Source organism: Hemitrygon akajei, chromosome 14 (assembly GCF_048418815.1).
Source record: "Hemitrygon akajei chromosome 14, sHemAka1.3, whole genome shotgun sequence".
In the NCBI taxonomy this organism is placed as follows: Eukaryota; Metazoa; Chordata; class Chondrichthyes; order Myliobatiformes; family Dasyatidae; genus Hemitrygon; species Hemitrygon akajei.
Genome location: NC_133137.1, coordinates 55,939,858 through 56,084,036, shown reverse-complemented (window position 1 = coordinate 56,084,036; position 144,179 = coordinate 55,939,858). Strand labels below are relative to the sequence as shown.

Genomic DNA, 144,179 nt, shown 5'->3' with positions numbered 1-144,179 from the left:
TTAGGTTGTATTGAGTGCCCAGGGAGGTGTAGCAACTTTGATGAAGGGACTAGTCATGTTCATTCTGGGGCAGCTTACTCACCTTTACTTCCCATCGGACACTTAGCTCTCACCTGTAGCTCCAAGTAGTTGTTTGCGACTGACAGCGGCCACAACCTGGTACACCGCTTCGGCAGGCAGACTAAACCAGGTGAGGGTAGCCAGTGTTCTTATAACCTGGCGACACAGGGACTTGCCTCTCCTAGCATGCAAAGTCAGCTCCTGCTGACTGAGCAGATGAGATCTCCAGTGAGATCCAACAACTAGGAATGTGGTACTGCAACACTCTGTGGAGAACGAAGGGCACGATGAGGCATAGAGTTTGTCATCCTCTGCAGCTGCGTAAGTCCCCAGTTTGTGATGCTTGTTCATACCACTGGACCTATACGTCTGAGGTTGAGGCTGTGGAACTGCTCCAGTTCAATGGCTTTTCCATTTTAAAAACTTGCCTGCGCATCACCCAACACGATGGACTACCACCACAATGAGCTGATTTGGATTTCAGCTGATGTTTCTGAATTGGCTGCAGGTGATCAACTGTCCACATTGTGGGCTCAGTGTTAGCGCTGTAACTATACTGGAAAAGCTTGGCTCATTCTGCACTGCAGCTGATATTTAGCTGAGTAACACAGCTTTTGCTGTAAATAGTGCTCCAAGCCATTTGTATCCCTTTTGAGGTTTTGTTCCTAAATGTAAACTTTTCTCTATAACCAAGGCATTGCACCTTGCCTCAAATTCCCATATCATGCAAATAACTGTCCATTCACTTTATTTTTACTGGGTACCTTAAGCATGTGACATGGGATTTTCTTGTCAGTTGAATGTACCATTTTTACCTGTGTCTGAGTTTCACCAACATGCAGTTGCATTAATTTATAATATATAAACGTAACCGAGTAACCCTCATCTCTCATTCTTCAAAGAGGGCTATTTTTCATTAAGGCATGAATAGTATAAGAGAGCCTCAAATTTGTACTAATTAACACTCCAGATCACTATACAACCTGTTTAATTTTAAATGTCTGCATTGTTTTGAGAAAATGATGGTTCCAATAAGAATTATCAGGTTAAATAAACAAGTTATCTGAAGTTACATGAACATATTTTACATTTAATATAAGGTAGACAAGTTGACACTGTTTAAAGAAATCTCTCACCATTCTGAGCAATTTTCATCTCTCTGGTCAAACCCAGCAATAAAACTCAACAGCATGTCTCTTGTGGAGTATCATTTCAATTGTGTAATTTGCAGCATCACACCTGGACAAAGAAGCAGTTAAGCTAGACCTGGACTATTGTATGCAGTTCGGGTTGCCACAGTCTGGGAATGGGGTCAGTAATGTGCTGGAGAGAGTACAGAGGAGATTCACCTGGGAAAAATCTTTTTTTTCCAAATATAGTTATCAAAAATAATAAAGCATGGTTTTAAGATAAGAAGTTGGAGATGTAAAAGGGATCTTGGAGGTGTTATTACACTAAGAAGTGGTTGAAATCTGGAACACTTTGCTCGAGGAGATGGTAGGATCACTATTTTTAAGAGACGTGTAGACAAGCACTTGAATGAGCAAGGCAATGAAGTGAATGGATAAATGAGACTTTGATGGTTTGACTATCTCAGAAACTGCTGATCTCCTGGAATTTTCTGGAGCTTGCAGAGAATGGTGCAAAGAACAAAAAACATCCAGCAACTCGCAGTTCTGTGGGCAAAAATGTGTTGCTAATGAGAAAGATCAGAGGAGAATGGCCAGGCTGTTTCAGGTGACAGTAACATTACAACAGTAGCATGCAGAAGAGGATCTCTGAATGCACAACATGCTGAACCTCCAAGTAGATGGGCTACAGCAGCAGAAGACCACGGACATACTAGCCTCATTGTTAGGTACAGGAGGTACATAATAATGCCTTACTGAGTGTATGTGTTGACACTTAATGTTTTCATGTTAATTGAGGATGGTAAATGATAGTGGTTTTGATGGTGTTGCTGACATTGAAGGAATAAATATTCCTTACTGCATTTCATGTTTGGTTATTTCTCTTTTCCTTCGACTGTCAGATCTTTAGATATTTTAGTAGTCTCTCTAACATCAGGTTAGACCTGAATTTTTGTTTACACTTCATTGTCTACCTGAAATCATGCTTTGATTTTGCTCTCTTACGTTTCTTTCAGTCTGACTTGTGTTGGTATTGCTTAGTTATTTCAGCATCACCAGTTGTTCTATTAAATCGATCACAGCCATTCTGTTTATTTGTGTATGTGTACTTGTCTTCTGTTATCCTGTTCTGTTCTCTCACCGATTGTTCTGTTCTAACCACAGTAAGATGCTGTTAATTATTCCCTCGTATATACTTTAGGTTTGTCAAAGGAAAACAGGAAGAGTCTGTGAAACAAAAGATAAAGACTAGCACTTCCATAGAGTCATGAGTGAAGCAGAGGAACAGGCTATTTCACCCACAACGTCCACACTAACTTATCAATAATCATGAACACTCATCAATACTCACCCAACTTTCCAGCTCTTACCTCACAGTTTTCTTTCTCTTAGAGAGCGAGTTTGAATGATTGAGGGGCTGAGCAATAGAAGAACTTCTGTGGAAGAGAAGATCTGAAGGGAGAATAAGGGAATGAGGAAGCTGAAGGGGAGGATGTGAGGGAGCAGAGAAAGAGTTTAAGAGAGGTATCCAATAAAGTGGCCACTGAGTGTACGTAATGATGGAGGGAGCCTACAGTTGATATTCCCAACGCACTTGCTACTTTAGTCCTTGGTGACACAGGTTTCAAACTTGGTGCTAGCTTTAGTTGGTAACACTCAAGAAAATGCCATTTTATACATCTGAACCAAGGAATCTCATCTAAAGCTCAATGTTCAAAGTAATATTTATTGTCAGGGTACATAAATGTCATCGCATACAACCCTGAGATTCTTTTTTCTGTGGACATACTTAGCAAATCTATAGAACAGTAGCTCTAAGCAGAATCAATAAATAACAAACTGTGCAAATACAAATATAAATAAATAGCCATAAATAACGAGTATGGAAATAGGACATAAAGAACATGGGACCTCCTGCTGTCCCCTCCACCAGTTCCCCAAAACGCACACCCTCCTGCCCACAAAGCCTTCACCCTCCACCCTTCCCTACCCTCTGGTGAGTGCTTGTGCTCCAAACCCAACTTTGGAGTACCCTGCCTCCATGGGGATGACCACCCTCCCTCATCTGACTGTAACTGCAGGTCAGGTTAAGAGACAATGGGAGAGATTACATCAAGGCAAGGCTGCTGGACCGGACGGTATCAGCCCCAGGGCACTGAAGGCCTGTGCGAGCCAGCTGTCTGGTATTTTGCAACACCTTTACAATCTGAGTCTGATTCAGGAAAAGATACCAGGGCTTTGGAAGACTTCCTGCTAGATTCCTACATCTGAATTTAATGACTACAGAGCAATTGCCTTCACATCTCGTGTGATGAAGCTGCTAGAGAGGCTGGTCCTGACTTACTTTGGACCGCAGGTGAGATCTTCATTGGACCCTCTACAGTTTGCCTACCAATCTCACAGGAGAGTGGATGATGTCATCATCTCCCTGATGCTGATAGCTCACTCCCACTGGTGGCATTGTAAGAAACATAATTTTTGATTTCTATAGTGCCTTCAATACAATCCAGCCACTTGTTCTGAGCGAGAGGCTGCAAAGGATAGGCTTAGACAAATCTACTATCTCCTAGACTTACTGACTACCTGACAGACAGACCCCAGTTTGTACAGCTCATTAGCCTGACTGAGATGGTGGTGAGTGGCACTGGAGCACCACGTGGGACTGTCCTGTCTCTGTTTCTGTTCACACTGTACACCTCAGATTTTCAGTACAAGTCTGAGTCTTGTCACTTACAGAAGTTCTCTGATGACTCTGCAGTGGTTGGGGGCATCAGAGTTAGGCAGGAGTTGGAGTAAAGAGTTTGGTGGACAAGATTGTGGAGTGGTGCAGGAGGAATCACCTGCTCCTGAATGTGGCCAAAACCAGGCAGATGGTGATTGAAATAGGGCAGACTCTATTTTCTAAAGAAGCCGAGATCCTTCAATGCGTGAAGCAGGACGTTGGAGATTTTTACCAGTCTGTTGTAGCGAGTGCCGTCTTCTTTGTGGCTTCATATTGGGGGAGCAGCATCGGTGCTAAATAAACTCATCAAAGGGACTGGATCCATCTTTGGCTACAACATGGGCTCTTTTGAGTTAGTGGTGGACAGGAAGTCACTAAACAAGCTGTTATCCATTATGGACAATCAGGCATATCCTCTCCGTTACCAACTGAATAAGCAGTAAAGCACCCTTTCAAACAGGCTTGTTCAGCTCCATCGTCACGTGAATCGTTATAGAGAATCTTCCCTACCAAATGCAGTAAGCATATACAACAGTTCATCTCTGTGCAACAGGAGAACATACATCATAGTACAATAGTCTCTGTTTATTATTTTGTACATTATTATTGCACAGTATTACACATTGGTAAATTATTATTGTGTATATTATTATCCTGTACTTTATTATTAGTTATTATTATCAATATTAAATTTATTATTATTGCCAAGTGTTTTTTTAAATGCTGCTGCTGTAATGAAATATTAAAGCACTTCTTCTTCTTCTTCTTCTTCTTCTTCTTCTTCTTCTTCTTCTTATTATTATTATTATTATTATTTATTATTTTGAAATAACATGAAATCAAAGAGCATGAAATAACAAAATAAAGAGTCCTTAGAGTGAGACCATCAGTTGTGGGAACACCAGAAGTAGAATGGGTGTAGTTATCCCCTTTTGTTCAAGAACCTGATGGTTGGGGGTAGTAACTGTTCTTCAACCTGCTGGTGCGAGTCCTGAGGCACCTGGTGAGGATCTTTGAGAATGAATGTTACTTTTCTATGGCAATGTTTCACATAGATGTGCTCAATAGTTGGGAGGGTTTTACTGTGATGTACTAGGAGTGAGGATGCCATCATCTACCTGCTGAACCGTGTCTACATCCATCTGGACAAGCCGGTGAGCACTGTGAGGGTCATGTTTTTTGACTTCTCCAGTGCGTTCAACACCATCCACCCTGCTCTGCTGGGTGAGAAGCTGACAGTGATGCAGGTGAATGCTTCCCTGGTGTCATGGATTATTGATTACCTGACTGGCAGACCACAGTACGTGCGCTTGCAACACTGTGTGTCAGACAGAGTGGTCAGCAGCACTGGGGCTCCACAGGGGACTGTCTGTCTCCCTTTCTCTTCACCATCTACACCTCAGACTTCAACTACTGCACAGAGTCTTGCCATCTTCAGAAGTTTTCTGATGACTCTGCCATAGTTGGATGCATCAGCAAGAGAGATGAGGCAGAGTACAGGGCTACGGTGGGAAACTTTGTCACATGGTGTGAGCAGAATCATCTGCAGCTTAATGTGAAAAAGACTACGGAGCTGGTGGTGGACCTTGTTTCCATCCAAGGGGTCAGTGTGGACATGGTGGAGGATTACAAATACCTGGGGATACGAATGGACAATAAACTGGACTGGTCAAAGAACACTGAGGCTATCTACAAGAAGGGTCAGAGCCGTCTCTATTTCCTGAGGAGACTGAGGTCTTTTATCATCTGCCAGACGATGCTGAGGATGTTCTACGAGTCTGTGGTGGCCAGTGCTATCATGTTTGCTGTTGTGTGCTGGGGCAGCAGGCTGAGGGTAGCAGACACCAACAGAATCAACAAACTCATTCGTAAGGCCAGTGATGCTGTGGGGGTGGAACTGGACTCTCTGATGGTGGTGTCTGAAAAGAGGATGCTGTCCAAGTTGCATGCCATCTTGGACAACGACTCCCATCCACTCCATAATGTTCTGGTTAGGCACAGGAGTACATTCAGCCAGAGACTCATTCCTCCGAGATGCAACACTGAGCGTCATAGGAAGTCATTCCTACCTGTGGCCATCAAACTTTACAACTCCTCCCTCGGAGTGTCAGACACCCTGAGCCAATAGGCTGGTCCTGGACTTATTTTTCCACTTGGCATGATTAACTTATTATTATTTAATTATTTATGGTTTTATATTGCTATATTTCTTCACTATTCTTGGTGGTGCGGCTGAAACGAAACCCAATTTCCCTCAGGATCAATAAATTATGTCTGTCTGTCTGTCTGTACTGGGCCGAATCCACTATCTTTTGTAAGATTTTCCATTCAAAGGCATTGGTGTTCCCATACTGGACTGTAATACAGCCAGTCAGCACAATTTCCAGCATACATCTATAGAAGTTTGCTAAAATTTTGATGACATGCCGAATCTCTGCAGACTCCTGAGGAAGTAAAGGCACTGCACCTGTTCTATTTCGACCTCACCCTGATCAAAGTCCTTTTCACTTGTGAATACTGAAGCAAAGTATTCATTTTGGACTTCCCCAACCTCCTCCAACTCCAGGCACACGTTGCCTTCTTTATCCTTTAGCCTTCATTCTTGTCATCCTTCTGTTCTTCACCTTCATGAGATGGAGCTTGAGCTGGACCCAGACAGGTAGACAGGCATTCCGGTCCCCACTCTTGGAGTACCTTCAGAGACCAATCGATCCATGGGTTATAGACAATAGACAATTGGTGCAGAAGTAGACCATTCGGCCCTTTGAGCCTGCACCGCCATTTTGAGATCATGGCTGATCAACTACTATCAATACCCGGTTCCTGCCTTGTCCCCATATCCCTTGATTCCCCTATCCATAAGATACCTATCTAGCTCCTTCTTGAAAGCATCCAGAGAATTGGCCTCCACTACCTTCCAAGGCAGTGCATTCCAGACCCCCACAACTCTCTAGGAGAAGAAGTTTTTCCTTATCTCTGTCCTAAATGACCTACCCCTTATTCTCAAACCATGCCCTCTGGTACTGGACTCTCCCAGCATCTGGAACATATTTCCTGCCTCTATCCTTGTCCAATCCCTTAATAATCTTATATGTTTCAATCAGATCCACTCTCAATCTCCTTAATTCCAGCATGTACAAGCCCAGTCTCTCTAACCTCTCTGCGTAAGACAGTCCAGACATCCCAGGAATTAAACTCGTGAATTTACTCTGCACTTCCTCTACAGCCAGGATGTCCTTCCTTAACCCTGGAGACCAAAACTGTACACAATACTCCAGGTGTGGTCTCACCAGGGCTCTGTACAAATGCAAGAGGATTTCCTTGCTCTTGTACTCAATTCCCTTTGTAATAAAGGCCAACATTCCACTAGCCTTCTTCACTGCCTGCTGCACTTGCTCATTCACCTTCAGTGACTGATGAACAAGGACTCCTAGATCTCTTTGTATTTCTCCCTTACCTAACTCTACACCATTCAGATAACAATCTGCCTTCCTGTTCTTACTCCCAAAGTGGATAACCTCACACTTATTCACATTAAACGTCATCTGCCAAGTATCTGCCCACTCACCCAGCCTATCCAAGTCACCCTGAATTCTCCTAACATCCTCATCACATGTCACACTGCCACCCAGCTTAGTATCATCAGCAAATTTGCTGATGTTATTTTTAATGCCTTCATCCAAATCGTTAACGTAAATGGTAAACAGCTGTGGTCCCAATACCGAGCCCTGTGGCACCCCACTAGTCACCACCTGCCATTCCAAGAAACACCCATTCACCGCTACCCTTTGCTTTCTATCTGCCAACCAGTTTTCTATCCATGTCAATGTCTTCCCCCCGATGCCCTGAGCTTTGATTTTACCCACCAATCTCCTATGTGGGACCTTATCAAATGCCTTCTGAAAATCGAGGTACACTACATCCACTGGATCGCCCCCATCTAACTTCCTGGTTACATCCTGGTTATGTCGGGATAACCAGGGGAGACCAAGTACCAGTGGCAGTTCAGGTGAATTAACCAGGTAGAAAGGTATTTCTTCATGATGGTTGCTTTTGAGCACCAGTTGGAGGGGTTGGGTCGAAAGGTGGATCCGGCCGGACCCCAGAGGTCGACCATCCAGCACCTTGAACATTGATCTTTTCTCTTAATTCCTGAGTTGGAACTCCCCACCTTTGAGTGAGAGAGATGTCCATGATGTTCCCCGTTGACCAGAGTCGATAAACGCCTTGGATCTGAGTGCATGGGTCTGAGACCTTCACGACAAGGAAGCTGTGAGCGTTACAGAATTAGGGGAAGCTGACTGAAGAGGGAACTGACCCGTCAGGATTCCCCTCCCTGCTGACAGGTATTCTCTTTTACTGGACGTTTGGAGCATGCTGCCCAGAAGTGCCCTGGATCATGACAGAAGAAGCAGGAACCTGTTTTCCGGCGCTGCTCTCGTTCCTCCTGAGAGAGGCGCAGGTGCCCCACTTGCATGGGCTCCTCCATGGGCTGTGTGCTGGGGGGTGAGGGATGGGGAGAATTCGAGGAAAGTTGGTGATCAGGTAGGAAAATTGAAACATTCTTTCCCTGTGCCACTCAGTCACCCTGTCGTCAACTCGAATAGCCAGATTACTCAGGTCATCCAGCCTATCCTGCTCATCCTGGACAGCGATCTCATGCTGGACCCCTGCGTTCAGTCTACGCTGGAAGGCAGTGATGAGAGATCTCTCATTCCAACCCGTCTCTACTGCAAGGTTACGGAATTTAACTGCATAGGCTCTCACCGTTCCTCTGCCTTGGTGCAGGTCCAAGAGTCAGTGGGCAGCCTCTTGACCCCATACTGGAAGATCAAAAACCCCCCTTAACTCCGCCACAAAATGTTGGAACAACTGAGCTGCGGGGTATCCTTGCTCCCGTAAAGTGTTGAACAGGCTGTGTGGAGGTCTGTCAAGAAGATTGACCATGTACACCAGTTTTCACACATCATCACCAAAACGACCAGGTTGGGCTTGGAATGTCAGCTCGCATTGGGTAATAAAATTCCTGCAGCCATCGGGATCACCGGAATATCTGCCTGGAGGAAGAATACTCGGTTCTTGTATGGACGTGGGTGACTGAATGCGGGAGTCAGCTCTGGTCCGGGAGAGAGAGCATTATTAGCAGAGATTGTCGGGGCAGCAGAAAAGGAGGACCTGCAAGATGCCGGGAGTGGGTCTGAGGCTGCTGAATTGCATTGGCGAGAACATTAATGGCTGTCAGCTGATGCTGGCTATTCACGGTAAGTTTGTGGATGGTGGCCGTGAGTGCGGAAATCGCAGACACCCGAGTCTGATTGTCTGCGGTGAGCTGTTGAACAATTGCGGCTAGGAACGATACCTGTTCCTCCAAGTGAGACTGGGCTTGTCGGCATGAGATTATCTGCCTCATTGCCTCCGTAACTTCACTGAGAACAGATACCATTGCTTGTAGCTTGTCTCCAACCTGACCGATGAACCTCACAGCAAAGGTCAGCTGCTCTCTCTCTCTGCTGGGTCCATCTTAGTGTGTGGTTGAGACTTGCTGTCACCACGGTTTGGATCCGGCCCAAGTGCGGAGTGAGAGACACTGAAGTGGGTCGATAGTTCACAAAACTTTAATGCGAACTGTGTTCAAAAGAAAACAAAACAATAAATGCTAGTCCAAAACAGGGCTGTTAACTAAAACTCTCAAATGGCAAGTGAAGCCTACACTGCAGCTGAAAGAACATCTAATTATTAAATGAATACCGAGTCTTCAGAGTCAGTTGACTCAACAGTCCAATTTCCAAGGCAAGGCCGATGCAAAACAAAAGCCAAATGTTGCTGGGCTCTGTCCAAGTCTCAACAAGCCCTACAATGACAAGTATGGAGTTAAATACTATCGCAATTAAATAATAATTAGCTGACGTGCAAATTCACAAGCGCAATTGCCACATCTACTGCACTGCCAAATCCGTGGTTGTGACAAGGCAGCATCTAGGAAAAGAGTACAGTCAACATTATAAGTCAGCTTTCCCCTTTATCTTTCACCCTTGGGCTTAATAGACTAAATGTGAATAGACAAAGTAGTTATGAAGTGGGGCAAGTATAGGTAACCAGGTGACAGTTAAATATTATTTGTTATTGTTAAAATGCATTTAGGTATTCACCCTGGTAATGCTAAAATGTCTGCCTGCGCCTTTAAGGGAAAATACTGAGGTCGTTATGCACACGTAGAGTGGAAAGAAGAATATTCTAGAACGAACATAAGAACATTAGAGCATAAGAAATAGGAGCAGGGGTAGGCCATCCGGCCCATCGAGCCTGCCCCGCCATTTAATAAGATCATAGCTAATCTATCTGTAAACTCAGCTCCATCTACCTGTCTTTTCCTAATAACCCTTAATTCCCTTATTATGTAAAAACCTATCTACCTATTTCTTAAATATATTTAGTGAGGAAGCCTCAGCTGCTTCCCTGTTCAGAGAATTCCATAGATTCACCACTCTCTGGGAAAACCAGTTTCTCCTCATCTCCGACCTAAATCATCTCCCCTGAATCTTGAGGCAATGTCCCCTAGTTCTAGTCTCACCTACCAATGGAAACAACTTTGCTACTTCTATCTTATCTATCCCTTTCAAAATTTTGTATGTTTCTATAAGATCCCCTCTCATTCTTCTGAACTCCAGAGAGTACAGTCCCAGGTGACTCAATCTCTCCTCTTAGGTTAACCCCTTCATCCCCGGAATCAACCTGCTAAACCTCCTCTGCATTGCCTCCAAAGCCAGTATGTCCTTCCTCAAGTATGGAGACCAGAACTGCACACAGTACTCCAGGTGCGGCCTCACCAGTACCCTGTATAGTTGCAGCATGACCTCCCTGCTCTTGAATTCAATCCCTCTAGTAACGAAGGCCAACATTCCGTTTGCCTTCTTAATAACCTGTTGTACTGAACATCCTCTACATAGCACCATCCAGAGACAGAGAAGCAGTTTCAGCGACAGGTTACTATCGATGCAATGCTCCTCAGACAGGATGAAGAGGTCAATACTCCCCAATGCCATTAGGCTTTACAATTCAACCGCCAGGACTTAAGAACTTTTTAAAAGCTATTATTAATGCTTTTTGAGATAGTGATTTAGATGCATATCATATTTTTTTACTGAGTTAAGTATTGTATGTAATTAGTTTTGCTACAACAAGTGTATGGGACATTGGAAAAAAAGTTGAATTTCCCCATGGGGATGAATAAAGTATCTATCTATCTATCTATCTATCTATCTATCTATCTATCTACTTGCAAGCCAACTTCTTGCAATTCGTGAACAAGCACTCCCAAGTCCCTCTGTACCACAGCATGCTGCAATCTTTCACCATTTAAATAATAATCTGCTCTTCTATTATTCCTTCCAAAGTGGATAATCTCGCATTTACTAACATTGTATTCCATCTCCCAGACCTTGGCCCACTCACTTAACCTATCTATGTCTCTCTGCAGACTCTCCACATCCTCTGTATAATTTGCTTTTCCACTCAGTTTAGTGTCATCAGCAAATTTTGCTACACTACACTCAGTCCCCTCTTCCAAATCATCAATGTAAATAGTAAACAGCTGCGGGCCCAGCACCGATTCCTGCGTCACCCCACTCACCACTGACTGCCAACTGGAGAAACACCCGTTTATACCAACTCTCTGCCTTCTATTGGTTAACCAATCCATTATCTATGCCGATACACTTCCTCTGACTCCATGCATCCATATCGTATTTATAAGTCTTTTGTGTGGCACCTTATCAAACGCCGTCTAGAAATCCAAGTATATGACATCCACCTGTTCCCCTCTATCCACTGCACTCATTATGTCCTCAAAGAACTCCAGTAAGTTTGTCAAACAGGACCTGCCCTTTCTGAATCCATGCTGTCTAATGGATCCACTCCTTTTGAAATGTTTCACTATTTCTTCCTTATTGACAGATTCAGGTATTTCCTTGACTACAGACGTTAAGCTAACTGGTCTATAGTTGCCCGTCTTTTGTCTACATCCTTTTTTAAAAAGTGGCGTGACATTTGCTGTCTTCCAATCGGCAGGGACCTGCCCAGAGTCTAGAGACTTCTGATAAATGATTACCAACGTGTCTACTATAACCTCTGCCAATTCCTTCAGCACCCTGGGATACATCCCATCAGGACCGGGGACTCATCTACCTTCAGACCCTTTAGTTTGCTCATCACTATCTCTTTAGTGATGGTGATTTTATCGAGGTCCTCACCTCCCATTTTGTCCATAACATCCTTCTTTGGCATATTAGACATGTCCTCCACCGTGAAGACTAACACAAAATATTTGTTCAATGCCTCAGCCATTTCCTTATCACCCAATATCAATTTCCCCTTCTCATCTTCCAAGGGACCTACGTTGACTTTAGCCACCCTTTTGCACTTTATATGTTAATAAAAACTTTTGCTATCTGTTTTTATATTTTGTACTAATTTACTTTCACACTCTATCTTCCCTTTCTTTATTTCTTGGTTAGTTGTTCTCTGTTGCTTTTTAAAGTTTTCCCAATCCTCCAGTCTCCCACTACACTTTGCGACTTTATACACATGAGCTTTTGATTTGACACTATCTTTTATTTCTTTAGTTATCTAAGGCTGGCTCTCCTTGCAATTACTGTCCTTACTTTTGACTGGAATATACTTTTGTTGAGCACTGTGAAAAATCTCTTTGAAAGTATTCCACAGTTCCTCAATTGTCCTACCAAATAGCCTGTGCTCCCAATCCACATTAGCCACCTCCTCCCTCATCCCATTGTAGTCTCCCTTGTTGAAGCACAATACACTGGTTTTAGATCTATTTCATCCTCCATCTAAATGCAAAATTCAATCATACTATGAGCACTCTTTCCAAGAGGATCCCTGACTACAAGATCGTTAATCTTACCTGTCTCATTGCACAGGACTAGATCCAAGATAGTATTTTCCCTTGTAGGTTCACTACTATGCTGCTAAAGAAAGCCATCATGGATGCATTCTATGAAGTCCTCATCAAGACTTCCTTGACCAACCTGATTCACCCAATCTACGTGGAAGTTAAAATCCCCTGTGACAACTGCCGTTCCTTTCTTACAAGACTCAGTAATTTCTTGGTTAATCACCTCTGCCACTGCAATATTTTTATTAGGTGGCTCAAAGACAACAACCACCAGTGTTTTTCCTTTACTATTCTTATTCTCTACCCAGATGGACTCAACATTCTGCTTCGTAGATCTTATATCGTCTCTCACAATACCCTGATCTCATTTCTAATCAAGAGCGCCACCCCCACCTCCTCTGCCTTCCTGCCTATCTTTCCGTATTACCTGATACCCTTGGATATTTGATTCCCAGTCATCTCCACCTTGCAACCATGTTTCTGTAATGGCCACTATACATATGCCTTGGTACTGATCTGTGCCACAAGTTCATTAACCTTGTTTCTAATACTATGGGCATTTAGATAAAGTGCCCTTATATTCATTGTCCTTTTAGAATCTAGTGACCTATGCAAGTTTTGCTTTTTACTTTTATGCACTCTACTCTTACTTTTTTCTTCACTAACTCTAGCTTTGGTCTCTGCATCACTTCCCTCTTTTCACTGTGGGTTCCCATTCCCTTGTCATATTAGTTTAAAGCCTCTCCAACAGCACTAGCAAGCAATCTCCCTAGGACATTGATCCCAGCCCTGCCCAGATGTAGATGAATGTCGTGTGCTGGACATATGATGAGGAAAGGTCAATAATATTTGATATTATCCATGTAAGTTCATTTATACTTGTTTGTAAATCTAGAATATTGGTAATTTGATGTTTTTTTTACCTGTGGTTGCTTTAGATTTTCACAAGTAAGGTATTGACACTGGATGGCGTGGTTGTGCGAAGGTCCATATTGGGCTAGTAGGTTAGTCTCTCTAATAACTTAACTACAAAGCAATATTGTAAAAGTGTTTGTACAAGTTTATTTTTGTCTTACTTTATTGTTTCTTGACTGAATGTGAATGTAACAGAGTATTATGAATGGGTGAATCTGTTCATGTAGTGTGAGTGAGGAGAATTTGTTTCAAGGGCTGGCCTACACGTGTTTGAAAGTTAAGCACATGTGTGCCAAAAGTTAAGATGAGATGTATTTACTTTTATTTTTGATGTTGTATATAAGTCCAGGGTTGGTGGGATTCCAATGTGTTTGTATTGTTTTTTTCAGAATTACCACTACAATATTGATTTTCTATGTTTTGTTTTATTTTTCATTGTGCATACGTAACTAGTTGATACACAAGTGTGTGGACCAAAGTTAAGCAAAATTGTAACAGCAGGGACTGTGACTTTTAAAAAAATCCAATTTTATTTTATTTTGATACCCTCTTTTTGCATTAAAACATCAATAACAGATAAAGGAATTAAAGACCTGGAAAAGTATTTCTTGTCCGAAGTGTGTGTTTTCCCCAGTCTACATATATCAAAGCTGAATGCCAAGGATTTGAGGCTGTGGGTGGAAGGGAATGCAAAGATGTGATCTGTCAGGCAGCCTCCGTGGAGGGAAAGGATGGATGATGTTTTGGGTTGAGATGTTGAAAATCCTGATCTGCGTTAGGACTTTCAACATCTCTACCCACAATCTGATGACCTTCAGTTGATCTTTGAGGCACTTGCCTTCGACTGGTCAATGGTCACTCAAAACGATGATGTCAAAATGTGTGACTGTGATATGCTTTGGGGAGTTTACATGGAGAAAGAGATTAACAGTGGCTTTGAAGCAACAGAGAGCATTGTATAAATGACAAGAAAGTTGAATTAACCAAAAAGGAAAAATGGCTTGACAAAGAGGCTGCCTGAGGAAAATTGTGAAAACATTTCAATGAGAGTTATTTTTATATATTACTTGAACCATCAATAAAAATTCTTGGCTCCAATTGAAAATATTTACTTGTAATCACAGATCTGTGACATATTGTGTATTTGCTACATACTTTTGCATTTACATCCTTTGCTAGAATGGAGTTTTAAATCAAAGTCCATATCTATTCAACTATACCTTGAATCCATACTTCTAACATTATTTTTATGATTCTTTATTTTTTATAATCGTTGAACGTTGTTTTTCATTGCATGTCCTGACTGTCCTGTTGTATATACTATTTATTACAAATTACTATAAATTGCACGTTGCACATTTAGACGGAGACGTAACGTAAAGACTTTTACTCCTCATGTATATGAAGGATGGCAGAGATAAAGTCAGTTCATTTAATTCATTCATTTAGCACCACCACACTGCAGCATATCCCTGATGTGTTTAAATGTATATGGTTAATAAAGTTGATCCTTGTTTAGATTTTGTGTAGACTTGACTTTAGAAACAAAGCAACGGGGCATTCAGAACCGTAATCTTATCTCAACAGTTTCTCCAGATTACTGTTGATGAAGGTGGGGGGGGGGGGTGGAATATGGTAGTATAGTAGTTTGCACAATGTTATTAAAACACCAGCGACCAAGTTTCAAGACACACTGCAGTCCGTAAGGAGTTTGTACATTCTCTCCGTGACTCAAAAGGCCAGGCAATATCTGTGGAGAGGATTAAACAGTCATTAACATTGAATTCTATGACTTCCAGTAATATATCGAACCCCCTCTCTCCTTCTAAATTTTCCATTCTGGCTCCTCTCTTGCCCTTCTCTTCACTTGCCTGTTAACTTCTCTGGTGTCCTCCTACATTCTCTTCTATTGGGGTCCACTCTCCTCTGCTATCAGATCCCTTCCTGTTCAGTCATTTATTTTTTCAAACTATCATGTTCTAGCTTCTCATTTCACCCCTTCTCCCTCCCTCACCTGGCTTCACCTATCACCTGCCAGTTTGTTCTCCTCCCCCTCACCCCACCTTCTTATTCTGGCTTCTTCCCCCTTCCTTTCCAGTCCTGATGATGGGTCTCAGCCTGAGCCATCAACTGTTTATTCATCTCCACGGATGCTGCCTGACCTGCTGAGTTCCTCTAGCATTTTCTGATAGCTGATTGAACTATTTGTATCCAGAATCTGATAGTAAATGCAGATAGGTGATGAATAGCACATCACTATTATGGTTCAGGGCATCAGAGTTCAATTCCAGCACCAGGGTCACATACATTCACTCTGTGACCGCATGGGTTTCCACCCACAGTCCAAAGACATATTGATTGTAAACATGTGAGCTGCTATGTGGCATGATTTGTTGGGCTGGATGGAGTCATTGCATGCTCTGTCTCTAAATAAAATAAAGCAGCTATGTATGTATATTTTTACAACAGAGAATAAAACAGGCTTACGGAATTCACACAATGGGCGCATTTATCACCAAGAGAAAATTCCAATAAAATCTTCCAAGACCATTCTGCCCATTTTGCTGTTGTTGCTTCTGACTGGGGAATCTCATTAACAATATGTCCTTTTCAAGGCCTGCATATCAACTTTCATGATCAAAGCCTAACCAAACAGCAGTAGATAGTTGATGATGTCCTTCAGTAATTTTACAAACAGACCTGATAGTATAATCGCTTTACCACAATCAGCTGAATACTGATTAGCCTCGTATCAGGCTTGGAGACTGTCATCCATTCCTGTTCAGGACCCTGACGTCCAATGGTCTGTCCAGCCCAAGAAATGGAACTCATTCATTCTACACAGTCCCAGCACAAACACCTTCCCCAATCCAATGTGCGCTGAATAAACCCGGTTCCATAGTAACATTGTCAGCACAGTTAATAGACTTCAGACATAGACCAGAGAGCCATTATTCTCTCGCTTTTGACAAGCAGTGTGAAATAATAAAAACCACTGCAGAGTAGTTAACCTAATGCCCCTGTCTAGGAGTGTCAGAGTCAGATTTGTTGCCCAATTTACATGCTCTTATGTATGCTGGAATTGGTTATATTTTTTAGGTTTTGATGAGATATTTGTTGAATTACTGATTTTTCATCAAATGCATTTTACTAACATTTCTAACTCATATTTTTCACAATATGTTGTGTTTGTCTCCATATACTGGTAGCTATAGTAGTTACATATTAGTTTATCACCTCTTCATTTTTCATTGGCTAAGTTAGCACACGATCCACATGCTGTGTTGGTGTTTGGTTTTAATTGGCCTTCACTTATCTCAAGAATGTGGCCTTAACTCTGTATAAAAGTGTCAGTCTCTGCAAAAATTGTCATCTTGCCTTTCTCTTTGGTTGAAAATATTATGCATCTATTCTTTTGTTTAAACTTTAAATATCAGAGTGTAAAGCAACAAGTTTTCACTCATTCTTGGAATCCTAAAAGAACCCACAGATTGGAAAATCACCAACTTCCACAATTTTGACATCACGAACAAGATGGTTATAAAAACAGAGTTAAAAAATTCTTCGGGCAATGAAGGAATTTCTAGTTCACGCCCGATACCAGATAAAAGCATCCTCTGTTCCTGAATTGTTGGAGAAATCATCTGATACTGCTTCAGTATTCCATCTAAAGGAAGTTTAAGAGTGAGAAGAAAACTATCTTTTACTTGGTTATTTATGGTGGATCCTTGCTAAATAAGTTGGGCACAGTTTTGCCAAAAAACAGGCTGTAGGCTCTATTTGGGTTAAAACTCAACAATTAAATTTTCTAATAACTGTGATTTATGTCTAAAGTGAAGAGTGCTCATTAAGATCAAACTTAAAACAATTTCCAAAGTTGAGAAGATATGGACTAAGATTCAGAAAATTCTGCTGAGAAATTAAAAACCTGGCTGGACACTAGCAGTGTTATCAAAACTAAGCAAAAGTAACCATGTCGATCTACAAGGTCAAAGAAATAAATCGAAACATGAACATAGTCAGTTGTTAGAACCAAGCACAAAGTTGGTAAACAATTTAACTTATTGATTGGGGGATAAAGAAGAAATATGTAATGTGCTGAAGAAAAAGTTTGATAGAGGTAGTAAAAAGTCTACTGAGTAAATCTCTCTGTTAACTGAGCGAGTGAAAAACAGCATGACTTCCTTGATGAATGTACCTGTATCATTTCATTTCATTTTTCAATCTTTTTATTGGTTTCCAGTAAAAAAATATACAAATCAGAGAAGAAGTTCATCAAACAGATAATACAAAAGACATATAAAACAGCAATAAAGACCTATTGTCAAAATCAAATAGGTATAATGTTACGCTGTTATATATACAGTATAATAAAAAAAACACAACTCCTCTTAACAAATCGTAAAAAAAAGATTGGAAAATTTAGTTTATAAAAACCCCAATAAACTAAATAAGAACAAAAAAAAGAGAAAAGAAAATGAAAAGAAAAGAAAGATTGTGCAGTCCATTTGAGGATAAAATTTAAAAAAAGAAAAAAAGAAAAAACATCCTTCCAGTCACCTCCGAACTTTCATGGATAAGGATTTTCCCCAAAGAGAATAAAGAAAAAAAATAAAAAATAAATAAATTAAATCATGTGAAAATATTGAATAAAGGGTCACCAGACTTGCTCAAAATTAAAAGATGTATCAAAGGTCCAGCTTCTAATTTTCTCCAAGCTTAGACATGACATAATGGAGGAGATCCAATAGAAAACAGTAGGCAGATTAGATTCTTTCCAGTTTAACAAGATAGCTCTCCTAGCCAGTAAATGTGAAAAGGCTATCACATGTTGAGTGGAAGCAGACACTCTGCGTGCTTCCTCTGGAATGATCCCAAAAATTGCCGTAAGTGAATTGGGTTGAAAATCCCCATCGATAACTTTAGATAGTGTTCTAAATACATCTCTCCAAAAATTATTTAAACTTACACAGGACCAAAACATATGAGTTAGAGTAGCCTCCTCTACGTCACATCTGTCACAAATAGGGCTTATATTAGGAAATATATGCGCCAATTTATCTTCAGACATATGGGCCCTGTGTACTATCTTAAACTGAATTAAGGAATGGCGTGCACAGATAGATGAATTATTAACTAGGTAATAAATTTTACTCCATTGATTATCTGAAAATGAATGTTGAAGTTCTACTTCCCAAGTGCGTTGAACCCTATCATTAGGCGACATGCGAGCATTCATTAACTGTTTATAAATGATAGCTATTAATCGTTTTTGAAATGGTTTAAGCTGAAAGATAGCATAAGCCAAATTTGAAGAATAGGCCAAGGGATAATTCCGTAAAAAATCACGTAAAAAATTCCTAACCTGTAAGTATCTAAAAAAATGTGTGTTAGAGATATCATATTTATCCATTAACTGAGAAAAAGACATTAAACAATCCTGTAAGAACAAATCTTAAGAAGTTTTTATTCCCTTAATTTTCCGTGTTAAAAAAGCCTTATCCAAAGTTGATGGTTTAAAAAAAATTAGAATAAATATTACTAGAAAGTAAAAAATTATTTAATTCAAAAAATCTATGAAACTGAAACCAGATTTTTAAAGTATGTTTAATGATAGGGTTGAGAGCTTGTCTACCTATTCTGGAGAATGAAAAAGGAAGGGGAGCTCCTAACAAAGAAGCTAAAGAAAACCCCGTTACTGAATTTTCCTCCAAATGTAACCATGGAGGGTGATTCTGGTTATCTATATCATAAATTCAAAAAGTAATATTGTAGCGATGTGCTACACACAGTGCTGAAATAATGACATGCAGTTGGTAAGTCGTTTCGAGACTAGTTTATTCGAACTTCGTGGTGCTGGCATTTCAATCCCTAGCGCCCGCCCTCTCCGGGCGGAAATGACGTCAGAGGTGCATTACCGAAGTCTCTCCCCGCACGCTGGCTATTTGTGAGCCGGTTCACCTGCGCAGAAAGTGGGTCGCCACATAACGCTCCCCCCCAGAACCGGCGATACACCCCCCAATGTCCTCAGTCTGGGTCGGACTCTGTTTGGGAGGTCTGCCTCTGCACCACGGTGCCTGAACCTTGACCGGCTGCGCCAAGTCCACATGGGCTGGTTTGAGTCGGTCCACCGTGAAAACCTCGTCTGTCCCCCCAATGTCCAGAACGTACGTGGACCCGTTGTTGTTGATCACCCTGAACGGTCACTCGTACAGCCACTGTAGCGGTGCCCGGTGTCCGCCCCTTCATACAAACACACACTTACAGTTTTGCATTTCTTTGGATACATGGGTTGGGGTCAGTCCGTGCTGTGAAGTTGGTACGGGGGCCAGGTTGCCGAGCCTTTCACATAGCCTGTCCAGGACTGCTGCAGGTTCTTCCTCTTGCCCCCTTGGGGCTGGTATGAACTCTCCCGGGACGGCCAGGAGCGCGCTGTACACCAACTCGGCTGACGAGGCGTGCAGATCCTCTTTGGGCACTGTGTGAATTCCAAGCAGGACCCAGGGAAGCTCGTCCACCCAGTTAGGTCTTCTCAGGTGGGCCATGAGAGCCGACTTCAAGTGACGGTGGAAGCATTCTGTTACGGATTCAGGCAACAATAAATATATGAGTTAGGCAGGAGTTTATATAACAAATAACACATTTATTAAACATTGAAAACAAACCCCCAAAAGTAAACAAATCACTGACGTAACCGGAAGTCAGCTGCTGTGCGGCAGCCTGAACAGTTCTTAAAGCATTGAAGCTTAAACAGTTCTTAAAGTGATGTTGCAAAAACAGTTCTTCAAAGTAATATTGCCAAAAGTTCAAAATGCTCACAGTCCATTTAAGGGAGAGACTTGTTAAGACGATTTAAATTCTCTTTTCCATCGTGTTGTTTCAGTTCCCAAGATCGAACTTTTTCCCACGAAGAATTTACGAAACGAAATGGCTTAAAGGCACCGACCTTTCCTTTACAGAACTATTCCCAATCCTTTCTGCTATTTCGCAGGGATTAACATGAGAACAGTCAACGAATTCCTTCCGAGTAAGGATCAAACAAGGTCGAACCTGTTTCACCGTCAAAATCGATTCTCCTCGATCTTTAACTCCTGAACTCTGATCTTCACTCTCCACTGATTTTCAACTAGCAGTATTGTAGAGAAACTGCTGGCAATGACCTTTTAAACTTTAGGCATTAGATAAAACTTAATCTTTCAACTAAACTGCATCATAACATTAAATCACGCAGTGGCATGAAGTCAACATGGCAAATCCAGCCACGAACTGCCCCTCCTCACAGGGAGGGGTCCTCCTTTTATACCCTGTGAAAAAAACCTGTCACATGACCTCTACTGGCAGGAAAATGACGTCACTCCACCATCACAAGACCATTACCTCAAGTCCAGTATAGCTTGAATTCCAGTCACGTGACAAGGGTACCACTGTCACGTGTCACGGGTACATAACACCTCCTTCCAAAAAAAACATTTTTGGTCTGACAAGAGCAAAAATTTCAAAAATTATTTACAAGAAAAACAAATGTATAAATTTTATAACATACACAATATACAATACCATCATATAACATCTTACAACTTACAATACAGTAGGAGTGTTACAATTGAAAAAAAACCACTCTATAAAAAAATTACATTGTACATTCAACATTGAGATAAACAATCAGCAACCACATTATCTTTACCTTTAATGTGAGTTATCACAATATTGTACTCTTGTAACATCAAACTCCAATTTAATAATCTCCTGTTTTTGTTTTTCATCTTACTCAGAAAAACTAACGGATTATGATCAGTGTAAACAGTAAGTGGTTTTTGAGTTGTACCAACATATACTTCAAAATATTCTAAAGCTAAAACAAGAGATAACAATTCTTTCTCTATTGTCGAATAGTTTCTTTGATGCTTATTAAATTTCTTAGAAAAGTAAGCTATTGGATGATCAACCTCATCACCCTCATTCCTTTGCATTAATACTGCTCCTGCAGCCTCATCACTAGCATCTACAGCTAATGAAAAAGGTTTTTCAAAGTCAGGTGCCTTAAGCACAGGTTGTTGACATATCATTGTTTTCAATTTTTCAAATGCTTCTTGACAAGGCACCGTCCACACAAACTTCACATTCTTCTGCAAAAGGTTAGTTAATGGAAGGGCAACATTAGCAAAATTCTTACAAAATTTTCGATAATATCCTACCATTCCCAAGAATCTTCTGACAGTTTTTATCCCCGTTGGAGTGGGAATCTCTAAAATTGCCCGAACTTTTGCCTGAACAGGAGCTACCTTACCTTGACCCACAACATAACCAAGGTAAGTCACAGTGGCATGTCCAAATTCACTCTTAGCTAAATTGATAGTTAAGTTAGCTTTTGAAAGCCTTTCAAACAATTTCTCCACCGCAATAATGTGTGCTTACCAAGTATCATTTCCTGTCACTAAATCATCAATATAAGCATCAGTATCTTTCAATCCCTGAATCACAGAGTTAATCATCCTCTGGAAAGTACCTGGGGCATTCTTCATCCCAAATGGAAGAACATTATATTCATATAACCCAGATGGAGTTACAAATGCAGAAATCTCTCTACCTCTGTCCGTTAATGGAACACACCAATACCCTTTCAATAAATCAATCTTTGTAAGGAACTTTGCTTTTCCAACTTTATCTACACAATCATCTACTCTAGGAATTGGATATGCATCTGATTTCATTACAACATTCACCTTCCTATAGTCCGTACAAAACCTAATACTACCATCTAATAAGACCTACAAGTATCTGGGAGTACAGTTAGACGAGAAGCTTGACTGGACTGCCAACACAGATGCCTTGTGCAGGAAGGCACCGAGTCGACTGTACTTCCTAAGAAGGTTGGCGTCATTCAATGTCTGTAGTGAGATGCTGAAGATGTTCTATAGGTCAGTTGTGGTGACCTTTGGTTCTTTGTGGTGGCGTGTTGGGGAGGAAGCATTAAGAAGAGGGACGCCTCACGTCTTAATAAGCTGGTAAGGAAGGCGGGCTCTGTCGTGGGCAAAGTACTGGAGAGTTTAACATCAGTAGCTGAGCGAAGGGCGCTGAGTAGGCTACGGTCAATTATGGATAACTCTGAACATCCTCTACATAGCACCATCCAGAGACAGAGAAGCAGTTTCAGTGACAGGTTACTATCGATGCAATGCTCCTCAGACAGGATGAAGAGGTCAATACTCCCCAATGCCATTAGGCTTTACAATTCTACCGCCAGGACTTAAGAACTTTTTAAAAGCTATTATTAATGCTTTTTGAGATGGTGATTTAGATGCATATCATATTTTTTTACTGAGTTAAGTATTGTATGTAATTAGTTTTGCTACAACAAGTGTATGGGACATTGGAAAAAAAGTTGAATTTCCCCATGGGGATGAATAAAGTATCTATCTATCTATCTATCTATCTATCTATCTATCTATCTATCTGGTTTTGGCACCATAACACATGGTGAACTCCAATTCAAGTTAGAATACCTAATAATATTATTCTCTAACATATATTTAATTTCTTTCTCAGCAAGTTTACATTTTTCTATGTTCATCCTATATGGGTGTTGTTTGATAGGTCTGGCATCTCCAACATCTACACCACGTGAAGCTATAGTAGTCCTTCTCGGAACATCTGGAAACAAATCCTTATATTTAAAAATTAATTCCTTCATCTGTTGTTTCTGCTCTAGCTGTAAATGTGCTAGTTTCTCATCAATATTTTCCAGAATGGCTGAATTTGGTAACCTAACAGAAACAATGTTGGATTTAGAATGAAATTCAGATGAATCATCTATCATATTCCTAGTTACATCAAACTCATTCTCACTAACCACAACAGTCACAGTATCAGATTGTTTCTCATAATATGGTTTTATCATATTTATATGGCAAAGTTGTGTTGACCTTCTACGATCTGGAGTTTTTATCACGTAATCCACATCATTGATTTTAGACACAATTTCATAAGGACCATGAAATCTAGCTTGTAAAGGATTCATTTGCACTGGGAAAAGAACCAACACCTTATTTCCAGGCTTAAACATCCTCATCCTAGCTTCTTTATCATACCAAGTTTTCATTTTCTCCTGAGCCAATTTTAAATTTTCCTTGGCTAAGCTACAAGCTTTATGTAACCTGTCCTTAAATTTCAAAACATAGTCCAACAAATTAGTGTGTATTTCCTTACTAATCCACTGTTCTTTTAATAAAGCTAAAGGTCCTTCTAACTCTATGCCCAAACACAAGTTCAAATGGACTAAAACCTAAAGATTCCTGTACCGATTCCCTTACTGCAAATAAAAGTAAGTTTATACCCTCATCCCAATCATTCTCATTTTCCACACAATATGTCCTAATCATATTCTTGAGAGTAGAATGAAACCTCTCCAAGGCATCTTGCGATTCCGGATGGTATGCAGATGAAGTGATTTGCTTAGCTCCCAATTTATAAACTATCTGTTGAAACAATCCAGACATAAAATTACTGCCTTGATCAGTTTGTATTTCCCTAGGTAATCCAAAATAAGTAAAGAATTTTATAAGGGCCTTTGTCACAGTTTTAGCTGTTATATTCTTAAGTGGTACTGCCTCTGGAAACCTAGACAAAGTACACATGATAGTCAACAAGTACTGATAACCAGTTTTTGCCTTGGTAATGGACCAACACAATCTACAATAACTGTAGAAAATGGTTCACCAAATGCTGGAATAGGTTGTAATGGAGCTACTGGTGTAACTTGATTTGGTTTACCCACAATTTGACAAGTATGGCATGTTTTACAAAACATCGCCACATCTTTTCTTAGACCAGGCCAGTAAAAATGTTTTGAAATCTTGTCCACAGTTTTCCTTACCCCTTGATGTCCACCTAAAGGCACACTATGAGCTAAAGTCAAAATCTCATTTCGATAAACTTTAGGGACAACTACCTGGTAAACAATATTACATTCCTCACTTGCAGGAATTGTAGGTGACCTCCACTTCCTCATCAGCACTCCTTTTTCCAAGTAATATCCTACTGGCACCTTCTCAATTTCACTATCTAGTAAAGCTTGTTCTCTTAATTTTATAATCTCAGGGTCTCTATTCTGCTCTACTATCATCTCCTTCCGAGACAGAGATAAATCTTCATAGTCAGACTTACTCCAAGAATCTTGTTCAAACAATGAAGGTAAGAAAGTCTCTGACATATCCTCAAAACTCGAATCCTGAGTTGAACAGTCATGAGTAACAACCTCATTCTGCGCATCAATCTTTTTAGCCATAGCTCTAGTCACAACATGGGAAGAATCTGTGTTAGAATTCATCTCTGGTTCCTTAGACTCCATTGTCAAATGCACTTCAGGAAAAACTTGTCCACCTGCCAAGTCATTACCTAACAATAAAGAAATACCCTTTACAGCTAAACTATGCTGTAATCCTACTTTAACAAATCCTGTAACTAACCTTGACTTTAAATTTACTTAATGTAAATGTACAGGCATAAAATCACTCCCAACACCTCTTATGTAATTTACCTCACCAGTATCAGACTCTTCATTAAACTTTAATACACTGTCTAACATCAGTGATTGAGAAGCTCCAGTATCCCTAAGGATTTTTATTGGCACCAGAGTAGATCCTTCTTTCAAGGATACAAACCCTTCAGTTATAAAATGATCATATCCCTTTTTAACTTGGTCAGCCTCTAACAAAACCTCATTTGTGTTTATCAAACCCTGTAATTTTACAGGTGCTTCAGTATGTTGCACACAAGCATCTGGAACTGCTTCCTTCTCTTTCTTTTTCAATCTGAAACAGTTAGCTATTACATGGCCAGGTTTCTTACAATAGTTACAAATAAGACCAAACTGTCTTTCCTTCACAGGTTTTCCTTCGTCCTTACCTTTCTCATTAACTTCTGATTTAATTTTTGATTTACCTTGAGTCTCCATGTTATTTTTCCTCTTAAAAATTCTGCCCTGAGGAAATTCATTCTTATGGATTAAAACATACTCATCAGCTAATCTAGCACAGTCTTGCAATTTATCAGTATCCCTCTCATTTAAGTAGGTCCTTACTTCAACAGGAAAGCTTATTTTAAATTCCTCCATTAAAATCAGCTCTTTCAATGTATCATAGTCCTCATTTACATTATTAGAAGAAACCCATCTCTCAAAACACACAGCTTTATCATAGGCAAATTCCACATAAGTCTTTTCCACAGACTTCTTCAAACTTCTGAATCTTTCTCTATACGCTTCTGGGACTAATTCATATGCTTTTAGACTATGCATTTTCACAATATCATAATCAAGTGCTTGCGCAGCAGTTAAAGTTGTATAAACTTGTTGTGCTTTGCCTTTGATTACACTCTGTAACAACACTGACCATTTATCTTTCGGCCACTCTGACATCCAAGCAATAGTTTCAAAATGTTGGAAATATCTTTCCACTTCTGTTTCACTAAATGGAGGGACCAATTTAATTTCTTGACTAGCAACAAACGGCTTTTTAGAACCAGAAGACTGATTCCCAGACCTTAATTCCGTCATTGCATTTTCAAATTCCCTTTTTTTCTGATCAGCTTCTAACCTACAATGCTCCAACTTCATTTGCTTGATTTGCAACTGCATCTCCAGATTACTTATTGGAAACGACTCTAAAGTCGATTCATCAAAAACACCCGAATCCACATAATGTGACGTGATTTTTCTCTGTATTACAGCCTTTGATGTAGTCTTCAAAATACCTTTAAGTTGCAATCTACTAGCTATCACAGACACCTCAGACTTCTTCGCCTTCGCTAACAACTCCGCTCCTGGCGAAACCAGAAACTCATCAATATTCATTGTTGCCGAATACCACTCACAAGCCAATCAAACAAAAGAATCGAGCATTCCTCGTTTCCAAAACACCGACTCAAAATTTAACAAGCATTTAAACTCAAATGATCCAATCCGGACGCAGCCCCCATATTTATGTTACAGATTCAGGCAACAATAAATATATGAGTTAGGCAGGGGTTTATATAACAAATAACACATTTATTAAACATTGAAAACAAACCCCCCAAAAGTAAAGAAATCACTGACGTAACCGGAAGTCAGCTGCTGTGCGGCAGCCTGAACAGTTCTTAAAGCATTGAAGCTTAAACAGTTCTTAAAGCGATGTTGCAAAAACAGTTCTTCAAAGTAATATTGCCAAAAGTTCAAAATGCTCACAGTCCATTTAAGGGAGAGACTTTTTAAGACGATTTAAATTCTCTTTTCCATCATGTTGCTTCGGTTCCCTAGATCGAACTTTTTCCCACGAAGAATTTATGAAACGGAACGGCTTAAAGGCACTGACCTTTCCTTTACAGAACTATTCCCAATCCTTTCTGCTATTTCGCAGGGATTAACATGAGAACAGTCAACGAATTCCTTCCAAGTAAGGATCAAACAAGGTCGAACCTGTTTCACCGTCAAAATCGATTCTCCTCGATCTTTAACTCCCGAACTCCGATCTTCACTGTCCACTGATTCTCAACTAGCAGTATTGTAGAGAAACTGCTGACAATGACCTTTTAAACTTTAGGCATTAGATAAAACTTCATCTTTCAACTAAACTGTGTCATAACATTAAATCACGCAGTGGCATGAAGTCAACATGGCAAATCCAGCCACGAACTGCCCCTCCTCACAGGGAGGGGTCCTCCTTTTATACCCTGTAAAAAAAACCTGTCACATGACCTCTACTGGCGGGAAAATGACGTCACTCCACCATCACAAGACCATTACCTCAAGTTCAGTATAGCTTCAATCCCAGTCACGTGACAAGGGTACCACTGTCACGTGTCACGAGTACGTAACAATTCCACCAGTCCGTTTGACTGTGGGTGGTAGGCAGTTGTGTGGTGTAGCTGCATTCCCAACAGGCTGGCCACAGCTGACCAGAGGCTGGAGGTGAACTGGACGCCTCTGTCGGAGGTAATGTGGGTCGGTACCCCGAAGCATGCTACCCAGGTTGCAATCAGTGCTCGGGCGCAGGAATCAGCAGACGTGTCGGTGAGTGGGACCGCCTCTGGCCACCTCGTGAACCGGTCTACCACCATTAGGAGGTATCGCGCTCCTTGGGACACTGGTAGGGGGCCCACAATATCCACGTGAATGTGGTCGAACCTCCAGTGGGTGGGTTCAAACTGCTGCGGCAGGGCTTTAGTGTGCCACTGTACCTTGGCTGTTTGGCACTGCGTGCACGTTCTGGCCCATTCACTGACCTGCTTGCGAAGTCCGTGCCACGCGAACTTGCTGGAGACCAGCCGGACGGTTGTCCTGATAGATGGGTGCGCCAAACTGTGTATGGAGTTGAAAACTCGCCGCCTCCAGGCTGCCAGGACGATGGGGTGAGGTTGGCCGGTAGCCACGTCGCACAGGAGGGTCCTCTCACCTGGGCCTACGAGAAAGTCTTACAGCTGCAAACCCGAGACTGCAGCCCTGTAGCTGGGCATCTCGTCATCTGCCTGCTGCGCCTCCGCCAGTGCTGCATAGTCCACCCCCAGGGACAGGGCCTGGACAGCTGGTCCGGAGAGTGCGTCCGCCACGACGTTGTCCTTTCCCGAGACATGCTGGATGTCCGTCGTGTACTCCGAGATGTAGGACAGATGTCGCTGCTGGCGAGCCGACCAGGGATCGGACACCTTCGTGAAGGCGAAGGTCAATGGTTTGTGGTCCGTGAACGCGTGGTACTAAGAAGTACCTGAAATGTCGGATTGCCAGGTATAGCGCCAACCGTCGAAAGCACTGTATTTGAGCTCGGGTGGTCGCAGGTGTTTGCTGAAGAACGCCAGGGGTTGCCAGCAACCCTCGATGAGTTGTTCCAGCACTCCACCGACTGCCGTATTAGATGCGTCCACTGTGAGGGCGGTAGGGACGTCCATTCTGGGGTGCACTAGCATCGCGGCGTTTGCCAAGGCTTCTTTCGTTTTAATGAAAGCGGCGGCGGACTCCTCATCCCAGGTAATGTCCTTGCCCTTACCCGACATCAGGGCGAACAGGGGGCGCATGATTCGGGCAGCTGAAGGGAGGAAACGGTGGTAGAAATTTACCATACCTACGAATTCCTGAAGGCCTTTGTGTTGGGTCGGGGGAAATGGCGGTCTGCGTCTACCTTAGCGGGCAGAGGGGTTGCCCCGTCTTTAGTAATCCTGTGGCCCAGGAAGTCGATGGTGTCGAGCCCAAACTGACATTTGGCCGGGTTGATTGTTAGACCGTATTCACTCAGTCGGGCGTAGAGTTGACGGAGGTGGGACAGATGCTCCTGACGACTGCTGCTGGCTATGAGGATGTCGTCCAAATAGATGAATGCGAAGTCCAGGTCACGTCCCACTGCGTCCATGAACCGCTGGAACATCTGTGCGGCATTCTTTAGGCCGAACGGCATGTGGAGGAACTCGAAAAGGCCGAAAGGGGTGATTGAGTGCCGTTTTGGGGATGTCGTCTGGATGCATCGGGATTTGATGGTATCCCCGGACGAGGTCTACCTTGGAGAAGATCCGTGTGCCGTGCAGGTTTGCTGCAAAATCCTGAATGTGCAGCACAGGGTAGCGGTCCGGTGTCGTAGCCTCGTTCAGCCTGCGGTAGTCACCGCATGGTCTCCAGCCCCCTGTTGCTTTGGGCACCATGTGCAGGGGGGAGGCCCATGGGCTGTCGGACTGCCGTATGATCCCCAATTCCTCCATCCGCTTGAATTCCTCCTTCGCCAGGTGGAGCTTTTCCGGGGGGGAGCCTTCATGCACGGGCGTGAAGGGGTGGTCCCTGGGTCGGAATGTGGTGCTGAACCCCGTGTCTGGGCATGGCTGCCGTGAACTGCGGTGTCAGAATCGATGGGAAGCCCGCCAGGAGTCTGGTGAATTTGTTGTCCGACAGCGTGATGGAGTCCAGGTGTGGGACCGGCAACTTGGCTTCACCCAGGGAGAACGTCTGGAAAGTCTCGGCATGTACTAGTCTTTTCCCTTGCAAGTTGATCAGCAGGCTGTGAGCTCACAAGAAGTCCGCCCCCAGGAGTGGTTGGGCCACCGCGGCCAGTGTGAAGTCCCACGTGAACCGGCTGGCGCCGGTGTGAACTGTGTGTGTGCCGTAGGTCCATATCGTGCTGCTGTTTGCGGCCCTCAGGGTGGGTCCTGGCTTCCTGTTGCGGGTTTCGTTCCCCGTCGGGGGCAAGACGCTGATCTCCGCTCCGGTGTTGACCAAGAAGCGGCGTCCCGACTGTTTGTCCCAGACGTACAAGAGGCTGTCCTGGTGGCCAGCCGCCATAGTCATTAGCGGCAGCTGGCCCTGGCCCTTGCAGGGCGGGCAACAACGGGGGGCTTTTGTGCCCCACCACTGGTGGTAGAAACACCACTGTTCATTGGCCTCCTCACTCCTGCCTCTGTGTTGTGTGTGCCCCCCTGCCGGGCCCCATCTGGTCCGCTGTGGGACGCGTGGCCTGGTAATCTGACCGACGGACGCCACGCTCTCCCTCTTGGCTTTCCACAGCACGTCTGCCCGGGCCGCCACCTTCTGGGGGTCGCTGAAATCTGCGTCGGCCAGCAGCAGATGTATGTCCTCGGGCAGTTGCTCCAGGAACGCTTGCTCGAAAATGAGGCAGGGCTTGTGTCTGTCAGCCAGGGACAGCATCTCGTTCATCAATGCTGATGGCATTCTGTCTCCCAAACTGTCCAGGTGAAGCAGGTGGGCACCCCGCTCACGTGAGAGGCCAAAGGTCCCAGTGAGCAGCGCTTTGAATGCTTCATATTTGCCTTCTTCCCGGGGCAACTGTATGAAATCCGCAACCTGGGCGGCCGTCTCCTGGTCAAGGGCGCTCACCACGTGGTAGTAACGCGTGGAATCAGAGGATATCTGCCAAATCTGGAACTGGGCTTCTGCTTGGCTAAACCATACACACGCTGATCTCCACTCAGAAAGTGTCCAGAAAGTCGGCAGTTTTAGTGAAACTGCATGAACAGATGAAGAGTCGGTCATCTTTGGTCCAAATCCCGTTTGGACTGTCCGGGTCACCAATGTAGCGACGTGCTACATACACCGCTGAAGTAACAACACGCAGTCGGTAAGTCGTTTTGAGACTAGTTTATTCAAACTTCGTGGTGCTGGCATTTCAATCCCTAGCGCCCACCCTCTCTGGGCAGAAATGACATCAGAGGTGCATTACCGAAGTCTCTCCCCCCGCACTGGCTATTTGTGAGCCGGTTCACCTGCGCAGAAAGTGGGTCGCCACAACATAATGAATATTAATTGCCCAATAATAAAATCTAAAGTTTGGTAGGGCCAGTCCTCCATCTTTTTTTGATTTTTGCAATAAAAGTTTATTCACTCTAGAGCTTTTGTTATTCCAAACGTATGACAAAATCATAGAATCTATTTTATCAAAAAATGTTTTTGGAACAAAAGAGGGAATTTAGAAGATTGAGGGGGGATCTTATTGAAACGTATAAAATTCTAAAGGGATTGGACAGGCTAGATGCAGGAAGATTGTTTCCGATGTTGGTGAAGTCCAGAATGAGGGGTCACAGTTTAAGGATAAAGGGGAAGCCTTTTAGGACCGAGATGAGGAAAAACTTCTTCACACAGAGAGTGGTAAATCTGTGGAATTCTCTGCCACAGGAAACAGTTGAGGCCGGTTCACTGGCTATATTTAAGAGGAAGTTAGATATGGACCTTGTGGCTAAAGGGATCAGGGGGTATGGAGAGAAAGCAGGTACAGGGTTCTCAGTTGGATGATCAGCCATGATCATACTGAATGGTGGTGCAGGCTCGATGGGCCGAATGGCCTACTCCTGCACCTATTTTCTATGTTTCTTTGTTTCTAAAAGTGAGTAGGAAGTTGGATGATTGTGAACCTTTTAAAATCCAGAAAAGGCAACTAAAAAAGCTATAAGAAGGGAAAAGATGAAATATGAGGGCAAACTAACCAATAATATAAAGCAGGATACTAAAAGTTTGTTCAGTTATATAAAGAGTTAAAGGGAGCCAAGTGTCTGGCTGCCCCAAAATGGTCACGAGATGCCCTTTCACCAAACGCCCATCCCTCCCTGAACACTCAGTGTAGAATTATCATAAGAGTATAATGGAGTATAGATGTTGGACCATATTTCACTTCAAACATCTGGAATATTGATTCTTATTTCAATCTAGTCTAGAATATTGTATTAATTATCATATACTGTCTCATATCAGCTTCATTACTAAAAGTGTAGGCATGCAGATAATGGAAAATTGTAACAACCAGACTTCTTCAATCACTGCAGGAACTGACACTTCAGGTGAGTCTACAAAAAGCCCACAAAGAATGATCTACTGAAAGTGGTGGAGACAGCTGAGATCATCACAGGCGAATCCTTCCCACCATTGAGCACATCTACAAGGAGCACTGCCACAAGAAAGGAGTATCCATCGTCAAGTATACCACCATCCAGGCCAGGCTCTCCTCTCGCTAATGCCATCAGGAAGGAGTTACAGGCACCTTAGGTGCCACGTCACCAGATTCAGGAACTGTGATTATCCTTCAGCCCTCAGGTTCCTGAACTGGCACGAATGACTTCTCTCACCTCAAGACACTGAACACAATTTATGAACTCACTCTCAAGGACGTCACGCCTCAAGTTCTCAGCATTCTTTATCTGCTTGTTTATTTATTTATTTATTTATTTATTGCTTCTGTATAATTTGTCTTCTTTTCCACATTGGTTGCTTGCCAGCCTTCATGCGTTGTTTTCATTGGTTCTGTTATATTTCTTTTTTTTTTACTGTGAATGCCTGAAAGGAGGTGTTTCTCAGGGTAGTGTATGATCACATATATGTACTAGATAATAAAATTACTTTGAACTTTGAAGTGGATTGTGAAATGCATTGACACCTGCTTTATGGGGTATCAAAACATATTTGAGAAATTACCACAGAAAACACAAAAACTGAGATAGTCCATGGATATGGAAGATTACTTAAGACAATTTATAGGAATTTGAGGAATAGTAATGGAGTAAATAAATTTAATTAGAGAATTGTCTCTGCAAAAGTTAGGTTCACCCATGGCCCAGCACTGCCACTGCTGCTGACTTGGAATCAGAAATCCAAAGCGAATGGTTAAAATTTAGGCAAAGACTAAATTAGAAAAGTGAGTGGAGTCAGCATAGAAGTTGCTGGAGAAATATAAATGTATTTCTTATTTAAATTTTAAATTATTTCATTTATGCACTGACCCCAGTACATCCTTGGTATGATGGTTGTCAATGCAAATGGAGTATTTTACTGTATGTTCCAATATCCATGAGATAAATAAATCTGAACATAAAATTAGGCAAAACATTGCAATTTATTGCAGTTAAATATAATTATGTAACAATGGGAGGGAACATGGATAACAAGTGAAATTGGTAATCATATTTAGGTTGCAATGGATTAAGTCGACATGTTGCAAAGTATCTTGGATTTTAGTCCATTCACTCGATATAGAACAGCACTCTATTGTAAGTCTTCAATAACTAATACCTGACATTTGGAAATCCAGGTGGTTTGGAATCTGGCTAACCAGATAACGTTCGTTGAGCCTTCTTCCATCGTATAGAGGTTCCAGTTTCTGTGCTCCCTTACACTCACTTCCCACCTTCCCATTCAACTCACAGGGTCCTGCTTTCCCAAGCTTCCTTCAAACTCATCAACCTCACTGGAAAATTTATTACAATACAATGTGATATCTAAAAACATGAATTAAGAATGTGCTAGTGCATTAATACAAAAGTCCAGAACATCTGCTTGACTGATACCACCAAAATGCTTCATTATCATACATCTGTATATCTGTAGTATTTGCATGGCAATTACAAGAGTCCATAGGAATATTAGTTGGTGGGACTTACAGATGGAACAGAACAGACAGACAGACATAATTTATTGATCCCGAGGGAAATTGGGTTCTGTTACAGCCGCACCAACCAAGAATAGTGTAGAAATATAGCAATATAAAACCATAAATAATTAAATAATAATAAGTTAATCATGCCAAGTGGAAATAAGTCCAGGACCAGCCTATTGGCTCAGGGTGTCTAAAACTCTGAGGGAGGAGTTGTAAAGTTTGATGGCCACAGGTAGGAATGACTTCCTATGATGCTCAGTGTTACATCTCGGTGGAATGAGTCTCTGGCTGAATGTACTCCTGTGCCTAACCAGTACATTATGGAGTGGATGGGAGACCTTGTCCAAGATGGCATGCAACTTGGACAGCATCCTCTTTTCAGACACCACCGTCAGAGAGTCCAGTTCCACCCCAACAACATCACTGGCCTTACGAATGAGTTTGTTGATTCTGTTGGTGTCTGCTACCCTCAGCCTGCTGCCCCAGCACACAACAGCAAACACGATAGCACTGGCCACCACAGACTCGTAGAACATCCTCAGCATCGTCCGGCAGATGTTAAAAGACCTCAGTCTCCTCAGGAACTAGAGACGGTTCTGACCCTTCTTGTAGACAGCCTCAGTGTACTTTGACCAGTCCAGTTTATTGTCAATTTGTATCCCCAGGTATTTGTAATCCTCCACCATGTCCACACTGACCCCTTGGTTGGAAACATGGTCACCGGTGCCTTAGCCCTCCTCAGGTCCACCACCAGCTCCTTAGTCTTTTTCACATTAAGCTGCAGATGATTCTGCTCACACCATGTGACAAAGTTTCCCACCGTAGCCCTGTACTCTGCCTCATCTCCCTTGCTGATGCATCCAACTATGGCAGAGTCATCAGAGAACTTCTGAATATGGCAAGACTCTGTGCAGTAGTTGAAGTCCGAGGTGTAGATGGTGAAGAGAAAGGGAGAATAGAATGAATGTAAGTGAATCCATGGAAGGAGTGATAAGCCAAGGGAGAAAATGTAGATAAGTATTGTAATTTTCATTCCCTTAGTTTCTATTTATTTTATAAATCTGTTGGAATTATAAAGTAACCACTGCCAACTTTGTGACTGAAAAAGTAGCATATTTGAAATTATGGGGAAAGGCCTTCCACCACTGAGCATGTCTACTCAGAGTGCTGTCACAGGAAAGCAGCATCCATCATCCCACCACCCAGGCCATACTCTCTTCTTGCTGTTGCCATCAGGGAAAAGGCACAGGAGCCTCAGGACTTACACCACCAGGGTCAGGAACTGTTATTACCCCTCAACCATCAGGCTCTTAAACCAGTGATATCTTCATTCACCTCATTACTGAACTGTTCCCACAACCTAAGGACTCACTTTCGAAGACTCTTCATCTCATGTTTTCAATATCTAATGTTAATTAATTTATTATTTTTATTATTATTTATTTTCTTCCTTTGTACTTGCACAGTTTTTTACACATTGGTTGTTTGTCCTGTTGGGTGCGGTCTTTCATTGATTCTGTCGTGCTTCTTCGATTTACTGAGTATGCCCACAAGAAAATGAATCTCAGGGTTGTATATGGTGACTATATGTGCTTTGATAATAAATTTACTTTGAATTTTGAACTTTGAAAGAAGAATTTCCCTGCAGATAAATCACTAATGCTATCACATTCAACAAAGCAGTGAATAAACAGGAGTATTTGCAACATAACCTTATGTTGAGGTTGTTTTAAAAGCTTTTGTATTCTTCAGGCATTTTCAATTAGTACCATTGACATTTCCCCTCCATATATTTATAAAAAGGTCAAATGATACCGTGCTGCAAGGCAGTATCATTCTTTACACCAAGATATTTTAATTGAAAAAAGATAGTCAATACTGTAGTGCCACTTTTCTCTTTTTCCATTCCCCATTCTGGCTCCATGCTTATCCATTCTCTTCTCCTCACCTGCTATTACATTCCTCTTGAGCCCCTCCTCCTTCCCCTTCTCCCATGGTCCACTCTCCTCTCCAAACAGACTCCTTCTTCTTCAGCCCTTTGACTTTTGCACCTATTAGCTTCCAGCTTGTACACCTTCCCCTCTCCTAGAACCTTATTGCTGCTCTTACCCCCTTCCTTTCCAGTTCTGAAGAAGGGTCTCAGCCTGAAGCATTTACTGTTCATTTTCCTTCATAGATGCTGCCTGACCTGCTGAGTTTCTCCAGCACTCTGTGTGTGTGCCTTTCGATTTCCAGCATCTGCTGAACCTCGTATTTATGATTTGTGATTATGTTTGTCATTTTATAGTTTTTAATTACCATCTCTGGAAACAAGGCAGGGAGGGAGGGAATGAAGAGAAAGCTATTTAAGATCCAAATAAAAAGTGGAAAAATTATTTACAAAAATGAGTGAATCAGACTGCCAGTGGGGTAGAATACAGAAAGACAAGGTAGAATAGATAGTGACACCTGCAACTGGGAAATGTACAACAATGGGATTTTTTAGAAATCAACTTGCAGAAAATATGAATAATATGTTAAAGAAAGGGGCCTATTTTAAGTCAGAACACCATGGATAAATAAAGCCTTGAAGGTTGGTGAAGAATACAGAGGGACCAGAAAAGATTCAACTAAGAATACTTTCTTTCTTTGTTTCTAGAAGTGATGAAATGGATAAAAAAAGAATTTCATACATAAAGTACACCATCGTTAACAAAAATATAGATGAGAATCTCAATCCACATAACCTTAAGTAGAAGAATGGCTTATATTTGGCTTGTCAACAAATACACTCAAAAACTTCTATAGATGTACCGTGGAGAGCATTCTGACGGGCTGTATCACTGTCTGGTATGGAGGGGCTACTGCGCAGGACCGAAAGAAGCTTCAGAAGGTTGTAACTCTAGTCAGCCCAATCTTGGATACTAGCCTACAGAGTACCTAGGACTTCTTTAGGGAGCGGTGTCTCAGAAAGGCAGCGTCCATTATTAAGGACCTCCAGCATGCCGATTCCTAAATGGACATTTAACCCATGAATACTATCTCACTACTTTTTAAAAAAAAATTTCTTCTTTGCGCCTCTTATTTTAACAACTATTTTATATATACACTGGTACAATCAGGTAGGAGGTACAGAAGCCTGAAGGCACATACTCAGCGATTCAGGAACAGCTTCTTCTTCTCTGCCATCCAATTCCTAAATGGACATTGAATCTTCGGAAACTACCTCACTTTTTAAAAAAATATACAGTATTTCTGTTTTTGCACATTTTAGTTAATCTGTTCAATATATGTAATTAATTTACTAGTTTATTTATTATTTGTATTTTTTTTCTCTGCTAGATTATGTATTTCATTGAACTGCTGCTGCTAAGTTAACAAATTTCACGTCACATGCCATTGATAATAAACCTGATTCTGATCCTGACTATTGTTAAAAACATGCAAACACAAATTAGCTTAATGCATTATTGTCAGACAAACAAGTTGAAGTTAATGAAGACTGGTAGACCATCACTTACCATTACCTTTTTACATATAGCTTCTCTTTAATCTTCGAGAAGTTAATTCATGCCTTCCCTCTGCCATTCGTTAGAAGTATATTTATTGATTAACCTACTGGAAAGCTATGTTTAGCAATATTCTGTATACTGTGCACAATATTCAGAAAGTTACTATATGGCATAAAGTGCAAACGATGTGATTGATTATGTTTGTCAGTGAAAGTAAACCACAAACATACTGTCAGATACTTGGTGCGTCACTAGCAATATCTGTTAGAGATCTTAAAGGTCAGCCCTAATTGCAGTAGCCTTACGGAGGTACATTTCAGTCAAAACACGGTTGATACTACAGTTTTTGTAAAGTAACGCTGACTACCATGCCAAGTTACGCAAGTAGAGAGTGGATGCACGTCTGAGATGTAAGGTTAAACTGGCATCATTGTGAGCTTATCGATGCTTTATGCTCATTTACAGGGATCAAAATGTCAAATGAACAGAACTATTTCCTCACTTGTAGAATCAAAAGGTTAGATAATGCCTAATACCTGGGTCAATTTTTTTTCAAGAGAACACTTATTTTAAAAAAGTTAAATTATTAAATATGCATTCTATTCAACATTACCACTACATTTCTTCCTTACAAAATCAAAAATAATAAAATAGTGCAATAGAGCAAGTAGAGTGATAATAAATGATGTATTTGCAGGTTAAATCAGTGGTGAGGAAGGTGTATGTAATGTTAGCATTCATTTCAAAGGGACTAGAATATAAAAGCAAGGAGACTGGTGAGTCCTCACTCAGAGTATCATGAACAGTTTTGGGCCCCTTATTTAAGAAAGGATATGCTAATACTGGAGAGGGGTTAGAGGAGGTCCGCAAGAATAATTCTGGGAGTGAAAGGGTTAACATATGAGCAGTGATCTGGGACTGTACTTGCTGGAATTTAGAAGAATGAGTGGGAGATCTCATTGATACCTATCAATGTTGAAAGGCCTAGATAGAGTGGATGTGGCAAAGATGCTTCCTTTGGTGGGGTGGGGGAGTCTAGACCAGAGGGCACGGCCTTAAAATAGAGGGAGATTCATTTAGAACAGAGATGAGAAGGAATTTCTTTAGCCAGAGGGTGGTAAGACTGTGCAATTAGTTGCCACAGGGGGCTGTGGAGGCCAGGTCACTGGATGCATTTAAGACAGAGGTTGATAGGTTCTCCATTGGTCAGGGTATAAAAGATTATGGGGAGAAGGAGGAAGAATGGGGTTGAAAGGGGACTGGATCAACCATGAGGAAATACAGAGCAGACTTGATGGGCAAAATGGCCTAATTCTGCTCCTTTGTCTGATGGTCATATAAAATAAGTAAAGAGTACAGAGTTGAAAGAGTTTCTTAGGGAAGAAATTCCAGACCAACACTACCTTAGACTATATATATTTTGCACTAATGTTGTAATGTTTATTTTGTATTTTAGTTGTATAAGTTACATATAATTTATGTTACCTTATGCCTGTCATGTTTGTAATGTACTATGTTGCTGCTGAAAAAAGCTAATTTTCATAGTATTTGTGCCTTGTGCATGTATGCTTATTGACAATCACCAGGAACTTGGACTTAAACTTGAATTGAGTGCAGAGGCACACAAAAGTCCCAGTAACCTGTTGAAACATGAAGAACTCAGCAGTTGTGCAGCATTGCATGGCTGGGGGAAGTTACGGAGATGGGGAGGGCAAGGTATTGGAGGGATGTGAGAGTGAAATACTGCTGTAAAGGGGTGGTAGTGTTGTGCGGTAAGATCTTGCTTTCTGCACTGAGATAATTGAACATACAGAGAATGGTGGAATATGGATCATATGCAGTCAAAGGGATTAGTTCAATATGGCATTATGTTTGGTACAGGCATGTTGCTATGACCTAATAATATGTTTCGATGGAGTAACTGTTCAGCAGGAAACTGGGAAAACTCTGTCATCATTTTTTCTAATGAGGTAGGTATTCTTGTGTTCATTCGTGGTATGTGGGCAGCACAAAGTGTGCCATCGTTTATTGTCCATTGTTGACTGTCCTTTGCCAAGTTACTTGCTAGGCCATTTCAGAAGCTGGTCAAAAATCAATAACACCAGTGGCTCTGGAGTCAAATACATGGTAAAACTGGTAGGAATGGCCGAGTCCCTTTCTCAAGGAACATCAGTGGGAGGCTGTTCCTGTTGATGAAGTGGTTGAGGATGAGAAAGCTCACATCCAGTAATAGGAGTGCTGTAGGTCTCTGCTGCTGAGTTTCTCACATTTCCAGCCCACACAGATGGAGGCTATTTGACCCATTGACTCTATGCCAGCTCTTAGAACAATCCCATAAATATCATTCCCCACTTAATTCCCTGTAAATGTTTTCTCCTACATGCCCATTAACATGCCCCTGTTTTCTTACCACCCACCTACAGTAAAAGTAACTTAAAACAAGCAGTTGATCTATGAACCAGCATGTCTTTGGGATGTGGGAGGAAACAGGGGCACTCTGGGAAACCCATGAGACCACAGGGAAAGTGAATAAACTCCATATGGACAGCACCAGGGTCAGAACTGAACCGAAGATCACTGGAGCTGAGGGAGAACTGAACAAACTCCTGTACACTGAACCAACCAGCTTTTTCCCATCAGCACTCCACTTCCTTCCTGCTCTATTGTGATCCAGTGCACGTCTTTTGCCAAAACAAATCTATTAGATTAATTGACTTATTCCTCTGTTATTCTCAAACATTCTAGTCATAAATTCTCAGTTTACAATTTCATTAGACACTGATGTTTACCTTGGAACATATATGGCTGTGGCAGTTACAGACATTTACATACATTTTCACTTCGGTTTTAATAAGCGTGAATAACTATGTATAAACAAAACACATGCAGCAAAAAACAACAACATTCAATAGTTGTAAAGAATAAATAATTATATAAAAATAAAACCAGAGATTAAAGTAAGGATATGGAATAAAATGTACATAAATACTTACATAACATCATATATTTATAATGTAATCAGCATCATAAGTCCTCCAGGGGACCACAACCTTGTCTTGAGGCTTGCAGCCTTGCGTGCTTCAATGCCTCTATGTTGGCTGGAGTCAAGGCCTTGTGCTTTGACTCCTGGTAGGGTCACCCATGCCAAACAGGTCAAAGGGTAGAGTCCGGACGAAGAGTGGTCCACTGGTCCTCCATGTTCACAGGTTTCAGCTCAGGGCTAATGACCCTGACTGGACAAAATAAAATTGTTATGGAAACAGCAATGAAAAATCCCTCCTTGTTTGCATCTGATGGTAGCGACAGACAGAGATGGAGGATCATCATCGTTGCCCCAAATGCCAGTGGCGTAATGCGCAGTAAGTAAGTAAGCATTATAAAAAGTGATTTAAAGTGTTTACAGTGTGGTATGGTAATGGGGGGAGTTTATTTATTTAGTAATACAGCATGGAACAGGCTCTTCTGACCCACCGAGCTTTGGTGCCTAGCAACCCACCGATTTACCCCTAGCCTAACCACAGGACAGCTTACAATGGCCTATTAATCTACTAACTGATACATCATTGGACTGTGGGAGGAAACCAGAGCACCCAGAGGAAACCAACACGCAAATGGAAAGAACGTACAAACTTCCTTACAGAGGATGCCAGAATTGAACACCAAACTCCAACGCCCAAGCTGTACTGGCATCGTGTCAACCACTGCACTACTGTGGCACCCTAAGTAAGTTAGTAAATTGTGGGAATACTATGGTGGTGCTGGAAGCATGGCGACACTTGTGGGCTGCCCCCAGCTCACCCTCAGACTGTGCTCGTCATTGATGCAAACATGTGACAAATAAAGCTAATGTTTAATCCCTTTAAGATCTTTCATTTCCCTACCGCACTGGGACAAGCTGCTTTCAGCTCCTTAACTCAGCAGCTCAATTCAATTCAAGTTTAATTGTCATTCAACCATACATGAATACTCATGGATACAGCCAAACAAGACAGCATTACTCTAGGACTAAAGTGCAAAACACTGTACCAACAGTCACACACAGCACAAAGCATACACAAGCTAGCAAGCACAATCACGCAATAAAAGAGTCCCAGAATTCAGGCTATCAGTCCCCAGTGGACCACAATAGAGCCCGTCTCCTGTGGAGTAAACACTGGGGGGCAGCACTGACCCAGCACGCCACACCACTCCCAGTGAAGCGCACTGGCCCCAACAACCACCCCCCCCCCCCCCCCACTGACATTGTGGCTCGAGGCCCAGTCCTTGCACATACAAGACATCGAGCACACATAAAATATCAACAAAATGCAATGACACAGAATACACATGTCCAGACCCCCAGCCCATCGAAATCATCAGTCGACCACAATAGAGCTTGTCTTCCGCTTACTGAACACTGGTGATGGAACAACACCAACTCCAGCCTGGACGCTGTGCCGTGCCTACCCTGGTGGAGCACACCTGTCCCGAAGCCTGCCAGGCGACACCCAGACCCATTACCACACTCACTACCAGACCTGCTGAGCTATACACTCCCCAAGTTGTGCAAAACCTCCATTCAAATAAAAACAAACATTGCACCTTTGTTCCTACCCAGACAATCAGCACATCCTAGAATGAAGCACTCTAAGCTATTGAACAGGAGAATTAGAAGGCATGCCACTGGGCTGGGGCTTAGAAATTGTAGTAGATAGAGGGGCTGAGCGGGTCTAACTAGAATATTTGATCAGATTAACTGTCTACAGATGAAACTTTTAAGATGATAAGTTTTTTTTTGTTTTAATGGCCCTACAGTGCATTCCAGAAGGGAGATCTTGGAAAAAACAGTTTGCAGGGTAGATGATATCTGGAATGACTTAAAGCTTAAGTTTTCAATACACTTCAAGGATGACCATGTTTCATCATTCTCTGGACCCTGGAGAAGTTCCTACAGATGGCCAATGTAACACGCCTATTTGAAAAAGAAGAGACAGAAAACAGGAAAGGAGATTACAGATCAGTGAACCAAATGAGAGTGGAGGGATCAGTATTGGAATCAATTATAAAACAGAAACTTGGTAAACTTCGGCAAAAATTGCTTGAGATAATGAAAGGAGGAATATACTTAGCCTATCTATTGGAGATTTTTGAGGATGTAACAAGTTGAATAGTTAAATGAGAACCTGCATATGTGGTCTGTTTGGAAGGCATTTTAGTAAGTCCCATATGCAAAATGGGATTAGGGATAATGCATTTGCATAGATTGAGCATTTACATAGATTGAAGATTGGTTATCAGGCAGAAAATATAATGGTGAATCAACTGGTACCTTTGGGGTGGTGGTTAGTGATTATTAGGGGGAGTTAGGTATAGGGATCATTGCATCAAAATTAGGAAAAATGTATCTCCCAGCAGGTGGTCAACTTGTGGAATTCTCCAAAATAGTATGTACACTCAGAGACCACTTTGTTAGGTACAGTACTTCCTGTACCTAATAAAGTGGCCACAGAGTGTATGTATGCGCTCTTCAGCTACTGTAGTTCATCCGCATCAATGTTTGACATGTGTGTTCAGAGATGCTCTCCTGCACACCTCTGTTGCAATGTGGTTATTTGATTTACTGCTGCCATCCTGTCAGATTGGAAATTCTGATCCATTTTTGCCCACAGAACTGCCACTCATTGGTTTTGTCTTTTGTTTTTTGCACCATTGTCTGTAAACTGTAGAGACTGTTGTGCATGAAAATCCCAGGAGATCAGCAGTTTCTGAGATACTCAAACCACCCCAACTGGCACCAACAATCATTCCAAAGTCAATGCCACATAGATCATATTTCTTCCCATCCTGATGTTTGGTCTGAACAACAGAACCTCTTGGCCATTTCTGCATGCTTTTATGCACTGAGTTGCTGCCATGTGATTGACTGAATAGATATTTGTATTAAAGCAACACACACAAAAAGCTGGAGGAACTCAACAGGTCAGGCAGCATCTATGGAAAAAAGTACAGTCGACATTTTGGACCTGCCAAAAGGTTTTAGCCCAAAACATCAACTGTACTTTTCTCTATGGATGTTGCCTGGCCTGGTGAGTTCCCCTAGCATCTTGTGCGTGTTGCTCGGATTTCTAGCATCTGTAGATTTTCTCTTGTTTGTGATTAGATATTTGCATTAATAAGCAAGTACCTAATAAAGTAGCCTCTGAGTCTACTTTGGATATTTTAATAGAAATCACAGCACTCCCCACCATCCAGGCCATGCACTGTTCTCGGCAGGAGGTACAGGTCCTACTAAGTAGGGTTTTTTTTATTCACAAAATTTTCAATCCTTAAGATAATTTCCTCTTTTATGAGGCATTGTAAGTGTTGTTACTTCGATGTACTTGTGCTATTTTTGAATAATAATAATAATAATAGAGATTTGAAAAGAAAAGGCGGTACAGGTCCCATATTGCCATGTTCCAGAGCAGTTATTACTCTACAGTCATCAGACTCCTGAGCTAGTGCAGATAATTTCACTCCCTCAATGCTGAACTGATTGCACTATCTATAGTCTCACTTTCAAGAACTCTACAATTCAGTATTATTTATTCATTTGTTTATTATTGGCACACTTCGTCTTCTTCTGCACATTGGTTGTTTGTCAGTTTTTGTTATTTGTAGCTTTTCATATTCTATTTATTTTCCTGTAAATGCCCACAAGAAAAGGAATGACGAGGTAGTATATGGTGACAAATACGCATTTTGATAATAAATTTACTTAAAACTTTGAACTTTGAGAGAGTGGTGGAAGCCGTGTTACTGACAGAAATGTCTACATGGGAACCACCTACGATACAGAAGCATGCCTACTGGTCAACACGGTGAGGCGGGCCAAATGGGCTACTCTATGCTGAATTACTCTTTTCAACAGTAATAGAAAATGCAGGAAAATCTCAGTAGTTCAGCATCTGTGGAAAGGGAAACAGGGTTAATGTCTCAGATCAAAGAATCTTGGCCAGAACTGGGAAAGGGACAAAAACTTTTTTTTAAGCTACAGAGTAGTTTGGCAAAATTTGGACAGGACAGAACCAATATCTGCGATGGAGCTCAAATAGATTAAATGAGGGAATTTGATGGTGAATCATTGGTACATTTTGTAACCCACTTTCTTTGTGACTGAAAACTAACTCCCCGTTCTAAAAAAAGAACATATTAACTGTTTCTATTTCCAGTGCTTGTTTTTATCTCAGATATTTTATCTGCAAATAATTTGATCCACCCCTACACACACACACACACCAACCCCCCCCCCCCCCCCCGAATGCACTACCTATTTGCTCACGGTCCATGGTCGACCATGGATATTGCATGTGTCTACATGATACGCAGGACAGGATGCAAGCCAGGGCAGTACAACACGAAGAGCAAGCTGTTACCCCTGCAAAAGGTCCCCCCTTTCGACGCAGCCGATGAATCCATGAGAACAGCAGAGACTGATACAGTTTGGCATGAGCGGTGTCATGGGAGTTGCCAGTCAGCATTGAACTCAATGTAGGACTGCCTTAGGGACTCCAGCACCAGATTTTTTCTCGGGATTTACTCCCGAAGCCTTCCCCATGAGGGGGTATAGCCACACGGCAGTGAAGGTTTGAGATCAGAGTTTTCCTTCTCCTAGATGAGCTGCCAACCACGGCTGATGAGCCCCATCTGCCCCAAGTGACTGTTTTTTCGGGTGCCAATAACCCGCCGTTACCCCTTCTCCTGTCAGTAGACAGGCAACGCCAACAAAATGCTGGTGGAATGCAGCAGGCCAGGCAGCATCTATAGGAAGAAGTACAGTTGACGTTCCGGGCCGAGACCCATTAGTCCTGACGAAGGGTCTGGGCCCGAAAAGTCGGCAGTGCTTCTCCCTATAGATGCTGCCTGGCCTGCTGCGATCCACTAGCATTTAGAAACATAGAAACATAGAAAATAGGTGCAGGAGTAGGTCATTCGGCCCTTCGAGCTGCACCGCCATTCATTATGATCATGGCTGATCATCCAACTCAGAGCCCTGTATCTGTTTTCTCTCCATACTCCCTGATCCCTTTAGCCACAAGGGCCATATCTAACTTACTCTTAAATATAGCCAATGAACCGGCCTTAACTGTTTCCTGTGGCAGAGAATTCCACAGATTCACCACTCTCTGTGTGAAGAAGTTTTTCCTCATCTCGGTCCTAAAAGGCTTCCCCTTTATCCTTAAACTGTGACCCCTCATTCTGGACTTCCCAACATCGGAAACAATCTTCCTGCATCTAGCCTGTCCAATCCCTTCAGAATTTTATATGTTTCAATAAGATCCCCCCTCAATCTTCTAAATTCCAGTGAGTATAAGCCTAGTCGATCCAGTCTTTCTTTATATGAACATCCTGCCATCCCAGGAATCAATCTGGTGAACCTTCTCTGTACTCCCTCTATGGCAAGAATGTCTCTCCTCAGATTAGGGGACCAAAACTGCACACAGTATTCTAGGTGCAGTCTCACCAAGGCCTTGTACAACTGCAGTAGAACCTCCCTGCTCCTGTACTCAAATCCTTTTGCTATGAATGCCAACATACCATTTGCCTTTTTCACCACCTGCTGTACCTGCATGCCCACCTTCAATGACTGGTGTACAATGACACCCAGGTCTTGTTGCATCTCCCCTTTTCCTAATTGGCCACCGTTCAGATAATAATCTGTTTTCCTGTTCTTGCAACCAAAGTGGATAACCTCACATTTATCTACATAAAATTGCATCTGCCATGAATTTGCCCACTCACCTAACCTATCCAAGTCACCCTGCATCCTTTTAGCATCCTCCTCACAGCTAACACTGCCGCCCAGCTTCATGTCATCTGCAAACTTGGAGATGCTGCATTTAATTCCCTCGTCTAAATCATTAATATATATTGTAAACAACTGGGGTCCCAGCACTGAGCCTTGTGGTACCCCACTAGTCACTGCCTGCCATTCTGAAAAGGTCCCATTTACTTCCACTCTTTGCTTCCTGTCTGCCAACCAATTCTCTATCCACATCAATACTATACCCCCAATACAGTGCGCTTTAAGTTTGCACACTAATGTCTTGTGTGGGACCTTGTCAAAAGCCTTTTGAAAATCTAAATATACCACATCCACTGACTCTCCCCTATCCACTCTACTAGTTACATCTTCAAAAAATTCTATAAGATTCGTCAGACATAATTTTCCTTTCATAAATCCATGCTGACTTTGTCCGATGATTTCACCTCTTTCCAAATGTTCTGTCATCACATCTTTGATAACCGACTCTAGCATTTTCCCCACCACCGATGTCAGACTAACATTAATTAATTAACTATAATTCCTCGGTTTCTCTCTCCCTCCTTTTTTAAAAAGTGGGGTTACATTAGTCACCCTCCAATCCTCAGGAACTAATCCAGAATCTAAGGTGTTTTGAAAAATTATCACTAATGCATCCACAATTTCTTGGGCTATTTCCTTAAGCACTCTGGGATGCAGACCATCTGGCCCTGGGGATTTATCTGCCTTTAATCCCTTCAATTTACCTAACACCACTTAACTACTAACATGTATTTCCCTCAGTTCCTCCATCTCACTAGACCCTTGCTCCCTTACTATTTCTGGAAGATTATTTATGTCCTCCTTAGTGAAGACAGAACCAAAGTAGTTATTCAAATGGTCTGCCATGTCTTTGTTCCCTATGATCAATTCACCTGTTTCTGACTGTAAGGGACCTACATTTGTCTTGACCAATCTTTTTCTTTTCATGTATCTATAAAAGTTTTACAGTCAGTTTTTATGTTCCCTGCCAGCTTTCTCTCATAATCCTTTTTCCCTTTCCTAATTAGCCCTTTGTCCTCCTCTGCTGGTCTCTGAATTTCTCCCAGTCCTCAGGTGTGCCGCTTTTTTTTGCTAATTTATATGTTTCTTCTTTGGACTTGATACTATCCCTAATTTACCTTGTCAGCCACAGGTACACTACCTTCCCTGGTTTATTGTTTTGCCAAACTGGGATGAACAATTGTTGTAGTTCATCCATGTGATCTTTAAATGCTTGTCATTGCATATCCACCGTCAACCCTTTAAGTATCATTTGCCAGTCTATCTTAGCTAATTCACGTCTCATACCTTCAAAGTTACCCTTCTTTAAGTTCAGAACCTTTGTTTCTGAATTAACTATGTCACTCTCCATCTTAATGAAGAATTCCACCATATTATGGTCACTCTTACCCAAGGGGTCTCGCACGACAAGATTGCTAACTAACCCTTCCTCATTGCTCAATACACAATCTAGAATGGCCTGCTCTCTAGATGGTTCCTCGACATGTTGGTTCAGAAAACCATCCCGCATACATTCCAAGAAATCCTCTTCCTCAGCACCCTTACCAATTTGGTTCACCCAATCTATATGTAGATTGAAGTCACCCATTATAACTACTGTTCCTTTATTGCACGCATTTCTAATTTCCTGTTTAATGCCATCCCCAACCTCACTACTACTGTTAGGTGGCCTGTACACAACTCCCACCAGTGTTTTCTGCCCCTTAGTGTTATGCAGCTCTACCCATATCGATTCCACATCCTCCAGGCTAATGTCGTTCCTTTCTATTGCATTAATCTCCTCTCTAACCAGCAAAGCTACCCCACCTCCTTTTCTTTCCTGTCTATCCCTCCTGAATATTGAATATCCCTGGATGTTGAGCTCCCATCCTTGGTCACCCTGGAGCCATGTCTCTGTGATCCCAACTATATCATATTCATTAATAACTGCACATTCAGTTCATCCACCTTGTTACAACACTCTTAGCCTTTATACAATTATGTTGAAAAGTGGCTCTTTTTGTGTGTGTTGTTTGAATGTCCAGCATCTGCAGATTTCCTCGTGTTCCTGTCAGTAGAAACGATGCTACTGGGTTTAATAGCTAAGCCTCATGTGAAGGCCAGGAGCTGGACTTAGTTGCCCAGGTCTATTCGAGATGTAGCGTATTGGGAACATTTAATAGGTAGAGGAAGCTCATCCTCACTGCTTCACCCTTAAGGGTCCTGAATGCACTACAACAATTATAAAAGATGTAAGTTAGAACACGAGTTAAAATGAAAGTTTATTTGTCGGTTGCCCAGACTGAGTTCAGTTAGAAAGCAAACAAGGGCAAGGCTGATTAACTTCACAAATGCTGAGCACCTCCACCGTTTGCTGTTTTAAGTTTACAGTAATCAAAATCAGGATTTGCTTCAACTGGAGAGTCCTGTTCTGTCACGTCAGTGTACTGAAACAAGTATTCGAACATCCTGCGCAATACTCAGCTTTCGTTTGTCAGTCCCCTCTCTCCAAGTCAGGAGACAAGCACTGATGTTGCTGAGGGAGTTAGGCAAAAGACTAAAACATCGAGAAGGCTGCCGGGCTAAAATGGTTATCTTTGGCTCCTCGCTGATGTCCCTCATTCGTTGATGCTCCGCCACACCTCCGTTTGGTTCTTCCCTTTTGGCTTCATCTCCTCCATCTCCAAGATTGACAAGTGGTCGCTCTTTAAAAAAAAAGGTCGAGTATTTAAAGAGTGCACGCCGCTCTCAGGGAAAAAAAAAACACAACTTGATCTGCTATCAAACCTTGAAGGATTTAAAGAACTATGAAGGTGAGTGAGCTGCAAGTGGCGCTTGCAGACGGCTGCTCCATTGTACCGATTATTCCGTCTCCTTGGGAAATGATTTAATCGGGTCTAACCTGATGGTTGCTGAATATAGAGCCACGGCACCAGACAAACATTGAGGCAGTTGTCTGTTCCTTGGCTGTACATATAACTTCCCATAGGTGAGACTCGAAGTAATACAAATGCTCATTGGAGCGACGGAGAAATGCAAAGTTTACCGACGTAAGCTAAACAGAATTGCACTTCTTAAAAAATGTTGAGGTGCGGTTGCAGAAAAGATTGTGCCAAGTTACTTACTGAGCTGCGTTTTGCTATGCAGGGTCTGGGGACTGCCACGATTCTCACTCTCTTCTTGTTCTTTGCATCTTCGCTCTTCGTACAGTCCAGCAGCGTGCCACAGGTATTGGCCCAGTTCTTGATCTGCTCAATCCTGGGTTATTTTAAACGAATTCGACTCCGGTTCCGCGCTTTATGCTTCCGCTCCGCATTTATCGCTAAAACTGACGAGATTACGCTTCTTGTTGAATAGGCTCAGTTTTGGAGGCGTAACTGGACACCTCAAGCAAAGCTGTATCTAAAAGGCTCACGTAAGTCAAACCTGCGGTCGTATTCTCTTCGGTTAATTGAGCCAGAATCCAAGCTGGTACTTGTTTAATGGGGATTTAAGTAATTATGGCATTTTATATTTATTCTTTGTTTCAATATGGAACAGGTAATTAAAGTTGTTGAAATAAACTTGGTAAGTGAGGACTACTTGGATCTTATGCCTTCACTTGGAACGCATAACAATAAAAAAGTACAAGGCCCGGGAGTGGTATTATTGCCTCTCGATATCTACGGAGTGTTGGGGTCTGGAGATGGGAGGCTTAGAGTGTTTGTAGAGGACCCGATGAGTTGAAATGGAGTGCTTGTGATTATTTATATAATTAACTTTAATGTATATACGCCATTAATTCACAGCAGATCCCAAATAGTTTGCAGTAATCAATTATTTAATGAGGAGTAGGACTAGGTTAGATTTACTGTGTACTCGGGATGACCTACAAAATAGTAAGCACATAAAAATAATTCTTTGGCGTGAAGTGGCTTCGTTGAGCCCAAAGCATTGAAGGTTATTACATAAATTTAAACACTCCAAAGAGTATTTTTTTTGTAATCCGCACTCCCCGAGCATCAACACAACTGAATGCAATTGAGGAAGGAAGCAGACTGCTCCGATGTAAGCTCGGGTCAGATTTCTTGCCAAGTGATCGTCAGTCTTGCCGGCAAAGAGGTCATTTCTCACAGTCATTGACCAACAGTTAAACAACTAGGTTCACGTTCAGTAGGGTCTTAAATTCGCAATGAAAGGCAGAGTAATGACATAATAGGTCCTCCGTTCAAATTTGTGCTTTTTTTTTTACAGAGGGGCGGCGGTTCATAGCGGAAAATGAAGAAGAAAATGTTCCCACTGAAAACATAGATACCGGTAAGAGGCAGAATCAGGTTTAGTATCACCGGTATGTGCGTCAAATTCGTTAACTTTATGGCAGCAGTACAATCAAATACATAACAAATAAATGGAGAAAAGCTGAATTACATTAAGTATATATATGTCTATTAAATAGTTGTTAAAATAAGTAGTGCAAAGAAGAAAAAAAATTAAAAAGGTAGTGAGATAGTGTTCATGGGTTAAATGTCAATTTAGGAATCGGACGGCGCGGGGGACAACTTACTGCTGAATCGCTGAGAGTGTGTACTCTGTACCTCCGTCCTGTCCGTAACGAGAAGTCATCCCCTGGGTGCAGGACGCCGCTTTCCGAAGGCACCGCTCCTTGAAGGTGTCTTGGATACTACGAAGCTGACTAATTTTACATGTTTCTGCAATTTATTTCGATCTTGTGCGGTAGCCACTCCCTGCCCCCTCCCCCCCCCCCCCATACCAGACAGCGATGGTAGAACGGTCGCAATATCTCAAAGATGCTTTGTATTTTACAGTTTGGTATTGCATTAGAAATTATATTGAATAGCGGGGTGAGCTTGAGGAACCGAATGGTCACCTCCCGCTCCTATTTTCTTGTGTTGACCCGTTAGTGGTACGAGTTCTGCCTTGCATACCCAACAACAGCATTTTTTTTTACCTATTAGAAACCAGAAACCAAACTGACAGACCATTAACCCTATTAGAAGCAAAGGCCTTATTCCTGGCTGCAATTAGACGGGCGGAAAATGCCAAGAACATTCGCAAACGTTCCGCAAATTCACTGCACGCAGAGGTATGTAAAACTGTTAACTTTAAACACATGAAAATACGGAGAGAAGCAGTAGATCTCTTCACTAGATTGTCATCGTCATTCCAGTTTATAACTATCAGTAATCTGAATTTCTGGGGCATGTCATATTTCATGGCCATAAAAGTGCTGCAAATTTTGCAAGATACTCCAATAATCCCGTGTCGGATTGTTTGGAAATCCGTGTCTGGCTCATTCATTGGTCCGGAATGTCATCTGGGGTTCATGCTGCAAGAGGGTGAATGTGGCCAAATCTGGGAGTTGAGAGTGCAGCAGGCCTGGACCAGGGGCCGGGTGTGCAGAAGGAATGAAGATGGGCATGAGGACGCCTCAAATCGAATTTATTGTCATATACATGAGTAGTTGTACATACAGGTGCAATGAAAACTTTTGCCCAGACAAAAGTACACTTTTCTATGTTCTAAGTTGGGTCCGGAATGCTTCTGTAGTTCCTGATCTCGTTAAACTCATGGACTTCACAAGAACATCATATGTAAAGAGAATTTGGCTATTAATAATTGCATCCAGTAATGTGGAAGATCTATTTGCCCAGTTCCATCAAAGTACTAGAATATCAGAGGTTCACCATACCAAGGTAATTCTAGCTCTCTTTTGCTCTCTAAATGCTACACAGAGGGGTTCTTGCAGTAGTTAATAAAATTAGATAAACTTAGATCAGAAAGTCTAAACTACTGGAACAGTGCTTGTTGAGGTGCGGCATGAAGAATCAGAATTACAATTGATTTCTCAAAATGCAAAATTGGAACTCTTTTCATTAGACATACCTCCTCTATGGTGATCTGAGCCAACTAAAATCAGGATAATTTACTGACTCTACATTCAAGATGGAGTTATAGGTTGGCACAACATCGTAGGTTGGAGGATGACATTTTGGGGTGCAAACTATCTCTATGCTACAGCTGCTGCAAGTGGGAGGTCATGTTAAACAAATTACTCATTGCTCCAATACTCAGCTTCTCACATACATGTGGTGCTTCATAAGGCACTGTATTTCCGATTTGCAAAATTGCCATCTATGCCACACATTGGACAGCAATCTTGAGATCTTTATTCCACACATACCACTTAGTGTTGAGGCCAAAATGTCCCCTTTTAGTCTCATGTGACCACAAGGCCTTCTACATCTTTACAGTATCTTCCAAGTGACAGTTTGCAGTCTTTATGGGCAAGGATATATATGTGGTACATATGGTGTAAATCTGATACTGCACAAGCCAGGTAACACCATGACTACTGTCAAGTATGGTGGAGGTAGCATCATGCTATGGGGATGCTTTTCAGCACCAGGGACTAGAAATTTGGTCAAGAGTGATGGGAAGATGAATGCTACTAAATAGAGATCCTGGATAAAAATCTGCTAGCCCCTGCCCGAAAGCTTAAACTGTAGAGAAAGTTTGTCTTTGAACAGGACAACAACCGAAAGATTACTGCTAGAGCAACCATGGATTGCCATCCACCACCACTCCCCAACTAACCTAGTACAACTTGAGCAATTTTGTAAGTAGGAATGGGCAAATCTTGCTCTATTATGTTGTGCAAAGCTAATAGAGACTTATTCAAAAAGACTACTAACTGTAATTGCTAGAAGAGGTAGTTCATTTTGAACTGCTAACATTTCAGTTTTTGAATTTTTAATTTCTCATGCTTTACAATTTTCTCTTTTGGGCTCTACAGTGAAAAAGGAGCATGTGATTCACACAAGAAATCAGTTAAATTGATCAAAATCCCAGGTAATACTCATCTATATGAACAAAGGGATGGGGGCTGAATACTTTTTCCAAGGCAGTGAAGCTCAGCAGCCGCCAACAAATCTCCTTTATCTCACTACTACCTGACACCTAGAAGCTGAATGTTTTCAGACTCGTTGGCTACTCAGATTTCACTACAGACCATAAGACATAGGAATAGAATTAGGCCATTTGGCTCATTAAGTATGCTCTACCATGTGATCATGGCTGATTTATTTTCCCTATCCCCATTACCTTAGACATAATTACTAATCAAACACCTATCAACCTCCACTTTTAAGTACACCCAATGACTTGGCCTCCACAGCTGTCTGTGGCAATTAATTCTGGATTAACCAACCTCTGGCTAAAGAAATTCCTCAATTCTGTTCTTCTATTCCAGAGCTGTGCAGTCTGGTCCTAAACAGTCACTATTGGAAACATTCTATCCATAGCTACTCTATCTAGGCCATTCAATATTTAGTAGGTTTCAGTGAGATCTCCTCATTCTTGTACCTTTAGGGAGTATAGGCCCAGAGTTATCAAACACTCCCGATTAACTCTTTCTTCTCAAAACTCCTCTGAAGCCTCTCCAATGCCAGCAATTGTCTAAGTTCTTACCTAATTTTCAGTTAGCTGTATGATGAGTAGAAGCAGGGTTTCTTAAGAATTTGAGATTATCTCTTGTTCAAATGAAAGGATAGGATGAAATCCTTAATCACAATTGTGGCCTGATTAATAAAAGCTTAAATAAAACTGGTAGAAGATTAACAACCCCAGGCTAATTAAGGAGATTCAGAGAATAACTGGCATTATGAAACTTTGTTAATCTTTATCATGAGGAAATGAGGACAATGCTGTTGATCATTGTATATGATTTTCAAATGATAAAGCAGACCACAAGCCACAAAAGCAGAATTAGGCCATTTGGCACATCAAGTGTGCTCCACAATTACATCACAGCTGATTTATTATCCCTCAACCCCCTTCTGCTCCCCCCCCCCCCCATAACCCTTGATGCCCTCATCAACCTCCACTTTAAATATGCCCAGTGTCTTGGTTTCTACAGCTCTCTGTAGCAATGAATTTCACTGATTTACCATCCTCTGGTTAAAGAAATTCTTCATCTCTAAAGGCACACTCCTGTATTCTAAAGCTGAGTTCACTGGTGCTAGACTCCCGCACCATAGGAAACATCTTCTCCACATCCACACAATTCAGGCCTTTCGATATTTGATGGGTTTCATTGAGTACCCCTTATTCTTCTAAATTCCAGTGAGTATAGGCACAGAGTATCAAACACTCCTCACATTAGCCCTTACATTCCTGAGTTCAATTTTGTGAACCACCTCTGCACCCCCCATGCCAGTATATCCCTTATTAGACAAGTACTACCTATGTCTTATTAGCAATATATAGAATAAAGGTACAAAAAGAGCACAGCTCTAGAAAATGTTCATTAGACTGAGTGACGCATATCACTCAAGTTCAAGATTTTGGGATCACCTCTATTTGTACAACTTGGGTGTAACAGTACTATTGAATTTTATGCAAACAGCAATAGATGCGACTCTTAAGAGAACAAAGGGTATGGTCAGATGTGACTAATAAAATTCAAGGCACCAAAGTGTGAGATGATGCAGTTTGATGCAAAGGGTGAAAAGGTAATGCTAGACGGTAGAATTTTAAAGAGCGGAAAATGAACTATTTGTACATAAAACCTTAAAGTAGCAAGATAGGTTAATAAAACTGTCAATAAGGCATACAGGAATCCAGGCATTATAAATAATACAAACAAAAACTTATGCAAATACTTAACTCATTTGTGTCCAGCTCTAGATGCCACTTTTTTGAAAGGCCATGATGCTTTGAAGAAATAGAAGTTAGATTTATAGTGCTTTAGAGATAAAGGATTAGTGCCACTTCTCTTCTAGGGCTGCCAATCTGGGAGAAGCTCGGTTATTTGCTCTGATGGGATTCATCTTTCTCTTGCCTTATCTATCCCTCTCCCACCCTCTCTAAATTTAAATCCAACTCATTTCCTCCCCTTTCTATCTGGGGGCAGGGAGAAGGCGCAAGACAAAGTGATCAACTGTTTTTCTTTCCACAGATGCTGCCTGATCTGCTAAGCATTTCTAGCACCTGCACATTTAAAATAAATTGTAAGAAGCTGGGGTTGTTGTTCCTGCAGCCAAGCAGATGAGAAAATTTGATGATATTCAACTCAGATAGCATAAAGAGAAAAGATTTCCTAGATTAGTATTACACTTCAGTGCTGCTCTTATTTTACAATTATATACCTACTGCATATACAAATTATATAAATATAGATTAAGACAATTATAATCTTATCCAACTCTAGATTTAAAGATAATTGGAACAGTCAATATTTAAACTCAATTTTAAAGTCCAACTCTGTGTTTTTCCTTAAACACTTTCACATACTACTAAGAGTTGCATCTGCTGTAGAGCATCCCAACTTGAGATCCACAGACTTCTCAGTTAATGGTAAGGCTTCAAGCCATAATAAAAAGGTTGGGAACCCCAACTGTAGAATGACATTGGACATGTCTTTGATAGGGTGGATGCATTTTTTGGGGAGTGCAAATGGTAAGAGCTTGTTTGAGTCACAAACCATGCAGTCAAATAACTCTTCATTTTCTATTTAGCACAGCAGAACGTGGTATTATGGTGATGGCAAGTCAGGCCATTAAATAGAAGGAACACAAGGGCAAGCAGTCATGTGTTAAAGCCTCCAAGCAATACATTCAACTAGACTTGGCAACCCATCTTTACCTATTTTGATTAACCTGTGTCTATGAATTATTTCCTGTTACATGTAACTCTTTTGAAATTACAGATAAGAAAAAGAAAAGTTAAACAGTAGCATTTCTGGGAAGAGAACCAAAACTGGAAAAAAAATCACTAAATACTTGGACTTCTGCAGAGTTTTCCGTATTGATCCATTATATTTTGATTTCATCTGCTCTATTAGATTCTGTACCAATGGCTAACAAAATAATGGTTGTAAGTTGTTGATCGCATTGTAATTGGTAATGGATATACAACTTTTTGAATCTATGTAATGTAGAACTGTTTAATGAATTAAAAATCCTTTAGCTTCTTGAACACAAAACTCCTGCCCAAGTATCATGGCTTTCAGTCATACTTTCAGCAATAATTTCTTCCAATTTAAGGCACATTTACAATCTGGAAAATTAGAAATGTTCTCCCTCAATTTTAATACTATTTCAAATTAATATCTTCCATTCAAAATATGAAACATGGTTTTGTAAAAGTAAAATTCTTATTACATCCCAATTCAATGTAGAAAAAAAAAACAAAAAGTAGAAACAGAGTACATTATAGACCCTTTGGCCCACGATATTCTGCTGACCTTTAACCTACTCCAAGATCAATCTAGCACCTTCCTCCATTTTTCCATCATCCACTTACCTGAGAGTTTGTATTCTTAATGCAACTGTCTCTACCACCGCTCCTGGCAGGGTATTGCCATACCCACTACTCTCTTTTTTTAAAAAAAAAATAAACAAACAAGGACATTGCCCCTATACTTTCCTCCAATCACCTTAAAATTATGCCCCCTCGTATTAACCAGTTTCACCCTGGGAAAAAGTCTCTAGCTATCCACCATCTATACCTCTTATCATCTCAATCTATCCTCCCAAGACATTAAGTTTTAAATAATTTTGCACTTTTGGAATAATTTTACTTACTGATAAATTATGTCAAAGGGTTATAGAAGTTAATGCTCACTTTACAAGGAAGTCTGTAACCTAGGTTAAGAGTAACCTGCTTTCAGCAATCCCTTTCACAGCCTCATGATACCCCACCACTTAATGGCTGATTAAGTATTACTGAAGTGTAGTCACCATTACAAAACACTGCAGGCAATTTGTACACCTCAATTTGTGGGATCGTTGTTCAGGAGATAAATAACCAGATCAAATTCTTAAAACATTTTGTGTCTAGGATGTAGAGGATGAGCACTGCTGTGCTCAAATTAGTAGTCTTTTATATTCATCTGGAAAGAGCAGATGGGAACTGGAACTGACACCTTTGAAATTGTCACATTCATCGTTTTTGCAAGAGAGCTGTGGCTTTCAATTTTTCTCCCTTAGGCAACCCAATTTAACCAAATGGCTTTCCTCAACAAACCCCGTGATAATTTCTCTGGCCTGCAGACCAACATTTGTGTAAAGTATGGGATAGCTACACCTCTTAAAACAACCCAAAACAGTCAAAGATGATGGTCTGGCTTTGAAACGCATTGCAAGACTTAATGTTGTGAACAAGTGTCTCTCAAAAGAGAGAACTGAGCAACGGCAATAATAGGTTAACCAAATACTCCAAACAGTAGGCAGAATGGAGAAGCTTTTTTAATATAAATTTAACAGCTTAAATATTACATATTTATTGCACACCAATCATCAATTACACCCAATTAGTATTAATCAAAATAAATTAGTTTTTGGATATCAATATAAACCATTTATCCATAGTGTTTTGTGCTGGCAGTGCGGTCCCAGTAGCAGAATGTATCATCTGATATCCTACTACAGCATAACAAACAAGAACACTGATCACATAAGTAAATATTTAAAAGATACCAAAATTAAACTTGGATAATATAAAGAGCAAATTGGACATTGTATGATGTACTGTGATCTGAAATTAAGAAGTTCGTATACAGTCTGCAATTTCTGATTCAGAGCTAGTGGCAAGCAAGTTCAAAATATTAATTTGCAGTCTTCGCACTTACAGGCCAATATTATGAAAGTTAACATTTAACAGTTTGCAAAATAATGCAGACTTCACCACATTTAGCCAGAATGAAAATTTCTAATTGAGATGAAACTGTAGTATTGAGCATTTTTGATGGTTTTCAGAAATTAAGGTGGTGGTCAGTCATTGCGATTGCTTCCACATTATGCAAAATGGATCATTAATTGCTGCAATTATAAAACAGCACCTATTAAAACCAGTCTGTGTACACTGTCACTACACTAATTTCATTCCTACTGCATTACCTGTGGATTTTTGCAGTCTATCTGATTCAGAGATAGACCACTGATTACCTATCTCACTGAACACATTTTATTGCCCTTTGTACTGCTCAAAGCAGTAACATGTTTACTATCTAACTTTTGCCATTGGTACCTGGGGCTATTGAATAGCTCGAACCTGACTGTACTGGAGACATCTGCCCACGTAACTAATGATTAAGCACAGTTTTCCTTCCATCCTCTCCGAATAAATGTTGGTTAGATCAACTTGTCATTTCTTTTATACACACATAATTGTGGAAGTCAAACTCCTTGCCAAGGACATTTTAGAAACCCTGTTTAATGTTAAAATAAGATAACGATAACAACATATTGGATATTAAAACAGAGACAATACACAAGGTACTGAAGACCTTTGTCCTCTTCTGGGTTTTGCAACACAAATTCAAACAATGAACTAAATATTTCATGTTTGTCAGCTCATAGAATCTAAGTTGTTTGGCAGCTCATGCCACTATTTAAAGAAAAGCTTTGCAGTTAAGCAATGTGTGGTGAATTAATGATGCTGATGCATTTTGGAACAGCTGTTAAGTTTTGGGAAAACAAAAGAACTGGTGCATCACTCCTAGATTATCCAGCTTGGAAACATACCATTACCTTTCAGTGTTTCCCTGCAATGGTGCTTAGAGGGATGAGAGAACCTTAATAAAAATGAACAGTTTTGCTTGAAGGAATTCAAATCAAATTAACTCTACCTTAAATCTGTTGATTTTTCTATTTTCTATTCCCCACGTGTTTCAATATAGTCCAGCATTAAACTAAAAGATTTTCTTGCCTTATGGGCATGATATGCAGTGACTGTCATATTTCAGACTTTCCACTCAGATGAAGTAAAATTTTTATCTCAGTCTGGTTCCAGAAGCAAGAGTTTGATGTGCTAATTAGTTGCAAGATTCAGTCCATACTGATAGCATCAATTAGTTGTAAGCTTCTCACTTTTTGCAGTTTGACTGACCTTTGTGGAACAGATTCAAAACTGGTTGAAATTGGATACATTTCTTCCCAAGGCAACTTTAGATTATAAATACAGCTACAAAATAATAATTTATTCTAAAACCACAAGTTGCAAAGAAATGCAGAAGAGGTGGAAATTATTCTTACTAGGAACTAATAGAACAGACCCAAACCTGTAGTGTGTATAAAAGTGTGGTTATAAGAAAAAAAAAGCAGGTTATACAGCAGGAATATCTTGTCTTTCTTCAATTAACATGTCACCAATTTCAAGTTGATAATCTCCGGTTATAGAAAAGATTCTCAGCTGCATTATTGTGAAGGAGTCAATTTCAAATTATATTGTCTTCTTTTGTATCGGGGATAGGATGATTAACGTGCCCCATTTCATACAGGGGGTTGGGATGGGCAAGTGCTCGGTGGTGAAAGTAGTGTTGTAAGTGGTCTACAGTGAATGGGACAACTACTGCCCTCACCCACAACAATGATGATTAGCATCCAAAAAAGTGCTTCCAATCACACTATTACAAACTGGTTTTGTTTACTAGTACTGTGTGTGTGTCAAAAGTAGTAATAATAAACTTCAACCTCTACACTGAAATACCAGTTCAAATGACAAATCTTGGGAGGTCCTTCAATTCATGGATTCTAAAGCACTGGGCATTTAGTGATAAAAATCATTGCCAGCCACGCCTTCAATTCAAAAACCAATTACAGAAAATATTTCCCAAAGACCAAATATCATGTAATGTAACATTCTTAAAATTTTTCTAACAAATTTGTGGAGATAGTGTGTGCAATAGAATCAAGGACGGTTTTGACAGTTCATTTTTCCTTAAAGTGGAAATCTATTACTGGAATTAACTTCTGTAATGCCGAGAGGTGGATGACGTAACCAGATGTACAGCAAAGTGCATAATTCATACGGCACTAGCTTGATAAAATGCAGCAGAAATGGGGAAAATGCACCATCTCTTCCCTAATTATTGTAATTTCACTACAAGTTCACTTTGTGTATTTGCAAACAGGTCTTTCATAAAAGATTCTGGCCTTGATATAGTTGAGAATGCATAACCACATTATATGGATTTAGTTTGCTAGCTCTCACATTTCCACTTTCCCATCAAGATATTGTAAATGAAACTTCAAAGGGCTATGTTAGCCATCAACTCAGTTTTGGTACTCCGCATTTGACTGGTTCATCCCTATAGGTGCTTTAATGTTCCTTCGATCCTTCTCTGCCTCCTCCTCCTCATCATACCGCTCAATATTCTCATCATCACTCTCGTGTGGACTTGAAGGCAAAGACACAGATGGGGATGGGGGCACAGAGGCTGGCCGGGGATATCTGAAACCTTCCGTCTGGCATAAAAAAAAAGAAAGGTTAGTCTATGACATTGCCCCTTAAGGAAAGGCAGGTCTTTGTGGCATATAGTTTTTGTAATCCTGCCTTAACACCAATCAAATCAATTGGTAACGCGAGTGGACTTACCAGTGGTGGCGCAGTCGGCTCCATCTGAAACTTTTCTGGGAAGGCTTTACACAATGCAAGGTGGCGGGCATGCACGTAATACTGAAGACAAAGAATTGAAAATTGTCATCACTACGAAAGAATGCAGTGAAATTTATGGAAGCCAACACTGCAGATCCTTCATGTGCCATGTCTTCAGATTGAGCTAGAGCTCCAGAATTTGCATGAATGCAAAAAAACAATAACTCTTGCAAAATAACCTTAATTAATTTATTCCATTTTGAAATTGCTTAGTTTTTTTTTTAAAAAGTTGGAGGCAAATTTATTACTAAATTTTACAGCTTAGTTAATTGTCCTGCTTCCTATCTATCATGGCTGATCATTCAGTCAATAAGCTAAAATCATTAAACTTATTTCCAATGCACTTTGGAATAAAGTATTAAAAAGTACCAGACAGTAATCCAGCATCTGAATGTTAGAAGATCCTGATGGTTCAACTTTTGGTTCACTCATTAATCTGCAATGCAAGTCTGGAGAGCAAGAAGTGTGTAGCTGGAGCTTAGGGTCTGGACGACAGGCTTGGAGAGCAGATGGAGCCAAGACTGGGGTCCAGAATCCCTAGGATCAAGAACTTGGGTAGTTTTACATCTGGAGCTATGATTTCAGTTGCTTTAATATTTCCCAGTCTCTTCAAACTTAGTGTTCACTGGAAATCCATCATACTACTGTATAATACCCCAAAAAAATGAAGGAAAAGTGTTGGGATATTATGGGAACAACATCCAGAAGTCCAGAAAACCCCTAGTCTTGCAGCACCATCCCAAGGAATATTTAAGTTTTACTATATTTCACTTCCAAAGGCATAACCAAGCTCAACAACTCTTCCTTCATGGAGTCACATACTTATATTTACCCTGTTCAGGTATCTCCAGTCTAGAAGTTCCGAAAGCCGTTCGGTCCGATTCCTCTGGATAATCCTCTGGCGACGTGACTGCTTGCAGAACCCAAACATGAACTGAGTCAACTGATTGCACGAGTCCTCGAGAGACCGGAATCTCCGATCAACGATATAAATCCCTGTACGCAGCAAAAACACACAGGTCAAGGAAGCACAAACCCTTTTGGAGAAATTAAATGCAGAATGTCCTGTGGTGCTGCATTTGAATCACAGAACTTACCATAAGCTGTTGGATCTGCCACATGTTCCTGCATGAAACAACCAAAGCCAGAGAGGTTGGTGGTCACACTGGGAATTCCCATCACTGTGCACTCAGCTATAAATGCAAATATCCGAGTTATGAATTCTGCTTTAGAATCAGAGTATTGCAGCACAAAAACAGGCTATTCAGCCCAGCCAATCCATGCTAACCTGGTCTGCTGTCCAATGTCATCTACCTGCACCCAGGTCCTCCATAACCCCTTCATCCAAACTTCTTAAATGTTACAACTGTACCTGCATCCTCTACTTCTGCTGGCAGCTCATTCCTCATTCACACCATCCTCTGAGTGAAGATGATCCCCACAAGATCCCCTTAAACATTCATTCTTAAATTATGATCTCAGTTCTGGTATCATTCAAAAAGAGGTGTGAAAAAGCCTACATGCATTTACCCTATCTATACTCCTCAGAAATCTGTATACCTCTACAAGATCTCCACTGACTCATATTTTGGGCAAGTTAAAATTCATCTTTTAATTTTTTCTCTTTCGTCCATAGTTCACTGCCCTCTCCGATCAGATTCCTTCTTCTTCAGCCCTTTACCTCTTCCACCCATCACCTCCCAGGTTTTCTCTTCACCCCAATACCCCACCAAACCTTCTCCCTCACCTGGTTATACCTGCCATCTTGCCCCTTCCTTTTCTGTGGGTCTTGACCAAAAATGTCAACTGTATTCCTCTCCATACTGCTTGAGAGAACTTAGTACAGTACAGCACAGGAACAGGCCATTCAGCCCACAATGTTGTGCTAAATCAGCTAAAAAGCAAATCAAAAAACACTCAAACACTAATCCTTCCTACCTACACCATGTCCATATCCCTCCATCTTCCTGATAAACTGTGCCTATCCAAATGTCTCTTAAAAGTCTAATGTATTTGCCTCTACCACCATACCAGGCAGCACATGCCTGGCATTCAGAGTAAAATACTTACCCCTCACATCCCACTTGAGTCTACCTCCTCTCACCTGCAATGCATGCCCTCTGGTATTAGACATTTTAACACTGAAAAACAGATTCTCCATCTACTTTATCTATGCCTCTCAATCTTATAAACCTCCACCAGATCTCCTCTCAGCCTTAAGCACTCCAGAGAGAGCACCACAAGTTTGTCCAGCCTCTCATGATAACACATGCCCTCTAAACCAGGCAGCATCCTGGTAAATCTCTTCAGCACCCTCTCCAAAGCCTCGACATCCTTTCTATAGTGGGGGTGACCAGAACTGTACACAATACACCAGATGTGGCGTAACTAGAGTTTCACAAAGTTCCAACATAACCTATTGACTTTTGAACTCAATGCCTCAACTAACAATAACAAGCATTCCACAAGCTTTCTTGATCATCTTACATAGACACCTTATAGAGTGGACGACAGATAGAGGGAGAGAGTAGGAAGGGGACTCAACGGGGCTTTCGCGTTTACGGGTCGAGGCGAGGTAGGTTGCCCGAGTAGAATACAGACAGGAAGTATGTGTGAGAGGCCGGTTTTCTGTGCTCGGTGTCAGATGTGGGAAGTCCAGGAGACTCCCAGCCTCCTGGACGGCCACATCTTCACCAGGTGCGTTGAGCTGCAGCTCCTTAGGGACCGTGTTAGCGAACTAGAGACGCAGCTCGATGACCTTCGTCTGGTCAGGGAGAGTAAGGAGGTGACAGAGAGAAGCTATAGGCAGGTAGTCACACCGGGGCCTGGGGAGACAGCTAAGTGGGTAACAATCAGGAGAGGGAAAGACAGGAGTCAGAGGCTAGAAAGTACCCCAGTGACAATCCCCCTTAACAATAAGTACTCCTGTTGGAGTACTGTTAGGGGTGGGGACGGCCTACCTGGGGGAAGCAACAGTGGCTGTGCCTCTGGCACAGTCTGGCCCTGTGGCTCAGAAGGGTAGAGAAAGGAAGAGGATGGCAGCAGTGATAGGGGACTCTATAGATAGGGCATCAGACAGGTGATTCTGTGGATGCAGGAAAGAAACACAGATGGTAGTTTGTCTCCCAGGTGCCAGGGTCCAGGATGTTTCTGATTGCGTCCAAGATATCCTGAAGTGGGAGGGAGAACAGCCAGAGGTCGTGGTACATATTGGTACCAATGACATAGGCAGGACAAGGGAGGAGGTCCTGAAAGCAGACTACAGGGAATTAGGATAGTAGTTGAGAAGCAGAACCACGATAGGTAGTAATCTCAGGATTACTGCCTGTGCCATGTGACAGTAAGTATAGGAATAGAGTGAGGTAGAGGATGAATGCATGGCTGGGGGATTGGAGCGGGGGCAAGAATTCAGATCTCTGGATCACTGGGACCTCTTTTGGGGCATGAATAACCTGTACAAAAAGGACAGGTTGCACTTGATTCCCAGGGGGACCAATATCCTGGCGGGGAGGTTTGCTGAGGCTATTTGGGAGAGTAAACTAGGATTGCTGGGAGTTGGGAACCAAACTGAAGAGACTGAGGAAGAGGCAGTTGGCTCACAAATAGAGACAGCATGGAGACCCCAACTCTTTACAATCTATATTAATGATTTGGAGAAAGGGACTAAGTGCAACGTATCGAAGTTTGCTGATGACACAAAGATGGGAGGGAGTGTAATGAGTGCGGAGGACATTGAAACCCTGTAGGGGGACATAGATAGGCTGAGTGATTGGGCAGACATTTGGCAGATGAAATATAATACTGACAAGTGTGAGGTCTTGCACTTTGGCAGGAAAAATCATAGAGCAAGTTATTATCTAAATGGAGAGAAACTGGAAAGTGCTTCTGTGCAAAGGGATCTGGGGGTCCTGGTGCAGGAAACACAAAAAGTTAGTATGCAAGTGCAGCAGGTGGTCAAGAAGGCCAATGGAATGCTGGCTTTTATTGCTAGGGGGATGGAGTATAAGAACAGGGAGGTCTTACTGCAGTTGTACCAGGTATTGGTGAGACCACACCTGGAGTACTGCGTGCAGTTCTGGTGTCCTTATTTAAGAAAGGACATACTGGCTCTCGAGGCAGTGCAGAGAAGGTTCACTAGGTTAATTCCGGGGATGGGTGGGTTGATGTATGATGAGAGGTTGAGTAGATTGGGACTCTACTCATTGGAGTTCCGAAGAATGAGAAGCGATCTTATTGAAACATATAAGATTGTGAAGGGGCTTGATCGGGTGGATGCGGGGAGAATGTTCCCAATGATGGGTGAAACTAGGACTAGGGGGCATAATCTTAAAATAAGGGGATGCCGTTCCAGGACTGAGATGCGGAGAAATTTCTTCACTCAGAGGGTAGTGGGGCTGTGGAATTTACTGCCCCAGAGAGCTGTGGAAGCTACTACACTCAATAAATTCAAAACGGAGATAGACATTTTCCTGGATAAAAATGGCATTAGGGGATACGGTGAGCGAGCAGGTAAGTGGACATGAGGCTAGGTTTAGATCAGCCATGTGATCTCCTAGACCAGTTTTCGATAGCCTGGATGGGTCGGAGAGGAATTTTCCAGATTTTTTCTCCTCAATTGGCAAATCGGTTTTTTTCCCTGGGTGATCACATGGGTTTGGGCGGGATGAATAATAAAATAAAATGGGCGGCATGGTGCCCTGTTGGTTGGCACTGTTGCCTTGTGGGATTCGGTGAAAACTAGAGTTAAGATTGGATCAGCCATGATCTTGTTGAATGGCGGAGCAGGCTTGAGGGGCCGATTGGCCTACTCCTGCTCCTATCTCTTATGTTCTATGTATGAGACAGTGCGAGGGGAGGATAGGCAGGTGATATAGAAGGGACGCATTCGGACCGAAGGTTTGAGATGTGTCTATTTTAATGCAAGGAGTATTATGAACAAAGCGAATGAGCTTGGAGCATGCATCAGTACTTGGAGCAATGAAGTTGCGGCCATTACAGAGACTTGGATGGCTCAGGGGCAGGAATGGTTACTTCGAGTGCCAGGCTTTAGATATTTCAGAAAGGACAGGGAGGGAGGCAAAAGCGGTGGGGACGTGGCACTGTTGATCAGAGATAGTGTCATGGCTGCAGAAAAGGTGAACTCCATGGAGCAATTGTCTACAGAGACTGTGGGGGGGGGGATGTTAGGAATAGGAAGGGGTCAATAACTCTACTGGATGTTTTTTTTTTTTTAAAAGACCACCCAATAGTAACAGGAATATCGAGGAGTAGATAGGGAGACAGATTCTGCAAAGGTGTAATAATAACAGGGTTGTCAAGGTGGGAGATTTTAATTTCCCAAATATCGATTGTCATGTCCTTAGAGTGAGGGGTTTAGGTAGGATGGAGTTTGTTAGGTGTGTTCAAGAAAGTTCCTTAACACAATATGTAGATATGTCTACAAGAGGAGAGGCTGTACTTGGGAAATGAACCTCTCTCAGTGGAAGAGCATTTTGGAGATAGTGATCACAATTCTATCTCCTTTACCATAGCACTGGAGAGGGACAGGAACAGACAAGTTAGGAAAGTGTTGAATTGGAGTAAGGGGAAATATGAGGCTATCAGGCAGGAACTTGAAAGCATAAATTGGAAATGGATGTTCTCAAAGAAATGAATGGAAGAAATATGGCAAATGTTCAAGGGATATTTGCGTGATGTTCTGCATAGGTACTTTCCAATGAGACAGGGAAAGGATGGTAGGGTACAGGAACTGTGGTGTCCAAAGGATGTTGTAAATCTAGTCCAAAGAAAAGAAGGCCTACAAAAGGTTCAAAAAGCTAGCTAATGATAGAGAGCTAGAAGATTATGAGGTTAGCAGGAAAGAGCTCAAGAAGGAAATTAAGAGAGCCAGAAGGAGCCATGAGAAGGACTTGTTGGACAGGATTAAGGAAAACCCCAAAGCATTCTACAAGTATGTGAAGAGCAAGAGGATAAGATGTGAGAGAATAGGACCAATCAACTGTGACAGTGGAAAAGTGTGTATGGAACCGGAGATGACAGAGGTACTTAGTGAATACTGAAGCAAAGTATTCATTACAGAAAAGGATCTTGGTGACTGTAGTGACGACTTACAGTGGACTGAAAAGCTTGAAACATGTAGATACTAAGAAAGAGGATGTGCAGGAGCTTTTGGAAGGTATGAAGTCACCAGGACCAGATGAGGTGTACCCCAGGCTACTATGGGAGGTGAGGGAGGAGATTGCTGATCTTCTGGCGATGATCTTTGCATCATCAATGGGGATGGAAGAGGTTCCGGGGGATTGGAGGGTTGCTCCAGTATTCAACAAAAGGCATAGCGATAGCTCAAGAAATTATAGACCAGTGAATTGGTAAGTTGATGGAGAAGATCCTGAGAGGCAGGATCTATGAACATTTGGAAAGGCACAATATGATTAGGAATAGTCATCATGGCTTTGTGAAAGGCAGGTTGTGACTTGGAGCCTGATTGAATTTTTGAGGATATGACTAAACACATTGATGATGGTGGAGCAGTAGATGTAGTGTATATGGATTTCAGCAAGGCATTTGACAAGGTACCCCATGCAAGGCTTATTGAGAAAGTAAGGAGGCATGGGATCTAAGGGGACATTGCTTTGTGGATCTAGAACTGGCTTGCACACAGAAGGCAAAGAGTGGTTGTAGACGGGTCATATTCTGCATGGAGGTCGGTGACCAGTGGTGTGCCTCAGGGATCTGTTTTGGAACCCCTACTCTTCATGATTTTTATAAATGACCTGGATGAAGTAGTGAAGGGATGGGTTAGTAAGTTTGCTGATGACACAAAGGTTGGAGGTGTTGTGGATAGTGTTAAGGGCTGTCAGAGGTTACAGCGGGATATTGACAGAATGCAAAAAACTGGGCTGAGAAGTGGCAGATGGAGTTCAACCCAGATAAGTGTGAAGTGGTTCATTTGGTTAGGTCAAATATGATGTCAGAATATAGCATTAATGGTAAGACTCTTGGCAGTGTGGAGGATCAGAGGGATCTTGGGGTTCGAGTCCATAGGACACTCAAGGCTACTGCGCAGGTTGACTCTGTGGTTAAGAAAGCATATGGTGCACTGGCCTTCATCAATCGTGGGATTGAGTTTAGGAGCCGAGAGGTAATGTTGCAGCTATATAGAACCCTGGTCAGACCCCACTTGGAGTACTGTGCTCAGTTCTTGTTGTCTCACTACAGGAAGGATGTGGAAGCCATAGAAAGGGTGCAGAGGAGATTTACAAGGATGTTGCCTGGATTGGAGAGCATGCCTTATGAGAATAAGTTGAGTGAACTTGGCCTTTTTTTCTTACTCCTTGGAGCGACGGAGGTTGAGATGTGACCTGAGAGAGGTGTACAGGATGATCAGAGGCATTGATCGGGTGGACAGTCAGAGGCTTTTCCCCCAGGGCTGGAATGTCTAGCATGAGAGGGCACAGTTTTAAAGTGCTTGGAAATAGGTACAGAGAAGATATCAGGGGAAAGTTTGTTTTCTTAAAAAAAACGCAGAGAGTGAGAGCGTGGAATGGGCTGCGGGCAATGGTGGTGGAAGCAGATACGATAGGGTCTTTTAAGAGACTCCTGTACAGGTATATGGGGCTCAGAAAAATAGATGAGTAACCCTGGGTAATTTCTCAGCTAAAAATTTCTCAGGACATGTTCGGCACAACTTAGTAGGCCAAAGGGCCTGTATCGTACTGTAGGTTTTCTATCTTATCCACCTGTGTAGTTACTTTCAAGGAACTATGAAATTGTATCCCAAGATCTCTCTGCTCAGCACTGTTAAGAATCTTGCCCTTAACCATGTACCATCTTCTTGCATTTGCCCTACCAAAGTTCAACACCTCATATTTATCTCAGTTAAACGCCATCCACCATTTCTCAGCCCACATCTGCAACTGATCTAAATTGTGCTGTATTTTTTGCCAATCTTCTACACTTAATTCACTGCAGACCTCATGCATCTCAATCTTCTGGACTAGCCTCCCATGAGGAACTTTTGTCAAACGCTTTACTGAAATGTATAGTGATGGTCGCTTTACTGTACTGAAATGTTTTTTTTTAAGAAAACAAACTTTCCCCTGATATCTTCTCTGTACCTACTTCCAAGCACTTTAAAACTGTGCCCTCTTGTGCTAGACATTTCAGCCCTGGGGGAAAAGTCTCTGACTGTCCACCCGATCAATGCCTCTGATCATCCTGTACACCTCTCTCAGGTCACATCTCAACCTCTGTCGCTCCAAGGGGTAAGAAAGTACCTCACACACTCTCTGCATCCAAGCAAATGCTTCCTCCGTTATCGTAGTTATTCTCTCCCTCTTGATATACAGAATACCTTGGGATTCACCTTGATCCTATTTGCCAAGGACTTTTCATGGCCCCTCCTGGCTTTTCCAATTCCTTACTTTAGTTCTTTTCTGGCTTCTTTATACTCGTGTGCTTTGTTTCATCCTAACTTCTGATGCTTTACATACTTTTCCTTTTTCATCTTGACTAAATGCATCACCTCTTTGGACATCCAAGGTTTCTTATCTTTTCACCCCCGTCCTTCCTTCCGACAGGAACATACCATTCCTATACTCTGTGTGATTGACCTTTAAACACCCTCCACATGTCTGATGGTGGCTTTGCCAGAAGAAAGGTGTTCCCAATTGACACTTCTGGGTTCCTGCCTAATGCTCTCGTAATTTGCTCTACTCCATTTTAAAGCTCTCCCACAAGGGACTATGCCTATCCCTATCTATAACTATCCTGAAAGTTAAGGACCCCCCTGGAGGCTCATTACCCATCACCAGGTCCAGAACATCCCCTCATTTCATTGGACCATCCACATACTGATTTAAGAAATCGTCCTGGATAAAATTAATGATTTTTTTTTTTAAAGCACATATTTCCTTAATCTGATTATATATTTGTTTCTTAATTTCCTGGTGGCTGTTTGGGATTCTGTAGCACAGTGTGATGACACCAATCCAATTCTCCTGTCTTCCAACCAAATGGACTCTGTATCCTCCATTGTCTCTCCCCTGGGTGCAGCTGTGATATTGCCCCTGATTAGTAGTGCAACTCTACACCCCCCCCCCTTTATCTCCTCTACCTTTTCAAAAACCTGGTACCTTAGTTGCCCATTCCTGCCCCTCTCTCCACTAAGTTTCAGTCATGGATACAACATTATAGTTCCATGTACTGATCCATGCTCCAAGTTCATCACCCTTACCCATAGTACTCCTGCCGAGTTCCTCCAGCAATTCGTGTTTGCTTCACCTTTTACTATCTGTCACACAATAGTGAGCATTACACACGAAAAGACATTCAAGTCATTGTTCAGCATCAGTTTCCTATGATGACTTATTACCCCCTTTAGTCCACCATTGCTTCATATTCAGACTCGCTTCTAGGACAATAAGGAGGAAATGAATGAACACTCATACACAACACCAAGTTCAGCGATGGAAGGAGAGATGCATGGCAGAAAATGGTCAGGAGCCTCCTACTCCATTCTGTGGGAACATATTCGGCACAGCTTTGTGAGCCGAAGGGCCTGTATTGTGCTGTAGGCTTTCTATGTTAACTTTACATGCACGCCTGAATAACTAAAAAGGAAATAGTTGGAAACCTACAATACAAAAAAAATTAGATCTTATGTTCACTGTTTAGTGCAATAGTTGGTCAGACTGTACATTCCAAACAATGATCAAAACAAAATTGCACATGCTAGGAAACAAATAATATCCCAAAGTGCTAGAAACAGCAGACAAGGCAGCATTTGTTGACAGAAACAGATAGCATTTTAGGATGGAGAGGAAGTGAGTGTTGGCTTGCTGACAGATTGCCTCTATCACTTAGTTTTTATTTTGTGCTTCATGCATCTTAACCCAGATGAAAAAGGAGTTCAGTGGACAGAGTAAAACACCTCCTGCACTTTGGAACAAAGACTTTAAATAATTACCCCAGACAATGCAGAATTCTACTGTGCTTAGTTCTCCTACATCGCAACCATTACATTTTGCTCAGTGTTTTTGCTAAAGTAAAAATCCAACCAGTTTTGCTCCTTTCCTATAATACAAAGCAACGATGCTTCCAGATAATTTCAGAGCCATTGAATATTTTTGGTTAATTCAAGTTGACAGGGTTGTTACGGCAGGGTATGATTGATGTGTTGGCCTTCATTAGTTGGGGGACTGAGTTCAAGAGCTATGTGGTAATGTCGCAAATCTTTAAATTCCTGGTTTGACAACACGTGGAATATTATATTCAGTTCCATAAGAAGAGTGTGTAAGCTTCAAAAAGGCTGCAGAGAATAACTAGGGTGCTGCTTGGATGAGATGGTATGACTCTGACCTCAATGGTTGGGAAGATATTGGAGTCTATTGTTAAGGACGTGGTTTTGGGGACTTGGAGACCCATGTTAAAATAGGCCAGTCAGCATGGGCTCCTTAAAGGAAACTCTTGCCTACAAATCTGTTGGAACCTTTTGAAGAAATAGTAAGATAGACACATGGATTTTCACAAGGCCTTTGACAAGGTGCCACATGAGGCTTCTTAACAACTTAAGAGCTTACTGTATTACAGGAAAGATCCTAGCATTGATAGAGCATAGGCTTATTGGCAGGAGGCAAAGAGTGGATATATAAAGAGAGCCTTTTCTGGTTGGCTGCAGGTGATTAGTGGTGTTCCACAGGGGTCTGGGTTGGGACTACTTTTTCTATTATATGTCAATAATCTGGATGACTGACATAATGGCTTTGTGGCCAGGTTTGTGGACAGTATGACGATAGTTGGAGGAGCAGGTAGTGTTAAGTACAAAGGCTACAGAAGGACAGATGAGGATAATGGGCCAAGAAGTGACTGATGGAATACAATGTCAGGAAGTGTACGGTCATGTACCTTGGCAGAAGAAATAAAAGCATAGACTATTTTCTAAATGGAGAAAAAAAGATCAAAAAATCAGAGGTGCAAAGGGACCTGGGAGTTCTTGTGCAGGATTCCCTAAAAGGTTAATTTACAGGTTGAATCTGGTGTGGAAGACAAATGCAATGTTAGTATTCATTTTGAGAGGACTAGAATACAAAAGCAAGGATGTAATGTTGAGGCTTTATAAGGCACTATGGCCTCACTTTGAGTACTGTGAAGTTTTGGGCTCCTTATCTAAGAAAAGACAAGACCATGAAAAAACATAAGACATAGGAGCAGAATTGGGCCAGTCAGCCCACTGAGTCTGCTCCATCATTCCATCATGGCTGATCCTGGATCCCTCTCAACCCCATATACCTACCTTCTCACCAGATCCTTTGATGCCCTGACTGATCAAGAAACTATCAAATTCCACCTTAAATATACCCAAGGACTTGGCCTCCACCGCAGACTGCAGCAGAGCTTTCCACAGATTCATGACTCGCTGGCCAAAATAATTCCTCCTTATCGCTGTTCTAAAAGGTAGCCCCTCAATTTGGAGACTATGCCCTCCAGCTCTGGATACTCCCACCACCAGAAACATCCTCTCCTCTCCACATCCACCTCATCTCATCCTTTCAACATTCTGTAAGTTTCAATGAGATCCCCCTACATTATATTCTTAATTCCAGTGAGTACAGGCCTAAAGCTGCCAAATGCTCCTCATATGTTAATCCCTTCAATCTCGGAACCATCCTCGTGAGCCTCCTCTGGACTAACTGCAACACATTCTTTTGGAGGTATGGAGCCCAGAACCGTTGACAATACTCCAAGTACGGCCTTACTAGTGGCTTACAAAGGCTCAGCATCATCTCCTTGCTTTTATATTCCATTCCCCTTGAAACAAATGCCAACATTGCATTTGTCGTCTTTACCACAGACTCAACCTGCAAATCAACTTTTTGAAAGTCTTGTACGAGGACTCCCAAGTCCCTCAGTACCTCTAAAGTTTGAGCCTTCTCCCCATATAGGTAATTGTCCGCACTATTGTTCCTTTTATTAATATACATTATCATACATTTCCCAACACTGTATTCCATCTTATCAGACGCTCCAGACCAGTTCAGAAGCAGGTGAAAACCTGGCCAGCAGGAGCCATCTCTACTCTTCAAGACTGCTTTGAGCACACTGACTGGCACATGTTCAGGAAGGCTGCAACCGATGGCAACTCTACCAACTTAGAGTACACAGCATCAGTGACCAGCTACATCAGCAAGTGCATTGATGATGTTACTCTGTCCAAGACCATCACTATACGCGCTAACCAAAAGCCATGGATGATCGCAGAGGTGCGTGTGCTGCTGAGGACCTGCGACGTTGCCTTCAGAGCAGGCGACAAGGCAGCTTTAACAACAGCAAGGGCCAAACTGTCCCGGGCCATCAGAGGGGCAAAGTGTGCACACGCCCAGCTAATCCACAGTCACCTCCAGGACAGCAGCAACACGCGGCGCATGTGGAAGGGCATCCAGGACATCACCAATTACAGGACATTATCACCTGACTGTGCAGGTGATGCCTCCCTCCCAGATGCGCTGAATATCTTCTACGCCCGGTTTGAGGTGGAAAATGACGTGGCGGCGAGGAAGTCCACCCCTTCTACGAATGACCAGGTGCTGTGCCTCACCGTGGCCAACGTGAGAAGAACCCTGTGCAGGGTCAACCCACGGAAGGCTGCTGGACCAGACAACATCCCTGGTAGAGTGCTCAGAGGATGTGCAGACCAGCTAGCAGATGTTCTCACTGACATCTTCAACATCTCCCTGAGCAGCGTCACCGTTCCAACGTGCTTCAAGGCTGCCACCATCGTCCCCGTGCCGAAGAAGTCTTCAGTGTCCTGCCTAAATGACTACTGTCCCGTTGCACTTACATCCATCATCATGAAGTGTTTCGAGAGGCTCGTCATGAGGCATATCAAGACCCTGCTGCCCCCCTCACTGGACCCCCTGCAGTTTGCATACAGTCCCAACCGCTCAACAGATGACGCCATTGCCATCACCCTCCACCTGGCCCTAACTCACCTGGACAAAAAAAAAGACACCTACGCTCAAATGCTGTTCATAGTCTTCAGTTCAGCATTCAACACAATCATCCCTCAGAAACTGATTGGAAAGCTGAGCCAACTGGGCCTGAACACCTCCCTCTGCAACTGGATCCTAGACTTCCTGACTGGGAGACCTCAGGAAGTCCGGATCGGGAGCAGAATCTCCAACACCATCACACTGAGCACGGGGCCCCCCAGGGCTGTGTGCTCAGTCCACTGCTGTTCACTCTGCTGACCAATGACTGTGCTGCAACACACAGCTCAAATCACATCATCAAGTTTGCCAATGACACGACCGTGGTGGGACTCATCAGCAAGAATGACGAGTCAGCTTACAGAGAGGAGGTGCAGCGGCTAACGGACTGGTGCAGAGCCAACAACCTGTCTCTTAATGTGAACAAAAGAGATGGTTGTTGACTTCAGGAGGGCACGCAGTGACCACTCCCCGCTGAACATCAACAGCTCCTCGGTAGAGATCGTTAAGAACACCAAATTTCTTGGTGTTCACCTGGCGGAGAATCTCACCTGGTCCCTCAACACCAGCTCCTTAGCAAAGAAAGCCCAGCAGTGTCTCTATTTTCTGCAAAGGCTAAGGAAAGTACATCTTCCACCACCCCCCCCATCCTCATCACATTCTACAGGGGTTGTATTGAGAGCATCCTGAGCAGCTGCATCACTGCCTGGTTTGGAAATTGCACCATCTTGGATCACAAGACCCTGCAGCGGATAGTGAGGTCAGCTGAGAAGATCATCAGGGTCTCTCTTCCCGCAATCACAGACATTTACACTACACGCTGCATCCACAAAGGAAACAGCATTATGAAGGACCCCATGCACCCCTCATACAATCTCTTCTCCCTCCTGCCGTCTGGGAAAAGGCTCCGAAGCATTCAGGCTCTCACGACCAGACTATGTAACAGTTTCTTCCCCCAAGCTATCAGACTCCTCAATACCCAGAGCCTGGACTGACACTTTGCCCTATTGTCTTGTTTATTATTTATTGAAATGCCTGCACTGTTTTTGTGCACTTTACACAGTCCTGTGTAGGTCTGTACTCTAGTGTAGTTTTCCTTTGTGCTGTTTTTTTTTGTGTAGTTCAGTCTAGTTTTTGTACTGTGTCATGTAACACCATGGTCTCATTTTTACTATGTACTGTACCAGCAGTTATGGCTGAAATGACAATAGAAGTGACTTGACTTCTGCCTCTTTTTTGCAAATTCTTCCAACTTGTCCAAGTCCTGTTGCAATCACATTGTTTCCTGAGCACTACCTATCCCTCCACCTATCTTTGTATCATCCACGTACTTTGCCACAAAGCCACCAATTCCATTATCCAAATCACTGAGAAACAATGTGAAAAGTAGTGGTCCTAATACTGACCCGAGGACCAGTAGTCACTGGCAGCCATCTAGAGAAAGCCCCCTTTATTCCCACTTGCTGCCGCCTGGCTGTCAGCCGTTTCTCTATCCATGCTAGTATCTTTCCTGCAACACAATATGATGTTATTTTATTAAGCAGCCTCATGTGTGGCTTCTTATCAAATGCCTTCTGAAAATCCAAGTAAATGACATCCACTGCCTCTCCTTTGTCCACCCTGCTGGTTACTTCCTTGAAGAACTAAGATGTGTCAAGCAAGATTTCCCTTTACAGAAACCATGGTGACTTGACTTATTTTATCACTGGTCTCCAAGTACCCCAAATCCTCATCCTTAATAATAGACTCCAACACTTTCCCAACCACAGAGCTAACTGGCCTACAATTTCCTTTCTTTTGCCTTCCTCCCTCCTTAAAGAAGAAAGACATTTGCAGTCTTTCAGTCCTCCAGGACCATGCCAGAATCAAGTGATTCTTGAACGATCATGACCAATGTATCCGTTACCTCTTCAGCAACCTCTCTCAAGGCTCTGGAATGTAGTCCACCTGGTCCAGGTGACATGTCCACCTTAAGACCTTGGAGTTTGCTTTGTTACTTTGTAATAGCAGTGGCACTCACTCCTGCTCCCTGACACACTGCTAGCGTCTTCCACAGTGAAGACAGATGCAAAGTACCCATCAAGTTCATCTGCCAGTTCTTTGTCCCCCATGACTACCTCACCAGCATCATTTATAAGTGGTTCAATATCAACTCTCACCTCCCTTTTACTCTTTATACAACTGAAAAAACTTTGTATCCTGATTTATATTATTGGTTAGTTTGCCCTCATATTTCATCTCTTCCCTTCTTGTGTCTTTTTTAAGTTGACTTTTGATGGATTTTTAAAAGCTTCCCAATCACCCAACTTCCCACTCACTTTTGCTACCTTATATGCCCTTTCCTTGGCTTTTATACAGTCCTTAACTTCCCTTGTCAGCCATGGTTGCCCACCCCTGCCATTTGAGTACAAGTTCTTTTGTGTGAAGTATATATCTTGTGCCTTGTAAACAATTTCCAGAAACTTCAGCCATCTCTGCTCTGCTGTCATCCTCCCCAGCATCATCCTCCAACCCACCTGGGCAAGCTCCTCTCTCATGCCTCTGTAATTCCCTTTATTCTATTGCAATACTAATACATCTGACTTACAGTTCTCCTTCTCCAATTACAGTACAAATTCAATCATTATGATCACTGCCTAAGGATTCCTTTACATTAAGCTCCCTAATAAGATCTGGGTTATTACACTACACCCAATCTTTACTTTATTGTCAACAAACAATTGATACTAGAGCGTACAATCATCACAGTGATATGTGATTCTGCGCTTTGCGCTCCCTGAAGTACAAATCAAAGTAAATATAGTAAGAATTTAAATTATAAATCATAATTAGAAAATAGAAAAGGGTATATAGAAAAATAGAAAATAGAAAAATAGTATATAGAAAAAAGGGAAAATAGAAAAGGGAAAGTAAGGTAGTGCAGTCAGGTCCGGATATTCGGAAGGTACGACCCAGGTCCGGGTCAGGATCTGTTCAGCAGTCTTATCACAGTTGGAAAGAAGCTGTTCCCAAATCTGGCCATACGAATCTTCATGCTCCTGAACCTTCTCCCGGTGGGAAGAGGGACAAAAAGTGTGTTGGCTGGGTGGGTCATGTCCTTGATTATCCTGGAAGCACTGCTCCAACAGCGTGCGGTGTAAAGTGAGTCCAAGGATGGAAGATTGGTTTGTGTGATGTGCTGGGCTGGGCTAAGTTCACGATCTTCTGCAGCTTCTTCCGGTCTTGGACAGGACAACTTCCATACCAGATTGTGATGCACCCTAAAAGAATGCTTTCTATGGTGCATCTATAAAAATTAGTGAGGATTTTACAGGACAGGCCAAATTTCTTCAGCTTTCTCAGGAAGTAAAGGCGCTGGTGGGCCTTCTAAGCTAGCCTTTCCCTGAGTAGGCTCAAGCAGAAGCTGCTCTAAAAAGCTGTCTTGTAGGCATTCAACAAATTCCCTCTTGTGATCCAACACCAACTGATTTTCCCAATCCCCTTGCATATTTTAGTCCCCCATTACAATTGTGTCATTAAGCTATTGCACACCTCTTCCAGCTCCCTTTGCAATCTCAACCCCACATCTTGGCTAGTTGGAGGCCTATACATGATTCCCATATTTTTGTTTTAAACCTTAACTCCACCTACAAAAATTCAACATTCTCTGACCCTGAGTTGCCCCTTTCTAAAGATGCGATTCCATTTCTTATCATGAGAGCCACAGTACTGCCTATGCCTTTCGATACAAAGTATGTCCTTTGATGTTAAGCTCCCAATTACAGATGTGCTGACATTGGAAAGGGTTCAAAGGAGGGACAAAATGATTCCGGAATTAAAAGGCTTATCACATGAGGAGCGCTTGACGGCTTTCGGTCTATACTAACTGGAATTCAGACCAATGGGAGGTGGGCATCTCACTGAAACCCATCGAACATCAAAAGGACTCAAAGTGGATGTACACAGGATGTTTTCTATGGTGGGGCAGCCCAAGACCAGATGACACAGCCTCAGATAGAGAGACGTCCACTTATTACAGAGATAAGGAGGAATTTCATTAACAAGCGAGTGGTGAATCTATGGAATTTGTTGCCACAGGCATTTATGGAGGCCAATTCATTGGGTATATTTAAGACAGATGGGGAGAAAGCAGGAGTTTGGGGCTGAGAGGGAAATGGATCAGATATGAAGTGGCAGAACAGACTCAATGGGCCCAATAGCCTAACTCTTCTGGTTTTGTGAGGGATAGGCCGAGTAAGCTAGGGCTTTCCCCTCTTTGAAGCAAAGGAGGATAAGTGAGTTGATAGAGGTGTACAAGATGATAAGACATTTGTGTGGATATTTCCCCCACAGGGCAGAAATGGCTAATATGAGAGGGCATGATTTTAAGGTGATTAGAGGAAATTATAGAGGGGATAAAAAAAAAACAGTAGTGGGTGTGTGGAATGCCCTTTCAGGGGGTGGTGGTGGTGGCCTTTAGAATCATTTAATAAACTCTCAGATAGGCACATGGATGATGTAAAAAAAAATTGCAGACAATGTATGAGGGGAAGGATCAGATTGATTTTAGAGCAGATTGTAAGATCAGCACAGCACTGTGGGCCGAAGGTGCTGTACGGTACTGCAGCTTTATGATCAATGTTTTTTTAATTAAGCACAAGTTCTCTCTTCCTTCATCTCTCATACCAACTCCAGGTGAATTCCCCAAGATCTTCTCCTGACACTACAAGTTGAAACTTTTTCAATCTTTTTGAAAGTCAGATTAGTTACAGAGCTGATGACACTTACCAGGAGTATATCCCCAAGGCTCATAGTAGGATGGAAATACTCCAAGATGACAGCCTCGGACAAACTCCTCATAGTCCATAGGTAAAAGTGGACTTGTGGATGATAGAAACTCAGGGTGAAAAACAACCTAGAAAATAAAAATGGATTTAAAAAAAAAAAAAACAAATTTAAAAAAAAACTCTATCAGGGGTAAAGTCCTCCCCATTATCGAACATATCTACATGAAGCATTGTTGCAGGAAAGCAGCATCCGTCATCAGGGACCCCCACCACCCAGGACATGCTCTCTTCTCACGGCTGCCATCAGGAAGGCACAGGAGCCTCAGGACTCTCACCACCAGGTTCAGGAACACTTATTACCCCTCAGCCATCAGGCTCTTGAACCAAAGTGGATAACTTCACTTGCCCCTTCACTGAACTGTTCCCACAACCTATGGACTCGCTTTCAAGGACTCTTCACCTCATGTTCTCAATATTTATTGCTCATTTATTATTTTTTTCTTTTTGTATTTACATAGCTTGTCTTCTGCACTCTCATTGAATGCCCCAATTGGTGCAGTCTTTCATTGATCCCATTATGGCTATTATTCTTATGAATTTATTATTTATGACAGCAAGAAAATTAATCTTAGGGTTGCATATAGTGACATAGAAACAGAAAACTGACAGCGCAGTACAGGCCCTTCGGCCCACAAATCTGTGCCAAACATGTCCCTACCTTAGAACTACCTAGGTTTACCCATAGCTCTCTACTTTTCTAAGCTCTGTGTACCCATCCAGGAGTCTCTTAAAAGACTTTATTGTTTCTGCCTCCATCGCCAGCAGCCCATTCCATGCACTCACCACTCTCTGTGCAAAAAAAAAAACTTACCCCTGACATCTCCTCTGTACCTACTTCCAAGCACCTTAACACTACGCCCTCTTGTGCTAGCCATTTCAGCCCTGGGAAAAAGCCTCTGACTATCCACACGATCAATGCCTCTCATCATCTTATACACCTCTATCAGGTCACCTGTCATCCTCCTTCATTCCAAGGAGAAAAGGCCAGTTCACTCAACCTATTCTCATAAGGCATGCTCCCCAATCCAGGCAACATCCTTGTAAATCTCCTCTGCACCCTTTCTATGGTTTCCACATCCTTCCTGTAGTAAGGCAACCAGAACTGAGCACAGTACTCCAAGTTGGATCTGACCAGGGTGCTATATAGCTGCAGCATTACCTCTTGACTCCTAAACTCAATCCCATGATTGATGATGGCCAATGCACCATACGCTTTCTTAACCACAGAGACAACCTGCGCAGCAGCCTTGAGTGTCCTATGGACTCAGACCCCAAGATCCCGTTGATCTGCCACACTGCCAAGAGTCTTGCCATTAATGCTGTATGTACTTTAATATAAATTGACATGTATTTTAATAATAAATTTACTTTGAACTTTGGTATGTCAATGAAAATAAACTGGATTTTGATAGACATGTTTACAGCCACCACTAAACCAACCACAGAAGTCAGGCTAAATGGCCTATAATTTCCTTTCTTCTTCCTGCCTCCCTTCTAAAAATGTGAAGTGGCATTTGTAATTTTCCAGTCTATGGAACCATTCTTGAATTTTGTGTCTCTTGAAAGATCATTACTAAAACCCCCATGTTATGAATGAGCAGACTTCTGCAATGCTAATCTAAGATTTAGGAAGCTATTAAATAACAAAGAGTTAAATAATAAAAAGAGGCATCTGTTGGAACTTCCAGTTCAATTGCAGATAGCAGTAGCTGCTACTTGGAGCGAGACAGATTTAATAAGTGGCTCCTGTTTTTTTTGTCTGTATTCCTAGATCCCTCTGTTCCACCACACTCCTCAATGCCCTAACATTCACTGTGCAAGTCCTATCCTAAAGTGCAACACCTCCTACTTATCTAATTTAAAATCCATCTACCATTTTTCAACCAATTTTCCCATCTGGTCCAGCTTCCGCTACAAGCTTTAATAATCTTCCTCACCATCCACAACTCTTCCAAATCTTGGTGTCATCTGTAAATTTGCTGATGCAGTTTACCACATCATCATCCAGATCATTGATATAGATGACAAACAACAACAGACCCAGCACTGATCTATGTTTCACACCACTAGTCCCAGGCCTCCAGTCAAAGAGGCAACCATCTACTTCCTTTCTCTGGCTTGTCCTGCAAATCTAGTTTACTACCTCATCCTGAATGTTAAGTGACTGAACCTTCCTAACCAACCTCCCAATGTGGAATCTTGTCAAAGACCTTGCTCCTCAAAGACTGTTCGGGAACTGGAGATAGATCTCAACTTCCTCAAAAACTCTTACATCTTTCTTTCTTTGATTAGAGCAGTTGGTATGGAACCCAGGAGGTAGAGGTGTGCTCTTCTCATGGGATCTGTGAAGTCAAGGAGATCTCCAGTATCCCTGATGACTATATCTCCAAGGAGCGCATCCATCTGCAGCCCCTCAAAGACTGTTAGGGAACTGGAGATAGAGCTGGATGACATACTGATCATTTGGCAGGTTCGTTGACACAAGTTAAAGGAGGTTGTTACCCTTACATTTCAGGCGCGGGTAAATGGGTGACGTCAGGAGTGAGAGGCAGTCAGTGCAGGGTACTCCTATAACCATCCCCTCAGTAAGTATATAATTTTAGATACTGCTAGTGAGTGGGGTTGGGGGGAAACAATGTGGCAGAGAAAAGCCACAGTGGGTCTCTGCTACTGAGGCTAGTTCTGTGCCCCAGATGGGAAGGTGGGAGATTGTTTAGAGGAGAGGTGAGCAGTAGCGATGGGCGATTCTCTGGTTAGGGTGACAGACAGGTTCTGTAGATGAAAACAAGACTCCTGGATGGAGTGTTGCCTCCCAGGTACTGGGATTAGAGATGTCTCTGATGAAGTCTATAGCATTCTTAAGCAGGAGGGTGAGCAGCCAGATGTCATGGTCCACATTGATACCAATGACATAGGCAGGAAGACGTCAAGCAGGAGGAAGGGCCTCAGATTTATGAATAATTGGGCTTCCTTCATGGAAGGAGGGACCTGTACAGAAGGGACAGTTGCACCTAAACAGGACGGGGGCAAATATCCTTGTGGAAAGGTAGTACTGCTCGGGGGGGGTGGGGGGGAGGAGGGGTAAACTGGAGTTGCGGGGGTTGGACCAAGAACTAGTGCCAGTACAGCTAGTGGAGTGCTTGTTGGGAAAGTAGATATTAATCCTACATGCAGTCAGAAACAAAGCCAAAGCACAATGAGACCCTGTTCTAAGTTGAATACATTTCAATGCAAGGAGTACTGAAGGCAAGGCAGAACATGCATAAGCATGCAGAATCATGATGTTGTAGTCATCAGTGAGAATTGTTGCTGGGAGGGGCAGGATTGGCAGCTCAGTGTGCTGTTTTATACAGGAGGGGGTATTTAAGGGGGGGAAGAGTGGCATTATTCATCTGGAAAAATGTCAACTGGGCTCAAAGACATACTGGAGGACTCATCTGCTGAGGCGATATGGGTGGAAATGAGGTACAAGAAAGGGATGACCATGTTAGTGGGTTTCTACTATAGAACCACCCAGTGGGACTTAGAGGTGCAAATGTGTAGGAATAGAATTCAGTTGCAGGACAAATAAGACTGTGATGGTGGGTGATTTGAACTTCCTGTACAAAGACTGCATTGTCCAAGGTGTAAAAGGACTGGATGGGATAGAGCATGTCAAATGCCTTCAGGAAACTTTCCATAGTCATTATGTAGAGATCATGTGGAAGTTGCAGGCAATGATGAAAGACAACACCCAGCTGAGAGTAACTGTGGCAGTGTGTAGTCAAACCCAGAGAAGTGAGACCTTTGAATTGAGACCTCTAGAGGCAAGCTTGCTTACCGCAGACAGATAGGTGAGAGTGACTATGGCGGTGTACAATCAATCTAGAACTGTTCACTCCTGGGGTCCAAGGACACCGTACTTAATGGTTTTGGTCCATGGCATAAAAAAAAGTTGGGAACTCCTGATCTAGAAAAACCTAGCTTTCTTTTAAACAGTAGGGGGTGCCAGAGACAGACAAGATAGGAATAATGGAATCATGAGAAATATACCCAATAATTATGGGACAATTGCTTTACCAACTTCAAAATATCATCAGTTGTCAGCTTATAGTTCCTGTTGACTTTTAAAACCTCTATTGCGAATATTGATTAATCTTGCAAGTAAGGAAATCAAACATATACAAATAACAATGATCAGTATCCATAATTGGCAAGTCGATTCTGTATAAAAACTTCAGAACAGTGTAGCGTGGGTGACAGAGACCAATGCTGTTCTCCTTGTGCACAAGTAAAATAAAAATAAGTTTGAGTTGTACGAGTCTGTGTATTCTGGGCCCATTTATTTTAATTATTGGCAATAATCATAAATAGACAGCACAACACTGAATCTCCTCTTAAGGAATGAGACAGGGCATGTGACAATTGTGTGTGTAGGGGAACATTTTGTACCTAATGATCATAATTCTACTAGTTTCAAGATAATTACGGAGAAGGATAGGACTGAAGCTTGGGTTGAGATTCTGAACTGGAGAAAAACCAAATTTGATAGCATCAGAAGAGATCTGACAGGTGTAGATTGGAAGAGTTTGTTTTCTGGTAACAGAATGCTTGGTAAGTAGAAGGGCCTCAATAGTGAAATATTGAGAGTACAGAGATTGTGTGTTCCTGATAGAATAAAAGATGAGGCTAACAGGTTTAGGCAACTATGGTTTTTGAGAGATATTGAGACCTAGCTACGGATGAGAATCACATCAGGTGGAGGCAACAAGGAACAAATGAGGTATTGGAGTCTAGGAAATGCATGAGAATGGTTAAGAGAGAAATCAGGAGCACCGAAAGAGGACATGAAGTTGCTCCAGCAAACAAGGTGAGAGAATATCAAATGCTTCTATAGATAAATCAAAAGGATAGCAACGGACAAAATTGTTCCTCTTGAAGATTAGTGAGATGAGTGAAAGATAAAGGAGATCTTAAATGAATTTTTGCACCTGTATTTACTTGGGAGACAGACACAGGGTCTATAGAACTGAGGCAAAAAGAGTAGTGAGGTCATTGACTGGATCTGAAAGAGGTGTCTGCTGTCTTGAGGCATGTTAGGATGGATAAATCACCAGGGCCTGACAAGATGTCCTCTCAAACCTTGCAGGAGTCTAGTGCAGAAATTGCAGAGGCTCAGGCAGAGTTGCTTGAATCTTCCTTAGCCATGGTGCCAGAAAACTGCAGGATAGCAAATGTTCAAGAAAGGCTCTAACATAAGCTAAAAAATTCTAGGCCAGTGAGCCAAACATTGGCAGTGGGTAAATGACTAGAAGGTATTCTAAGGGACAGAATATTGTATAGTATTGTATTGACAGGACCCAATTAAGAATAGTCAACATACCCTTGTGTCTGCAGGCCATGTCTAAACTTTTCTGAGTAGATCAGTGGAAGGTTGATATTGTCCACATAGACTTCAGCAAGGCCTTTGACATTCCTACATAGAAGGCTGGTCAGAAACTCAAGTCTGTTCACATTGAGGATGAGCTTTGCAGGGGAGGAGCTTCGGAGGGTCAATGGCACCTAACAGCCACTCCTTTGCTTGCATCTTTGGAAACAGGTCTATTTCGATCTCTAATATCTCTACTTTTCCCTTTCAAGTTCCTTTTAAGACCTTGACCTGGAGTTACACATTGACTGTGGTTCTTTATGGGAATGGGCCCCACTCTCAGGGTTTCACGAATGGCCATTATTCAGCACGCCAAGGTCTCAGCCTAAGAGCTTTGCTTGCCTTCAGAGGGCCAAGATATCATGGCTCTGGAGACGGGGGTGAAAACTGGAGGTCGGTGCCCGGGCAGAAGATCGGTGTGTTGTGGGAGATGGAAGATCTAAGGTTATATGACCAGAGACCAGATCTTTGGGCACACAGCTTAATTAAAAAAAAAGGCCATGCAAAAGACTTTTAACATTGCAAACCAGCAAGTTGTTTGTTTAGTCTCTCCTCTCACTGTGAAATGGAGATACCTCTTTCTCCCTTAGAGGGAGAGAGAGCCTGTGGTATGTCGAATATCGGGCGAACAAGTAGTCTTTGGAGTACTGCAAGTCTGTCTTTGCTCATGCTTGAGTGCTCAGTGGTGGGTGCCAATGCTTTTTTTGGCCGGTGGGGGGAGGGTGGGGAGGACTGTTGCTTGCTGCTGCTTACACGTGGAAGGGAGGGGAGCGGGGGGGGGGGACTTTGGAGTTCTAACATTTAACTGTCATTCATTCTTTGGGGGAGCACTTCTCCGTTTTCATGGATGGTTGCGAAGAAAAAGCATTTCAGGATGTATATTGTATACATTTATCTGACACTAAATGTACCTATTGGAACCTTTGAAGTAGTAAATTGGATTCAGCATTGGCTTAGCAGGAGAAGAAAGGGTGGTAGCAGATGGTTCTCTCTTTGACTGGGAGCATGTGACTAATGATGTGCCACAGGGATCAGTGCTGGTTTAAAATCCAGTAAGATGGCAACACATTCAGACACAGCAGCCTCTCTGGGTCCAACAAAAAGGTGATTCCCTTCTTCACAATCACAAGATGCTGCTGGTTATCAAGGACGTCAGGTACTGCGGCTCCAGCCCATCAGCGAGTTGCTCGATAGTGATGGAGCTGGATGTTGCATGTTGCAGTCTGAGAAGGCATCAGCGGCGTGTGGAGGCAGTGCACAATTCAATGGATGGTGAGGTGAGGGGAATGTCGAATATTTTTGTTGTCATCGCAAGGCCCTGTTGGACACTGGTAACGTAGAATACTGCAAATTCGCCCATTGGTTGCTGGGTGAGACCAGTGGCAGGGGAGCTACATGGCGTCTGTTGTGGCATGGATCAGATCTTATTCATATCTCGGAGTTACCTAGAGCGGCCGCCAAAGATGGCGGCATCACTGCTGCCCAGCACTGGGTTGGATGCTGGCCACATCTGTCGGTGCTGCCCAGAAGTGTTCACTTGGTGGGAGACAAGCTGGATTTTGTTCGATTACAACTGCACTGTGTGAGATGAGGAACTGCTGCAGACTGTTCTTGCAGAAACATGGCTCTGGGACTACATCCATACACCATCAATCTACAGACCATGACACTCAGGGACATGGGCTAGAATGTTATTTTTTTCCCAATATTAATTTTAAGTAACAATGATTTTCTGCTATCATAATTGTATGTGCCATGTGAGACTGGTTCTGTGTTTTGCACGGAACAGTGTTTCTTTTGGCTGTACAATCAAACAAAATTGAAAATGTAAGAAAATTTGAGGATGTTGCCAGGACTTAAGGACTTGAGTTATAGGAAAATATTGAATAGATCATAATAGATCATGAGACATATGAGCAGAACTAGGCCACTCAGCCCATCGAATCTGCTCTACCATTCAATCACAGCCAATCCTTTTTTCCCTCCTCAGCTCCACCCCGCAGTCTTCTCCCCGTAACCTCTGATTTTGCATCTAATCAAGAACCTATCAAGCTCTGCCTTAAATACAGCCAACAACCTGGCCACCACAGCTGCCTGTGGTAATAAATTCCATACATTCACTCTGGCTAAAGGAATTTTACCGCATCTGTTTTAAATGGACACCCCTCTATCCTGAGACTGTGCCCTTTTGTCCTAGACTCCCCCATCATGGGAAACATCCTTTCCACATCTACTCTGTCTAGGTCTTTCAACATTCAAAAGGGTTCAATGAGATTCCCCACTCATCCTTCTGAATTCCAGTGAGTACAGACCCAGAGCCATCAAACGTTCTTCATAAGATAACCCTTTCTTTCCCTGAATCATCCTTGTATTCATCCTTAATGGTCACAACTGGGATTCTAGGGTGTGCTAGAAACTGAAGATTAAGGAGCAGCAAATACTATGAAATAGGGTGCATCTAAACAGAGTTAAAGAGAGACTGAGAGGAAATAGTTTAGAACTTTATTCCCTGGAGCACCAGAGTACAAGAGGAGATTTGATAGAGGCATACAAAATTATGAAGGCTATGGAGAGGGTAAATATACGTAGCCTTTTCCACTTGAGGTTGAGACTTGAGACAAATTTAGTAGATTTTGCTAATCAAAAATACAATGAAACAGTATCCCCCCCCCCACCACAAGTAGTACTGCATGATTTTCTCAGGGGGGGTAATCAATACCACAAACCTTTTATCCCTTAATGCCTCACAAAATTCTGAATGATAGATCACAGTATTTAATTGCACCTGCCATCCAGAAACCTATTAGAAGGGGGAAGCCAATGCTTTAGCCATCTGTACTCGTTAAAGTAATGCTTATTTTCACCAGTCTAAACAATATCCACATTTCACCTCATTAAGATGCAGTTCAGTTTATCTTTAATTTAATCTTTAGAAATGCATTCCCTCCACCTCATTAGGCACTTTGCAGACCAGTTTTCATATCACTGTACATTGCAGCTGCGTCTGATCTGCTTTGCTCCAATGATTCCTGCCTCAATCAGCAACACTTGGGGATAATGTTCATTTAAATATGACGCAGAAACCAATGATAGGTAATGGCAGTAGGTGAGCAGATCAAAATTATGGGATTAAATCTTCTATATAACCATATAAACATATAAAAATTACAGCATGGAAACAGGCCATCTCGGCCCTTCTAGTCCGTGCCGAATGCTTACTCTCACCTAGTCCCACCTACTTGCACTCAGTTTATAACCCTCCATTCCTTTCCTGTCCATATACCTATTCAATTTTACTTTCAATGACAATATCGAACCTGTCTCTACCACTTCTACTGGAAGCTCGTTCCACACAGCTACCACTCTGAGTAAAGAAGTTGCCCCTCATGTTGCCCCTAAACTTTTGCCCCCTCAACTCATGTCCTCTTGTTTGAATCTCCCCTACTCTCAATGGAAAAAGCCTATCCACCTCAACTCTATCTATCCCCCTCATAATTTTAAATACCTCTATCAAGTCCTCCCTCAACCTTCTACACTCCAAAGAATGAAGACCTAACTTGTTCAACCTTTCCCTGTAACTTAGGTGCCGAAACCCAGGTAATATTCTAGTAAATCTTCTCTGTACTCTCTCTATTTTGTTGACATCTTTCCTATAATTTGGTGATTAGAACTGTACACAATACTCCAAATTCGGCCTCACCAATGCCTTGTACAATTTCAACATTACATCCCAACTCCTATACTCAATGCTCTGATTTATAAAGGCCAGCATACCAATTAATTTCTATTGAAATAAAATCACATCAGTGATTCATTAAGTAAATCCTCTTTCCAAAACAGTGGCAGTCGTAACAGTGCAGAGTTTTGGATTTGCCAAGAAAGCAGTACATTTTACACTTTCGGGTAATAGACAATAGACAGTAGGTGCAGGAGTAGGCCATTCGGCCCTTCTAGCCAGCACCGCCATTCACTGTGATCATACACAATCAGTACCCCGTTCCTGCCCTCTCCCCATATCCCTTGACCCCGCTATCTATAAGAGCTCTGTCTAACTCTCTCTTGAATGTAACAGCATGGGCCGACCAGCGGTGCAGTGACATCAGCACTGGACTTTGAGGCGGATGGTCCCGAGTTCAAATCCGGTCAGGTCCTGACCTGGGCAGCAGCAGTATCTGCGTGGAAATAAGGCCTGGAAATCTATTTCTGTATCTTGCCATAAAAACCCTGTGGGCATCTACACTAACCATATAGTGACTCGACTATACCCAACAACAGGCCTTTCAGCCCAACTTGTCCATGCTGAGAGGGTCATATCCATCTAAAGCTTCCCTATCCATGTGTTGCTGAAATGCCATTACTGCACCTACCACTTCTCCGGCAGCTCATTCTATATATACACATCACACTGTGTCATGAAGTTGCCCCCTTAGATCCCCTTAATACTGCCTTAATACTATGCCCTCAAGATCTTTAATTGTTTAATGACAATGTATTCTGAACACAGACAGCAGAAGAATGTACAGCCGAGGTAGTAGACAGCAGCCAGTCAGCCTGGAGCTGAAGGCAATGCTTCCCTCACTCAATGACAAACCTTGACCCTGTCAGCCCGGTTGTTGAATAGTCCGATTCGTCGGATGGTGTTGAGAATGGGGTCCTTGTCATCGTCGAGCATGTTGTGGGTGGTCACTGGAGGCAATGTGTGACGCTGAAGTTAGGTAGGAAAAAGCTCCAAAAATCAGTACGTGCAGTAACAGCAAATACAACTTAGCCTCATGCAATAAAACCGGTAAACTTTAAATTCACAGTTGAGGTCATGAATGGAATGGACTCATTGATAAAGGCACAAAGTCTGTGGTATCATCCAATACAAAACATTTTAAGTAGCAAGATAACCCTTCTGTATTGAAGCAAAAAACAAATTAAGATCAAAGTACTGCAAAAATAGATTTAGATACAGCATATCAGGGGTTCTGGCCCAATGAGCCTATGGCCCTCCAGTTAGATTCAGATTCACATTTATTTAGCCTAAATACATTAAAACAGATAGTCAAAACAGACAGCTTGTGTTAACAACCAACACACCCCAGCAGCATTGCCATACATTCCTGCGGCAGCATAGCAGTTACATGGCAGAACAACACAGCACACAAGAAACACAGAACACTAACAAAACAGCAGCAAAAACAATCCTCCTTCCTCCCTCCCATGCACACACGGACACTTCAACTCCAGAACTAGGTTCCAAAGTCCCTCTCTAGGTTTTAGCCATTGGGCTTTGACACCCAGACTTCCAATTACATCCATCTGCCCAATTAACCTATGAACCTGTACATCTTTGGAATGTGGGAGGAAACCCACACGGACACAGGGAGAACTTATAAACTCCTTACAGATGGTGTGGAATTGAACATGTGTCAGTGGTACAGTAATAGCATTACGTTAACTGCTGTGCTACAGTACCATTCCAGCACAAATTAGCTTACATATTGTATTTCTTCCCTTTTTGGAAAAAATTTCCCCCATGTAGTTGAAACTCAAGGCAGAGGTCAGTAATGGTACTAGTGGGATTGGGATCAAAGATGGGTAGAGGGTTTACGAACCAATAAAGCAATGATCTTAAAAAAAAGGGAGACAATAAATTCTGCAGATACTGGATATCTTGAGCAACACCTACAAAATGCTGGAGGAGCTCAGCAGGTCAGGCAGCATCTATGGAGGGAAATAACTGTCAACATTTCAGACCTCCCAAAATATCAACCGTTTCCCTCCATTGATGCTGCTCAACTTGCTGAGCTCCTCTAGCATGACATGTGCAAAATGGGAGAACAGCTTTGAGGGGATGGAAAGAGTGGTTCTAATCAGAAGGCAATAGGCACAAAGTTAAATAAGTCTTCAAAATATGCAAGATTGACTGTTTAAAATCATGGCCCAAATCACATCCAAAGAAAACCATTGCCAAATCCAGTGCCAACAATATTTTAAAACCACCCAAGACATTGACATCTAAACATTATGAGAAATACAGGCACTTTCATTCAATGTCATTGTAATGGAAATCCTCGGACATCAAATTTACGAAAAATCCTTACCAGTCCCTCCAGAGGATTCAATCAGAAGATAAAAAGTAAAGAATTTCAGAATCAATAAAGTTTTATGCAATTTACATGAATTTATACAGTTTCTCAACCATGGGAAAATATAGTTTTCAGTACCTACCCACCCTGCTGAAACAATGATTCTACTCCCAGGCATACCTGTGTTGCATAAATGGCTCTTTTCATTATAGTCATGTCATCCTGATCGAGGAACTTGGTCATGTCTGGAGTTTCCCCTCTGTAAACACAACATGGGTGTGGTATTAACAGGATAGATCAAAGCAATTTTGTTGCAGTTGGCCTAGTCTACTTAATATCCATTCATTTTAATTTAGTCTCCTTGAAAGTGAAAATGTATGGTAGGGTAACACAAAGCAAAACACAGTAACAGATCAGGGTGTTTGAATTCAGAGTTCAATTCCAGCATCCTCTGTAAGTTTCTTCCAGTGTGCGCGTAGGTTTCCTCCGGGTGCTCCGGTTTCCTCCCACAGTCTAAAGACACATAGTTCAGTAGGTTAATTGGCCATTGTAAATTTTTCCATAACTAGGCTAGGGTTAAATCAGTGGGCAGCGTGGCTTGTAGGGCCGGAAGGGCCTCTCCAAATAAATCTAAATATTTTAGAAATTATTTTATTTAGGAATACAAGTGCTGGAGGAACTCAGCAGAGGAATAAAGTCAACTTTTCAAGTAGAGACCCTTCATCAGGACTGGAAAGGAAGGGGGAAGAAGCCAGAAAAAGTGTGGAGGGGGCAAGGAGAAGGAAGAAAGGAGGAATACAAGCTGGCAGGTGATAGGTGAAATCAGGTGAGGGGGAAGGGGGAATGAAGAAGCTGGGAAATGATAGGTGGAAGTGGTAAAAGGCCAAATGAATCTGAAAGGAGAGAACAGTGGACCATGGGAGAAAGGGAAGGAGGAGGAACACCAAAGTGAGGTGATGTGAGGAAAAGAGGAGACAGAAATGGGGAATGGAAAAAGACAGAAGAGCAAGGGGGGGGGGGAGAAATCACTGGGAATTAGAGAAATCAATGTTCATGCCATCAGGTTGGAGGAAGCCCAGATGGACTTTAATGCCCCAATCATCTCAATATGCAGCACGGCCTGGTATGGAAACACCAATGCCCAGGAACTGAAAAGTGATGAAATATCCCAGACCATCACCATTGAGCATATTTACATGGAGTGCTGCCACAAGAAAGCAGCACCCATCAAGGACTCCCACCATCCAATTCACACCATTGGACTGGAGGTACAGAGACTTTGATCCTCCACCACCAGGTTCAGGAGCATTCATTACCATACAACCATCAGGCTCCTGAACTGTCATGGACAACTTCACCCATCTCAACTCTGAATTGGTTCCACAGCTTACAGTCTCAGTTTCAAGGACTCAATAACTCATGATCTTAATACATTTTTTAACAATTTTCTTTTCACAATTTGTCAACTTTTACGCATTGGTTGTTTGTAGACTTTGCATATAGTTTTTCATAAATAAAAACAAAGAACGTAACAGTACAACACAGTACCTTTGGTCCATGACGTTGTGCCGACCTTTTAACATTCTCCAAGATCAATCTAATTCTTCCCACCTACATAGCCCTCCATTTTTCTAACATCCATGTGCTTAACTAAGAGCTTCTTAAATATCCCTAAATGTCTATACCTCCACCACAACCCCTGGTAGGGTGTTTGTATTTCTGTTGCATTTTCTATTGAAATTCAATTGTATTTCTTTAATTTTCTGTAAATGCCTGCAAGAAAATGAATTTCAAGGTGGCAACATTAACGTATACAGTGGATGCCAGTTAATAAGGACACATTGTGACCTGTACCCTATTGGCCCAAATAAGCAGCTGCCCCAAAATAGCCAAAGTTTCATGGAAATAGTTAAGGTATAAAAAAGACAAACTACTGTTTAACTGAGTAACAAATTACCGTATGTATTAAATACAGAACAAATTAGAACACATCAATACAATATTGCAATACTGTATTAGTTCCCAAAAGCTATCAGATAGTCAGAGGAATTCATCCAGTGTACGCTGCCATGTTCTTTTGACAGTGCTAATTTTGTTCTTTTATAGTCAGACACTTAGTGCAGACAACGGACTGCCTTCATACAATGTTTTCAATGACTGTATCCTCCAAATCTTCATTTTCATTGTAACATTCAAGATGATTGTTGATGCCTTCAAAATCTTTGTAGATCTTAATTTGAAGTAGTGAAAGTTTCATTTTCACTCCCAGCTGTTTCTGCCAAGTCTGAATGCTTGGAACTACAGTGAACAGAATAGTTCTGAATTGTCTTACTAATTTCTCACCAACTATCAGTGACAAAAAAAAACACTGCTTTTTGAATAGAAACATGCCAGTGATGTTACTTAAAAAGCTGTTTGTTCTAAGCACAGGGTAAAGTCCAAAAGTCACATAAATGCACATGATTGATGCTAATTAGAAACTGTTCTGCAAGTCTCCTGTCCCAATTAAGCAGCATAGTGTCCAAAATTTCTCAATTAGATTTTGTTCTTTAAGAGTTCTCCCAAATAAGTGGCTGCCCCGATTAACCAATGGCCCAATTAACTGAAAACCACAGTACATACTTTGACACCTTATCCTTCAGCATCTCTACCACCCACCCTCCCTTCTGCTAAATCTATCCTCTTGATCATGCCCAAATTTTACTGCTTACTCCTCGCTTTCAGCTGTCGAGGGCCTTGTGAACCTCTGCTTCTCCATGCTCAGTAGGTTTCCTAGAATCTACTACTTTTACCAAGACTTTTTAAGCACCTGAACTAATATCTCATTACACTGACGCTCCACATCAAATTCTGTTTGACAGGACTACTATGAAGCTTCAATAAATGTTAAATAAGTACAAACTATAATATTGCTGCTATTTCTCATTTGCTAATGACAGTTGGGCCATTGAATTTAAGATGACTCTGAATAATCCCTTAATTCCCAATTATTTCCCTGTAAATTACTGTCATCATATACTCATTAACATACTCCTGATTCTACTCACAACCACCAACCACTGCATTAGAGGCAACTTAGAGCAGCTTTGGATGTGGGAGGAACCTGAGCACTTGGTGGAACACAACATATCACAGGGAGAACAATGTGCAAAAGGCACTGTGAGCTACGAATCTGGGTTACTGAAGCCTAATGTTTACCATGGAAACTCCTATTGGTTAATGGTAACAACATTAAGATGCAGGCTCAGTGCTTTACATAGATTTAAAGGTAAATCAATACAGTCGCTAAAATACAAAACAAAATTAAAAATAAAAGACAAACATTACATAGAATAGAGCGTGATTGAATATATCAAATGATATAAATGTAATCAACATCAAAAGGCATTAAGTAATCCCACAAGTAGGCCAAATTTAAAAAGAAGGCTTTTATAAGTGTTTTGAAGTGTTTCATAGTCCTAGCCTGGTGTATCCCAGTCAGCAAACTATTACAGGGTTTTGCTGCACAAGAGCAAATGGTCAGATCGTATGTGCCTGACTCTAGAAACACTAAGCAAATCAGTATTTACTGTTCTAAGATTATGCTTACATAATGATTAATGAAAACAGGTGTGTGTGGTGAAAGCCAGTACAAGTTTGATAACAGCACAGATGCAAGTAAAGATAATCAGTATGTGTTCATGCAAAATATCTCAGTGCTGCCTCACAGATATATTCTGTTTATTTCATGTCCAAAGGAGTATCATCTGAAGCTGACTCAAACAGGCTAGTGTAGTTAACAACTTCGTCAACATAGACAAGTTAGTCCAAATAGCTCATTTCCATGCCGTATGACTAAGTTTTAAAACACTAACAATCAAATACCATTACTAACGAGCACATCTGTTTTCCATTGTAATTTTATGAAGGACCTGTGTAACTTACTTTAACAATGCTTCATAGAGTCTCTTTCCAAATTTCTCCTTGACTAAATGGGCAGTATCCCTGTGAACAATAAACATACAAAAGCATTATATGGCACACTGGTATTTTGTATAAACACACTTAGTAAACAACAGTTATATCTAGGGCACAAAAATACTCAGTACCAACATTCTCTGTCTAATTCTTCCTCATGCCATTTTGGGATTCACTTCACAGCCAGGATATTTACAGGAGTCATACCAGTTAAATCCATCTTTCCCTCCAGTACTGAATAAAACTACTGATATGGACAAATCCAGTGCAAATCTTTCTCTAAGGCTTTGCACAAGAGTCAAATGTACAGACTCATTAGGTTTGATACTGGGCCAGGGAAGGAATTCAGAGACCAAAAATAACTTGTCACTATGAACACCTGACATCAGCCTTCACATCTAAATTCACACAAGGGAAGCATCCTCACAAAATGTGTTTCTTTTTACTTTTAGTCAGTTCCTCACTTGTAACTTAAATCATCAGTCTGGTGAGTTTATCCCTCATTACAAATGGGAACTGCAGTACTAAATGCTCAGAGTGGATGAGTGTGTGTAAAGGCAGCCATTTGGTCACAGTGAGATTCTGATTAGTCAGCTGTAAAATAGGAAAATATGGAAATTGATGCAAGCCCCCTTGTGATAATTAACATATTAATTGTTTTGGATAATCAGGACTGGTCAGGGCACAGGTGCTGCATCTGCAAGTTTATAGCTAAGAGTTGTTATGCTTACAGTTCAGGTTTTACTGGCAGTGAACTACACCAAGGGTATATTTCCTTGTATTATCAGTGGTGCATTGGAGAATATAACCAGGTGGGCTGTACTTCACGGAACAGCTTTCCACGCCCCCATTTCAAAAATTTGAAACTTTGCTCAAAAATGTCCAGTATTGTCATCAAGCATTCAATGATGTGATAAAATGAGAAACTTCAGTACTCTTCCAGCTATAGCAAAGAGGCATTTGTTAACCTTAACCCTCCTCCATTTCCTCATGGCTGCTATCTGATGGTCATTGCTTGCCTCTCACTTGCAGAAGAGGATTCAGTTTGCCCTAGATTTAACAGTGTTTCCAATCCAGTATATTTGAACAAAGCTCTGTGTAAAGTCTTATTTATAAATTGTTTCAGTAAGACTAAAAAATCAATGGTCAAAACATGAGAATCTGGAGCAATTTAACTCATTCTGGAGCCACAAGTTTAACTGTACAAACGCATTAATGAACACTTAAAAAGTGTTTAAAAAAAGATTATATTACCATAGCTGTTTCCTGACTGCCTGCCCCTTCAAGGTTTCGATATTAAAGTTGTGAGTTTTAGCGGGCATTATGAAAAATACCACAACCGTTACATCACATTTCTGAACCTAATAAGAAAAAAAGATATGTCACATGTAAACAGAACAACTCCTGTTACACCCTGCATAGGGAAGGATCTCTACAGCATGCTTCACTATCTACTATGAGCCATTAATTGGCTATGTTTGAAAACTGTATAGTGTCATGCTTTCCATTAACAGCACTGCCCAGTGTTTCTACAAGGACAGCAACTACAGTGCACTGAACAAGCACTACTGAAATACTAAGCTGTCCTGGGTCAGATTTCATAAAATTAGGATTCTTGTAGTAGCCCAAGATTTTATGAATGAGTGGAACTATTCATTGAACACTGACGGCTGATCACCAAATGGGCTAGCGAAAGGAACTCCAAGTTTAATCAGACATTGATTCCTAGTTGTATTAACATTGATTGGGCTCCTGTACCTAAAGAGTCCACTGAGTGCGTGTTTGTGGTGTTCTCATGCTGCAGCCCACTTCAAGGCTCAACACGTTGTGGGATGCTCCTCTGCACAGCGCTGTCACAATGTGAGCTGATTTGACTTACTGTTGCCTTCCTGTCAGCTTGATGCAGTCTGGCCATTCTTCTGGGATCGCTCATTAACAAAGCAACACACAAAAAGCTGAGGTATTCAGCAGGTCAGGCAGCATCTATGGAAATGCATAATGGCAGAGACCCTTCTCAGGACTGTCTTAGGACTGCTCTGAGTTCCTCCAGCATTTGGTGGTTGTTGCTTTGGACTTACAGCACTTGCAGAATTTGTCTTTCATCAATAAGATGTTTTGGACCACTGAACTGCCACTTAATGTTTTTTGCTTCTCAAACTATTCTCTAAACTCTAAAGACTACTGTGTGTGAAAATTCTAGGACTGGGATTGGAATATATCACAGAATTATTTTTGATTTATAATCCTGCTCGAGCTCTCAGGTCTTCTACTGGTCTCTTAAATTTAAAGAAGCTCACTCAGATTAACCGGCAGGTCAGATTGTTTTTGAATCATGCTGGTAAACTGTGGAATTCAATACCCAAAGCTAAAAGGGATGCAGTTGACACTTAAATGTCAGCAAAAAAAAAAACTTAACTATCCTATTAACTAATATTTTTTGTTTTTTTCATTTTTATTTTATTTTCATGCTTGCACTTTATCCCATCATAAAGCATTTTGAACTACACCTGTATGAATGGTGCTCTACAAGTTATTTGCCTAACAAGGTATACCTAATAGAGTGACCACTGTTTTTTATAGCTCATTAAATGACTGGCTCCATCAAAATTCATAAGGACCCAATTCAGGATTTCGCAGATTAAATCTGAAACACCCGATGTTGCCTTTCAGTTATCTCGATGTGGTCCATTGTAGCACAATAATGACCGCTTTTGTAGAACTCCGTATTGCTACAGATCCAGGTGAAAGGACATCACATGTGCAATTGACCCTCCCAACACCTTGAAATGACCCTTGAGCAGAAACCTAACTAAATTTCTTTGAAAAGAAAATATGAATGTGCAGATGCTTGCAAACTGGAATAAAAATTCAAGATGCAGGAAAAATTCAGCAGGGTTGAGCAATATCTGTGGAAAGGAAAACAGTTAAATGTTTCGGGTCAAAGATCCTCCTTCAGCACCTAAAGTAAAGGCATTTCCCCTGCCCTCCAACCCCTGCCACCCCCATCATTTTTTTTTCCTCCAGTTCATTAATCCAATGATATACTTTATATTGCATTCAGGTATTTAAAATAGGATAAACTCATTTTTCTTACACTAAATTAACAGAGAAATATGCAAATAGTCAGAATAGTTGGCGTTCATTCTCCAACTCAATTTTAATCTTCACTTTATTAATCCATTAACAGCTCCTTTCAATTTCTGCCATTCTCCTTATCCACACATTATCACTTCATTTCCTGCTTTATCAGACTTCCTCTGAAATCAAATATTATTTGCTCCAACCACTCTAAGTAATAACACTTCTACCATTTGCTAGATTAAGATACAGATTTAAAATATACACAGACATTAGCTGCTTTTATTAGTCAGAGGGTGGTGAATCTGTGGAATTTTTTTGCCACAGATGACAGAGAAGGCCAAATCATTGGGTATACTTAAAGTGGTGTTTGATAGGCTCTCAACAACTCACACAAAATGCTGGTGGAACACAGCAGGCCAGGCAGCACCTATAGGAGAAGCACTGTCGATGTTTCGGGCCGAGACTGTCAGGACGAAGGGTCTCAGCCCGAAACCTCCACAATGCTTCTCCTATAGATACTGCCTGGCCTGCTGTGTTCCACCAGCATTTTGTGTGTGTTGTTGTTTGAATTTCCAGCATCTGCAGATTTCCTCGTGTTTGATAGGCTCTCGATTACTCAGGATGTCAAAGGTTACAGGAAGGCGGCAGGAGAATGGGGTTGAGAGGGATAATAAGTTCAGTCATGATGGAATGGTGGAGCAGACTCGATGGACCAAATGGCCTAACTCTGTTCTCATGTCTTCTGGTTTTATGGAATAGATACCAAAGGTTTGGTTGACTGACAACACAAGTTAGTGTCATTTAGTATCAGAGATTTCCTTAAGATAGGAACTGCTCTGAACCCAGTATAGAGTAACAGATCTAAAGGAATGAAGGTGACAGAAAAATAATTATTAGATAATGGAACACTTAGAAGTAAATGCCAAACTTATTTTAAATGACAATTCTGCTGCAACTTATCCAACTGAGAATTGGCACATTTTGTCTTCCCTCCGTTAGCAGAGCCTGAGCGGCCAGGCACGTCCTACAGCTCCGCATTACAAGACTGCAAGACCACAAGATACAGAGGTAGAATTAGGCCATCTGGCCAATTGAGTCTGCTCCACCATTCAATCATGGCTGATCCTTTTTTCCCTCCTCCTCAACCCCAGTTCCCGGCCTTCTCCTCGTAACCTTTGATGCCATGTCTAATGAAGAACCTATCAATCTCTGCTTTAAATACTCCTAATGACCTGGCCTCCACAGCTGCATGTGACAACAAATCCCACAAATTCACCACCCTCTGGCTAAAGGAATTTCTTCACATCTGTTTTGAATGGACGACCCTCTATCCTGAAGCCGTAACCTCTTGTCCTAGACTCTCCCACCATGGGAAACATCCTTTCCACATCTACTGTGTCTAGGCCTTTCAACATTAGAAAGATTTCAATGAGATCCCTCTCCTCATTCTTCTAAATTCCAGCAAGTACAGATCCAGAGCTAACAAGTGTTCCTCATATGATAACCCTTTAATTCCTGGAATCATCCTCGTGAACCTCATCTGAACCCTCTCCAATGCCAGCACATCTTTTCTAAGATGAGGAGCCCAAAACTGTTCACAATACTCAGGGTGAGGCCTCACCAGTGCTTTATAAAGCCTTAGCATCTGATCACTGCTCTTGAAATGAATGATAACATTGCATTTGCCTTCCTCACCACTGACTCAACCTGCAAGTTAACCTTTAGGGTGTTCGGCACAAGGACTCCCAATTTCCTTTGCATCTCAGATTTTTGGATTTTCTCTCCGTTTAAAAGATAGTCGGCACATTTATTTCTACTACCAAAGTGCATGACCATGCATTTTCAAACATTACATTATTTTATTTGCCACTTTCTTGGCCATTCTCCTAATCTGCCCAAGTTCTTCTGCATCTTATCTGTTTCCTCAACACTATCTGCTCTTCCACCAATCTTCGTATCATTTGCAAACTTGGCAACAAATGCATCTATTTCATCATCTAAATCACTGACATACATCATAAAAAAAAGCGGTCCCAAAACCAAACCCTGAAAAACACCACTAGTCACTGGCAGCCAACCAGATAAGGATCCTTTTATTCCCACTTGCTGCCTTCATCCAATCAGTCATTGCTCTATGTTAGTAACTTTCCTGTAGTACCATAGGCACTTAACTTGGTAAGCAGCCTCATGTGTGGCACCTCTGAAAGTCCACTGCATCCCCTTTATGTATCCCATTTGTGATCTCATAGAATTCCAACAGGTTCACCTGGCAGGATTTTCCCTTAAGGAAACCATGCTGACTTTGTCCTATCTTGCCTGTGTCACCAAGTACTCCATAATCTCATCCTTAACAATTGAATCTAACATCTTCCCAACCACTGAGGTCAGGCTAACTGGTCTATAATTTTCTTTCTGCTACCTTCCTCCTTTCTTAAAGAGTGGAGTGACATTTGCAATTTTCCAGTCCTCTGGCACTATGCCAGAGTGCAATGATTTTTGATAGATCAGTTCTAATGCCACCACAATCTCTACTGCTACCTCTTTCAGAACCTTAGGGTACAGTTCATGTACCTTTAGGTCTTTTAGCTTTTTGAGCACCTTCTCCCTTGTAATAGTAACTGCACCAACTTCTCTTCCTTCACACACTACATCAGGCATACTGATGGTGTCTTCCACAGTGAAGACTGATGCAAAATACTAATTTAGTTCATCAGCCACCTCCTTCTCCCCGTTTTTATTTCTCCTGCCTCAGTCTGTGGTGGTTCTAGCTCCACTCTCATTTCTCTTATTTTTAAACATACTTGAAAAAACTTTTACTGTCCACTTTGATATTATTTGCTAGCTTGCTTTCATACTTCAACTTTTCCCTTCTGATTTTTTTTAGTTGCTCTCTGTAGGAAAACCTCCCAATCTTCTATCTTCCCATTAATTTTTGCTTTGTTGTATGCCCTTTCTTTTGCTTTTACAATAGATTTGACTTCCCTTGTCAGCCATGGTTGTACTATTTTGCCATTTGAGTATTTCTTCATTTTTGGAATACATCTATCCTGCACCTTCCTCATCTTTTCCCAGAAACACTTGCCATTGCTGCTCTGCTGACATCCCTGCCAGCAGCTCCTTCCAGTTTTCTTTGGCCAACTCCTCTCTCACACCACTGTAATTTCCCTTACTCCATTGAAATACTGCTATGTCAGACGTTACTTTCTCCCTATCAAATTTCAATTTAAACTCAAATAATAGTGATCACTGGCTCCTAAGTGTTTTTTTTAAACTTTAAGCTCCCTAATTACCTCCAGTTTATTACACAACACCCGAGTAGGCACAACAACTAACTGCTCTAAAAAGCCATCTCTTAGGGATTCAACAAACTCACTCCATTACCAACCAACTCGCATGTTAAAATCTCCCATGACTATCATAACACTGCCCTTTTGAGCCACCTTTTCTATTTCCTGTTGTAATCTGTGGTCCACCTCCCAGCCATTGTTGGGAGGCCTGTATATAACTGCCATCAGGGTCTTTTTACTCTTGCAGTTTCTTAACTCAACCCACAAGGATTCAAAATGTTCATACTGATACTCACCCTGTTAGTTGCACCTATGTCCCATCACCTGCCTGCCCTTCCTGACTGTCTGACTGCACTCTATCTTTACTTTTTTACCATCCGTCCTATCCTGAGTTCCATCACTGCAGCTCCCACCCCCATATCAAGTTAATTTAAGCCCTTCCCTACAGCTCTAACAAACCTGGCCGCAAGAATACTGGTCCCCCCTTGGGTTCAGGTACAACCCGTCACTTTTGAAAAGGTCATACCTCCCCTAGGAGAGATCCCAAAGATCCAAGAATCTGAAGCCCTGCCCCCTGCACCAGCTTCTCAGCCACACATTTATCTGCCAAATCATCTTTATTCTACCCTCACTGGCGCGTGGCACAGGCAGCAATCCAAAAATTACCACCCAGGAGGTCCTGCTTCGTAGCTTTCTACCTAGCTCTCTAAATTCTCTTTTCAGGACCCCACCATTGCTTTTCCTTCCTATGTTATTGGTACCAATATGTACCAAAATATCTGGCTGCACTCCATCCCTCTCCAAAATGTTGTGGACGTTATCTGAGACATACCTGACCCTGGCACCTGGAGGCAACATACTATCCGGGTGTCCCGTTAATGTCCACAGAAACTCCTGTCTGTTCCCCTGACTACTGAGTCCCCCATCACTACTGCTCCCTTGTTCTCTCTTTCCTGTCTGCACCACAGATCCATGCTCAGTGCCTGTAACCCGGTTGCCGTGGCATTTCACCAGGAGGTCATCCCCCACTAAAGTATTCAAAGTGGTATCCTTATGTTTGAAGGGAATGGTCACAGGGCTGCTCTGCTCTAAATGCCCATTTATATTTCCATTCCTCCCGACAGTCACCCAGCTACTTGCCTCCTGCAACTTCAAGGTGACTACTGCCCTGTAACTCTGATCAATTATCTCCTCTCCCCCCCGTACAAGCTGAAGGTCATCCAGCTGCTCCTCTGGATCCCTAACACGGTCTTCAAGGAGCTGCAGCCAAATGCTCTTCATGCTTCATGGCTATATTCCTTTGTTCACTCATTCTCTCAAAGCTTTGTTTACTTCCCCTCTCTAACTGCTCCCATTAACCCACAGACTGGACAGCCTCTACAATTCATTCCCACAGCAATCCTGTTCTCACCTTAGAGATATTCTACATTCTGTTCGGCTCTCCCCACCCTCTTAGCAACCTACAACCAACTTTACTTTCTCTTTACTAGTTCTGATGAGGGGGTTGCTGCCTCCCTGCCACCCCACAACAGATGCTGCCTGACCTGTTGAGCAAGTCCAGCACATTTTGATTTTGGTCTCAATTCCCACTGTCTTTAAGCTTTGTCTTTCAGGTGAAAAAGCATAGTAAAGAAATTAAGCTTAGAGTCGAGGGAGAGAAGTAAATGACTCTGATGTTTATTAAAAAGAAACGAGCAAAGTAGTGGTGGTGCTCAGGATGACAACTGCTCTGATTTTTGTTCATTGGTTTTACAGCTTGAACATAGTTTACTTACACTGCAAATGGTTTAATGCGTGACAATTTAATAAAATCACTTCGTATAATGAACCAGCAATTTAAACAATAGCATCCCGGTGAGATTTATTACCTGCATACCTCTCAAATGGATATCTTAAACATCGGTTAAACTAGTATTGTTCAATTACAGAACAAGTTCATGACAGATGATCACAACGTGCAAGTAACGTATTATTGCTACAATTCAACACAAGCCTATAACAGAAATTTGTACTTGTAAAAAGCCTGCCACAATTCTTACCCTAAGGAGGAAGTTTAACCTTGACAAAGCTTCTATGAAGAGGTCAGCCCCTTTATTTGTAAATTCATATCTGCCAGCAATGAAGAAGAAAAGTGTCTTTTCCAAATTGAAATCCAGGTGGCTAGGATAAAATTTAAACAATTAAATATTCATAGCAACTAGAACACTTTTCTTCCATTCATAAAAATACTACTCAGTACTGTTGTGTTTACATCAACACTAGTGAACGAGTCAAATTACTAAAGGTGTTCAAGGGGCTCTTAGAAGAATGTGCAGAATATAGACATTGTGTAGACAGAAGGGATTACTTTAGTTGGGCATCTGATTACTAATTTAATTAATTCAATACAACTTTGTGGGCTGAAGGGCTCGTTCCTGTGCTGTACTGTTCTATGTTTTTACAAATAATACCAATGGAATTGGTTTATCACATATACAGGTAGGAGAGTCTAGGACAAGAGGGCACTACTTCAGGATTGAAGAATGACCATTTAGAACTGAAATACAGAGAAACTACTTTAGTCAGATGGTGGCAAATCTGTGGAATTTGTTGCCGCGAGCAGCTGTGGAGGCCATTGGGTGTATTTAAGGCAGAGACAGATAGGTTCTTGATTAGCCAGGGCATCAAAGGGTATGGGATGAAGGCAGGGGAGTGGGGATGACTGGAAAAATTGAATCAGCCCATGATTGAATGGTGGAGCCGAATGGCCTACTTCTGCTCCTATATTTTATGGTCTTATACCAATGTACAATGAAAACCTTGTGTTGCATACTGTTCATCCATTCAGTTCATTACAGTGTATTGGGGTAGTACAAGGTAACAAAACATGCAGAATAAAACATGACAGCTACAGAGAATGTGTGGTACAGGAAAGCAATCCAGTGCAATTAAATTATGAGTTTTGATTTTGCACATTTTGCCTGAGAAAATGGTCTTTGAATGCATTGTTTCAGAAAGTCTAAGCAACTATCAGGAAACAAAAAACTGGAGGATTTGCAGAAGAGTGATCAATGTGATACAAGGAAGCCTATCATGAACTGATTTTCAAACAGGTTTGCACACTATGTCTTGGTAATATTATCTGTGGCCAACACAACCATTCTCACTGCTGAAAGAGCATGAAACTATTCCTGCAACTGTTGTTTCCATTGGAAAGGATTTTTCCAAGGCTTAAGAATTTCTAGGCTTTATTTCCAAAGAATCCTTGGGAGTGTTTTCACACTCTCCCATTCTTTTTTAAACCAATGCCTTGGTACTTTATACTTTGGTGTATAAAGGGAGGACAGAAGGATGAATACAGGGTCCTGCTGGAAGACTTTATCAAATGGTGCAAGTTGAATCATCTGCAGCTCAAGATCAGTAAGACAAAGGAGATGGGTGATGGACTTTTAGGAAAATAAAGCCTGAACATCTCCCTGTTAATATTGTTGGTGAGCACGTGGAGTGGATGTGCTGAGGACCCAAGTACCTGGGGGTGCACCTGGATGACAGATTTGAGTGGAGAACCAACACAAGAGGCTGCATACAAGGAGGACTGGAGTCGCCTCTACTTCCTGAGGTCCTTTGGAGATTGCAGGCTCCCTCACATATTCTACCAGTCTGTTGTCACCAGTACAGCTGGGGCAATGACATCAACATGGGTGATACCAACAGACTCAATAAACTGATTAGAAAGGCTGGCTCTGTTATAGGAGTCAAACTGGACACACTGGAGGCTGTGGTAGAACAAAGGACCCTATGGAAAATTCTGGCAATTCTGGACAATGTTTCTCACACTCTGCATACCACCTTGGCTGAACCGAGGAGCACTTTTAATAATAGACTAAGACAACTGTGCTGCTCCAAAGAGTGCTATATGAGGGTTTTCTTAACCCTTGGCCATGAGGCTCTATAATGAATCAACCTATAGTCAGGGAAGTGATGACCCCCTCCTGCTCGACTGTTTGGAGATAACTTTTTTTTTAAATTCTTTCTTACTTCTCCTCTAATATTTGTATAACTGTGCACTTGTAATGCTACTGAAACACTGTCATTTCCTTTGGGATCAATAAAGTATCCATCCATTCAAGTTTTCTTTCAGCACACTAGTCTGCTCACTGTATACACAAACACTTAATCGGCTTGGAAAACCGCTTTATGGCTCTTAGGCTTTCAATGGGTGTCAACTTTCAATTATGTGTCTCAATATACCATCTGTTCGACACAAAAATCCTAGCACTATGAAATGAAGAAATGCAAAATGCAGCATACAATACCCATAGAAGTGGCCCCGAATAAATTCTTGGATGCGAGACTTGTACAGGGCATGCAGATTCTGAAACTCGTGCATGGCAGAGAACTTCTTGATGTTCAATCCATTAGGTGTGATTACATCTAGACCAAGTTAACAAATAGAAATTTGATTTCTGTGGTGGTTACTTGATGATGTAACATGTTTTAAAAGTACCATAGTGGGCCTACACTTGAATTGGAAAAGGGAAGCGGTCTCCAGCATGGAAACATACTACTATGAATATCATGAGCTGTTCTTTCATCAATCCCTTGACATTCACACTCACCTATAATACAATACCAAAATGCGTTCCGGTGTAAAAGTAAATCAAATGTGACCTCAATGCCCATTAGACATGGAAGTCATTCAAACATTGGAACTTGCACAAAAGTCTATCCTTGGCTTCCTTTACTTCCCCGATGAGGCAACCCTCAGGTCGGATCAGCAACATGTCATATTTTGTTGGGGTAGCTTCCACACTGTTAGCATGAACATCGATTTTCAACTTCTGGTAATTCTTCTCCCACCCCCCTTCTCTTTTCCATTCCCCATTCTGGCTCTCTTACCCCTTGTTCTCTCTTACCCATCACTTCCCACTGGTGTCCTTCCTTCCATTTCTCTCATGGTGCACGCTTTCCTGTCAGATTTCCTCAGCCTTTTACCTTTTCCCACCCATCATTTCCCAGCTTCTCAACTCCAGAGCACCTCCCCCACCCACTTATCTTCTCGCTCACCTGGTGCCACCCATCACCTGCCAGCTTGTACTCATCCTCCCTCACCACTACCACCTTCTTATTCTGCTTCTTCCCCACCTTCCTTTTCAGCCCTGAAGGGTCTGGGCTCAAAACGTGACTGTTTATTCCTCTCTATGGATGCTGCCTGACCTGCTGAATCTATTCAGTATTTTGTGTGTGTTCCTCTGGACTTCCAGCATCTACAGATTCTCTTGTGTTTACCATACAGAATCATCCCTAACATCAGAAGCACAGGGCTGGAACCCTGAAACTTGTATTCTATAAAAGTGTCTTAGAGGCAAGTGCACAGAGATGCCAGAGAAAGATGGTAGTGGTGGCATCCGTCGGTCTCAAGAGACCATGGATCTGCACCTGGAGTTTCCAGGGCGCAGGCCTGGGCAGGGTTGTATGGGAGACCGGCAGTTGCCCAAGCTGCAGGCCTTCCCCTCTCCACGCCACTGATGTTGACCAAGGAAAGGGCACTAGGACCCAAGCAGCTTGGCACCGGTGACATCGCAGAGCAATGTGTTGTTAAGTGCCTTGCGCAAGGACACAAACACGCTGCCTCAGCTGAGGCTCGAACCAGTGACCTTCAGATTACTAGTCTGATGCCTTGCCCACTAGGCCACGCGCCAACATGCAAATTTAGCCTAATAAAGGGCCAGATCTGGTGAAGTACCTGGCAGTTCTTCACACAGTAACAGTGCAAGATTCAGAAGAGCAGACAAAATAGCTTTAAGTAACTGATGGAGGCAATGAAAAATGAATTACTGTATAACAGGATAAATGGCCACCACTGTCAACACTATGCAAACTAGGGCATCGTCTGCGGGCAACCAATGACATTATTGCAGAAATTCATAAGAAAAAAAACAAAGAATGCGAGTTGAGAAGTAGGTTTATGGATCTTCATTAAGGTAGGGGTTAGAGAGGTGAGATTAGCTCCACTTATGTGTCGATCATAGTATGAATATTCGTTCTATAAACTGCTGGTTTAATATGAAGTAAGATAAAGTGCATTTTAGAAGCACCTTGAAACATCTGTATCTGCTACTCCAATGAACAGTTAGTTCCCTTATTCCATTTGTTAGAGGCAGGTTATAAAAACATATTGTGGCTGAATCTACATCTAAGTGAACACACCTACGTTAATTAACATTTGTGGACAATTTTCTATCAGTGCACATATATTCCAACATTTCTTAATTTCCCCATAAAGTTGCTCACAACTGATTCAGAAGTAAAGACACAGAACAACTATTGGACCAATACAAACACAAACCACAGCTTGTATATGACCGTAATATCATGAATACTGGAATGAAATCTTTTATTCTATAGTAGTGAGCAAATAGTAATAATCCCCATAATTTAGTTGGTTTAGAGCAGTGGATCCCAACCTTGGGTGCTGGATCCTCACAGAAAGGGCCAAACCTGAGGCCATTAGCATTAAGGTAATGTAGTTAGAAACTTCACAAGTTTAAAAAAAAGAATACATGCATATATTGCACAGGCATTTCCTAGGTTACAGAAGGGTTCTGGTCAATTATCTATTTTCTATTGTAACACTTTTCATACCACACTACACACACTTGCTATAATTATTTCAGTCGATACTCACCCTAATTAATGCAATATATTCTGTGAAAAGTAATTTATAAATACCAGGAAACATTTTATTATTATTAATAGCTTGCAAAAGGCTTTAAAAGTGTATGGGATAATTTGCAAAAAGTGATGTCATGTGTAACCCAGAGGCTGCTGTATTAACAATAATTTATATTATATCTTGCAGAGTTTCCAAGATTCCCATGAAATCCTGGGTCAGGCCCAGCCCTTTAAAAGGTGCAGGCACTGACACCATCAGGCATTTAAAGTGCACAGTGAATGGTTGCATCAAATGATTTTTTTAAAAAAAGAAAGAAAAATAGAAAGATTTTATGGATGCTGGAGTTCCAGATCAACAAACACAAAATGCAAGTCAGGCAGCATCTATGGAGTCGATGTTTTGGGCTGAGACCCTTGGAAAGGAAGGGCAAGAAAGCAGGATATGAAAAAGGAGGAGGAGTACAAGCTGGCAAGTGATTGGTGAAGCCAGGTGAGACGGAAGGTGGGAATGAAATGAGAAGCTGGGAGGTGATAGGAAGAAGAGGCAATGGGATAAAGAAAGATGGATCTGGTAGGAGAGTGGAGTGGGCCATGGGAGAAAGGGGAGGAACACCAGAGGTGGTGATGGGCAGGAGAAAAAGGGGTAAGAAGGGAGCCAGAATGGGGAAATGAAGAAAAAAGGGAGAGAGGAAGAAATCTCTGGAAGTTAGAGAAATCTGTGCTCATGTCGTCAGGTTGGAGGTTACCCAGACTGAGGTTTTGTCTTTCTAACCCAAGAGTGGCCTCATTGTGGCAGTAGAGGCGGCCATGGATCAACACTTTGGAATGGAAATGGGAAGAGAAATTAAGATGGCTGGCCACTGGGAACTCATGATTTAATGAGTGAGAAATCAGATTCATTCAGTAAAGTTGGGAACTGGCGCTTTAGTGAGACATGCGGATGGGGAGGTGACTTCATTGACCAGCATGAAACTTGCCTGGCTTTTTCTTGATCATGTTCTCTGCTTCAACTGCGGTGATAGCGGAGACCGTTGTGAATACGTGTGCACAGTGGGCTGTTGCTCTTTCTATGCAGTAGCGATGGTAGATCTGTCTTTCTCCTGCTTCCCTGTCAACATCAAACTGTTTCCAAAACAGAGAAAGTGGGAATGAACAAGCTTGAATTATTCAGCCAGTGTAAAATCAGACCCTTCCATCCTCCAACTCCACACCAACTAATAAAACACCAATACTACACAAATAATTTGTCTTTTCATCACTGAGAAATCATGAAATAGCACAAGATCATTGTTAGAATCTACAGTTACAATTCTGCAGCCATTATGTATTACAATCAGATTTGACAAACTAACATTTACTTCAAGATTAGATGTCCTAACAAAGGGTTGCCCTGACTGTAAAAAAAGGTCAGTAAAGCCCAAAAGGCCAATAGCAGAAGACAGCCATTTTCCATTGCAGTTTGATTATTAATTTCCATTGATGGGCAGATCCCCAAAGGCCAGAGCACTCCACAAATGTCAGTTTTAAGGAGAAAGCAGCAAGGCTTCCATGTCAATGACAGCTGCTGAGGGATATAGTACATTTGACGAGACTAAATGCCCAATGCTGCTCTGAGCACTTTACTTCCGAGACAAACATTGTATAAGCACAAGCATAAAAAACTAACTTAAAATTCTGTAAAAGAGATAGACACAAATTTACAATATGTACGAGAGGTTTAAACACCAATTCTGGCAAGGATGTGCTCTGTTCCAGTCTTACCGGAAACATTGAGCACTTTAGCACAAGCTTCCTAAAAAGCATTACAAGATTACTGTTACAGAAATAACTACTTTGTTAACAGCCTTTAGGTGCATAGATTTTAAATATAAACAAAACGCAAAGAAACAATTCTCTCCTTTGTGAGAAGGTCAGCTGATTAAAAATAAAATATCAGGCATAGTCTCTGTCTTTTTTTTCCCCACCGAGAAAATTAATCTCAGGGCAGCACAGTGACACATGTACTTCAACAATAAATTTCCTTGGAACATTTTTCCGCACCGCCTTGTAGGGATTGCCAGATTTCAAGCACTACTTAAATGAACTCAGTCCCCATCACACATCCAGACCCTCAATCATCTCTGGGGTAACATTGTTATCTCACCTGCCCCTCAATTCCTTTATACAGTATTTATAACCCTCCATTATTGAGACTGCCAAGGTAAACGTCCTTTCAATCTCCTCTTTTCAAGGCCTTCAATACACTGTCGCTTAGACTCGTCCTTTGAAAGAAATTCACTTCCAACCTATATACATTCCTTACTGTAATTTACAGTACATTTTATGTATTGCTTTCTACCACTGCCACAAGATAACTAATGGGATTGAGGTAAAGAAATCGACCTTGAATGAATAACAGGGCAGCCTAATTATGCTCCTATGCCTTATTTATAATAAATCCAATCCTGATTCTATCCCACTGTTATAAGACTATTAAATAGTTTCCTAATACTTTAAATTATGAGGTGGAGTCCAATCAACCTCATTAGATCTTGTAATCTTATAGTTTACCTACGCTGCACCCACACCGTAGCTTTCCCTTGCACCGTTATTGTTTTACCTTTTCCTGTATGAATCTGATCTGTATAATACGCAGGGCAAACCTTTCACGGCACCTTGATACATATGACAATAAACCTGTTCCTATTCATTTTATAGGATATTTATCAGAACTTCACTGAGTGACCACTTTATTTGGTACCTCCTGTAACAGTGTATGTTCCTGTCTTCTGCAGCTGTAGTCTATTCACTTCAGGGTTTGATGTCTTGTGCATTCAGAGATGCTCTACTGCGCACCTCTGTTGTAGCGCATGGTTATTTGAGTTACTGTCACTTTGCCAGTTTGAACTAGTCTGGCCCTTCTCCACTGACCACTCTCATTTAATGGCGTTTTCACCCACTGAACTGCCATTCAGTGGATTTTTTTTTTTTTTTATTTGCTTTTTGCTCCACTCCATAAGCTCTAGAGACTGTGTGAAAATTCCAGGGGATCAGTAGTTTGAGGTACTCAAACTACACCATCTGGCACCAAAGTCACTTAGATCACATTTCTTTCCCATTCGGAGGTTGAGCCTGAACAACTGAACCTTTTGACCATGTGCATATGCTTTTATGCATCGGGTTGCAGTCACATGATGGGGTGATTTGCATTAACAAGGTGTCCAGGTGTACCTAAAGCGGCCACTGAGTGTAGATTCATCAGGACTCTCTCCAACCTCCACATACTTGCCTTGCAAGGACAAGTCTGCAAGGCTAGATTGCAAGTCTGGCTAGATTGCAGATTCTCACTCAGCACAAGCACCTCCAGCCACCTACCCACCAGTTATGTACCACAGATACAATATAGAGCCTGCCATATACTTAACTCAGGCCCAAATACAGAAACAGATTTCTTTAAAACATATAAATCATTATTACCAAAGGAATAGATACCAAGTCAAACTAGGAGAATTCTGACTGTACTCATTCAGCTTCACACATTAACATTTGCTCTCTATTCAGCTGCAATCTTTCATTTATTAACTTCCAGCTCTTGAATAGTCTTCCTTTGACTTAATTTGTCATATTTATTTTAAGTCTCTTCTTGCTTGATCCCATTTTTTTAAAATATAAAAAAAAGTCATCCCTGCACCTATAGATTGTGTAAAGTAGTGGTCACTAACCTTTTTAAGCCCAAGTGAAAGGCAAAATCGACCGACTAAATCGTTTAGAGAAAAAAATCAGCTCAGATTGTACTTCCAACTTGAGGCCCTTTATTTGGTCTAATTGTATTTTAATTACATAAAATGCTTTTGTCAAACTTTCAAATTTAACCAAGAAAGCACTGTAACTAGCATATCAAACAGGCCATAGCAGCATGGAGCTCATCCAATAACGTCCTGAATAAGCGGTGCTGAAGCGCTTTTGCTCGAATCAAGTTTATCAGTTTGGCCACCAGTGTCATTACATGAGGAAAGTCCACAACCTTCCCAGCCAAGGCCTGCTGATGAGTCAGAGTGATAATCCAGGAATTCGGGAAAATCAGGGTCATCACGGCACAGTATTATAAAACCAACACGCACACCGCGCATTGCTGGGGCCCCATCAGTAGTAATTGCCACCAGTTTATGAATGGAGATGTCATTTTTACGGACTTTTTAAAAAAAAACTCATTGTAAATATCCTCACCTACTGTTCTCTCCTTTAAGTGCAAAAGAGTGAGTAAGTCCTCTTTTGTAAAATCCTGGAAAGCCATTCTGATTAATACAACAAACTGAGCTGTTTGCATTACATCCAGGGATTCATCAAGTTGTTGTGAAAAATATTCACAGAGTGACAGGTCCTTTAACACTTGTAGGTCCACGTCCTCTTAGCAGCATGTTTGCTGGGCCTTCAACCCCGACTTCAGCTCCTCAACTTTCCCGGTATTGGTAAACTTACTGAGACACCAGTATAAGTTTCAGGGGTATGCAAGCTAATGACACCACTGTTTTTGTTTCCCCATTTCTTGTACATTTGGGGAATGTTGGAATTTAAAGGGAAAGAAGGGTTGTAATGTGAGCAGTATAAAGGTAAGTTAATACCAATTAGGATCATGGTAATATAGCAATACACCCACTACGGAAACTGTTCATAAAGAGAGATTGTTTCCGGGGTTGCAGGGTTTTCCTTCCGGTGCGCATTAGTGACAACCTCTGTATTTGAATATTGTTTTACCATCCTAGATAAAGTTGTTCCTTTTGGGCACGAAGTTGTCGAGTGGTCCATTTTCAAAGTAGAAGTTACTACATATTTGCATCAAAAGGTATATCAGGCATAATTTTTTTTTCAGGATCTACTGGGAAAGTCTCAAAGATCAACTGGTCGAACACAATCGACTGGTTGGCGACCACTAATGTAAAGAATTGAACTCCTGTTCACTAACATAAGCATTCCAGGGATCTTGATATGTGTGGACCTTTCACTTTATGAATATACTTGCCAAAAATATAATCAAATACAGTGGAATCTGGTTAATTGGGACACATCAGGACCAGTCCATTTTGGCACAATTAAGCAGCTGCTTCAGTTAGCCTAAGTTTCATGAAAATAGTCAAGGTATACAAAAGACAAACTGAGTAACAAATTATGCCTGTAAATGAAATACAGAATAAATTAGAGAACTATCAATATTACTCAATACGAGTGATCTGTGTATTAGTTTCTAACAGTTATTGACGGAAGAATTTATCCAGTGTGCATTATGTGGCTGTGTTCTTTTAACCGTAAATGAACAACAGCAGTGTAGATAATGCCTTCAAACTATTCCTTCAAGGATTGCATCTTCCAAACGCTCATTATCATTGTAACACTCGAAGTGGTTGCTGATACCTTCAAATTCTTCATAATTTCTAACTTGTAGTGAAAATTTCATTTTCACTCCTGAATATTTCTGCCATCTCCAAACCTGAATACTTGGAACAGCAGCAAGCAAAACAGTTCTGAATTTTCCAGTCCTGAAGAAGGGTCTCAGTCTGAAATGACAACTGTTGGTTCATTTCCATGGAAGCTGCCTGATCTGCTGAGTTCCTCCAGCATTGTGTGCATTTGGATTTCTAGCAGCCGCAGGTTGTCCTTCTGCTCATTACTCACCCCTTTACAGGGAGGAACTGGAGGCTTTAGAAAAGAAGCAGAAGAGGTTTTCCAGGATGCTGCCTGGATTTGAGGGCCTGAGCCATAAGGAAATGTTGGACAAACTTGGGTTGGCTTTTTCTGGAATGGAGTCGGAGAGAATTTATAAAATTGTGGAAAGCCAGAGACAGAAGAGACGGTCAGAATATTTTTCACTGGGTAGAAATGTCAAGCAGTACAGGACATTGATTAAAGGTGAGAGAGGGAGATTTTAGGAAAGTGAGCAAGGTAGTTTTTAATTTTAATATACATAGAGCGTGTGGAAGGGGCTGCTAAGCTAGTGTGGAAACAGAAAGGATATTTAGAGGCTGTTAGATAGGCACGTAGAGCTGACCGGGGTGTAGTGGCATCAGCACCAGACTTTGAGGCAAGTGGTCCAGGTTCGAATCTGGCTTGCTCATTGCATGCTTTTATCTGTGCTTGAGCAGCAAGCGAGCAACTCTGCCTTGTTTTATAAAGACAAAATGCTAAAGAAAAGGCAAGGTTGCTGCCTGATGCACCGCAAGGCGTGGAGAGGAACAACATAGATAAGCACATGAATAAGCAGGGAATGGAAAGATTTGGATCATGTGCAGACAGAAGTGATTCAATTTAATTTGGCATCATGCTCTGTGTGGACATTGAGAACAGAGGGGCCTGTTGCTGCATTATACTGCTCCATAACTGGGGGGGGGGGAAATCACCCATTCTTTTGAACTCCAAAGAAAACAGATTTCACCATCTAAAATGGAGGAGCAGCATTTGGGATGGTACCGACAACCTCAGACCCAGGTATCAGAAGAAGGTGTAGCCTACGTAAATGATGGAAGGCTTCAGACTAAAAACCTACCCATCCCATCTGGGCACTTTCTGCCCCGTGTGTGGCAGAGTCTCTGCTTCCTATATTTGCCCAAGTCAGCCACCTAGGAACACCCAAACCTGGAAAGGAAACATCATCCTGCTGACAAAGAACTGTCCAGGGAGAAGATAAATAATAATGACCATTAAACTGTTGTTAATGTTCCCATGTGCATGAGGACCTTTCCCTTCCTGAAGGGAGAGATCAGTGATTTGGAAATAGGCGAGTGCCTTCCTTAAGCTGTTTTTAACTAAAAGTCAAGATTCCTTATATTTGTGTGTCATTGATCACTGCAGTTCAATTGTACAAAACACCAAATTGATAGTTTTGAAGTAAATCATTAGGAACGAATCAAATTATTTTGCCCAATTCACAGTTAGTTTTGTGCATCTCCCAAATTTTGGCTTCCAATTCTGCCCCTCATCAAACCAAATCTTGACAGATTCTCATGCACCTTGACAATTTAACTTGGCCTCTCGACAGCAATACCGATTGAGCCTTTCCATACCAATATTCTCATTCCAACTTATGGCCATCATGCATTCAAAATTTAAAAGCAACACATTGGCCAATTTGCATATATATCAACCAAAGGGAACTAGCATAGCTTTAATCTGGAACAGGATCTTACTTCAACTCCCTGCATCCCAGGTGTTTTATTCATATACTGAACTCTCACATCTCTACAATAGCACACATCGTTTCCCCAAGAGAACTAACCACCAGTGAACTCGACCAGAGTTCTCTTTCCATTAACACAGAGAAAGAGCTTGCTATTCCAAAGGTGTTTGGATTTCCCTGTGTAATGTAACAATACCTTTCTCAACACTGATTCACGGGTGAAGGCTCAGCAACAAAGGATTTTCTTTGCAAAGGAAAAATGTTGGCAAGTAAATCTACCTGTTCTATGAAAATAATAGAGATACTCAGCACTCAGCAGGGCAGGCAGTTTCTGAGGTGGGAGGAACAAGGTTAACATGCTAAACCAATATCCTTCAATATTAATGTTTACTTTTTGCTTTTCAATTACAAATTCCCTGCATCCTGCCTTCCAGAAATGCAAACATTGAAGTACAGCTCTTCAATCCAGTGGGATTTCCATTTTTCTATGGCCTGAGTTCAATCCAGTGACAGACCGCTCTCGAGCGTGCTCTCCATCCGTGCCGTGTTGATGTCTAGCTCACAACTCAGCCTCTTTTAAAAAAAAACACTGCCACCTCCAGTTTAAATTCTCATACAGAATATTGTGGAGGATCAAAAACCCAAACCTGGCTCTCACATCAGTTTACCTTTTGACTAATTGTTATCCAAAATTATTTCCACAGCAGCAATTCTTTGGAAACACCAAATGCAATTGTATATATCATACAAAATATATTAATGATTTAGACGAGGGAATTAAATGCAGCATCTCCAAGTTTGCGGATGACACGAAGCTGGGCAGCAGTGTTAGCTGTGAGGAGAATGCTGAGAGGATGCAGGGTGACTTGGATAGGTTACGTGAGTGGGCAAATTCATGGCAGATGCAATTTAATGTGGATAAATGTGAGGTTATCCACTTTGGTTGCAAGAACAGGAAAACAGATTATTATCTGAACGGTGGCCAATTAGGAAAAGGGGAGATGCAACGAGACCTGGGTGTCATTGTACACCAGTCATTGAAGGTGGGCATGCAGGTACAGCAGGCGGTGAAAAAGGCGAATGGTATGTTGGCATTCATAGCAAAAGGATTCGAGTACAGGAGCAGGGAGGTTCTACTGCAGTTGTACAAGGCCTTGGTGAGACCACACCTGGAGTATTGTGTGCAGTTTTGGTCCCCTAATCTGAGGAAAGACATTCTTGCCGTAGAGGGAGTACACAGAAGGTTCACCAGATTGATTCCTGGGATGGCAGGACTTTCATATGAAGAAAGACTGGATCGACTAGGCTTATACTCACTGGAATTTAGAAGATTGAGGGGGGATCTTATTGAAACGTATGAAATTCTAAAGGGATTGGACAGGCTAGATGCAGGAAGAATGTTCCTGACATTGGGGAAGTCCAGAACGAGGGGGTCACAGTTTAAGGATAAAGGGCAAGCCTTTTAGGACCGAGATGAGGAGAAACTTCTTCATACAGAGAGTGGTGAATCTGTGGAATTCACTGCCACAGGAAGCAGTTGAGGCCAGTTCATTGGCTATATTTAAGAGAGAGTTAGATATGGCCCTTGTGGCTAAAGGGATCAGGGGGTATGGAGAGAAGGCAGGTACAGGGTTCTGAGTTGGATGATCAGCCATGATCATACCGAATGGTGGTGCAGGCTCGAAGGGCCAAATGGCCTACTCCTGCACCTATTTTCTATGTTTCTATGTTAATTGTGTCAACTGAATAACCACAGTCTCTGTCCTATCACAGATGCTCCCCCATTACCACTAACCCTTCCCTTCTCTGCTATTCCAAACAATTTTTTTCCTATTTTCCCCTCAGTTCTATTGGTCTGAAACTCCAGTTGTGTTCCTCTCTCCATAAATACTGTCCAACCCGCAGAGTTTTCCCAGTGGTTTGTTGGATTTCAGTTTGTGCTTTTCACACCACTTCAGGATAAGCCAACAAGCTTTCTTTTGGCCCGCACCATATTAATTGTCCCTAGTTTTTGGGATGAGTGTGGGGAGACCTGATAGGAACAAAATAAAATGGGATTAATGTAAATAGGTGCCAGATGGTCAGTACAGTGGACTGAACAGCTCATTTCAGACAAAAACAATTCAGAATGAAGCAGAATTCATGGATGGAAGAAAAACAAAGCATTTACTCTGGAGATTGTACATCTACATCAATTTAATGTTTTTGGAGAATACTTAAAGAAACAAGAAACACATATTCAATCCATTCTAGACTGAGCTCTTCTTCCTACATTTAATTTAGGGCACATCTGTAGTCACAATAGCTCTTTTCTATAGGGCTGAACCTTTCAGCTGACATCAGCATCTGTCAGTGATACTGTCAAAAAACAAAGTTGTATATATTGTACTTCATGAAAAGTAATTTCTAATGTTCACTCCAATTCTATGGTTATATTCCCTTGACCTTGATAACTCCCTTGTGGTAAAGTTTTTCGAGGGGTTAGGGATGAAACATGCCAACTCCTGCCTGAGGAGTGACTTGGATACACTCCAATTTGCCTATCACAGCAGGTGCACAGCAAACGCCAATTCATTAGCTCTTCACTCAACCTGGAACATTTGGATAGTGGAGATGCATACATCAGGATGCTCTTCATTGACTATAGTTCTATATTAAGCGATACCATTCCCTCAAAACTAATCAATAAGTTCTAAGACCTAGGCCTCAATATATCCTTAAACAACTGAATCCTCGATTTTCTCACTTGCAAACCCCAGTCAGCAAAAACATCTCTAAAATCACCATTAACACAGGTACACTAAAAGGTACCTGCTCTACTCACTTTATACTTATGACTGAGACCAAGTACAGCTCCAAGTTAGCTGGCAAAACCATTGTCGTTGGCCAACTCAAACAGCATATAGAAGGGAGACTGAAAATCTGGCTGAACGGTGCTACAAAAACAACCTCTCACTCAATGTCAGCAAACCCAAAGAGCTGCTTATTGACTACAGGAGGAAAAAACTGGAGGTCCTCATTAGGGGTGGAGAGGGTAAACAACTTTAAATTCTCATCATTTCAGAAGATTTGTCCTGGGTTCAGCACATGACTGCTATTACAGAGAACGCACAACATAGCCTCTACTTTCTTAGAAGTTTGCACAGATTCGGCACATCAAAATCTTTGATAAATTTCTATTGATGCACGTTAGAGAGTATACTGACTGGTTGCATTATAGTGTGGTACGGAAACATTTTCCCTTGAATAGAAAAATCCTACAGAAAGTATTGGATACAGCCCAGTCGATCATGGGCAAAGCCATCCCCTCCAGTGTACATCTGAAAGGAATGCTGCATCTATTAAGGAACCCCACCATCCGGGCCATGCTCTTTTCTCCCTTCTGCCATCAGGAAGGAGCTACAGTTCCCACACCAGCAGGCTCAGGAACACTCATTCCTCCTCACCCAGCAAACTCTTGAACTGGAGGAAACAGCCCACTCACACCAACACTAAAATAATTCCACAATCTATGGATTTACTCTCAAAGACTCTACAACTCATGTTCAGTATTTATTACTTACTCATCATTATTGTTTTTTAAATCCTTTTTTATATTTGCAGGCTATCTTTTGCACATTGGTTATTTGTCCATCTTTGTTGTGTGCAGTTTTTCATAGACTCCCGTTTCTTTGCAGTTACAAGGAATGCCCGCAAGAAAGTGAATCTCAGCCTAGTACAGTATATGGTGACATATGTACTTTGAACTTTGATTTACTCAAAGAAATTACGTTCTCCACATCGATCCTAACAAATCTCTTTTTAAAACTCAAAAGGATATTTCTCTACATCCATCCTAACAAACTTTCTTTTTTTTAAAAAATAAAACACTTCAGTGCTCATCAGCACCAGGTAACAAACATATTTAGCTTAGTGTAGAAACTATTCAGTCCCATGTTTGATAAAACAATAAATAACTCTTTGCACATTGTACAAGTCACCAATCTAAATTATGCAGCTTTATAATTTCAAGTACATTTTTAACACACCCACTTCCAACCAATATCAGCAACAATAAGCAAATCTCTTGTGAGTGCTGCAGCATTTATGGAGGGGCATAAATGTCGATGTTTTGGTCCAAAACCCCTCATTAGGTCCTGATGAAGCGTCTCAGCCTGAGACAGTCGTTATCTACCCCCCCCCCCCCCTCCCCAATAGATGCTACTCGACTTCCTGAGTTCCTCCAGCATTTTGTGTGTTGTTCTGGATTTCCAGAATCTGCAGAATCTCTTGTGTTTATAAACTTCCTGTGATGTTGGACCTAGGCAGTCGAGGTTAAATGAGTTAACACTCGATTGATTAGTGACTGGCAATTTCTTTCAAGTTACAGAGATAGCAAGTTGACATATATTTAAAAAATGTAGATAAATAATGTATTTTTAAAAAAGAGCATTCAAACCCTCAAGGAATGCTTTCAATCCTTAAGAAACCCAGTTGGGACTCAATAGCAAATTGAAATACAACAATAATGCAAAAATATTGATATGGAGAAGAAAGATAAACAAGTTTAAATTTACTGGTATTTTAAGGAAAAGTGATAATTTTCCAGGTTTGTATTAATAATGTATTAAAATAAGTTGATACTGTTATGGGGAGGACTTTGTTCTCCAGCGATGTTACTATTGCACTGAAGATCACTTCAAATATCTCCCACTATAACCTCAGAACATGCCAGTCCCTGTATCATGGCATCAATTTATTGCATGATCAGTCTCAAAATTAATATCAGAAACCATCATATTATTTTCCTAGGCTATATTAGTGCTCTTGATGGCTGAAGAATGTCCTAAATGGGCAAGTTTTGAGCTGTCAGGCTGGACAGAAGTAGGGACCTCTTGTCAGAGAGGCATCGCAGCAGTAATACAGAAGGACAGGAAGGAGAACCTGGCAAATCTTAGGGCACAGGTCATAAGAAAGGGAATATATTTAACCTTGCATTTGAAAGCAAACGGATTGAATTCTAGACAATGGTGAAGGCAGTCATGCTCACTCACTTGGCTGGCCAATCGGTCAATATAATACATCACTAATGGAAGGCATCAGCTGACTACAGATGGTCACAGCACAAAGCAATTTGCAGCAAACAATACCACACCATTATCTATGCTATGAGGAAACAGGGAACCCATTTGTGTGCTCAGAAAAGTGAAAACGAAGAACAAGTTCCTCCAGCATAGAGTTAGAGTCATACAGACTAGAATAAAAGCCCTTCAGCTCAGCAAATCTGTACTGCTGACAATCAAGAATCCATTTACAGTAGCCTACCATGCAGGGATGGGGGTGTGTTCACTAGCTGAAATAATTAACATCCCTCATGCATCACCTTCGTACCTGTCCATTCTAAACTTGTAAATCTCACTGTTAGAACGAATTCTCATGGAAAGCCACACCCTTGAATGTAATTGTGAGGATTTCCAGTTGCCAAGCAACCATCCACAGGGTGCAGAAGCACAATTGACAGGTCCATCACATGCAGCACTGGTAGCAGTGATGCAACAACTTTCAAGGTCCACCTGCGTGGTGTGGGTAAGCTTGTTCTGCAGTTAACTTACCACACTGGGAAATGAGAAACAGGTTCAAATCCCACCAGGGCAAATGCAAAATTTAAACTCAATTAATGACAACATACACAAAAATGGTGAAGGAACTCAGCAAGTCAAGCAACATCTATGGAGAGGCATAAACAATCAACGTTTTGGGCTGAGACCCATCAGTGTTTTAGAGAGAGTAGTGGAAGCAGAGTCACTGACAGGAATTAAGTGTCCAGAAAAACACTTGAATTGGTGAGACCAAGTGCCAAAGGTCGGATTAATGCAAATGAATGGGTGCAGAGGGCTGAATGGCCTGTTTCTATGCTGCATGACTCAGAACTACCCATCTACACTCAGTGGCCACTTTTTTTTGGGTACACCTGCTCATTAATGCTGGTATCCAATCAGCCAAACATGTGGCAGCAACTCAATGCATAAAAGCACACAGACATGGTCAAGAGACTCAGTTGTTCAGACCAAGTATCAGAATGGGGAAGATATGTGATCCAAGTGACTTTGACCATGGCCTGATTATTGGTGTTGGATGGGGTAGAGTATCTCATACTGTTGATCTCCTGGGATTTTGTCTTTTTTTTAAAAAAGTTAAACACAGTCTGTAGCACTTACAGAGAATGATGCAAAAACCAAGAACATCCAGCGAGTAGCAGTTCTGTGAGTGAAATGGCCTCGTTAATGAGAGAGGTCAAAGGTAAAAGGCCAGACTGGTTCAAGCTGACAGGAAGGTGACAGTAACTCAAAACCATACTAGGTTAAAATAGTGGTGTGCAGGTTAGCATGTATGAACGCGCAACATGTCAAACCTTGCAGTGGAAGGGCCACAGTAGCAGACAACCATGTACATGCACTCAGTGACCACTTCACTAGACACAGGTGGCACGTAATAACATGGCCACTGAGCGAAATTACTAATTTCCTAAAACTTACTAATGCCCTTTGGACAGACAGTCCGACCAGTATGGTTACAGATACACACTGTTCAGGACAATTAAGGACAGACAATAAAAGCTGACTTTGCTAGTGATGCCCAGATCCCAAAATATACAAATCATTGTTAGCACCAAGTACTCAAACCTTTACAGCTAAAAGGCCAAATTAATCATAATTCCTGCCTCCAGGCTAATATTTTCCTTACTCATTAAAAGCTGCAGCATGGTGCTATAATCCTACCTCTTAAGCCAACATTATGCTTGGATGTCGAGTTTGCTCTCAGCAGTGTATTGGTTTTCCATAAACACACACGAGTGTGTTGACACATCACTTCCAGCCTCATGCACATCATTCAACAGCCCTACTCTCAGCAAAAGTTTGCATAACAAACCAGTGTCTAAACATACAGTATGTGCAAAAGTCTTAGGCATGTATATATAGCTACGGTGCCCGAGACTTTTGCACAGTACTGTAGTAATTTTAAGTATTGCACTGTACTGCTGATGCAAAATTCATGAAAAATGTGGCCGATGATACACCCAATTCTGATATGTGACTATTTTGTCTCAGAATGGGGAGGGGGCATGAAGAGGGGAAATCATGAGTTGGAAAGGGGAACGGAGAGGGGAGGGAGCAGGAAGCACCAGCAAGACATTTTGGAATCATCAATATCCTTTTGCTTGGAATCAAATGGACCTTGCCTCGTGTCTCAGGGTTGGATGCGTCTGCAACCACACCACCCTCTGCCCCTAACACTTCTCTGCCAACTGCCCCACACCCTACCCACGGAGCTTCATCCTTTTCTCCCTACAGATTTACAAACTCACTCCACTCCAAGTTGACAAATACAGTACAAGGTGGAAATCTTAGGCTCCCTAGATATACATGTGCCCAAGATGTTTGCACAGTATTATACAATTTTTGAAAGGACAAGAAATATAGGCAGTGCCAAAAGGTGAAAGACATCCCCAACAGTGTAAACCAATTTCCATATACATCCAGTGAAGTCACAGTGGTCGGGCGATTAAAAGCTTACCTTGTCGAGTTGGTTGTAAAAGTCAGTGTTGCCAGCACACAAATACCTGCCCAGCAATGTGGCGTGGGTGGTGAAGATTGTTGCGATGGGATACTTTTGTACTCTGCTCAGAATCAATCCAACACCCGCCTGCCACTCGTGAAAGTGGGCAATGATGTTGGGCTTGTCATGGAATTGTTCAGCAAGCTGAAATGATGAAAAATGCAAGCTGTGACTAGATTGATTACAAACAAACCAACTCAGCAAGAATCAGTGGGTAAAAATGCATCAATATGTCCAGGTACGATTCTTCTTAAGAACAAAAAGAGTGGAGATCTTTATAAATTTACAAAGCGCTATGTTTTCCATTTCTTTGATGTTGCTTGTAGAATTTGTACATGAGTAGGGGTTCCCAATCTGGGATCCATAGTCCCCTTGCTTAATGGTATTGGTCCATGGCACAAGAAAGGCTGGGAATCCCTATACATGAATGAGGCACACACCAGGGTAGACAGGACTGATGGGGTTTCTCTTCTGACAAACCTAATGGGCCAAATGCCCTCATTATGTATCACAATAAGTAATTTATAAATACCTACCAGGCCTTTATCTGTTACCAATTCAAGACTAAATTCATAGCTCCACTACGTACTTTTCCCCCCTATTGTGTTGGGTTTGAATATCAACCAACACAGGCTATGGTGTAACCAGGAAACTATACTTAATACAAATAGATTTTGCTATAATCTATATTGTTTGCATTAAAATAAATGTCAGCAACCCATCTGCCAAGGTTGGGCTCAGATACTTTGGACTGGATCTTGACATTGAAATTGGACATAAAAAGCAGAAGGTTCAAGTTGATTCATTCGGTTTTGTCTGACCTGAACCTCATTTCCATTCATTCACCCCTGTCCTATGCCAGTAAAGTGTTATTTTAATAGCTTACACTTCAATCTGTTAGGCATTGGGTGGCTTCCAATCTTATCAGAACAAGGTTCACTTGCCACACTCCTCCAGCTCCTTAAAACACATGGTCATCGGGCCTTGGGAAATAGATCTTTTCTCTTTGAAATAGAACAACCACAGTTCATGAACAATATGCCCTGATACAGTCCCATTTGAAGATGCTCCTACATCAATTATACTATTACACACATTAGTTTCCAGAATTTGCCTCCAAGGACAAATCACAGCAGCTTCAGAAAAATGATGAGTGGGTGAAGGTGAACCAGAGCTGTTACCAAGGCCAAGATACCTCTTTCAAAAAGAAGGCAGTTAAAAATCCAAAAATTATAGCGTCATTTGATTCGCCATCATAATGTGGGATGCCAATGTTGCAAGCATCCCAGAATTCTCCTTTCCATTTGTCCAGGTTCCATGTTGCCGATCCAATGTCAAAGAGCAGTACGCATGGGTTACCCTCGATCAACCATCTGCCGAAACAAACCTGGAAACAAAGATTGCAGGAATCAGAGGAGAGTGATTCAGATTAGAAACATGTTTTTAATTAAAATAACATTTTTACTCAAGTTATCTGATCCTTGACTTTTGTCAAATATTACTAAAACTGCTTCCATCAAAGTACCAACCTCTGCTGGTGTTTATCCACATCAGGATCTGCCTACACTCAAACTGGTCCTGATGCATTCTCTTGACCTGAAACATTGACACATCTTTGGTTCTGTTGAATGTTAAATGCTTCTGTTGCATCCTGATGCATCTACAATCCACAATTATTTTGGGGGGGTGGGGGGAGAATTCAAGAATGAGGCATTAAACTTGTTGCTTATTGCCATTTTATTAAGTGTTACAAGAGCAAAGAAAAATAAGTTATGGTCATCTCATACTCAGACTGGAGATTACAAAATTCTGGTGATAGAAATTAACCTATGAAATAGCCATATTCAAGAGGCATATCATCTGCTACAGAAAACCAAGCTGCTTCTAGAAAAATACAGAAGCAACTACCGTAAATACTGAAATATTCACTAATTATATGTATTAGGTGATTATATAAAAATTTAAGCATAGAAATAAGAAAAATAACAATTTTACATCCCAATCCTCCACTTCAAGTATTCTGGTATTTTTTTTGTTCTAGATCCCAGCAACAGTTGTCGCTTGTCTACATTCAAACATTTTCATGTCACTTGCTTGTACAAAGCAATTTTCCCCATTCCTTAAAGGAGATGCTCTAAATTTTTTAATCGTTTAGTAATGCTCCCAATAGATCACTGATACTTTTTTTAAAAAATGCTTGATTTGTTGCACTTACTATGATAAAAACCAAGAAAAAAAGCTGAACACTTGCATGAAAGCACCAACGCCACTTGAACAGAAAATCCCACGGAGAGCAGAGGATACAGCCCAGGTCATCACAGGAAAACCCCTCCCATCACTGAGCACATCTACAAGGACAGCTGTCACAAGAGTGCAGCATCCATCATCAAGAACCCCTGGCACCCAGGGCATACTCTCTTCTCACTGCTGCCATTTGGAATGAAGTACAGAAGCCTTGGGTCCCATACCACTAGGTTCAGGAACAATTATTACCCCTCAACTAGCATGGATAACTCCACTCACCTCAACAATGAACTGATTTCTCACTTTCAAGGACTATGCAACTGATGTTCTCAAAATTAATTATTTTTTCTTTTTGGATTTTCACAATTCATTGCCTTTTGCACATTGGTTATTTGTCCATCTTAGTTTGAGTCATTTTTCATTGAACACTGCCATGGACAGTCCCAAATCCAGTTGTGAACAAAGGAGAGTTGGGCATGGGGCTAGCAAACCCCATCCTGTAAAATCCCAGTGCTACAGAAAGAACAGAACCTCCAAGGACTTCATTTCTGGGAGAGGAATGATTACCAAGACAAGCTTCACTAGGAAAGACTTGAAAGACTGGCCCAGGACAGAGGTCTCCAGGGAGCTGCTATCGGCAGTAGGGGTGATGGTTTTTCATTGATTCCACTGTGTTTCTTTGATTCTACTATGAACGCCCACAAGAAAATGAATCTCGGGGCTAGTATACTGTGGCACATGTAATTTGATAACGAGTTTACTTTGAAATCAGGAACAAGAATTGAGAATAATGGAAATATTCAATAGATTAGGCAGCATCTGTGAAGGAAGAACATTACTATTGTGTTAATGATTAGATTTGGGAGAAGTTGTAAATATTTAAGTTGCAGAGAGAGAAGAAGAGTAGAGAAAACAAAGTATAAACCCCAAGGTAGACCAAATGATACAAGCTGTGGTATCAGAGTAGGAGTGCTACAGCAAAGTAATGCGATTGGCCACTGGGAGCTCAGAGTCACTGTTGCATTCTGGGAAAGGATGTTCTTCAATCAAGCTGCAACTTTTACACCAGTTTCTGATAGATGGATTGCATTTGTGGATTTCCAGCACCCACCCTCCTTTAACCAAACCACTGCTTGAGATACTCACATTCCTTTTGATCTCGATACTTCTCTGCAACTTAACACGTTTCATTTCTACCTTTGCATTGATGTGAGACATCAACTGTTCCGTTTTCCACAGACTGAGAGCAGCTAGTTAGGGCACGGTTTCCAGCAGGACCATATTAACCAGCCAATGTAATGGAAAGGCCATGCTTTATAGCTCAAGACAAAAAAAATTAAACCAATTTTAAGAACTCCTCCCCAAAAGATTCATAACTCCTGCCATCATTAAGACTGAAATTAAATTGAGTGAAGGTAAAAGACTTAAAATATTGCTACTTAATTATTAATGAGACACTCATTTGAGAGAGTGCCTAGAGTCAAAGTAGTTTGAGAACACATCTGTCCTTTGCAGCTTGCATACAAACTAGGGGAGTGTTGATGGATTGTGCAGTGTTGGGGTGGGTGGTGAAGTATACCATCTTTCAGACTGGAGGGTAATCCACGGCCCATGTGCTCTCAGGTAGCTTTGATTTCTAGGTGATCTGGTTTAGATCTCTTACTCAATTAAAATATTAGAAAATTAAATTTTCACATGGTCATTATAAGGCTGTCTATGGGATCTTGCTGTGCAAAAGTGGGCTGACATTTCAAAAAGAGCATCACTGCAATAAAAGATACATTTGGGGAATGACAGGGTTGAAAAATCTGTTTTACTTTGGGGAGGGCTCACTAACAATTTCCCGACATTTTTTGATAGTTTTTATTTTCGTAAATTAGTTTCCTCCCCCATCTATCTTTTCTTGAACACACTGCAAATTGTTTACCCTTACATCAGAGTTTGTCTTCTTAGAGTTAATGCCATTATGGTAGCTATCACAAACACATGGATAGAAAGGATAATTATTCATTCACTTCACAAAACTTGGCAAAGAACAAGACCACACACCACAACAGTTCATCTCTATCCAGCATCTGAATATAATTACTTTGCTCAGATGGAATTACTGCCTTTTGGCCATATGTATTGACTAATAGCTTGTCAGTACATCTCAGTAACTAAACGCAAATTAAGTCAGTAGTTTTTTTGTTTAAAGCATCCACGAGACTTTGATACGTCCAGGAAGGACAGAATTTATTGCTCATTCATAATTGTTCAAAAATTGACTGCTCTGCTAATCCTTTTCACCAGCAGCTAAGTGTCAGCCACAAGGGGCTAGAGTCATATATAGGTTATTCATGCAAGAACACTGCATTCTGCTGCTTAGTAAACTCAAAAGGCTTTTACTTACAACTATCCAGTAAAGTATAACTGGAACAAAGTTTATTCCAGATACAATTTCTCTAGATCAGGAGTTCCCAACCTGGGGAACATGGACCCGTTCCTTAATAGTATTGATCCATGGCATTTAAAAAAAACCCTGCTTTAGATACTGTAGCAAGAATTAAACTTCTATTCCTTGATCTTTAGTCCAAGCCTCTGAATTACCAGCAACATAATCACCTCATTAGTGTGGACTTGTAAATTTAACATTGCAGCCACAGCCTGCTTTCAGCAGGTGGCTGTTTAGGACTTGTACCAATGCTCCCAATAGCTAAAGGAAATGGAAGCACTAACAGGCATGGATAAAACTCTGGATTTAGAAAGTGCACTCCTTGGATTTGTCTTGCTTCTCAATATCCACCAGTGTTGACCTTACGTGACTAAATGTCCAATAAACAACACAAGCGGTTCTGCAGAGGGGGGAAATCCAGAGCAACATAACCAAAATGCTGGAGGAACTCAGCAGGTCAGGCAGGATCTAGGTAGAGGAATAAAACAATTCTATTTCCAACCCCATTCTGACATGCCAGTCCACGGCCTCCTTTGTTGCCATGCTGCGGTCAGTCCCAGGCTGGAGGATCACCTCATTCTGTCTGGAAGCCGCCAAACTCATGGCATGAACAAAAGTTCTCTCATTTCTGGCAATTCCTCCTTCCTCTTCCTCTTTTTTCCATTCACCCATCACCTCCCACAGACGCCTCTCCTTCCCTTTCTCCCCCCATGGCCCACTGTCCTCTCCTATCAGATTCCTTTCTCAGCTCTACCTTTCCCATCCACCACCCCCCCGCAACTGGATTTTCCCATCACCTCCCAGCATCCCACCACACTCCACAACTGGATTTTCCTATCGTCTCCCAGCTTCCCATCCATCACCTGTAACTGGATTTTCCAATAACCTCTCAGCTTCCCATCATCACCTGTAACTGGATTTTCCTATCACCTACCAGCTTGCACTCCTTCCCCTTCTTATTCTGGCTTCTTCCTCCTTCCTTTCCAGTCTTGATGGAAAGTTTCAGCCTAAAACGTCAACTGTTTATACCTCTCCATAGGTGGTGCCTGACCTTCTGAGTTCCTCAGCATTGTGTGCATTGCTTTGTCACAAAGAACCAGTAATAAAATATCAGGAGCCATTTTCCAACCAGCTGCTTCCTCAGACCCAGGGTAATGCTTACCCGAAATCCCTGATACCTCATGAAATCCATTGTCTTCTTTATGGCGTAGTTATTTGGTTCAAACACTTCCACTTGTGTCTTCACATTATGCTCATAATATGGACCAATCAGCACATAGTTTTCTCCCCATTCATCTGCTGTGATCTTGGCCTTTGTTTGTATTACAGTGTAGATACCACCAACTGAAAGAAAAATGTAAAACTAAGCAACACATCATTAAACAGCAAAGCAATTATGTATTTCATGTCTATCAGAATGCTTCTCCTCATTTTGTTTGTTTTGGGATTTGGGAATGTAGGGGTATTTTCACCTCCTGGAACATTTGGGAATGCCCAGACTTTGGATGATCTTTCCCTTCTTGGGGAAGAGAACGCAGGTTTGGAAAATGTCAGAGTGGCCTTGGAGTCTATTTTATACTCTATGCACTGTGAAACCAGAGTACACTAGTAATGATAGGAGCATATGCAGAGAATGGTGGATGGGCTGCGATCATTGCCTTCTGGGTAGACAACAAAATTTGGGTAATCAGGAGATGAGTCACCTCCCAGAATAAGCAGCCTCTGACCTTCCCTTATAACCACATAATTTTTGCTGGTCCATCCCAGTTTCTGGTCCATGGTGTAAGTGACTGGGGACTTGGTGATGGAGATGTTGAAGAAAGATGAACTGGCATTTTCCACCACCAGCAATAGATACATCAGCCATGTCCACTGGAGTCACAAGAGATTCTGTGGATGCTGGAAATCAGGAAGAACACACATAAAATACTAGAGGACCTCAGCAGGTCATGCAGTATCTCTGGAGGGAAGTGAACTGTTAATGCTCCAAGCCAAGACAGTTTGTTATGACCAGGTTATTTACTGGCACTCCTGCACAAGACTCCTGAACCAGGACTTTTAGCGGAGAAGAGAAATGGCCAGTATAAAGAGGAGCAGTGACTGGTGGACTGAAGAGCAAGGAGAGCGTGGGCAAGGCTATGCTGATTAGGGGAGGGGAGCAGTGCTGAAGACAGGAGTCTGTGGCAGGTGAATGAGAGACAGAGGCAGATAAAGATTGGAAAAACAATAATGGACCAAGGCTGGGGAACTGGGAAGTGTAAAAACAGGCAACTGCTGCCGGAAGGAGAGGAGCAGGAACTTAAAGAGCTAAGTGTGCTGGAATCTGAGATACGGTGAGCGATTAGGGGAGAGGTGACTAGCAGTTGAAACCATAAACATAGAGGTGATATGATGGAGTGGGGTGGGGTGGGAGGGGGAACCTGTTGGTGAACTGTGTGAAATGGGTGGATGGAACCAAGAGGAAGAGGAGACAAAGATGGGTGAAGGGAGGACTGGTGGTGACGTGAGGGGAAAGGTTACAAAATGGGAGATCCAGAGATTATGGGGGGGGTCGGTATGAGGGTGGAAACCAATCCACTGGAGGGGTTCCTTAAAATTGGGGGGGAAACTCAATATTTGTGCCATTCGGTTGTAGACTACCCAGGGGGAATTGCAAGATGCTGTTCCTCCAGCTAGAGTCACTTCACTGACAACCTCTGTTCCAGTAGGATGTCAGAAGTGGTGTTGTGCACAGCATTCCATTCCGTTTACAACTCCCCAGCAAGTGAAGCCATCTGTGCCTGCTTGTAGCACAGCTTGGGCGCACTCCAGACGTGACCCGAGAAGAGTCATGTGCCACTTGGGCCACAGAAATTCCAGCCAATGACTACCCGCAAGAAGAGGGTATCTAGTAACCTCTTGTTGCCATTTCTTGACCACTCCATTGACATTCAGCATTCCTTTCCTCCCACAGATGCTGCTTGATCCACTAAGATCCTCTAGCACTGTTTGTTGCGCCAGATTCCAGCATCTGTAGTCTGTTGTTTCTCCATCATTGAAGCGATATATACTGCCCATGGAGCAAATTGTGGCCATACCTTTGTGCTAAAGTGATGGAGTTCCAACAACCATGAACCTTCTAAAAAAAAAAGTATGAATGAATTCTGTTCCCAACCATTTCTGTACCAACAATTCTTTGAAACTCCACCAAGCACAGACCCAAACCTGGCTATGAAAAGAGGAGGATTGGGCACGGGGCTCGCAACCTCATTACACAAATGCCTAGTGACCCAGTACTACAGAAATGCTAGCAGATGCTCCAAAGACACCATTTCAAGGAGAAAGATCTTCAAGACACTACACTTAGGGACAATTTGAAAGATTGGCCCAGGACAGGGGACTCTGGCGAGCTGTTGCTGGTAGCCTATGCCCCAGAAGGGGTGATTGACTAAAGTATGTACAGTTTTTCTGAGGCCAAACTCAAAGAGCATCCTGATATCAAGAGCAGTCATTTTCACTGTACCTTAACCCTTGGATCTAAGCTGAACACGATCTGAAGCCATGTGTTATTAGACCTTGTTGAATAGCAGAGCAGGTTTAAGCAACTGATTGGACTACAGTTTCTTAGGTTCTTTTATTAAAGGATAAAAAGCGAGGAAACTGGAGCACCCAGAGAATACCAACACAGTCATGAGGAGAATGTACAAACTCCTTGCAATCAGCAGTGGGAATTGAACCCCTCCCCGCAAATCTGTAATTTATTCATTGAGACACAGCAGTGAATAGGCCTTTCTGGCCTTGAGTCACATAGCCCAGTAATCCCTCGATTTAATCCTAGCCTAATCACAGGACAATTTACAATGATCAATTAACCTACCACCTGGTAGGACTTTGGACTGTGGGAGGAATCCACAGCGCCCAGTGGAAACCCACGCGGTCACAGGGAGAACGTACTATCTCTTTACAGGCAGCAGGACTGCATAACAAACAGTGGTGCAAAGGGGCAGGGGTAATTCAATACCCAAAAGGGACTGGATGGGTATCAGCCAATTGGACTGAACTGCCCAGTAAGGGTTCAAACTTCACTTTCTGAATGAAATTGTAAAGCTTTGCTGCTGGTTCTGAGAATTAGGAAGAATTTACCCCTTTCCCACAGAGGCATCCCATCTGCTGCACAATCTTACTAATGTCATTCTTTTCAATGAAAAAGTGTTTCCTTTTATTGGAATATCTACATTTGACAGTCTAACAGCAGATAGTGTAACAATTTATAGCACCAGCAAATGGTGTTCAATTCCCACCTCTTCAGAGGTCGCTGAAGAGATTGTGGAGGCATTAGTGGTGATATTTCAAGAATCACTAGATTACAGAATGATCCCACAGGACTGGAAAATTGCATATCCACTCTTCAGAATTAAGTCTTCCGGTTAAAATGGCGCTACTGAACATGTGTGAAAGCTTTCTGGTAGTCAAGAAGCTAAGAAATCTGACTAAAAACATCACTAAAAATACATTTCTGAGGGAAACTGTGTTAAATTATCACCGCAAACAGTGAAGTGACGAGTGATGTTAAGGTGAGTTCAGGCGATGAGCTGAGATAGTGTGTTGCAGAATCGTTGCAGATGGTGCTCCAATGCCCATACAGCTGGTCCAGGAATGAGGATGGATCACTTTGGGTGCCAAAAGGAGAAGTCGGGGCCCAGGCAGAGGAGTCTTGGTGCCCGTACAACTGACCTAGGTGACAGGTTGGATCGCTCTGGGCACTGAGCTGATTTGAAGACCTTGAGAGCGGCTTTGGGCTGTGTGATGAATTCAGGATCCAGAGTGAGTTGCTGGGCAGTGTGGTCTAGGCCCGGAGCCTTCTGCAGCTTGTGGGTCCTAATGCAAGATACGATCCGCTGTTCAGACAATTTAAATGCTAGCCCAGAATGGAGGTGGCAGCAGATTTGGCTTACTCTCACAATGTTTACTCCTCTCACCAGGGTGCCTGAGCCTTTGCTGTTCTATCGTTTGTTCAATTTCAATGCCAGCCCAGGTAGACTGGAACGACAAGGTGTTCATCAGGTCAAGAGCCAATTTTGCTCCATCCCCATGGCACTGAGGCAATGAAGACTGCCCAGCTGCAGTGTTCCGTGCCTGCTAGTATGATAAACTGATACGTAAGGTTTTGGGCCTACTCCAGGCTTTGGATCTGAGGAGTGAATTTTTGGTTCAGATTGTTGTTGTTCACTTCAACAACAATCAAGATTTTTGATTTTTTGCAATCTTTCTCTTGCATGTCAGCTTTTACTCTTTTACTTACATTTTTTTTCTTTCTTTAATTGGGTTCTTTCGGGTTTCTTGCTATGTGGCTACCAGTAAGCAAACAAGTCTCAAGGTCAGATGATTTATCCATTCTTTGATAATAAATGTCTCGTGATAGACTGGCATATCTGGGGGGAGTCTTGTACTCTCAGTGGCTTCACGCCACAGAAACCTGCATAAGCACCAGCCTGATCAGCCACAAAGGCTTGGGACAGGACTTTGATAATAAATGTACTTCGAATTTTTTAAATTTGAGGAAGGGAGGCCCAAAAAAAAAAAAAAGGACATTATAGACCAGCTAGCCTGACTTCAGTGATTAGAAAGAAGTTGAATCCATTATCAAAGATAAGGTTTCAAGGTACTTGAAGGCATATCATTAAAAATGCCAAAGTCAGCATTTTTTTTTAAAAAAGGAGAAATCTTGCCTGACCAATCTGTTCGAAATACTTGAGGAAATAACAGACAGGATGGACAAAGGAGGATGTTGTTTACTTGGATTTTTAGAAGGCCTCTGACAAAGTGCCACAAATGAAACTACTAAATAAGAGCCCATGATATTACAGGAAAGGTACTAGCATGGACAGGTAATTGGTTGACTGGTAGGAGACAAAGACTTGGAATAAAGGGAGCCTTTTCTGGTTAGCTGCAGGTGACTTGTGTTCCACAGGGGTCAGTTTTGGGACCTATTCTTTTCACATTGCAGACGCATACCACTGTATATATGCCAATGATTTAAGATGATGGTATTGATAGCTTTGTGGCCAAGGTTGCAGAAAATACAAAGATTGATGGAGGGGCAGATAGTGTTGAGGAAGCAGGGAGTCTGCAGAGAGACTTGGACAGATTGGGAGAATGGGCAAGGAAGTGGCAGATGGAATATAATGTAGGGAAGTGTATGGTCATGCAGTTTAGTAGAAGGTATAAAGTGTACACTACTTTCTGAATGGGGAGAAATTCAGAAATGAGAGGTGCAAAGGGAATTGAAAGTCCTCATGCAGGATTCCTTAAAGAAGGTTAATTGCAGTTTGACTCAGTGGTAAGGAAGGCAAATGCAATATTGGCATTCATTGAGAGGACTAGAATACAAAAATGAGAATGTAATGCTGAGGCTTTATATGACATTGGTGAGACTGCACATGGAGTATGAGAGCAGCTTAGGGAACCCTATCCAAGGAATTCGAGAGTGTCTAAAGGAGGTTCACGGGAATGACCCCAGGAATGAAAGGGTTAATATGAGAAACATTTGAAAGGCCTAGACAGAATGGATGTGGAGAGGTTGTTTCCTATAGTGAGGGAGTCTAGGACCAGAGGGCACAGCCTCAGTATAGAAGGATGTCCTTTTAGAACAGAGATAATGAGGAATTTCTTCAGCCAGAGAGTGATAAATCTGCGGAATTCATCGCCACAGACGACTGACGAGACCAAGTCATTGGATACATTTAAGTTGGAGGTTAATAGGTTCTTGATAGTAAGGGCTTCAAAAGGTTATGGGGAGAAAGCAGGAGAATGGGGTTGAGAGGGATAATAATTCAGCCATGCTGGAAAGCTGGTGCAGACTCAACATGCCTATGCATTGATCTATCATCAGTGTACCACACGAATTTCCTCCTGGTGCTCTGGTTCCCTCTGACATTCTAAAGACACACAGGTTAGGGTTGCCAAGTTATGGGCATTCTGCATTGGCACTGGAAGCATGGCTCACTTGTGTGCTACCCCCAGCATATCCTCAGACCGTTAGTTGTTGACGCAAATAATGCATTTACTCTGTTTCAATGCTGTGATTTACATGCGACCAATAAAGCTAATCTTTAAGATCATGAACATACAACATTCGAGGCTGTCTGCATTTACAAATCAACTAGTGGTGATTATATCAACAGCTGATGAGCTATTAGTTGTGCCTATTGGATACAGTCAATGTCATTTGGTGGTTCTATATCAAACTGAACGGCTTCTATTTGACAACCTCAGAAGTATACGTTCAGACCAAATGTGGCTCATGTTTCTTTGACATGTTGTTCATACTAATCTAGCAGTTGACCAGAAAGGACAAATCAACAATTGCACTTAAAAGCATTCATCAAGGACCACCACCATACAGGACATGCACTATTCTCATTGCTGCCATCTGAAAGGAGGTCCCACACCACCGAATTATCAACCATCCAGCTTCTTAACCACGCAGCTCAACACTGAACCGATTCCACAACCTATGCACTTACTTTCCACTCATGTTCTCAGCATTATTTATTAACTTTTTTTTTGTATTTGCAGTTTGGTTTCTTTTGCACATTAATTATGTGTCAGTCCTTGTGGGTAGTTTTTCATTCAGTCTATTGTGTTTCTTTGTTCTACTGTGAATGCCTGCAAGAAACTGAATCTGATATGGTGACATATATACTTTCAAGACAAATCTCTCCCAGCCACAAATCACGATAAATCTCTGATAAAGTCAAAGCCATTTCCTGCAAATATCAACAATACTCAATTTCAATAAAACTCATTAAGTGTATGCTCAACTGCAAATGTTTCACTTTCACTCACATCTTATCCTTTACCAAGATTTTCAACTCTGACTACATTAACAGAACTCTGAAAACAGTGTGACAAGACACATTTTCTTCCAATGGCTTCCAAACTACTTATACAGACGCGGTGGGATCTTGATCATTTTAGTGAGTCTTCAAAGACCATTGGCTCCTTGTGATCCCGCAATTTATGTAATGACTGCACCACAGCAAGTTATTCAGCTCATTCGAATCTTTCCTGGCTGCAAGCACAGCAAATCATGTCATTTGTCCCACTTCCTCTATTTTCCTGTATCCCATCCTATTTCACCTATCAATTAATTCCCACCCAATTCTTCCACCATTCTCTAACACAAGGGGGCAACTTACACTATTAACTTCAGAGCTTCCTACGGTCTGGTTCACATCATCTCCCACAATGCATCTAGCTTTCCCCTTCTCCAGCAACACCCTTCACTGCTATCCCACCCATTCTGAGAGTTATTTGTGTCATTGTATCCTATCTCTTTACATCCCCAACATCATGGCATCTGCCCATCCTCATCCCCATCACCCATAAAATGCTCTTCTTGAGCCACATTTTCAGACATCCAGCACTTCAGTCTGGATCTGGCCTGCAAAGTTGTGGGACATTGCTCTCAAGATGTAGAGCAGTAGCTTCACTTAATGGTATTTTATTATTTACAAATATTTTAATCTTTCAGTTTACTTTCATCACCAAAAAAGCAATTTTGACCCAGTCTTAACATTTCCAATTCTTACCCAATTTACTTGATTTTACAAAAAAGTGTTAACTCTAATAAACAGGACATTGATATAGAAATCTTTTGCACCACAAATTCTATCCAGGAATAACAATTAACTAATTGTAGCAGTTTGGTGCCCTCTATCTACATAAAACAGAAGTATGTTACCAAAATATAAAAACTAATTGTGCACTGCTACCCTCTTTATGTCCCTTAATTCAAGAATTGTTAACTTACACTCTGGCTAAATGCTGAACGATTTCCAACCCACATCATATCTGTTGAATCAAATTAACTTGCTCCCCATGTCTCCTCCCAGTTTTCATATGGAAAATCAAAATAGATGGTACTGCAGTAATGGCTCCAATTATAAAGACATGATATCATAATGGAATGCTCATCCTTACCTGCACCAGGCTTCTATCTCACTGTTACAAGACTCTCAAATGATCTTCCTGAACGATAAAGTTGAACTAAATCTCAATCTACCTCATCATGGTGCTTGCACCTTAATGTCTACCTCAAGATTATAGAGGCAGAATTAGGCCATACAGCCCATCAAATCTGCTCCAGTATTCCATCATGACTGATCTATTATCCCTTTCAGTCCCAGTCTCCTGCTTTCTTCCTGTAACCTTTGCCACCCTTACTCATCAAGAACCTATCAACCAGCACTTCAAATATACACACTTACTTGGCATCCACAGCCATTTGTGGCAATGAATCTCACAAATTCACTATACTTTGCCTAAAGAAATTCCTCCTCATCTCTGTTCTAAAGGCTGTGCCTTCTGGCGCTAGACTACCCCACCACTGGAAACATACTCTGCACATCCACACTGCCTGGGCTTTTAATATTTGATATGTTTCAATGAGCTACCCTCCTCATTCTTCTAATCTCTAGTGAGTACAGGTCCAGAGCCACCAAATGCTTCTCATATGAACCCTTTCATTCCCTGTATCATCCTGTGAACTTCCTTGGGACCATTCCAATGCCAGCACATCCTTTCTTGAATAAGGTGTCTAAAGCTGCTCACAATACTCCAAATGCCATATAAAGTTTCAGATTATATTCTTGCTTTTATGTTCTAGTCCTCTCAAAATTGCATATGTCTTGCACAACACTTTCTCTTTACCCAAAACACTATACTCTGCATTGTACCATTTATTATCCTTTTGTATTAACTCGGTGTACTTATATTTTTGAACAATCTGTGCAGATGGCAAGCAAAATGTTTTCTTAAACCTTATTCAGTACATGTAACAATAAATCAATTACACTTTCTGGATCAAGATCAGAAATTCATGTTACTGACCTTAGTTCCCTCACTTTTCAGCTGCCCCTGCACTTCAATCCCAGTTAGTCCCCAACGTTCTGCTCCAGTTGCTAACAATACCCTGGCTCAGCTCATAATGAAAACCTTTTTAAAAAAAAAAGACAACAGCAAGTGTTCTCCTCACACAAAATGTTGGGGGTATTCAGCAGGTCAGCCAGCACCTATGGAGAGGAGTAAAGAATTGACAGTTCAGACTGAGACTGGAAATGAAGGAGGAAGAAGCCAGAATAAGTTGGTGGGCGAGGAGAAGGAGTACCAGCTGGAAGGTGATAGGTGAGGGGGAAGTAGTGGTTGAGAGAGGGACAATAAAATGAGAAGTTGGGTGGTGATAGGTGGACGATGTAAAGGACTGTAGGAATTTAAGAGGAGAATGGACCATGGGAGAAAGGGTAGGAGGACGGACTCCCAAGGTAGGTGACAGGCAGTTGAGGAAAAGAGGAAGATTAAAAGGGAAGTCGGAATGGAACCATAGATACTGCCTGACCTGCTGCATTCCTCTAGCTTTTTTTTTTAATGTTACTCTGGATTTCCAGCATCTGCAGAATCTCGAGTTCATGTCTTCCCCTCAGCCCTGAGCTCCACAGCTCTCGAACAGTGGGCTGAAATTCTGATTCAAAAACACTAATTACTGGCTCCCTGGTTCAATTCAACTTAATTATTGATCTTCTAGGTTAGACGACTGGAACAGTATCACTGAGGAACAAGAAAAACAGGTTATATAGGTCTTAAACAGTACATTTTACTGCCCACTGATTTTTGGATCAAACACAATCTATTAGTCTTTGCTAATCGATTGTTCTTTGCTCTACTTTACCCATATGCTTCTGGGCTGTCACATCTCCAGGCCAGCAGCCTGCTTTACCACTCAATTCAAAACTACCTTCTGAACCATGCATTTTCAGCACATCTTTAATGTAATTACTACAAACAGCCACAGATTCCTTACTGTGATATACTGTGCTGAGTATCATGGGAAAATTGATTTACATTTACCTCAGATCTCCTATTATTTACCACACCATTAGCAGGGTGAAAAGTGGCCCCAAATTTGGAAGTAAACTACAAATATCATAACATTGTATAATGACTAAAGATGAGCTTAATTCTAATAAGCCCATTAGTGACTGTTCTTCTTAGCCCATCACCTCTACTGGGGCATAAGCCATCAACAACAACTCACCAGAATCCTCTTTCTTGGCCAGTCTATCAAATTGTCCTCAGATGTACCAGTGCAGCCCATCTTCTAAGATCCTTCCTCTCCCAGGGCTGAGTTCTTTGGAGTTTCTGCAGAACTTAGTTTTTACAGGATGGGGTTGCTAGCCCTATGCCCAACCCTCCTTTCGCAACTAAGCTTGGGACCATCCATGGCAGAGTTATATTTGACTGTTAACTATATTTTGAAGGCTGAATATAGTGCTGTCTCTTTATATACAGTATGTCCAAAATTTGAATAAATTTATTATCAACATACATACACATCACTGTATACTACCCTAAGATTTTTTTCTTGCAGGCATTCACAGTAGAACAAAGCCTGCCTGCAAGAAAATGGTGGGGAAGGCTTTTTCTGCGATCAACTGGGCTGAATCCACTGCTTTTCCATTCTTGAGCGTTGGTGTTTCCATACCAGGCCATGACACTGTTTCCTAGTCAGGATACTCTCCACTATACCTTAAAAGTGTGCACACCTGATCATTTAGAATTCTCAAAACATTAATAGCTCTGAGGAGCTATTTCATTAGGTAATTAAATGGCCTTTATTATACAGACCATATGATAATTGGAGCTCCTTTCTTGACTTAACCATAATATTCAAAACAGTAGTTATCCCAACACATAACCCACTCACCTCCTTCCAGGCAACGCTGTCACGTTCTCAACCCGGTAACGCTACCTTTTCCATTATCGTCTTTTAACTCTTGAGCTTCACACCAACAAGGAATTTCTTTGCGCCCTGACTTATATGATTAAAACCTGACTCCGAACCCAACCCAGCACGTGACGGGCTCCAGCTCCTATGTCAGCCTTACTGGGTTGCTTAAGCGAAAAGCCAAATTCTGCACCGCACAACTTTGCACCTGGACATCCAAACAGTCCTCCCTCCCCGCCACACACACAGGCATTTCCTAACGTCAACTGGCTTAAAGTTAATGAACAACGAGTAAGGGTCAAAGGTTTGGAGGGTCGATAACACACAGCCTGACAGGGAAATTAAAGGTTAACATATCAGCATTTCGCTATTAAAAATGGACAATCTTAAGTCAATTATTTGATATGGGTAATTTTCAGATTAAATTATCGCAAACACCCGGCGGGAAATTATTAAACTTTAATCGGTCTAAGGACACTGGGGAGTGGGATGATGCCAATGTCTTCGGGGGAGGGGGGAATTCTGCGGCTGAAACCGACTACTCACCTTTGTTAGTGACTTCCCAAGACACCTCAAAGAGCATTAGATCTTCCACGGGTAAATTCTCATCCTCCCAGTCGGGAAGGCCACTTAAAGAAGTCACTGAAAGTGACCTGCCCCGAGGCATTTTGGAGAAATTCCTTGTGATCAAACGTGTGCAGAATTGGCCTCTATTGCTCGTCGCTCCTTGTGACTCCGCACTAGGATTTCAATGACTGGGTAGGGAAAAAGTTTTCCTCCAAAGTCGGACAACTGATTGGAGGAAGGGTCCTGGCTGAGGAAAAATTCAGAACAGTTGGGATATGCCTGTGTCACGTGATTGTCCCGGTGTCCAGCCCATACCCCGGAAGCAACACAAACTTCCCCACTGACTTTTAATTTAGGTCAATTCCACTCCGTTATTTCTTGGCTAATAAGGTGTTCAAATATCGATAGTGAATTTAGCTTCAATTTGTTGCATGCAAAAAAGAAGTAATCGAGTGAGTCATTCTAAACTCTAACTTTTATTTGCGTTTAATTTAAATAATTAACGAATCCATCAACCGAATATTTTAAATCCGCAGATGCACATCGCCATATGCCCAGAAATAACGTAAATTATTGACTCTACGTGCTTTATTGTTGCACGTGCCGTTTCCTTCAGTAGAGAAAGAAAAACAATGGTGTTTTTATTTAGCTCTTATAATGACAGTAGGCTCCGTAATAAGTTCCCAAAGTAATGTTATTAAACACTTCCCCTCCTTTTTCCCTGCAGTCCAGCAACTCATTCGCCCTCACAGCTGCCAATCAATTCCCCTTTGATTCCTTTCTGCCATTAACCTTCACTGATGGGAAAACAGTACATGTAATAGATTAATTAAACTATCTAGTAGTCCGTGTTTGGGATATGAGTAGGGTCCAGGGCACCTCGGGGTTACAAAGAGAAAATGCAATGGCCACAGAGACTGAACCAAGGGTCAGGATCGAACCTAACACCCTGGTGAGCTGTGAAATAGCAGAATTCATCTCTACACAACACTGCCCACTACAATTTCATTTTGCTTCTTTCCAAATGATAAAGCTTGATTTCCCTCTGGGAATTATTTACAATAATTGCTTTAATATACCAGTGCTTCACAGGACTAGTGTTAATTCAATATAGACTAGAACACAGAACACAGCGTACAACAAAGTACAGGCTCTTCAGCCAGTGATCTGCTGACCTGGTAACTTACCCTAAGATCAGTCTCACCCTTCCCTCCTACATAGACCTCGATTTTTCTATCATCCTTGTGCCTATCTAAGAGTTTCATAAAAGAATGCAGAGGAGATTTACAAGGATGTTGCCTGGATTGGGGAGCATGCCCGTGGCCCTTTCTCCTTGGAGTGACAGAGGATGAGAGGTGACCTGATAGAGGTGTACAAGATGATGGAAGGCATTGATCATATGGATAGCCAGAGGCTCAAATGGCTAACATGAGGGGGCATAGTGTTTGGAAGTAGGTACAGAGGGGATGTCAGGGGTAGGTTTTTCACACAGAGAGTGGTGAGCATGTGGAATGCACTGCCAGCGACAATAGTGTCTTTTAAGAGGCTCTTAGATAGGTACATGGAGCTTAGAGGGATGGAGGGCTATGCGGTAGGGTAATTCTAGGCAGTTTACAGAGTGGGTTACATAGTCAGCACAACATTGTGGGCTGAAGGGCCTGCACTGTGCTGTAGATTTCTATGTTTTAAATGTCTCTAATGTATCTGCTTCTACGACTCCTGGCACCATGATCCATACACCCACCCCTCTGTGTAAAAAATATATCTCTGACATCTCCCCCCTTACATTATTCCAATCATGTTAATATTTTGCCCCCTTGTATTAGGCATTTCCACTCTCTGGCTATCTATTTGATCAATACTTCTTATCTTGTACACTTTGATCAAGTCACTTCTCATTGTCCTTTGCTCCAAAGAGAAAAGCCATATTTCGTTCAACCTATAAGACATATGATTCAAAAGAACTAATAAAATTACTGCAGATGACAGAAACTTCAAACAAATATGCAATAAATAGTTTTTAACCTGAAACTCTGCTTCTCTCTCCTAAGATGCTGCCTTATCTGCTTAGAGTTCACATCATTTTATGTTTTTTACAAAATATGCTCTCAGGCACAGACGCTAGCTCGACAATTAAGCAACAGCTTGATTGGAAAGGTCAGTTCTGAGTAGTGTTAAGGTATGTTGGCAGAGAACAGGAGGTAGAGGTCATCAATGAGAATGTACCTGAGTGACAGGCCAATGGAGATCCCTGATGGTGGATCAGTTAAAATGTGGAATGGACATGAGGCTATATTTTGCATAGTGCAAGTATATTAAGGGACTTAGGAGGAGTGATCAAGGGTTTTAAAAAGAAGTGCAAACATTGTAAATTATCATTTGCTTCTTCAGGAACCAATGTGGTGACACTGGTCCTTGAATTGCAACCTCGTCATTTGAACACTGTTGCCGTACGTAACTGTCAGAAAGACCCTCCAGCCATCACAGTAGTATCTGCAGACCTTGACTCACCTTCACTTTATCGTTGCATTAAAGTACTCCTTCCACCTTTCCCTTCGCATTACCATTTCTGTTTTAAGTCATAAGACCATAAGACATAGGAACAGTATTCGGCCATTTGGCCCATCGAGTCTGCTCTGTTATTTGATCATGATTGATTTATTGTCCCTCTCAAATCTATTCCCCTGCCTTCTCCCTGCAACCTTTGATGCCCTTACTAATCAAAAACCTATCAATCTCGACTTTAAGTATACCTAATGACCTGGCCTCCATGGTCATCTGGAGCAATGAATTCCATAGATTCAACTCTTTCTGGCTAAAGAGATTCATCTTCAACTCTGTTCTAAAGGGACATTCTTCTATTCTGATGTTGTGCCCTCTGGTCCTAGATCCTCCCCCTATTGGAAACATTATCTGCATGTCCACACTATCTAGGCTTGCCATCCCAGTTTGTAATACTCATTTAACCACACCACTGCTCGGTTACAATGGTTCTCTTAGAGAATGGTATGATATATTCCAAGTGAGGAGCATGAAGATGTAAAGCACCAACACAATGTTAAAGATACCATGAAGATCCTGGACCATAATGAGAAAGTTCTCGTCTACTTGCTCTAAATCCCTTCATTGGCGATCACTCACTCAAGCTGAGTATGATGTTCTCCCAAGGGGTTATTCCCTTAATGGAGAACACCTGTGCATTATTTTGTTTAATGAGGGAAGGCTGATGCATGAACAGCCTTCACACGGTACTTGACAGATAAGGATCAGGGTCCAAGACTGGAGACTCTTCTCTGCTGTAGCCTTCCTCCACCTTCACTGCTGTTGTGATGTGTCATCATCCTCTGACAGCTTTACTGTTGAGGCCTTAGTTGGATTGCTCTTTGCCTAGAGCCTCCCTCTCAACCTTACTGCTATGGGTGACCCTACCAGGAGCTAAGCTCCGGAGAGTATCACTCACAGGACCTCAAGAACTCACGAGCCTCTTCACCACGACAAGGTGGCAATCCTTCATTGGCACTACAATGCTGACACATTCCTCCTGGTGTTCTCTCCACAATCCTCTTCTGCCCTTTTCATTGTCCTACTGCTTTCTTAAGAAATCAAGCAAAATGGAATTGCTTTGCGAAATATCTTAAGACTTTATTCCCTGCAGTTTAGAAGAATGAGGCTAAATTTAATAGAGGTATACAAAGATTATGAGGGGTATAGACAGGGTAAATGCAAACAGGCTCTTCCCCCTGTGGTTGGATGAGACTAGAACCAAAGGTCATAGGTTAAGGGTGACAGGTGAAATAATTAAAGTGAACCTTAACCTGAGCGGAACTTCTTCACTCAGAGGATGGTTTGAGTCTGGATCGAACTACTAGCAGAAGTGGTGGATGCAGCTTCCATTTCAACATTTAAGAGAAGTTTGGATAAGTACATGGATGGGAGAGGCATGGGGGATTATGGCATAGGTATGGGTCGATAGGACTAGTTCGGCATGGACTAAATGGGCCAAAGGGTTTGTTTCTGTGCTGTATTTTTTTCTGAAATGGTGCATCAATAGTAAGGCCAGCATTTATTGCCCATCCATTGTTGTTCTTGAGAATGTGGTGGTGAGCTGACTCTTCGAATCATTTCAGTCCACTAGGTAATGATGCTCACACAGTGTTGATGGACAGAGTTCCAGGGTTTAGACCCAGCGGAGAAGGAATGGCAATATCTATTAAAATTGGTATGGTTTGTAACTTGGGGAAGACCCAGGATGCGCTTTTGTCCTTCTTTGTCCTTCAGGCTGATGTGGAGTCTTCTGGACAAGTACTGTAGTGTCTTTTGAAGACTGTGTGACCAAGTGCTGGTGATGGAGGGACTGAATGCTTAGGAAGGCAGTTGAGAGGCCATCGAGCAGGCTGCTCCATCCTGAATGGTGTCAAACCTTTTGAGAGTTGCAGGAGTTATCCTCTTCCAGAGAAGTGGAAGATTTCCATGGTACTCCTGACTCGTGCATTTTAGATGGTGTAAAGACCTTATGTGGTGTTGGGAGGTGAGTCACTCTTCCAAAGATTCACAGTCTCTGGCTTGTTCTTGTAGCCACACGATACATATGATTAGCCCATTTGAGTTTCTGGTCGACGGGAAGTGCTGGATATTAATATCTATGATGAGAGTGTCATTGAATAGCTGAAGTGGATGTTTAGACTTTCTCTTGCTGGAGATGGTCAGTTTCTGACACTTCTGAGGAATCTTCCCTGTCACATATCAGCCCATACCTGAGCATTGTCCAAGGTTTGCTCCATGTGGGCAGAGGCTGCTTCATTTGCTGAGGATTTGCATATGGAATTGAGCAGGGTGTGATCATCAGGGAACATCCCTACAGTTAACCTTTTCAAGGAGCAAATTTATTGGCCAAATACATTTACATATACAGGAGAAAGTTCAGGCAGATCAGACAATCAGCACTTCTACCTATTTCAAACTAACTACTCCGAATCCTGGACATCTGAACTAGTAATAGGAAGGCCAGGTAGCATCTGCAAAGAATAAAACAGAATTAGTGGTGGTGAATATTGTTGATGGGACTAGCTTGGATGAGAATCTTGGTCAGCATGGGCCATTTGGGCCAAAGGGCCTGTTTCTTGTTGCTAATATTCCTAGCATTTGCTCCAAGCCTTCTCTTCCATCTCTCTGTGATTTATCCACCGATGGACTGTTGATTTTCTTTTTCTGTGAGTATTCAAAACTGTACATCAGTACGCATTTTATAATTCCATATGAAACAAATATAGTTTTTATAGTCTCTGCAATGCAAATTACTCATTCTATGCTCAGATAGATAGATACTTTATTGATCCCAAAGGAAATTACAGTGTCACAATAGCATTAAAGTGCACATACAAGATATACAAGTATTAGAAGAGAATTAGAAAAGAATAAAAAATAAATTACTTCAAACCGTCTAACAGGAGGGGGTCATCACTTACTCAGCTATAGGTTGACTCATTATAGAGCCTAATGGCCGAGGGTAAGAATGACCTCATATAGCGCTCTTTGGAGCAGCGCAGTCGTCTTAGTTCCAGAGCACTTTCCTAGAACTTTAGGAGTAACTACAAGATAGTTAAAAGTCCACGTATGCACAGGTGCAATGAGAAACTTACTGCAGCATCACAGGCACATTATAACAAATACACATCATTCACAAACAAAAAAACATAAACTCCGTAAAATTATACATGAAAGAGCACAGTCTCAGGGATATTCACACACAAACATATTGACAATTGCACAAGTGATTATTTTCAAAATGCCCACAATTC

The 144,179-nt window shown here is 41.8% G+C and overlaps 2 protein-coding genes across 8 annotated transcripts; one reads left to right on the top strand and one right to left on the bottom strand.

Annotated features, from left to right (window-relative positions):
* The first annotated feature begins 48,486 nt into the window (after positions 1-48,486).
* Positions 48,487-55,789, top strand: spx (spexin hormone). 6 transcript variants are annotated; one of them, XR_012101512.1, is made up of 7 exons: positions 48,493-48,734; positions 49,069-49,149; positions 49,279-49,336; positions 50,155-50,217; positions 50,877-51,004; positions 52,715-52,770; positions 55,442-55,739. XR_012101512.1 is itself a non-coding variant. In XM_073066985.1 (6 exons), exons 1-6 carry the CDS (start codon positions 48,729-48,731, stop codon positions 55,479-55,481), a joined length of 381 nt encoding a protein of 126 aa, XP_072923086.1. In that variant the 5' UTR covers positions 48,487-48,728; the 3' UTR covers positions 55,482-55,739. The 6 variants fall into 6 exon arrangements, 3 of the variants coding, with proteins under 3 accessions (XP_072923086.1, XP_072923088.1, XP_072923087.1); XR_012101511.1 differs by having other exon boundaries at positions 48,494-48,734; positions 55,628-55,739; XR_012101509.1 differs by having other exon boundaries at positions 48,494-48,734; positions 55,437-55,739.
* A 1,360-nt stretch (positions 55,790-57,149) lies between these two features.
* gys2 (glycogen synthase 2) lies at positions 57,150-138,657 on the bottom strand. 2 transcript variants are annotated; one of them, XM_073066122.1, is made up of 16 exons: positions 138,361-138,657; positions 127,213-127,394; positions 122,568-122,759; positions 121,331-121,516; positions 107,607-107,751; positions 104,271-104,388; positions 102,015-102,135; positions 94,862-94,968; positions 93,575-93,634; positions 89,831-89,909; positions 88,168-88,281; positions 78,111-78,237; positions 61,455-61,550; positions 61,190-61,353; positions 60,298-60,378; positions 57,150-60,167 (listed from the first exon to the last, which is right to left on the bottom strand). In XM_073066122.1, exons 1-16 carry the CDS (start codon positions 138,479-138,481, stop codon positions 59,976-59,978), a joined length of 2,085 nt encoding a protein of 694 aa, XP_072922223.1. In that variant the 5' UTR covers positions 138,482-138,657; the 3' UTR covers positions 57,150-59,975. The 2 variants fall into 2 exon arrangements, with proteins under 2 accessions (XP_072922223.1, XP_072922224.1); XM_073066123.1 differs by lacking the exon at positions 138,361-138,657 and adding an exon at positions 137,794-138,045.
* Positions 138,658-144,179: the final 5,522 nt, after the last annotated feature.

Excerpts from the sequence above, each read along its gene's own strand:
- gys2 (XM_073066122.1), bottom strand. The coding sequence starts at position 138,481 with ATGCCTCGGGGCAGGTCACTTTCAGTGACTTCTTTAAGTGGCCTTCCC. Across the intron at positions 102,136-104,270 it reads ATTCGGGGCCACTTCTATGG|CCACCTGGATTTCAATTTGG; the intron begins GTATTGTATGCT and ends ATTTTATCCTAG. Across the intron at positions 60,168-60,297 it reads AGCCGACTGCGCCACCACTG|ACGGAAGGTTTCAGATATCC; the intron begins GTAAGTCCACTC and ends TTTTTATGCCAG.
- spx (XM_073066985.1), top strand. Across the intron at positions 49,150-49,278 it reads AGTCCAGCAGCGTGCCACAG|GCTCAGTTTTGGAGGCGTAA; the intron begins GTATTGGCCCAG and ends CTTGTTGAATAG. Across the intron at positions 51,005-55,436 it reads CAAATTCACTGCACGCAGAG|CACAGCAGAACGTGGTATTA; the intron begins GTATGTAAAACT and ends TTTTCTATTTAG.